Raw genomic sequence first — 104813 nt, forward strand, 5'->3', positions numbered from 1 at the left:
GAGAAAGAGTGTTCATTGTGACGCTTGCTCTAATTAAGGTCTATTTAAGGATGATCTTTGCACCTGATGCTTTTGGGAAACTCAGCCCATTGTGGTTAATAAAAAAAGGGTGGGAAATGGATCCTTTGGCAATGACTAATATGGAAGTTTATTCTGACTTTAATCAGGAGAAGGATGAAATGATACATGCAACATGGCTCAGACTGTTACATTTACATTTACATTTACATTTATGGCATTTGGCAGATGCCCTTATCCAGAGCGACTTACAATAGTTACAGAAGAACTCCATGTTCTCAAAAGTTTGTGAGTTTATTTAATATAACCTGGCAGGAGGTCAGTTCTGAAGAGTTTTTTTTCTTGTTTATGCTTGAAGTGGATATGATGTATCTAAATGCCTCTAGACAGTGTCACTACTCGTGTAGTTTATCTAGTATGCTGGATTTGTTATAACTAGAACTTTTTCCCCTCATTTGGAGATGAAAATATTATTTACTCTGCAGGCTCTGGCTCAGCACTTGTTTGGAGCTTGCGGTGTTTTTTTTGGAACTGTGTTTTTACTTGTTAGTCTGAGCTGCAGGACCTTAAAGACATGTTTGACCTGTTCAAAAGGCTTGTAAATATACTTCCTCCTCTTTGGTACAACCTAGTACATCTGAATTCCAACTTCATTCTTGTAAATTGTGTCACTTGTGAAATGATGGCATCATGGCACAGGTGAAATAGTTGTGATTTATGTGACGGTCAATTCTACACCTTCAACCACACATCCACACCCACACACATACTTTTTATGTTTTCTTTTCTTTGGCTATGGAAAAATATCTATTAATATATATTAGTATAGTAGTAATATAGTATGTACATTGCACATTTAAAAAGTGCCTTATAGTCTATTCAAAGAACAAACAAAATCAAACAACAATACATTTCACAATAAAGCATAAACAAAGATATGTTTAAAAAACAAAATATATAAGGAAAAAAGTATTCAGACACCACAAATCACCAGCATTTGTTGTAAAGTGCTTCAGGATGTCTATGGGAAAAAGTAATTCTCTCTTTACAGTATTTTGGTTCAATTTTGCTCCATTTCTCTTAGCAAATCATGTAAATTCCCCGAGGTCATGAGCATCCCTCTGATGGACTCACAATTTCAAAATTCTCCATAAATTATTACTGGTATTCAAGTCTCTATGTTTGCTGTCATTGTCCTGTTGAAATGTTCATCATCTCTCTAGATTCAGTTTCTTGGCCAATGAGATTAAATTCTCCTCTAATACTTCCTGGTACATTGCTTTATTTATGTTGCCTTTGATGTTGTATAATGCCCCAGTACCATTTACAGAGAAACAGCCCCATATCGTCATGCTCCCACCACCATGCTTCACTGTGGGTATGAGGTTTTTGGGATCATATGCACAACCCTTCTTTTGCAAACATGACAAGCTGAGTTATTTCCAAAGAGCTCCATTTTTGTTTTGTCTGACCAGAGAATATTGTTTGAAAAGAGTTCTGATTTGTCTAAATGCTTTTAGATTTGCATCTTTTTTTTTTATAGCAGAGGAGTTTTGTGTGAGGTGTGGGAATAGAGATGATTGTGGTGCAGTTCCATGCTTATTATTCTCTGTGTAACTGTTGTTCCTGCTGCTTTCAGGTAGTCCTGCAATTCTTTTCTGGCTTCTCTCTTACACTGCTTATCATCAGTCTGAGAGCACTTTGTGGAATCCTGTGTGGCACACCTGTCTGGGGATTCATGATCTTTCTATCTGCATGTTATCAAACCGGTTGTACCAACAGTGTTGTTCAAGGTCTTTGCTATAACTGTAGCTTTTTCTATTGGCAGTGTCTTTTATAATGACACCAAGTGCAATCTGCACAAGATTTTTATTTTTATTTTTTCAGCATTTGTTTCTAGAACTTGACTTATTTTTATGCACAATGTACATATATAGATTTTAATGTAGTTTCTGAATTCTTTTTTTGTTTTTTTGTTTTTTTAAACACATCTTTTTTATGCTTATGAAAATGTTTGTTAATATTTACAAGTCAAAATTAAAGAACATAAAAGCCAGATATAGATATATAAATAATCAAAATGTAGTGTAAAGTGTGGTTTAAAAGTGCCAAAGGCATAAGAAAAGAGAAGCATTTTTAGTTGGGATTTAAAAATCTTTGAGCAGCACAAAGTGCTGAATGAAGCCTCATCATGCTTGGTTCTGCTTCTAGGCACTGCAAGCTGACTGCTCCCAAGTGATCCCAAGTGATCCAAGATGTATTTGGATCCAAAGTGATTGAATGATTTGTAGACAAGCAGCAACACTTTACAATCAATTCTGTAAGTAACTGGCTGAAAGGGTAGGGATTTTAATAACGGAGTAAAATACTCAGTTTTCTTTGTCTTGGTGATCATTCTACATGCTGCATTTTGATTAAGGTTTGGCTGTCTCATGGTATGTTGTAGGCAGTTCAGTAAGCAGACTGTTGTAAGAATCTGATCTGAGAGATAAAGGCAGGGTTAACTACACTAGGTCCTGTTTAAATCATATTTTTAAAAATATTTCTGAGACGATGGAAAGCTGATTTTGTCATTGCTTTAGTTTGAATGCTGAAAAACAGGAAAACAACCAACACCTTGACACAAAGCAGAGTATTATTTTCCTCTAACAGAACATTCCCTAAGGTTATACCTCTTATACCTTTTTTTATTTTTAAAATCCATTTTTGAACATTTATAGTTACATTAAATGTTATGGAACATCTGTGAAATACAGTAGTTCCTTTTATCACTGATGTTATAGCATCTGTAAATGTTCCTTTACCAGCCTCTCTTTTACAGTTAATAAGACAAAAAACCTCTTCTTGTCATGTTACAGAGAAACCGGAAAGTGCTGAAAACACATGGCTTTGTTAAGCTTTTTTTCTAGATGTTCTAAGGGCATTTTTATATAACACTCTTACCACATTGCTGCATAAACTTCCTCCCACAGAGTTGCATAATATTCCTACCACACTACTGCAAGACTAATAGTTATACACTGACACACACATACATGTTACAGGGGATGGTAATGCAAACAGTATTTTTTCATTTTACTACATGCTGAATTCTCAAAAAGGATTGGTCAGAAGGTCTTGATTAATTTTCTGTAATGGCGGCTTTGACAATATTGCAGCAGTAATTCAAATCACAGGTTTATTTTAATGTATATTTTAATTCTTCTAATTCGTCACATTAGCAAATGTGCTGTGGTATAAGAGGAATAAAATACTTCAGGGTGGAAAAAAATGCACGTCGGGTTGTAACAGTAACTCTGTTTCGAGTCAGGCTCCATCATACCACCTTGTTGTTGATTATTTTCCTATAACAGCATGCCAAGTTGTGTTTTATACCTTACCTATAGCTTATAGATGCAATTTGTAGTCAAAGTCACTGATTGCGGCTCATCTACTACATGCATCAATAAAAAGAGACGTGATCTAGAGCTACATCTAGCGTATATTAGCAGATTCTGCTAATGCACTGTATGCAGGATTTGAAATTAGTTCTGTAGCTCATCAGTTGCAGTGGCTATTACCAACCCCTCCACCACCTTTTCCATTAGCCATCAATGATCTCTAGTTTTGAATTCAAATCTAGTTTCAAAATTCAAAATCGATCAGGAGAGGGGTACAAAAGAATTTCCAAAACATTAGATGTACCATGGAACAGCGTGAAGGCCACCATCAACAAGTGGAGAAAATGGGGCACCACAGTGACATCACCATGAACAGGATGTCCCTCTAAAATTTACAAAAGAACAAGACAAAAACTTACCAGGGAGGCTGTCAAGAGACCAATGGCAACATTAAAGGAGCTGCAGGAATGTCTGTTAAGGACTGGCCAGTCTGTGCATCTGACAACAGTCTTCACATGTCTGGGCTATAGGGTAGGGTGGCTAGATGGAAGCCCTTTCTAACAAAAAAAAAACAAAAAAACATCCAAGCTGTCTCAATCACCCTAAAACATGTAGCAAAATGTGTTATGGTCTGATGAAACCAAGGTAGAACTTTTTTGGCATGATTCTAAAAGATATGTTTGGTGTAAAACAAGCCAGCTTACCACCCAACGCACACCATACCCATGGGGAAGCGTGGTGGTGGCAGCATCATGGTATGGTGCTGCTTCTCTTCGGCTGAGACTGGGGCTCTAGTCAAGATGGAGAGAATCATGGATAGCTCCAAATCCCAATTTATTTTAGCACAACACCGGCAGGCCGTGGATCGACAGCTGAAGATGAAGAAAGCACAACAATGAGCCAAAGCATAATCCAAGTCAACAAAGGTATGGCTTCAGAAGAGGAAGATCAACATTTTGGAATGTCCCAGTCACAGCCCAGATATAAATCCTATCAAAAACCTGTGGAATGACTTGAAGAGGGCTGTGCACAAGACATCCCCTTGCAGTTTGACAGATGTGGAGAATTTCTTCAAGGAAGAGTGGAACAAAATTGACAAATGAAGATGTGCTAACCCGGAAGACTCTTACCCAAAAACACAGATTGCTGTATTACAAGCAAACGGAGCATGAAAATCTCTTATTTAAGGGGTGTGCACACTTACTATACAACCAGGTTATTGTAAGTTTTTTCCTTTTTTTTTTCCTAGATGATTTATCTCGGTTTCATGTTTTATTTAAAAAAAAAAAACCCTGCATTTAGACTTTTTTTATTTCCACTGTATGACCTGTCTGCCACATTATGATGACGCATATGATCCTTTCTATTTAATGTACCAATGTCATTTTAATTTTTAGTTTCTACTTGGGTCTTGTGGTGACTGTTTGACCTGGTCCTTTCACACTAACATGTTGCCATTTTTGGTCCAAGATATATATTTTTGCCATATTTTTAAGCACAGGATGTGTTCAGTGACATATAAAGTATGCAAGTGTATGAGTATGCGTCTGGATAAAAAGGTATTTTGGGAAGGGAAATTTTCATTACATCTGAGTACAGTTTTAAATTCTGTGTGTCTCTGTGTGTCTCTCATGCATAAATATATGAATGAGAAACAATCAGCTGCTAAATATGATCACTCAAAATTTCACTGCTTGTGCCAGGCCTGGATATAAATATGGAAACGTGTTGAGAAAAACTTCTAGAAAATGAACAACAATAATCATTGGAGCTGAATGTGACAACTTTATTTGTTAAATCAGAATGCAAGTGGATTTCAAGCAGAATCCAGTTCAAGCGTCAAGCGGAACAGATAATCTAAATCTAATAAGAAGCAGATTAAAGTGTTATGTAATAAATAAAAATTCCAAATAAAAACCTCACATGGCATTAACTTTAACTGGATATCATTCTTTAATGGTTATTCAGCAAATTGCTGTGGTAGAGGAGGAATAAAACACATCAGGATGTGTTGTTATTGGAAACTAATCAACTTTCTAATCAACTTTTAACAGCATGACTCGAAGTCATGTTTCAAAAGCCACTACCCTGAGCAAGCAGAAGCAACCTCAGCCACCACACAGGACCAGGAACTCTCACTGTCTACAGATGAGGTAAGAAGAACGCTGATGAGAGTACACACATGCAAAGCCACTGGACCAGACGTCATCGACTGGCTGTGTATGTAGAGCATGTGCCAACCAGACCTGAATGACCACCATCCAATTGCTCAACAGTGCCTCCATTTTTTTTTTAAGGAGACTGAGAAAAGTCAGCTTGTCCCCCAGGCTCCTGACCAGCTTCTACAGCTGCTCAGTGGAGAGCATACTAACCAGCTGCATCATGGTCTGGTACGTCAGATCTACTGTCTCTGACTGCAAGCCTATGCAGTGAGTAGTAAATACTGCTCAGACCATCACAGGAGCCACTCTGCCTCTGGTGTGAGACACCTGCAGCAAAAGATGACACATGCAACATTTCAGACCTTACTCACCCCAGCCACATCCTGTTCAACCCTACGTCATCTAGAAAGTGATCCCAGAATATACTAATCAGGTCCACAAAACTACCTTCTTCCCACAGGCAGTCAAGCTGCTCACACAACACACACTGTGAACAACACTCTCCTCCTAATCTTCCCCTTTGGCACACCCACTTCTACACTTTAAATACCTAACCTCCAACTTGACCTGAAGCTTATCACTTATCTTTTCCTGTACATGAACCACCTGCTATTTATCTGCACTGTTATTTCAACTTTATACTTGGATTACATTTGACACAGCCATTTTAATCTAATAATACATCTCTTCTGCATGTTACATACCTGAACACTGTGAATCTCAAATCAAATTCTAGTAACCCCTGTCTGAACCTGCATACAGCCATAACAACACCCCCCCCCCCCCCCCCCCCCCCCCCCCATAAGAGATGGAGCCATGCAATCATCTGACTAGACAGAGTGATTTTCAGTGAATAACTGATAACAATAACACTGCTTCCAGAAAGTCACTACTTTTGTATATTTTATTACTTTGCAGGTTTCATGACCTTTCACTGAAATATAAACTGTTTCATTCTTGGAGCAACGATGCTGAAAAAAACGATAAGAGGTAATTATGTTGCATGAGGCAGGTAGTTTGACAAATTATTATTTTAAAAAAAGTACCTTTGAAAAAAATAATACATTATTGACACAGTCCAAAAGCAATAAGAGCATATCATTTATGTTTTATCTGTACAACATAATGTACAAGCGGGTCTCTGTGAGATGTCTAGATCTCTAGCACCTCACATGTAGCTAGAATTTTTTTTTTTTTTTAAATTAATGCGCAGACATTTAAAAAAAATAAAACATAAATAAAAAACATACAAGACTTGAAAATAGGCAAAAAAAAAAAGTCATGAAACACAGAATGACAAACTAAAAAAAAATTTCAGTGCCTTTTTATGATTTCAGATTTATCTATCTAATCTAAAAACTTAACTCCGCCCCTCAGTGTAATGCTGACCAATGATAATATCTCACGCACACTCTTATTAATATGCAGTCACGAGACTTGTGAGTTTCACTTCATCAAGTTTTGACTATTTTATCCATAAATATATATGTGCAATAAAATAAAATGTGTACATGAAGGAACGGAGGCTTCAAAGATGGAAGAGAATTAAATTAAAGTGTTTCTGCACAGATGGACTTCATCTTGGATCCTCTTAATTCTCTGCTCCATATTGGTGGCTAGGTTCTTCAAACCGAACTCGTGCAGCTGTTTGGGAAGGCTGCTGATCTGCTGCTTTGTAGCCACACTAAGACACTGCCGCAGCAGCAGAATCCAGTCATGATCTGTGACAGGCCGGCATACATGACCATTCATTGACCTTGTTAAGGACATAACGAAGCGATGTAGCTTCCGAGTATTGTGATTCTTGAAGATTTCTATAAAGGGCTGGTTGATGAGTTTTACCCAACCTGAAAACAGAAACAGGACAAAAACTTCAGGTTAAAATAGTGCTTGCATCCAGTTACCTTGCCTGATTCATTATTCAAGAGAAAGGAGTCACTGAGAGTCTGCAAGAATGAATAATTTAAGAAAAGACTCATTTTAGAGTTATAAAAAAATGAAACACTGCACTTAGCAGATTACTCCCATTGTATAATTTATTAGGATGCCCAAACCAAACATTCAGGCAAGATCTAAGAATAGTGGAAATAGTTAAGTGGTTATTATTTAACCATACACCATCAGGCAATGTTATAAAGATTTGCATGAGCTTGTATTACTTGTTATATCGCAGAGCTGTTGAATTCTGGAATCTGATTGGTCAGAAGTTGTTGATTCACTTTTGCAAGGTAAATCACAGGTTTATATTAATGCGCTCATTCTAATACGTTATCATTTCTGTATAGCTCATTCACAGGGACTTGTATATGATGTTATAATCTAAGACTAATAATGAGCGTAATAACAATGTGCTGTCTAATCATTGGAGTTTTCTGTGAGGAGACGTTCATACGCACTGTGTCCAGTGTACATTCCAGCTATGCACTGGAAGCCAAACCACAATCCCTAACTCCTTTACCCTCCGGCCAATCCCAGCCAACATTTTTCTTTTGGATTATACTTCCATAATTAGCACTCCAACTATTCAGTGATAAAACTGATAAGTCTAAGATCCTTGTCTTCGCTCGCATTTTTACTACTGTTAGCCACAAAAATGTTATCAATAGTTACTGTTTATTTCCTAGTTGAAATGCCTCTGCCAAACTGTTTCTAATATTATGACTTGCTGTTGATTCCTCAAGTGGAATAGAAATATGACAGTGTGATGAAAGCTTAAAGGAATTTTAAAGCTGTATCTCCCCCTCATTAAACTAAACCCTAGAGATTTTCAATAAAGCATACCATCATCTGTGATACTGTTGCAGGTAACACACACATTGTCCACATAGTTGGTGCCGTGGAACAGAAGCTTCTCTTCTGATCTGCACTCTGTGTGTGGAACACACTGAGTGTTTCCTGGTTGTCCGGCTGAGTAGTATCCGCTCTTGCAAACCTCACACACTGTGTCACTGTTTGGAGTCCCTGTTCAATAATAATAATAAAAAAAAAAGACAAAACTTAGAAACTGCAAAGATAAAAATTTACATTTTTTTAAATCAATGTTAATTTTCTGTTAATTTTATATTTTTTTATAGATATATGAATCATCAAACAGATTTTTTTAATGCAACACTTCTTGTTGGCAGGCATTTCTATGATACATATGGTGATATGCTATTTCACTCATATCGCCCACCTCTAATTAGGGTCCACTGACGTCCTTTTAATTTGTTCACTTTTATATAGATCATGTAGACGCACACTAAAGATATGAAAGTGTATATGGGCTTCACAAGTGAAACATGCTGCTAGAGTAACAGGATCATTAGATACTCTAAGTGATAATTCAACACTGGCACATTTCAGAAGCTAGAGGAGAAAAGACACAATCTCATTACCTTTTGAACAGAATTACCTTTTTCTTTGACTCCGTATCCGCTTGGACACACCGTATGCGGCCGGCAGATGTTCGAGAATTTCGAGTCCCGGTAAAAGCCTTTCTTGCACTCACACACACGGTTACTGGACCTTGTGCACTCCTGGACCACGACATGATCAGAAGAACACCAGCTGCATGGTAGACAATCGGAGATGTAGTTCCAGTACGCAGTGTAGAATCCCACATCGCACGGCTGGCACGCGGTAGGCTGCGTCTCCGTGCAGTGCGTCCGCAGATGGAAACCTGGAGGGCAGCGGTTGCACAGCAATTTCTGGCCAGAGGGAAGCTCGCGCAGGTACGTGGTCTCATTTTGAGCGAGCACCAATGATGCTGCGCTGCTGTATAGCACTAAAACTGTGAGGATAAACTGTGGAAACAAGCACACACACACACACACACACACAAAATACTATGAGGATCATCCACTGGCATAATGATTACTGTAGTAAATCTAACCATAATCTTAACCTCAGTAACCAATAGAAATTATTGTGGTTTTCTGAAGGTTTTTTCCTTCAGCCACATGATCCTAAAACTCACATATTCCCGTCACACACGGTCATTCTGCATATCAGTGTTTCCCCACATCAGTCCACTTATGAAGAGATGTTAAGCTAAACTCACGAGAGTGCATTACAGCACTAAGTCGACGTTGTTAAAATGGATTAACCCCTTAAACACCCAGGAGCCTTACCCATTGCCCTTGAGATAAATGTAGGTGACTCTGGATAAGAGTGTCTGCCAAATGCTGTAAATGTAAATGTAAATGAAAGTGTCCTAATCTTTATTGTCCTGTCATGCATTGGCAAAAACCCTGAGGTCATTTTGGTACCGAATCAAACACAAGAGAATCAAAACAAAATCTACATGCACTTTAGCAAACCATTTCCAAATGTCAGTGTAAGACTTTTACAGGTCACTGAAGAATAAGCCAAGAATAACAGGATCCCAGCCCAAAACCCCATCTAATGTTCAACAAGCCAATAATTTGTGTATACAATCATCCACATACCCCATACAAAACAGCCTGCTTTTTCACCTTTACCTGCAAAGATGTGGTACCATCAAGGACACATCTTTTGTGAAAGCAGGACCTTTAAAATGAGCTCTTTAAAAGTGAAAAAAGCAGAGTATACCTCTTTAAAAGAGTGTAACACTGTAACAAACCTTGCATCATACCTGTGTCAAAGTGTCAAAACAGCACGTTTCATCTGGTTAAACCCCTTCTCTCTCTTTCTCTCTCTCTCTTTTTACAAGACAGTCTCAAACCTAACCGTTTCTCCGTCTCAGTACCGGAAACAACCCCGTTCAACACTCAAACTCGTCCCAGTTCGGCTAGTTCTGTCTCTCTGACCAGGCATTGGGTGAATGTTGAGTTAAAGGCAGATAAGGCTAAGCTAAATCCCCAGCACAACTATGCTAAACAAAGCCCGCGAGAGCGCGAGCGCTACGTGAAGCTCTGAGAGAGCGACGTCACTCACCTCGCGGGTTGCCATGTGTGCCTGTGCGCGCGTGTCTCGCTCCTGTGCTGTTGTCAAGAGGAGGAGCTCGTGCCTCTTTTTAATACGCTCTCTAGTAATGCGTCATTGCATCGTTTCCAGGAAAAAAAAAAACAAAAAAAAAACACCTTAATCCATATAAACAATGAATGAATATGCATACGTCGGAAATGCTTACTGTACGTCCGCAAATATCACCATTTAGCACTTCTACCAGTCTCTCTCTCTCTCTCTCTCTCTCTCTCTCTCTCTCAAGCTGGACTTTTCAGACCTTTGCACAGTATCTTGGAGATTTTTTTTCACTATTCATAGATTTTCAGATCATCAACTGGGTAGAGATCTTACCATTCATAAGAAATCCTCTATTTTTTATCCAGTTACTGTATATTATAGAGCTGACATGTTCATTATTTTGTATATGATATACATCATCCTTTTTACATAAGCACATGGACTGATATTGTATATTATAGAGACATGTTCATTATATAGAATAATACAATAGAAATATTTTAGAATAATATATTTAGAATAATAGAATAGAAAGCCTTTACTATATATACCATACCATACCATACCATATATATATATATATATATATATATATATATATATATATATATATATATATATATATATATAATATGTACAGTCACATATACATTACACTACAGCAAAATTCTTCTCTTCATATATCCCAGGTTCTTATCAGTTGGGGTCAGAGCGCAGGGTCAGCCATGATACAGAGCAGGAGCAGGTAGTTTTAAGTGTCTTGCTCAAGGACCCCACAGAGGCAGACCTTCTGGTCAGTAACCCACAGCCTTAACCACTGAGTCATCACTTCTCAGTATATGATAGCCTGTTTACCTAAACATGGATCTTGAACAAACCACATCAACAACATGAGCAACATAGAAGTTGAACAAACGTCTATTCTATTCTACTGAAAAGATAGTTATGTACAGTAATTAATAAAAAGGAGTGCATGTAAACTTTTCTAATGTCTACATCTAAAGTAAAACAGACAAGCAGCAAATTTCCCCCCAAGCACCTGGTGGTTACCGTGGGACTCTGTATATATATGCTCAAAACAAAACCCCCACCCAAAAACCTTCTTAAACTACCGAGCTATCCTCACAACTAGTTACAGCCATGATTACAATATTACACTTGTTCTATGCAAAGAAAGTTTTTATTCATTGAGCTCCTTCAAACATTTTGCTCAATTCATTCATATGAATGAATTCTAAAGAATTACGTAGTCATTAAACCTAAACCTGGCAAATTTAACAGATTTTAGTACTTGCTGGAAATGTAAATCATGTGCTGGAATAATGTTATCCTTACAGGAAAAACCACCATACAGTTCACATGTGATTATGTGAGTAATATGTGGTCAGGTGTTTAAAAAAAAAAAAAAAAAATCGAAGTAAACATTTCACATCATGTGGATAATATGTAATAAACCATATAGCCTAGATGTGAAAAATGAACATGTGAAAATAAATGAATCATGTGTAAAAAATCATATTATATATATATATATATATATATATATATATATATATATATATATAATGATATATAGATAATGAACCTAATCAATCCGATGAGAAAATGACCAGGTTTCTGTGGCTCTACAAACTCATCACCTAGATAAAAATGATCAGCCATGAATAAATAAAATATTATATCTGTAATGAACATCAGACAGAATCAGAATGTATCTGAATGTAGAGTCACAGGTTTTTTTTTTTTTAAACAGATTACAGTGTAAGATGATGCTGCTGGAATGTGGGCCATGTGACATCTGCTTTCACAACACACACACACACACACACACACACACACACACACACACACACTAATTATTACTTGCTGTATTTATAAGTATCAGTGTTAATAAAAATGCCAGTAATGCTAATAATGCTAATAATCCTTCGCTAAAGATTAAACTTACCTTGCAGAAGTGATGAAATTTTGAGTGATGCTCAAATGAACATTTAGGTATTGTTGCAGGCTAGGCATGATCTACCTCATGATCTATTTACTGAACTGTACTCTCACCAAAGCTCAATCCTAATATGAACAAAATTATACACACCACGTAGAACTGACTGCAGCTACTGAATCAACAAAACGCCATTGCTTCTGTTAGTGTAACTCATTTTAAAATCATGCAGAACCAGTTCCCACCCTATCATACCACAACTACAAACCAGTGAAGGATAAAGCTAACACACACTTCCTCCAAGATATGTGACGCCCATGTCAGCACCTTTCAGAATTGCTGCACATGCTGCGTCATAGGACAGCGTAACACACTCAGAGGAAAATGCTACGTATCCAATTCACATACATGAGCTCAAACACGTACACAATTGGCTAGTGTTGTTCTGACTGATAGGAGAGAAAGAATAGGACATCCCTCCCTCCCAGATACTGTGGCCAACTTGAACTCTCTTGACTCACAGCCATAGAGAGCTGTGGTGTCACTGAAATCCGAACAGCGCAACACTCTGTATACTGCTGCATGAATGTATTCGTGTCAGTGATCTGCTCATTATGTCATATTCTTTATTAATGACAAAAACGTATCTGTAATAATACAAGAAGCTTTGACAATCTGGAGAATGAATGATATGATCCAAATCCATTATTTATGACTGATGGATAGATTTCAACACTCTGTGGATGCACATTGCAATGAAAATCACAGAGACACCCGGGACTAATACGATCAAACCACCCTTGAGTTGATCGAAATAAAGTAAGTACTCTGGAATTGTTCTCAGAAATGCGAAGAGAAAAACATGCAAGCAGAACCCATTAAGGATATTACTTGAATTCCTTGAAAGTAGCCCAGGACTATATCTATAGGGTTAATTACAGATCTTGTCTTGATCTAAATTTAAATCTTCATCTTGATTTCTGTAAAACTGCTTTGTGACAACTGTTAAAAGCACTATATATAATAATAAAACGCGAATTCAAATTAAATATAGAAATTCAGAACCCCACCATTTAAATATGATGTTTTTGAGGTAGTTAAAAAGTGGAACAGTTCTGGCAGTGGTTTTGGGTTTTATGTTCCAAGTGCTGCTCAAGGGTTTTTTAGCTAAAAACCCATTGAAGGATTTATTTGTCTGCACAAAGTACCCAGGCTTTGAATGAGACCTTTGTCCCTTTGTTCTTTGCTTTTTCTGTCACATAACTTAGGTACAAGCTGTCTTGTTTGTCCATGTTGTTTTGAGTCATTTCTCATCGGTGGCTTTGGTGGAGGCAGACCTTTTACAATCCCAAAAATAAGTGGTTTCACAGGACAGTTTCTGAGAAGCAAAATCATAATTACTGGGGGTGGATTATTCCAGTTTGTAAATCGTCATTATAACACACACACAATGGAGCTCATTATGTATCTTTAAAAGCTCAATCACACTGATTGCTCTAAAATAATGTACACAAAAGGTCTATTGAGTCAAATGAAAGTGTCCCTTTTGTTTAATCACATTTCATTGTCTACAAACTGCTAAGATGAGAAACACGATAAACCAGTCAGAATCATTCATTTTTCCTGTTTCTGTTTGAAGGCCAGTTAGCTACACTGTGAGAAAGAGAGAGAAGTGCAGATCTGGTTTTATACGATAAAATGTCATTTTCCCCATTATCATCTTCAGTGGAAGTGTCATAAATGTACCATATGTCAACGGTATTAACATTCTTGATGGTAGATCGTGCCTTAAATGATTAAGTAACAAATTTGTGCCCTCATCGCTTCTGCTACTGTTTGGCACCCACCCAAAATGTGTGAGTGTTGCTCTTATCAAATCACACTATGATTTTATTTAGAATATTTCATCATCCCCAACACTGAATGTAATTCCTGAGAAGTGTTGGTTTGTGTAACATTATAGGAGCATATTAAAAAAAACAAAAGAAAAGCAATGTCCTGAGAGTTATCCTCAATAACAACATTGTCATGTGCTATGAGTTGTCATTCTTAAGACCAAATCATAAGATCATAGTTTCTGTTACATCCACTCTAAAGCCTTACTTAATCTCAATCTGTCAGTGGAGTGAGCCTAAAATCCTCATCAAGACATCAAGACATAAAGCTTTTAATTCCATTCATCAGCATGAAAGGTTGTCAACATGGTGTCTATTCAAATTCACACCTCAGGACATTCTGTTATAGGAAAATAATCAGTAACGAAGTTAATGTTACCAGTCTAAAAGTGATTATTTTCCAATTACAGCATGTCACAAAGTTTTTGAATTCCTCAAATACCACAGCAATTTGCAAATGGCTACAATTTTGAATTTCTTAAACAATGATATATCACGCTTTTTTAATCTGTCCATGAAACAAGTTCCTGTTATTGCTTACATTATAGCATACTCTAAACAGATGTTTCCTCACCGCCCTCTCTTTTCTCTCTCTCTTGGAGGCTCTTAATAAGACAGAAAAAAAAAACAAAAAAAACAACACGCCTTGTCATGTTAGAGAGAAACCATGAAGCACAAAGTCCTCCTGTCCTGAAGACTTTCCTGTTGTGGGAAACTTAAAACTTACGTTTTACCTCTGACTGTTACACAGCGCAGACACTGTAGACTCCTTCCTTAAATATTAAATAAACAACTTCTAACCATATCAACATGTACACATTTTCAGAAATAAGAACATTTTTTTTTACATTTAGATTATGTGGAGTGTCCGCCATACGCCAAGTCCCAGAGAATAAGTTGTTACTATAGAAGCTATAACATGTTCAGATGAAGGCATTAATATAAACTTGTGAATTACCTTAGGGCCAGAACAACTGTAAGCTGCTGTAATAGAAAATGAATCAACAACCTTCTGACCAATTAGATTGCACAAAGGATTTGAGTAGTTGTGTCTACTGGAAGGGAAACTAGTTTTAGTGTTATGCAGAATACAAAATTTAGAGGTTACTAAATATGTATTTAGTTTACAGCGCATGTAAATACATGAGTTCAGTTTAGAAACGGTGTCTGCCATATGTCTAGTTTGCGTGACTGCGACTCACTGTTAATGACATCATTATACAGTAAAACTATTAACTCAGTGTTCTCTCAATCTGACCCAGTGATCTTAACACAAATACAGATAAATCAGCTTCCTACAACATAAACCTGAAAAACGCATACTGAAAGTGGGTAAGTGTGAATTCATCTCTGAATATGTTGTGTGTGTTTGTAATGTAATATTGAAACTGGGCTTTTTTTCCTAATCCCAGGAGGGATTGTGCTGTGCTGCACCCAGACCTGCTTCACCCACAGTGTCTGTCTCTATAAACTGATTATTCATAGCATAACATTAAGAGTTCATAACAGGTTACATCACAGATTCCCAGCCCTGGTCATGGAGAACCCTCTGTCATCCAAGTTTTAGTGTTCTTCCTGCTGTAACACACTCACTTCATCTCAAGAAGGGCTGGATAATAGCTGGGTAGCTGGGTAAAAAAATGTGGAGGACAGAGGGTTATCCAGGGCCAGGGTTAGGACATCATGAGAGATAACACCACATTATATTGTTACCTGACTTTGCCTACTGTACATGAGTTTAAAAGCATTCATTAACATTAACTAGCATTCATTAACCTTCCTTATCATTACTTATGAGAGTTATGAATGTCTGGGTATGATAAGTTGTGGTCACGTGAACTTTGCACCTTCATATTACTGAACCAGTTGTACTGACATGTATGTTTAAAGTCTTTGACATGTTTGTCCAGTAGAACTTTAGGGAGGCTTCCCAACAAATTCCCACGTTTCAATCTTTTTTTTTTTTTTTTCAAAGACACCATGTGCAGTTTGTACAATACGAAATACTTGATCAGTTTTCACTGTCTTTTTTTTTTTTTTTTTTTTTCAGCAAGAGTCATTTTCACTCATTTTGGTTTCCCATTGTCCAATTCTCTGTCCTTCTGTCAAAACTGACATCATAATTTTGTTTTCTTTTGAAAGATATGATGGATTTAAAGATGCTGATTTCAAGCCCTGTAATCCCGTGAAACCTGTTGTAACCCCCCTCGTCACGTGTCAACTCAAAGACTGCAAAAACTTGCGAAAAAATAATATTGAAACAGTCCATATTACCTCACACTCAAAATTCTGACACTAGATTAGTAACAGAATTTAGGCATAGCACCCACCCACTTTCCATCCCTTGACAATGACTCTAATGGCTGAGAATCTCAAAACCAAACTGTACTTAATTGTTTCTGTGAACTTCCTCACATCAGACTCATTTTATAGAGGACATGTCATTTCTCAGCTGCCTTTCCTCTCTTCTGTATTGTACTGTCTGTTTCCTGTATTGATTCTTTTCAGAGCACAGTTGAGCAACAGGAAGTTATAAAAGCTTTTGAACTCAGCTCAATTGTTCCTATCAGCTGCTTACAGTGAGAAATATGTGGTAAAATTTGCCAGTCATGCTTCATGTGGACTGGAATATAAATTTCATCGATATGTAATACAGCTGTACAGGAATTGATGTACAAAGACACACAGAAAATATCCTTCTTTGTCCTGAAGCATACAGTGTCTGAGTGGTAAATTTAGCCAGAACATGTTAGTATGAAAAGAGATAAGCGAGAAAAGACTTGAAGAGATCAGGCTTATGTTTAAACACAGTGGGTGGTATTTTGCCTCAGGTGATGAGACAGAGAATGATGTTGATGGTGCTGATAATCAAAGTAATAATTCCACCTGACATGATATAGAGATGACATCAGTGCTATTAAGGACTGTTAACATAGTTTATGGTGTGATTATAATTACTTCTAATCATAGAAATAAATGACTGCTGGATGGATGGGACTTCTGAATAGCCTGCCTGAGTATAGACTACGAATAACAGTTGCTATAAAGACAGACATACTCTTTTATGGTCACATTTATAATTTGTATGTCTTATATAGTACATTTAACATTAAATACAAAAGAAATTAATATTGTTTGCTGTTAGACAATCCACAAATTTGCTTAAATTTAAATAGTGACCTTGAAATAGTGCAGAATCTTCCTTAGTTGTAGATTTGTTGCAAAATTCGAAAACTTTCTACTTATTTCTGGTTTTAAATGAAAAAAAAAATTCAGATTTTTTTTTTTTCAAATGTAGTGTCAGACATTTATACTGTATGTGAAAAAGTTTGTATAGTTTTCAGTTAAATAATCCGAAAGCAGGGAAATAGTTTCCTGAAATGTGTAAACTATTTAGCAGCTAGATGGTCCAAATTTCTTCATCTATTGAGGCCCATGAGTGGATCACCCATATCTATAAAAGCTCAAATTAGTTCCAAGACATTCCCAAGAACAATAATGCTGTGTTAATCAAGTTACTCAACACTAAAGAGATGTTTTAGATATGTTTTATATTATATCTGAGATTCCTCATGACTCATCATGACTGAGTTGTGACTGCCAGTTTTGGATGAAATCATCACAATTAATTTAGCCAAACACAAGCACTATATATCAGACACAAAGCTATCATATCTGTGGTTTTCTCTTCTTTGTTCATGGGAGTTGTATCTGTTCACTTAGCCAGAATAAGCTAGCATGTGTAATTAAGAATGCACGTGTTAGCCTTCTCCTTCAGGGTTTCCCCCATTCAAATAAAATATGACAATCCATTCATGAATAAGCATTTATGGACAGAAGTGAACAGATCATAAAATCACTAGCTAGCCGATGTGCTGGGCTGCGATGTGTTTGTTTGCCTAGTCTTGTGTTTGGTTGCCCTGAAACCTAATTAATTATAACAGTCAACGTAATTTAGCTCTAAAGTTTGGCGGTCTAATAAGCTAGTTAAGTGCCTTAAAACAGCATAAGGAAAATGAATGAGGACCCAAAGGACAACTATGTAGTAAAATATCATGTTTATTGGGGATATAATGGAATACAAATACATTAGTTAAAAAGTTTAAAAAAAAACAAAAACACACAAAGCACCCTGTCCTATGCTGGAAAACTTACTGACTCTTACAAAGCTCTGACACTGGAGTCTCCTTCCCTAACTTCACCATGTTCTGTAAATGATTACACAGTTTTCATTGTTAAATTACATGTTTTTTTATTATTAGTGACTGTGAGTAACTTACAAATGAGTTAAGATGCATATTAGAATGAGATTATTAATATAAATTTGCCTTGCAGTTGGACGTACTGATAGAGCTGATGTTGGAGACAATTAATCAACACTGACCAATCGGATTTGAGAATTCAATGGCACTGAGGTACAAAATGCTTTAACTTATTTATGAGTTAAAATATTGCGTTCAAGGCAAGGATGCAACTAGTAATTTCCCTCCTCCAACCAGTAAAAAAACACCAAAAACTTGGGGTAGTTTTCTCAACTATCAGTTCCTTCTCTGTTTACGCATTGATGTCAAATCAACATAGCCACACTATAAACAGCGTAAATCCCCCCTTCTCTACTTTTAAATTATTTTATATCAGTATTGGCTTTAGAGCAGTTAATATACAGTACAGACACAGTACTTGGTTAAAGCTACTAATCGCTGTTTTGAGAAGGGAACAAAAAATTGATCACTCATTTAACTAACATTAAGTGCGTAGCTTGCTGCTAATGCTAATCGCCATTTTTTCCCCCGCTTTGCATGTGGAACCACTTACAAGGCACCACAAATCTACAGTAGTATAAACATGGAGGATGCAGATCAGTGTTTTCTTGTTTCCATTCTTGTAAATTAGAGTATTAGCACAAAGTATTTCAGAGTACAGGCTATTACGAGATCACTGGTGAATGAACTGTTAAATCTCTATATTCTGTTTCCACCGTGGCTATTTTTAAAAAAACATAAACAGCAGTACTTTGTGATTTTCAGCCTAGGTAGTATGCCGCATGAGGAAGTATAGTTAACAGTGAGTAGCTTCACCTCAGTTAACTATTACTGACCAAGAACTATAGCTGGCCTTCTGCTATGGATTTTACCCTGACTTCACTGGAAACTTCCATGATGCTGCTGGCTGCCAGTTTGTGGAAATGACATGCATCTGCTGTGAAAACACCCATCAGGACTTCTCACACAAACACTGATGTACTGAGCTCTCCTTTATTACTAGTTACACAGGTAGCATTAAAGACAAAAAATTGTTTGTGTGTGTGTGTGTGAGAGAGAGAGAGAGTGAGTTTGGGTGACTATGTGTGTGTGTTTGTGTGTATTTCAAGTCTGTCTGAGTGAGTGGGTGTGTTTAGTTTTTTTTTTTTTTTTTTTTGCGTGTGTGTGTCTGTGTGTGAGTTACTGTGCGTGACTGTGTGTGTAATTGTGTCTGTCTGATTAAGAGTATGTTTAATTATATGCATTTATTTATTTAAGTGTGTGCGTGTGTGTGTGTGTGTGTGAGAGAGAGAGAGAGAGAGAGAGAGAGAGAGACAGAGAGAGAGAGTGAGTGTGTGTAATTGTGTCTGTCTGAGAGTGTGTATGACTAGTGTGTGTCTGTGTGTGTGTGAGTTTGTGTGACGCATTATCTGTTCAGCATATACGCAGTGTATACTTATTCAGTTACACACTTGTGTGTGTTTGTCTTTCTGGCCCTTGTCTCACTGATGCTTCCCCCTCCTCATGTTTCTACTGTCTACTTGGTTAGAGTTTCTGGCACATGAATCAGTGAGTGACTGAAATGTAATAAACAAAGCGAGTGTGAGTGTAATGGATGTGCTGGAAGATTCCTGCAGTTTCTGGCCTGATTCTGCAGTAAACACTGCACGTTATGATTTACGTCATTAGCTGCAATATTTGTTATTTAATTAGACTCTAAGGAATGTTGAATGACTTTAAAAGCACAATCTGCGACATAAGAAAAAAAAACAACTTTGCTATATTTAGAGCTATTTGCTTGATATCACCATGGCAGCTGTTGCTAGTCACTAGGATATCTTACTAGGATAGCTTGTATATAGCTGGAAGTAACAGGGTATTTTTGTGGACATTTAGAACAATCTTGTAAATATATAAAAGATTTCTAATCTTTCAGCTGAAGAGTATAAAAAAAAAAATCACCTGGTCTTTTCCAACCTTCAGCTATCCAGTTTCGGTGAGCCTGTTCCCCCTGATAGCCTCAGCTTCTTGTTCTTGGCTTACAGGAGTGGAACCTGACATGATCTTCTGCTGTTGTAGCTCATCAACCGCAAGGTTTGGTCACCACGGTTGTAGAGTGTGGTTATCTGAGTCACTATAGACTTCCTGTCAGCTCAGACCAGTCTGGTGATTCTCTTCTCATCTCTCTCATCAACAAGGTGTTTCAGCCTGCAGACCCTCCACACACAGGATGCTTTGTGCACCATTATGTGTAAACTCTAGAGACTGCTGTGTGTGAAAATCCCAGGAGATCAGCAGTGTCTGAAATACTCAAACCAGCCCATCTGGCACCAACAACCATGCCACATCATACTTTCCCCTATTCCGATGTTTGATGTGAATATTAACTGAAGCTCTTGACCTGTATCTGCATGATTTTATGCACTGTGCTGCTGCCATATGATTGGCTGGTTAGATAAGATTAGATTAGATCGCATAAATGAGCAAGTGTACAGGTGTTCCTAATAAAGTGGATGGTGACTGTATGGTTATCCTGTGAACTGAGAGTGACTTCCATTCTGATGTACTACTCGAAGGCCAGTGCAATGGTACAGAGGGTAACGTTTCTGCTTCACAGCTCTAGGGTCCCCGGTTCAATCCTGACCTCAGTTTGCTGCCTGCCACATTCTCCTCATATCCATGTGGGTTTTCCCTGGGTTCTCCAGTTTCCTTCTACCTCCCAAAAACATGCAGGTAGGTGGGTTATCTATGCTAAATTGGTGTGAATGGTCCACTGTAATGGTCTGGCATCCCATACAGAATGCATTCCTGCCTCCCGTCCAGTGTTCCTGAGAATGAACACAACACTGAACAGGATAAAGCACTTACTGAAGATGAATGAATGAATTAAGATTTGATAGTAGCTACAGCCTACTGTTCCAGCCACACACACAGAGCAATACTCTGGCTCTCCAAAATTGAGTTATTATGGGACTTTAAGGCCCTGATTTATATGATCCCCAAAAAAAGAGTAGTAATTTGCTCAATAACCATAATGATTTCAGATTTCAAAGACACTGCTGGACTGAAATTCTACATATACTGTGTATGCGCTGATCAGCCATAACATCAAAACCACCTGCCTAATATTGTGTAGGTCCCCCTTATGCCACTAAAACAGCTCTGACCCATCGAAGCATGGACTACATACCCCACTGAAGGTGTGCTGTGGTATCTGGCACCAAGACTTCAGCAGCAGATCCTTTAAGTCCTGTAAGGTTTCCCAGCAGAACATTTCCCAGAGCATCACACTGCCACTGCTGGCTTGCCTTCTTCCCATAGTGCATCCTGGTGCCATCTCTTCCCCAGGTAAGAGACACACACACGCCCAGCCGTCCACATAATGTAAAAGAAAACATGATTCATGATTCATACATGACGCTTGCCCATTTTTCCTGCTTCCAACAAATCAACTTTGAGAACTGACTGTTCACTTGATGCCACTTAGAGCTTCCTAGCGTTCTCAGGAACAACATTATGAAACAACACTTAGATAGAAAAGCTAGAGAGCCACAGAAAAGACATCAAACATCTCTCTCAGTACAACTGGTTTGATAATATGCAGGTGGAAAGTTCAGGGCATCAATGAATTGTCCTGAGACAGGTGCGCCATGCAAGATTTCACAAAACCCTCTCAGACTAAAGAAAATGAATTTCTCTCTTATCTTATACTTAAGGAGAGAGAGAAAGCTGCAGTCACTTGAAAAGAATTCCAGGAGGACCTGTCAGCCAAATCTCCTGACGTGTCTCCGCATGAAAACTGGATTTTGAAACTAAGAGTCCACCAGAATGACTCCGAGAGTAATGGATAAAATTTTAACCACAATGCAGCAAAAAAAAACCCTCTAATTAGTTCTTACCGTAGACATCTCGAAGCTGTAATCAGTGACAGTGGCTTTGCAACACTCTAAGTACTGATGTTACTAATTTGTACTTTTTTGCCCTATCAATTTTGGTTTTTAATTATTTCTTTGTTTATGCTTATGAATACCTACTTTTTTCATATATGTGTGTGTGTGTGTGTGTATATACAGTCCCACCTTAACTAGCACACTCTCCCTGATGGCTCATAATCCAGTCCATATAAATGTAAATGATATGAGAGATCAGAACAGCTTTACCATATTTAAAGGTCTTTTCACTATATTGTTATGAAAACTGTTGCTGTCCTCTGCGTATTTATAGGGTAATTTTATTGTTAGGTCTGGACATGGCATGTTAGGTCATCTGGGATTTTCTACTGTAGAAATAATATACCCCAGATGTTTTTCATACATTCTGCCTCATCCATTAAATGGCTGTAAATAGGTTCTCCCTACAGATCTTCCCAGAGTGGGCGGCAGGAGTAAACATTTGCTATCTGTGTTTAACAGATGAGGAGTCACTCGTCTGATGTTTGTCAGTGGGTCATGCCTCATAACCCAGTGGATAGTCCATTAAAGACATGGCACGCAAAGGATCAAAACACCGTCAGCTTCACTTGACATTAAAGCTCTCGGGGAGGTCTAACAAATGCCGTTAAACATTAGCAGTGATGGACAGAACTGAGTCACACCAAATACATTTCACTATGTGGGAAGGAAACTGCAGCTACATCCTTAAAAGCTCTTAAATGAGATGCATCCCCTTGCAATGAAAAAAACCCTTGCACCTCAGCATACCAGTAAAGCTTGTAAACAATTACAAGTTAGAAAGTTGACAGTTCTCTGTCTCTGGGGAAAAAATATTAAGTATTTTTGGTGTTGAGACTCTGAGATATTTGATGACTGGAGGAGATTACTGTGTGGAATAAAAAATAAACATTTCAGGAAAATTGGAACTGTGGGAATGTGACCGTAGAAAAGGCAGGAGACACTGCTTGCATTACGACAGGAGATTTATCGTCTCAAAATCATAGCATAAACACTCAATAAATCACCAGCTATGACCCTCCTCACGGAGGTGTTTCAGCCAAAGAAAAAAAAAAAAACCTCAATCAGGCAAGAGGATCCCTTTATAGCGAATGGTTTAAACCAATATAAACACAAAGGGGAAACAAAAATTATATACATAAGCATTTTTTAATGTTAAATGTCCATTCATGTGTTTAAATCATTTTAACATCAATATTACTCAAAAACAAACACAAAATTTATATTAACTAACACATTTTCATAAACCATATTCAAAGTAAATATAACGAACCATGTGTTCACACACATTAAGTAGACTAAGCCTACACTACCCATAATCCTCTTAGGATAGTATAAAATGGGGAACAGGAAGGCCGCGTATCTCTTAAACCCCACTCCCGGAACCATGCTGCAGCCATGAGCCCAGAGAACAAAAGGTGAGAGAATGAATCCATCAAAATGCTAAATAAAGTTAATTAAGAAAACTCTTTTGGTGTCTTGTCTCTACTCTAATGTGCACCTTAGACCAGGGAAAGTAACCAAAATATTTTCAAACCACAAAACAAAATGAAAAACACAAACGTATACAAATAATGTAACAAACAAACAAAACTGATTTGAGACAGCTTATGACATTATCACAGGAAAACATATCACAATGTTTTCTGTCTGAGTGACACATTTTCCTAAACTCACCAGATGCACACACAGTCACACATACACACACACCTTTTTTTGGACAGTGTTTTCCAAGGAAGTTGAAATATAAATAAAACAAATATTTATATCTTGTAAATCCAATTACAATGTGCTTGGTCAAAACATACAGTGTATTGCGTTAATTACATTAAAACATCCATGATTGGCATCAGTTCATCATTTAATCAAGTTATTTCTGAATGATTTGCTTTTTTCTGATTTACCATTTTGCTATTTGATTTTTGTCATCTTTGTCGTATTAGTATTGTTTATTTGTTCATTTGATCTGTTGCTGGTATGCAGGGCTTGCTTGAAAAGGAGATGACACTCTCGGAAAATTTTCTTATATGTGAGTATAAAGAATGCACTGTCTAATCAAGCTCCGAATGACAATTATCTTTGTTGTAATGCTTTACTTGAACTCAATGCCATGACAGTGACATAGCCATGTCATAAATACATCATGCCAGTTGTCATATGCTGTTATAATAATAATAGTAATAGTAATAATAATAATAATAATAATAATAATTATATGAAGCAGCATTTTCAGGGGCCAAGCACCCAGACTTGGTGAGCCACACATTCACAGACACACTACAATTGTTGCCTAAGCAATCACAGGAAAGAAGAGCCATAACTTTAGGCAAAGGGATTCAAGATGTGTATATTTTGACCACGGACAGTGGTGGAATTCTCTGACTGTAGGAGGAAATGTCTAGATGAACAAATAGGCAGTAGGGTGGCATTGCTGCTGCATTGTTTAGACAAGATGATGTCAATTTGATGTGAGCCAAATGTGGTGAAGGTTGGACAAAATTTGGAGGACGAGTAGCAAAAATGGCAGGTAGATGTAAGCAATTTTTTTAGCATATTATTGTGACTTTTGACCAGTAGGTGGCACTAGCATGACATTTGTTGCCTAGCCTCAGGTCATGGTCCTTAAGATGCCTACCAAATTTTGTGTCAGTGCGCAAAGTCGTTTTTGAGATACAGCCTCACTTCCTGTTTGGCGGCTTTGCCATCAGATTCCTTGGACCACTACAGGCAAACCTTTTGGACTATTAAAAATTCTTTTAATAAGTGTTGAGGCTTACTCAGAAGATTACGTATGGCAAATTTGATGATGATTGGACAAAATATGGAGGATTCTGACAAAATCCAAGATGGCGGAAAATCTAATTAAGCAGAATTTGACGTCAAAGGGTGCACTGAACCCGTCTAAACCCAGGGAATCCAAGGATTAAAAGTTATGACCATAATTGTATTTTCAAATTAGGCCCAAATTTGACCCAATGGTGGCGCTAGAGTGTTGGCAACACTTGGCCCAAATTTGTTCAGAATCTTCCTTAGACCCTTCCCAATTAGTGTGCCAAATTTCACAGCTTTTACCAGATGGGTCTATGGGCTGCCATAGACACCCTAACCAGAAGAAGAAGAAGAAGAAAAAAACACAGAATAACAATAGGTTATATATATACAATAACAACACTTTGGTGCTTGGCCCCCTAATAATAGAAAAACATAGACAATAGGGTGCCTATGCACCTTTGGTGCTTGGCCCCCTAATAAAGCATGATGTTTAATTAGATGATGTTTCATTTTGAGCCTTACTTGAGCACACAATCTTCAATCTTTAAAGAATACACTGCAGATTTGTAGGACAAATTATGAAAAATATGATAAAGGAAGATAAAAGGCAGGAAAACAGTAACGTGATCCAGTAAAACAAGTATATTTTTGATTTGGCTTTCCGATTACCTTCTGAAACACTATTCCTGTGTAGGGGAAATGTAAGGAAAAAACTACCAGCTGTGCATGATCTTGAGGACTAACAGTAAGTCCCTGTCAGGTTACTGAAATGGACATTATAGTTAATGAACTACAGAACTTAACAGGGAGCCAGTCTAGCTTGAATAAAACTGGGGTAATGGGCTCTGCTTTTTTTTCCTGGTGAGGACACGGACTGATGCCGTCACAACCATTTACAGTTTCACAGCTGCGTATAGTTTTATAGTAAATGTTTCACCAAATATCACTCACCTTTAATGCAGCTCTCATTCAGAGTCCTGTTAGCATCTGAGAATGGACCATGAATAACTCCTTCAGTGCAAAGATTTAGACTTAATGGATTTGGTGACGCACAAAAAGGGCCTTTTCATTTCTAATGTATATCAAGTAGCATTTCTTATGTGCTTAGACCAGTGCTAGTACTTTACATACAGTATATAATAAAAATGATGTGGTTAATTTGGGGTTTTATTGTATTGTATTTTCTTTCCCACCCATTCTATAGTTCAGCAAGAATTTCGAGAAGAAACAAGAAAACATAGCAGCAACAGGAGAAATTTAACATTCAGGTGCTGTAGTGTACTTATAACATGTTGGTATGGATGTTCCAGTAATGGGGAGAGGTGTTCCAGGCAGATTCAAACTGCATGCTGGAAAAACAGAGCAAGCTAAATTCTAATTAAGATAGATAGATAGATAGATAGATAGATAGATAGAGCTGAGTCCAAATGAGAAACCTAAATAACAGGAATCATGAATCAGAAAAGTAGACCATGATGGAGGCAATTACGGAAGGAATAAAACACAATGGAGCATGCTGTTACAGGATAATTATCAAACACCGGGTGGTGTAACATCTGTTACCACCCTGAAGTTGATTGTTTTCCAATAACAGTATGTGGAAGTTCACCAACAGCAATTTGCCAACTATCCCAATTTATTTATTTACACATCATACACTTTATCCATTTATAATGTTGTGGAAAATCCATGAAACAAGTTAGTTCTTGTTATCTCATACTGTGTATTATAGCAGCTATAAAAAAAAAAAAACACAGTTTGCCATATTATTGAGAAAGTGCAAACTCTTCTGTCCTGACAACTTAAAGTTCCAGCTTTGTCTCTGACTGGTACAAAACGCTGACACTGGAGACTGCTTCTCATTTGTCATAGAATAGTTGTTACTATAGAAATGATCATGTATTATAAATATAAAAAATATAATCCTGTGTTTTGTTATAGATATAAAAAATATAAACCTGTATTCCTTGAGAAACTGGCACGAGAAACTGGCAGGGGTGGTTGTACAGGTCTGCTGCTGTCTCAAAGATGGTGCCTTACACCTCTCCCCCTGTCTCATCTCAACATCTCATGCTTTAAATTACATGCAGTTACAGTTACCTTCCTGATCAACCTTCTCATCATTGTCATCTACTGCCCTTCTGGTCTCCTAGGAGACTTTCTTGAAGAAATGGACATTCTCCTCCATCTTTTCCCTACCAAAAGCACCCCCCTTACTGTCCTTGGAGACTTCAGCCTCCCTTCCGACAAGCTCTAGTCCTCTTGCCTTCTCCCTCTTCTGCATTCCTTCTCCTTGACGTCCAACAGCTTCTTCTTCACATCTCAGGTGATTCATCCCCATGTCAGGATCTTGCAGAACAACTCTCTGATCTCAACTTTGGTTACTGCATGCAACTTTGGGGTAACCATGGACAATCAAATGTTCTTTTCCACCCACATTGCTCATCTGACAGATTAGATTAGCATATGACTTATTACTCTTTAGTGGTTGCAGAAGAACTATTTTAATGTTGCTAAAAAAAAGTTGCATGTGTTGTAGCACAAGCACATTTTGTCATTAAAGAAGACATTGAATTAAGGTTATTTCTGATCTCAGCACCAGGATTCAGACATTAACTTCATTCCTGTGTCAGGGAAACCCCATGCCATTCAGGGTCATGGCTATTAGTCTATGTATGTGCTCAGAATCTGATTCTTGAGGTGAAGGAGTCTTGACATGAATGTGACTCAGTGTCTGAGACCTTTTGGTCTGTTCCAGCTTTCAATGACCCATTTCTGTATCACTGCAAATGGTGAGAATAGTTCACAGCTTACATAACCGACTACAACTATCAGGAGCACTACTGTGCCGGGCATAAGTATTCACTCCATTGTACTTTTCCACATTTGTTGTGTTACTTGGAACTGAAATAAAATTAATTGGGATTATTATATACATGATATAGCCAAATGTTTGTGGACACCTACCCATCACACTCATATTTGATTGTTGAACATCCCATTCCAGATTTATTCCCCCCTTTGCTGTTATTATAAGCTCCACTCTTCTGGGAAGGCTTTCCACTAGATTTTGGAGTGTGGCTGTGGGGATTTGTGTTCATTCAGCCACAAGAGCAGTAGTGAGGCTAAGCACTGATGTTGGATGAGGAGGCCTGAGGTGCAGTCAGTGTTTCAGTTCATGCTCCAGTTCAGAGGTTTCAGTGGTGTTGAGGTCAGCGGTCTGTGCAGGACACTCGATTTCTTCCACTCCAACCTTAGCAAACCATGGAACTCACTTTGTGCACAGGGGCATTGTCATGCTGGAACAGGTTTGGGCCTCTTAGTTCCAGTGAAGGGAAATTGTAATGCTACAGCATATGAAGACATTCTATACAATTGTGTGCTTCCAACTTTGTGGCAACAGTTTGGAGAACCACCACATATGGGTGTGATGGTCAGGTGTCCGCATACTTATGGCCATATAGTGTATGTCATAAATTTACGTAAAATAACCTGGAATGTTGAAGTGGTGGGAAAATCATTATAGCTTGCAAAATTATTTACAAATCAAAGGCATAAAAATGATTTGCATAAGTGTCCACTCCTTTGGTGTGAAAACACTAAATTAGTTCTCATGCCACCAGTTAGTTGTTTCTCTAACCAATGCCCTCTTTATCCAGTGACTAATGTTTAGTAGATGGTTTCCTCTAGGCAGAGCTGTGGTTGTGCCATATTCATTATGGTTTTTTTAATAATGGATTTAATGAATGCTCCACAGGATATTCAAAGTTTGGGGTTTTTCTTTTTATAACCAAACCCGGACTGATAGGGTCTGGCTTGTATCATATGCAGCAGACATCTGCTGAGACTTGAAGTGAGCCTACATGCTCTGTACAGTCATGTATGGTGAATGCATTAAGGTCTAGATAACATGAAAATGTTGAGCAGTAGGCACTACAGGCTGTTTCAGTGTTATTTTCTGCAAGTTATATAAAAAAAATCATGGCAGCAGGCCAAGCTTGAGCCCTGCTTGAGTTTAACAGATGTACACTATGTCTAATGCCTAGTACACCTCAAGGATCTGTATTATTTCTCTCCTCTACTCACTGTACATGAACTCACTGGGAAGTTATCGTCATGCCTTCTCTTATCAACCATATGCTGATGATACTCAGTTCTCCCTGTTCTTATTTTAGAGTGTTAGAGGACCTTGACATTCCACTAAGTCCAATTCCAATCCCTTGATCCAAAAGAACATCACCATGAAGTTTAACTAATCATCACTATTACCGTCAATGTCCTGCTGAAAGTTTGGGGGAAGCAACTGTTGATCAGTTTGCTCTGTATAGCATCAAGTTCAGACCATAGCTTGAGGAATATTCAAAACAGCTCCTTGTCCAAAAGCTTGTCCTCTCACTGCTAAACTCTAGCAACCCTCTGCTCATTGACCTAACAGCTTGCACTAACCTCTTCAAATGATTCAAAGCACACAATTCTTCAGGTGCTTTCACCCACGCTGTATTTAGCCCATTTGAATCAAACCTTGAAACCTTGGTATAGTTAGTTTGGGTAGATATGACCACAGCAATCACAGGTCCTTTAATTATGTCCAGTGTGAAACCAAACCAAATTGCAATCATTCACCAACAATGCAAATGCTTCCAATACTGCTGTAACCATGGGCAAACTACAGCTTGTTGCCTACACTGTTTCCCTTATATGGGCAAAGAAAGAACTGGCTTATTCAGGATTCCCCCAAGTAAATTACTCACTCATACCAGGAAATCTGGCCATATCTACCTTTTACCAGCTTCACTGTCTTTCTTCTTCTTATTATTATATTAAAGTAAATTGAAGCCCTTTCCTCCTTGTACTTCTCTGAAATTCTCCACCCTGCATACCAGCTCATTCACTCATGTGCAATGATAGTGGTGATTTTACCATCCATTACACTTATAGCAAGCTAGGTGTGTGCCACTGCCTCCAAACTCTGGAATGTACCACCTGCAAGAATGACACAGAAGTGCACTGAACCCAAGCCATTCAGTGTTTTGCCTCTGTCACGCAAGTCAAATACCTTCCCAGTTCTCAGTTCTCAGGATCTGTTGAACTAGAAAGTGGGTTGATCTTGAAGAGGCATTTTTATTCACTGACTGTCTAATTGACTGACACCCCATTGTTATATCATGATGTGCAAAGTGATAGCACCTTGCTTCATTGCTTCACTTATAGCATGTTATACCATGATGTGCAAGGCGATAGCACCTTGCTTCATTGCTTATATATCAGTAAGGCCCCATTGTTATGACGCCTTACTGATATATAAAACCAGACTTTCATTGGACTGGAGCGCTGTACTTATTTCAAGTTGTAGTATGAGTGCTTGCACTGAGAACATCACAAAAAAAACCAAAACAAAATAAAAAAAAGCCAAGCTACATGTCTTGTGTTGGCCTGCACGGCTAAATACCTTCTTATATGAGAAGGGCTCCTTGTTTGCAGCTATTCCTGCACAATGACATGCCATTCATCCAAAAAGTTCTGTTCTTCTGTTAGTTGGTATCAAAGAAAAGTTTAAAAAAAAAACACAGCAAGCAGACGAACCTGCCATTTTGTGAACCTTTGTGCCCAACTGATGTATGGAATTGCACAATCAATCCATGGTTTCATAGGGAATTCTTCTATGTGAAAGCAAACCTGCAATTATGAGCCCCTCGCTCACATGACACCAGAATCTGTCCTGGGTGCAACCCTAAGTATTTGGACCAAGTGAAATAATGCCATAACTTGCTAAATGCATGTGCTTGGACACACATGTGATTGGACACACTAGTTCACTAGAGTTGCTGAACTATGATCAGATTTTTGCTATATTGACCAGCTCTGCTAAAGTATTTATCAAGTGCTTGGTTCATTCTGGTGAAATACTTTGCTAGGTTTTCACCTGTGGATGACCCCAGGTATAGACCTGTTATATAGATGACCTCAGGTATAGACCTACAGGTTACCAATCCATAGGTAAAGCAGAGCAGAAGAATTGAAGAGCACTGGGTTAATATTTTTCCAATTAGTCACCTCTTTGAAACACTCAGGAAGAGGAACTTGATTGTGATTATGACATGTTATCGTTCCAGCGCAATAAAGCAAGACCGAGAAAACAAATATACAATACAATTTGTCAAGGAAGCCCCGAAAATATACGAGTAATCTTAGATAATTACGGGATGTGCTAAATAGCATTAGCCACTATCATGTAACAGACAATGCTTGAGACACAATTACTCCCTTAATAACTCGCACAATTTCAGTGGCTTTCCTGTGACTAATTACAGTCCTTAGGAAAGCAAAGGGAGAGGTTGCTTTGCGAATACTACTACTGAGGTTTATTAAGGGCCATTTTTGCTGTAATTATGCCCTAAATAAAGGTTTAAACAGGGAAAATGCATTTCAGAAATTCAAGATGAAACCATTTTTTTACTATTTTGATTTTTTTAAAGTTTCACTTGGGGAATGTGAATTTTCACTGCCCTTCAACCAGTAGAGTTTATAAATTTATGCAAGTAATACTCAATAAGCCATTCTTGTTCTTAGACTTAGAACTTAATTACAAATGTAATAGTTCCACTATTAGGGTCTATTAGGGTCTAATGAGGTTTAAAATGTTACAACATTTGATATTGGCAACGGTGAAGCATGATCTATCACAGGGTTCCTCAAATCTGCAGACCTGCCTGTAATTTTCCAGTAATCCTGAAGACCTTGGTTAGCTTGTTCAGGTGTTTGATTCTTCTATAAGAATCAAACCTATACCAATATAGGTGTTAGGAACAGCAGATTACTCTCTTTCAATCTATAACAATATGAATCATTATGATGAGATTTATGTAACTGCTGAGGTTATTGCTGTGTAGAGAGAGAGAGAGTTCTAGAATAATGGCAATATCACCCAGTGACACCCACTGTTCCCAGACAATCACTCACATGCCTGTTTTAAGTTTCAACAGAAACAAACAAATTAAAATGAACATTCTTCTCTTTCAGTAGAGCCTAACAGAGCCCAGACCTTTGTTAGCATTGTTGGCTCATCTGCAAAACCCACTCTGCGGTTTCTGCAAACTCTTAAACAAACACTACTGTATATATATAAAAAATAATGGACTATTCTCGCAAGAAAATTGTCCCTCAATTTTCTCACACACCACTATTCCAAACTCTTACAAAACACAATAATTATAGGTCTTGGTCATGAGCAAAATATTTAAAACGCCTCTTAAACCAGGCAGAAGCACCAATTGATGCACTAAACATAGTAACAGAGAAACAGTATATTTTATTTCAGAGGAAATATGTGTACCATTTACAGTGAGAGAGAGAGAGAGAGTATTTTCCTTATCTAAAGAAGACATGGCTGTGGAAAGGAGAGGAAGAGAAAAAACAGACTAACTAAGACACAATTTATATAGGAAGATTTTTATTTCCTGACCAAAAGATCACAAGCAATAAAATGACGCTTTAATTTTTTTTTTTTTATGTAAAAAAAGATCACATGATACAGCTGCAATTCTCCATAGTCTTCAATTAGGTTTCCATGCAATCACAAAACTAGGAAGCACACTAGAGCTTTTATCTGAGCGGTGCATTAACTAATGAATTATTATTATTATTATTATTATTATTATTATTAATAGTAGTAGTAGTGGTAGTAGATAGTTGTAGTTAGTTAATTTTTCTTCATCCAACATCGTATCACTTGTTTCTGTTCAGTTGGTAGAAATTAAGTCTAGCACACTAATACCTTTAGTGTCAGTGGGTAAAAATATTCCTATTTTTATTCTTAATATTACTTTAGCATCATACTAAGCTATGTCCCTGAGCTAAAAATATACCACTCATACACACACCATGACTCACTGTCTCATGTCACATGATTACACTATGGTTCACTAGTGCCTTTTTCACCGTGACCTATTTTTCCACACAATCACGTTTTAAAAAGAACGTCATTTCCACAGATATATCCTGTCACATGTCATGTACATATGACTCACATAATTTTCTGACACAGTACTGAAACTAGACTTTGTTGTGTTCCTATAGAGTAAGCAGTGGAATTTCATCCACCTATAGAGAGTACTCATCACCACACTCGTCATTCCATTACAGTCTGCAAGTGTGTGTGTGTGTGTGTGTGTGTGTGTTAAGGTAGAAAGTACAAAACAACAAAAAAAGTATTATTAACAAGAGACAGAAAGTAATAAGCATTGTAATACAGACTGTTATTCTAATAGAAATCTTTGCACCACACCTCCCTCATAAGACAATGAAAAAAGGGTGGATTGCTATGTAATATTTACGCACTACCTTAATATTAAATATGCCTCACTTCAACAAAAACAAAACACAAGTCATTGTTTTTCTTCCCTTACATGCACACAAGTCTAATATTTTTTTTTTCAGCCCTTTCCTTCTATTGTTCAGTCAGTATGCTTAGTTTGCACTAAATTAACATTTTTCCCCCTAGTTTGGCAGAATGAATGACCATAATGCTGCTTTGCTATACCTAGGATAACTTGTGATTTTACTGAATTAATCACCTTAATACAGTAAATGACCTTGACTGATGAGCCATTTTGAGTTTGATTGATTTATCATGATTGCTGAAACAACTGCATCAAATCAAACAACCTTACTCATGCTGTCACTCTGAAACTTTAATTCTAGACCAAAAACCTAATCGTTTAGCAAGGCATTTCACTGTTCCCTTTTTAAGAACTATAAGGTGTATATCAGGTGTATCTAGAATGAATGGATCCAGTAATGACAAAGATTTGGAAACAGAATGAACAAGTTTCCTCAGGAAAATGTGACCAAAAGGAGGCCTTTGTCTTGACATAATAGACATTGTTATAACTGGTTCATGGACATTGAGATATTTTGATGCCATTGCTCCACACTCTCACATGATTTCACAGGTTTCTTGACAGTGGAGTTCTCACTATCTCCCAGGCTCCATGCCTATACTACCTTCTGACTAACCATTTTATTTATGCGGTCATAGCTAGATATTCAAGAGTCCTTGCTTGCTCTCTGATCCTTTTCCAGATTCTATATTTTTGATGTTATTCATCATGATTCTATGAATTATTCACCTTCCTGCTGCAGTGACCAATATCACATGGATATCATAGACAGCCACACTTCCCAAAAACTACTATCATGAACAAAAGCTGGCATAGTTCACCTAAATACTTGCTACCTGACAGGTCCATGGCCCTTGGTTCCACTCTGAGCTCAGGTTACTGTTTGTGCAGTTTCACATGTTCTCCATGTGTCTGTGGGGGTTTCCTCCAGGTTCTCTGGTTATCTGACACTGTCCAAAGACACACCGCTAAATTGATTAGCTATGATAAATTGGCTCTATGTGTGAATGAGTGTGTGAATGTGTGTGTGCACATTAGTCACTATATGACTAAATCCTTCACACACCCACACATGTAGCTTGGTATAGCCCTAATCCTAATCTTCCATACACGCACATTTAAAAGAATACAATTCCTACAGATACTGGATAAATATATCACATGTCTCTTATTGTAGTTAAATGTCGTATTCGTGTGACTCATATTCATAGCATCTGATAGTGAAACTGGCTATCCTCACACTAATCAGTTAAACAAGACCTGCAGGAAATGTCTGGGGTTGCTCCTACATTAACAAACTGAATAATAACTCTCTATAGAGGTATTACTCCCTGGTAAAGAAAGCAAGCCAACGCAACCCAAAGCAAAAATGGAGGACAGGCCAGTCTATCTGCTCAGAGCCTTAAGTCGAAATGCCAGAAGATTTAGCACTAGTTCATTATCATATTATCACTCACTTATTATCTAACTGAATTATTAACTGAAGCCTGTATCTGCATGGTTTTATGCACTGCACTGCTGCCAGAGATAACTGCATGAATGTGCAGGTGTACAGGTGTCCCTAATAAAGTGAACAGTGAGTGTGTGTATATATACACATGGCTTCACCAGAAGAAGATTAAAGTTTTGGAATGGTCCAGCCAGAGCCCAGACCTGAATCCGATTGATCTGTGGGGTGATCTGAAGAGGGCAATGCACAGGAGATGCCCTCGCAATCTGACAGATTTGGAGCGTTTTTGCAATGAAGAGTGGGCGAATATTGCCAAGTCAAGATGTGCCATGCTGATAGATTCATACCCAAAAAGACTGTGCTGTAATAAAAATCAAAAGGTGCTTCAACAAAGTACTAGTTTAAGGGTGTGCACATTTATGCAACCACATTATTTGGTTTTTTTATTTTTACTCGCCCAACCTAAAAGATTTCAGTTTGTTTTTCAATTGAGTTGTACAGGTTATAGGTCACATTAAAGTTGGAAAAATTTCTGATTGATTTATCTTGGTCTCATTTTTTTACATCACAGAAGCCTGGCATTTTAACAGGGGTGTGTAGACCTGACCCTTATTACTCATATCATACACACAGCTGGTGTGTTCTGTCAAGACAATAACCCATTCACATGCCTAGAATATCTGGGTGTGTGTTCATGAAATCCCCAGCTTGGGTCAGACAGTCCAAAACATCTGATGTTACTTCTTTCAGTTTAAAACTTCTCTTTGTTTGTTAGCACACGACAGCCTAGTCACCTACACATCAGCTGGCTGTCTCATGTAATATTACACGTGATCAGGTTCTGTTGCTGTAAACAGCTTTCAGAATCTAGCTGAGTCACTGGAATTACCCAATTGCCCCAAGGTAATTGTAGCATCAGTCAATAATATTAGTACAGTGGCATTAATGTAAAATTGTGTAATCTCAATCCACAATATAAACAATATTGATGGAAAGTGAGCCCCAAAAGTGCTTATCATGCTTGGGGTTTATACAGGTGTAGATATGAGATTAATATTGTACTCTCTGTGTGCCTGTGATTGTGCTCAAAGACATAGACACCAATATATGAAATTCATTGGGGTGCTCATATTACCAAAACATTCCAACAACAATCCAAGCCCTTGTACAAAAATTATAGTGTTAAAGGCTTATATTTCTATTTAGACAGATCACTCAGCAAGGTTTCATTGATAGCTCTTGGCTAATGCAATCTAGAAATTATATCTTTGGCCCAAATGCTTGTGCATGAGCCCAAAACTATTTTTGTTCTTCGCAATCTCTGACGTCTGTATGTTGCAAAACCACCTGGCTCTATTTTATTTGTGTAATAAACACTTCAGGCCCATATCAGCACGGGGTGCATCATTGACTGGTTCAGATGCAAATAACTATCTGGAGCCAAAAGGACTGATAAAGACTACTTCACCTCCTGATGCTGGCTGCTTCCCAAACCAAACTGTACACCAACTCAGTAAATTGGTTTGCCAAAGTTGTACACTGCCTCAGATTATCTATTACCATCTATTACAGTTGGTTACACAGATTTCCAACAATTACAAACACACATCTAAGTATCACACCTATTATTCTGAAAATCTTACACTTAAAAGAAAAAACATTTATAATTTCTTAAAACTTTTATAGCCAAATAGTTTCCAGTCAGAAACCCACACATACAAAGCAGATATGTACACACACCAACCACCAGTTAGACACCATATTTTAAAACACAAAACACTCTTTTTTTAGAATACAAAAATCACAAAACAGCCACTGAAGCAATATAGGTACATTTCACTACCTAATTACCTAATGAAATGAGAGGATCCACAAAACAAACATTTCACAAAAGCTGTACATGTATTTATGGAATTTCTGCTATATCCATGAGATAATATATTCTGGCCACAAGTTAATATTTTGATGCCACAAACAAAGTATCTCATGGCCAGAAGTTATATTGTGGAATCATTATAGTTAATCTGTGGCCTTCAGATAATTATTTGGTGGGAGCCAGTAAAAAAGTCTTAAATTTGCTTCAGGTGATGTGGGATAATAGTATCCATGACACAATGACAATGTCATCACAGAGTAAAGTGTAATATCATCAGTCATCTCCATACATCCATCCAGGTTCCTGTGGGCACAGTAGTCTAATTCTATTGGTATGTGTGTCTCACTCATTTTAAAACACATTAATTGCCACAAAAACTTTTAGTCACTGATTAACCTCAGTGACGCCATAGTTTTGAAACCATGGAAATGTGCCTTGTTTACCTGAATTTACCTTGTTACATTTTGATGGAATTTCTGCCAGTGTCGTTCAGCAGAGATTCTTTAATTTCACAACTCTGCAGAGTTATGGTGAGGTTGAGCCTTATGCTTAGTCACATCAGTCATCAAGTATTGCAAGTCACTCTAAAGTTGACAGCAGCTATTCACCTTCAGTAACTGCTTTATCAGGAGTCTATACTGGGAACACTGGGTTTGAGGTGGGAATACACCCCAAATGGGCCACCAGTCCATTGCAGAATTTGTGTACTGGTAGTATAGAACATTGATATTGTGCACTACGACAGGTCATATCACTGGTACATATAACACTACGACAGGTCATATCACTGGTATTATGATAACAGATGTAGTCCTAAGCATAGCATTTAACAAATGCATGCAAAAGCCCATACTGGGGGAGCTCAAGCTCCAGAGCACCCATGGAACTAGAGGCTGTGCTAAACCTGAGTAGTACTGTGCTACATTCATTAGGTAAAAACAAAAAAAGAGAAATAAATTATATCAATAATTAGTAATTTTCTAATAAGTCAAGGCCATAACTTAATATTTTGAGAAAAAAATATATATATTGCGATTATGAGATATAGCATGGCCACAGGATAATATATTAAGGCTACAAGATAATACATTTTGGTCTTGAATTATTATATTGAGGTCACAAATTTATATATTGAGACCACAAGATAATATATTTACATCGTAAAATAATATATTGAGGACATGAGATAATACATTGAGGCTACAAGATAATATATTGGGACCACAAGATTTACATTTACATTTGTGGCATTTGGCAGACGCCCTTATCCAGAGCGACTTACAAAAGTGCTTTGAAGTCTATCAAAAATACATTCTGATACTGACTCACTAGGTCACAAACTAGGAATACCATCAGTCCAAAACTCTGCTGGGGAGGTAATAGACAAGCGCTCAGACAATACATTCTTTTTTTATTTTTTTTGTAAGTGCTACCTTATGTACTTTATGAAAAGGTAAGTCTTTAGACATTGTTTGAAGACTGCCAGTGACTCAGCTGTTCGGACATCTAGAGGAAGTTCATTCCACTACCTTGGTGCCAGAACAGAGAAGAGTCTCGATGCTTGCCTTCCTTGTACCCTGAGAGATGGTGGGACCAGTCGAGCAGTGCTAGAGGATCGGAGGGAGTGTGGTGCCGTGCGAGGTGTGATAAGTGCTTTGAGATAAGTGGGTTTTGGTCCATTTTTGGCTTTGTAGGCAAGTATCAGTGTTTTAAATCTAATGCAGGCAGCTACAGGAAGCCAGTGGAGAGAGCGTAGCAATGGGGTGGTGTGGGAAAATTTAGGAAGGGTGAAAACCAGTCGTGCAGCTGCATTCTGGATCAGTTGCAGAGGACGAATGGCATTCAGAGGCAGACCTGCCCGGAGTGAGTTGCAGTAGTCCAGTCTTGAAATGACAAGGGACTGTACAAGCACCTGTGTGGCCTGTGAGGAAAGAAATGGACGAATTCTTCTGATGTTATAAAGGAGAAATCGACATGAGCGTGTCAGATTAGCAATGTGAGAGGAGAAGGACAGTTGATGGCCATGGTTACCCCAAGGTTGTGTGCAGTAAACGAAGGCGAGGTCAGAGAATTGTCTAGGGAGATTGCAATATCCTGAGATGGGAATGAATCAGCTGGGATGAACAGCAGTTCAGTTTTGCAGGGATTAACCTGCAGCTGATGAGCTGTCATCCATGATGAGATGTCTGCCAGACATGCCGAGTGTCTGAGGGAGGGAAGGAGAGGAGAGGATGAGTTGAGTATCATAGATCACAAGATATCATTTTTGGGTCATGAATTAATATATTGAGGCCATGAGACAATATATTGTGGCCACTATATAATATACAGAGTCCATGAGAATATATATTCTGGCCAGAAATTATTAGCGTATGGGAACATCATAATTAATATGTGTCCTTCAGTTAATTATTTGGTGGGAACAGGTCAAAAAGTCTATTCAAGTTGCTTATGAATGATGCGGAATAATAGTATCCATGACACAATGCCAGTGAGTCCAGGATGTCTTTATGCGTCATTCCATGATTGCAGTAATCTCATTAAGCCCAGTGCTCCCAGGATAAGCTCCGGAAAAACCCTCCGATTACTGAAAGTGAGTGAATATGTTTGTAGAAAAAACTCAGTAAATTACAAGTTACAGTGTGTCACTGGGGGCATGCTGAATGTTTTCCCTCAAGACAGTCAGAAATAAAAACAATATAACAAATTGTCTTTTAGCCCTAACACCCACGGACAAGGAAAACACGGATCTGTTATGCTTCGCTCATTCTGAAATGTAAATGTGATCCTGCCTAACGAGCTACATGAGTCATTCTTTGTTACTCTGACTCAAATAATTACCGTCATGATGACTTTTACTTTTTTTTTTAATGTAACAGTAGGATTTTTGGCTACTCTAGCATCCTATTTTGCTGTTGACTTCACATCACATCAAATCAATTTTTACTATCTTTCCTTCCACACACACACACACACACACCGAGTCAGTGGTCTTTCAAAGATAAAGACATCAGTGTACAATTTTATTTCTGGAATCCATATCAGATTACCTAACAACTAAAGGTTTATCTATCTAGCAGTCATGTGACGATCCTAGATTTGATCTCCATTTGGGCTGATATTTTTCAGCAGTTTTGAAAATGAAGATGAAAATGAAATACAGTCATGGGGTAATGAAGGCAAACAATGTGAATTATTTACGTTATCATCCTTTTTTCCACTGAAGATGCCTTTGAAGACCAAAGTAAATATAGATACATTAAACACACATTGTTCAATCAAAGTGGAAATAACACAAAACGTCAGATGATAGAGCAAAAATGGTTTTTGGTTTGACTGAAAGGATTTCCTGTTTACTGGAAAACACACAGAGTGATGCAAAAGAAAAGTATTTGCCCTATCCTCATGAAACTGCAAGTTTGAATACCAACAATGCAACAACCATGGGTTGTGCTCTCTTGGTGGAAGGGATGGCATATTCTTTCTCTCCTGTCAGTCACACTGACACTAGCCAATCATGGGAGAATGTGAGCTCCTGTATGCAGAAGAGGGCAGACAGCACTTTCCTCTGAGTGTTCCTCTGGCGCAGCACAAGCACTGGAATGAAAAGATAATGGTTGGCTGGCTTCATGTGTCTCTTTGTCTTTAAGTGTGTGTGTTTGTAATGTTTGGCCCCATCATTCTTATAATTCCATACCTCATGATATAATGCATTGCTTACATTGTCAAGCTATTGATACATATTTCATTTTAGCCCTCACACCTAATATCACGACTAGCTTTCGCAGCAAGTGGCAAGATAAAATAGCAAGTCTCCAGGATCACAGTGAAGTATACAGGAGTGCAGGGTCTTCACTCACTCACACACACACACACACACACACACACACACACACTAAACATGGCTGAGATAGTATAAGTAATGAGCAGTTTTAGTTTCAGGAACGACTCAAACTCTTTACAGTAATCACACAGCACAGTACCTAATACCACAGTACAAAGAACACCATTATGCTTCCTTAATACATCTCCATTTCACAGTAGAATACAGTGCCCACTGAGTGCCAGCTAGACTGGCCCTGAGTAATGAAAGAAAAGCTGTTTCCCTCATGAGAAATAGAGTGACTGATGCTGTGTTTGTGTTCATCTTGAGGAATAACTGCAACCTTTTTAGGTAATGCGATTTTACCACAGAAACCAATCTGAGCACACACACACACACATTAGCTGAATAACAAATTCAATTATTGCATAGAAAGCCATTTCAAATGTCAGCTCTGCAGAAATTTCCCTTATGAATGAGGGGGCAGTCATGTATGCAGCACAGAGAACGAGGTAAATCTAGTGAAATATGAATTAGAGGAAAGATAATACCACAACTGACAGGAAAGCTGAGTTGTCAGTGTAATGACTGTTAAACTGACGACTCAGTCAGGGGGGGAAAAAACAGGGAAGGTTTTAAAAGCTCAAAGTTCACAGTACGCAAGCTTTATCCAGAATATTCAGTCCATGGTAGTGGTTCGAACATAACCCAACTATTCAAATATTAGGCTCATTATTTAAATGTGTGCAATAATATATTGGTTATTTATTAGAGTTATTGCTAATTTGGTATGGATTTAGTTCACCAATTCAAGTGAAGAGTTGGACAGACTAATAATGATAACTAAATAATAAATAATGGCTTAATAGTGGATAATGGTGGATTTTGATTTCCAAAATTTAAAAAAATTGCAGACCCCCTGACAATATTTAAGAGAACCCTGAAGGTCCCTAAACTCCACTTTAAGAACCATGGACTTACTCACTTAAAAGTAGTAGCAGCTAGTCAAAATTATATTTGGGTAGAATTTTAAAATAATTTAAAGTAAAAAAAAACTTTAATGGAAATTGAATTTTATTTTTCAAACGTGGTTTCACAATTTGCAACCATTCACAAGAATCATATAAAGACAAACAAAGTTTAAGGTTAGGGTTGGGGCTGAGGTTAGTGTATTCATTTTTTTTTTTTTTAATTTATGCATGTCTGTGAAATCAGATTCTACCTTAAGGTCAATGAAACTAAAATCAGCTGTTCAGCATAGATGGCTGGTTGGTATGCATACACAGTCCAATGTAAATGTCTCTTGTTTTTAATCTATGTTGATGTGACTAAGACAAAAAACAAAACAAAATCATTTTACATGTAGAAAGCCTATAGAGAGTAAGAGTTTCCTGTGTCTAAAACATATAGTTAGAGCTTCACCTGTGACTGTTACAAAGTGCTGACACTGGAGTCTCCTTCCAAAATGCTAACCAAACATCTCCTCACAGAACGGCTACAGACATTTCTAAATCTGTTGATGTGGAACGTCTGCCACAAGTCCCTATGTAAGTTGTTACTATAGAAAAGATTATTAGAACAAGTGCATTAATATAGACCTGTGATTTGCCTTGCAGAACCTTGAAGATAAACCCAGATAGTAGGAACAGGGTAGAAAATGAAATATGAAAGGAAAAGGGTGTGTGTGGTCTGAGTATGAGGTGGAATCTTGTCAAGTGACATCATCTCATAAAGTGATATCATCTATTTTTAGTCATTTGTTCCCATGATGCACTCATCAATTCATAGGTGTGTGTGTGCCCTTGGTATGCCCACAAATCACAGTCCTAAAATCAACAATTACTGTACCTCCTTGGTTTACGTAACACTGAGGGTGAAACTATTGTCTGTGCATCATTCACATTATTAAGATGTCACATTGTTGGAATTGAAGCAGACTATTGTTTACGCCTCCAGCAAAGTAATTGATGGTGATTGTGCCATGCTTACTGAGGCAGTCACGGGTGTAACAGATGTAGGGTAGTGGTGACAATAACAATGCCCTGTGTGTTAACATATTTAGGCCTGCTGGTTAGGAAATCCAAATCTGAGCCTCCATTAAGGAAACACCTTTAAACTCATTTCTTCTTCTTCTTCAGTCATCTCTAACAAAGCTTCATTTTACAGTAAACCCCCTACTTTTCCTTCTTATTTTTTAATACCCTCATTGCCATGCATTGAAGTACAATGCCAATTTTGCTGTCATAAAATATTGTATTAATGAGTGTGATGTAATTTTATATTCTGGTAAGGACTGAAACCAGATATCAGTGAAGCTGCTTCAGAATTGCAGTGAGATTTTGTTTTGCAGTGTATGGGAGTGTGTTTTGGTTTGTTTTACCAGAATGTCACTTCACATTTTCTATCATTAAAGTGTTTGTGAGAAACTGAAAAGTATCAACTTAGCATGATACATTTTATAACAATTATATCAATTATACTGCATTTTATATCAACTGAGCAAGATACATGCGGGCATGGGGAAAAAGAAAGTACACCCTACTTGAATTCTAGGTTTTTATTCATCGGAGGCTAAATAACAATTGTGTGGTCCTCACTAACATCTATAAGCAAACAAATAAACAAATGTCCTCTCTTCTTGGCATGATGTAGACACACACCTGAGTGCTTCAGAACACCAATCTGCCAAAAGTTCTGTTTTTCTAGAGGTAGTCGTCTTGATGATTAACTAATGCTGTGCATTTCCTTAGTAACACCTGGCTGCTGATTACTCTCTTAATAACTCAGGAAGTAGGAAGGGTGTACTTATTTATTCCCACCTGGTTTTGAATGTGGTGTACTTTTCTGGGAAAAAATGACTACACATTGAAATCTGTTGTGTTTTTTGTTTTCACCTGAGGCTATGTGTTTGCTTAAAGAATTTGTTGAGGACCATACAATTGTTATTTAGGCCCTGATAACTAAAAACATAGTATTGAAGGAGGGTGTACTTTCTTTTTCCCATGACTTTCTAGAATTATTATTGAATAGTTTTTTGCCCTCTGTTGTTTTAGTATGGAATCACCAACTGCATTTTAATCGTATTATAATCGTATTTACATTTATTCACTTGGAAAGCCTTAAGCTAAATATTGCATCCTGTAGCTATTTACATGTGCGGTGTAGTGTTTCTTGTCAAATCTGTTTGGAATCTCAAAGAATCTTTAAATACAGCCTTTTGTTCACATTTCACTCACTTCTTTCGAACAAAGGCAGAATTCAGTCCAAGCACCAAGCTATTTATAGAGCTGTTTCACCATCTGAGCAGCATCAAATTATATATTGTGTAATTGAAATGTTGTATATTTTAAACAAGTAATATTATGTAAACCTGACTCTAGACTTAAACCTAAATTATTTTTTATTATTATATTATTATTATTGGTTGTATTATAAAAAGTAAATATAGACTGGAAAATCAGTTTCTAATAAAAACATAAACGTCATGATTGAAACTCCTAAATTACTTGTGATGCGACCTGTGGCAATAAAAAGTGACATAATTAGTTAAATGGAGTTGACCTGTGTGCAGTTAAAGTGTCACATGATTTCACTGTAAACACACCTGTTCCTGGAAGAAAATGCATAAAATGCATTCTGTGCAGTCTCATGACTGGCTACAGATGGCATTAGTCAGAGAAGCAACCATACAGCCAAGGGTAACTCTGAAGCAGCTGGACAGATCCACGGTGCAGAGAAGCTCAGGGAATAGCTGTTAAAAGCCGGGCTTTATGGAACAGTGGCGAGCCAAATTTGGAGTTTGCTAGAAGACATGTTGCAAGTTCTCATGTTCCATGTAGAAAAAGGTTCTCTGGTCTGACGAGAGGATAATTGAACATTTAGCCTTGGCACAATGCACTTTTTTTCTCAGAAAAAAACACTGCTCATCATCCTGAAAACAGGATGGTGGTGGTAGCATCATGCTGTGCGTTACCTTTGGCCTCTTTGTTGCTTCTGAGTAATGACCTCTTTACCCAGTCAGTGACATTTGGTGGAACGTCTCCTCTAGTCAGAATTAGGTTTTGTGCAATATTCTTTCCATTTTTTAAATAATGGATTAAATGGTGCTCTCAGGGATGTATGTACAATTCTTTCTTTCTTTCTTTCTTTCTTTTTTTTTTAACCAACTCTTATTTATACTTTTCCAGAGCTTTGTCCTGGATTAGTTTTGATAGTTTCTTGATATTCACAAAGTTGTTTGTTTAGGTATGTTTTCTAACAAACTCTGGAGCCTTTCTGGAACAGGTGTATTTATAGTAACTCTTTAATTGCTCAACTTTGTTCAATTGATTATGTGATTTCCCATGGTAAATGGTTGCTCCAGACCTAATTTAGGGGTATCACATCAATGGTGATGAATACTTAAACAATCTTCTACATTTTCCCTCCCATTTCGATATTACAGGCTTTTTTGTGTAGGTTCATGACATTTAACCCTAATTAAATTCATTTTGGCTACAGGTTATAACACTGCAAAATATGGAAAAGTTCAAGGGGGTGAATACTTATGCAATGTCCTGTATTCATTAACTACCAAAAATGATTATATATAAATATAAATAAAAAACATGAATACCAACATGTTTAGCCAAATTGTTTGTGTAATTGTGTAACACATAATGATGTATTTCCAGAGCACTCACTAGTCTCCATATATACAGTGCTCTATATAGTACAGTATATAGTGAATAGTGAAACAGGGACTGATTTGAGCCATAGGTGTGGTTGTATTGCCAAAGGAGCACAGATTCTTTCTATAAATGTTAGTTACCTGTTCTGTCCTGCCAATGAACACCCAACTTGGAGAAATGCTATGGGGTGTTTACTGGTGAAGTCCATGCTTCCCCATACCTGTTTAAAGTTACTAGCTTAAAGTTAAACTAGTTTAGTAACTAGTTTAAAAGCATCAGTGGTTACAACTTCCTCAATGAAGAATTATTTATAGGTGTCATGAAGCATCGCAGAGGATGCTTCGATTGTTGGACAAAGCACAGGCTCATTTCAACATAACCTTACTATAAAGCCTAAAAAGTTGTAACTCCAATAAAAACACATTGTTTCTAAATGTGCCAGCACATCCATCAAGCAATTTGCATATGTTAGATCATACAGATGACAATGAAGAAAAAGATCTGGGCTTTGTCATATATTTTGGAGCACAACAGTAGTTTTGCCGTTTATCCATCATGTATTAAAAAGGTAAAGAAATGAAAGAAGATGTACATCATAATTGTAGCTTTATGGGCAAGAGTCCAAGATTAAAGATAAGACCTGTGACACATTTATACACGAGAGCATAGTCATGCAGGACTATGAGCATGTGTTAACGCGTTAATGTTTCGGCTTATTACGTCCCTGCCTGCCTGCATATAGTGCAGTGTGCTCAGTTTCTGTTTTCTTTTACGCAGCAAACAGGTGAAACGCTAACATCAGTGCATTACCGCCACCTAGTCTTAGCCCATGTTCATACTATTAAATAAGCATGGAATCTTTATGTCATCATCGTCAGATGTCCCATTACCCACACCAAACATATTAGTTTATACACAAGAATAAACAAAATTTATACTTCATTATTTGGATGAGGAAAAGCAGGCTCAAGTAAAAATGTTCACAATGTTCCTTTACTCTTGAGTGTAGTGTCCGAAGTTTGCTACTTTAGTTTTACACTGGAACTTCACAAATCTGTGTATCATCCATTCAATCCATATCACTTAAAAAAAAAGAAAACAAAAATCACATTTTTTTCTTTCCATTTTATTTCTAAAAAAAACCAAACACGGATAGTTTCATATACAACAAAGAGTAAAATCCCTTTTTCTTTTTAATTTTCCCATTTCCCAGTAAAATAGGAACTATGCAAAGGGCAACAGCAAGGTGAGATGTGAGGATTTGAACAGGGAAGGCACAGGGAAAACAACTAAAAGATGTTGGAAAAGATGGGATCATTTTATCATATTATCTATTCTATCGATTAACAATAACCAATAACCGGCTCTGAAAATAAAATCAGACTTTTTAGAAAAAACGAATGGCTAAAGGAAACTATTTAACTTTATGTACTATTAGGCCTGAGTGATAGGAGTAAACAGGAGTAAACAATGGCCAAACACCTAAAGCCTAAGAGCAAACAACCTAAAAGACAGATCCAATAATCATAGACATTAACAGGAAAGAGTTCATGGCACAGAGATCCCAGAGAATCCAAATAATCAGAACAAAGGGGAATCCAAAGTTTGACACAACAAAAAGAGCACTGCAAGGTCATACACAAAATAGCAATCAGACAACGGCTCAGAACTTATTATATATAAATATAAATAAAATGACAGTACAAATGGCAAGGCTTCAGTTAGGTGGAATATGCATTTGCTTTGTATATATGCCAAGAACAGGAAATGAGAAAAACCAAGTTAGTGTTCTAGAACTTGGGGAGGAGGGTGCCCTCTGGGGGCATGGTGGTGAATTGTCCATGTGACAGAATTAACCCCCACCCACCACCCAACAAGTGGTCCCAAAAGCCAAACTACTGCTGCAAAGGGGTAAAGTTAAGTCAAGTGGGTTTTTATTGTCATTCCTCTATATAGCTTGTATACATTGGAATGAAATGTCGTTTCTCCAGAATGTGGTGCAACACATAACATTACATAAGACTACATAAAGTGCAAATAGACAAGTGTGAGACGAGTGCAGGACAGTAAATACACAGAACAAAAACACACAGAACATGGGCTGTAACTGTAAACTATTGAGTAGTGTAGCAGCAATAAGTATAGCAGCAGTATTGGCAGGAAAACCGAGTTCTATAAAGTATCTAATGTGGCACTGTAAAGTGCAGTGCGCAATGTTTGAGTCATACCGGGTCAGGTGTTTGACTAGCCCAGGGGAGCGCTGGGAGGCAGCAGGGTGTTGAGTTATCTGACTGCCTCAGGGAAGAAACTGTTTTGGAGTCTGCTGGTGGTGACACGGATGCTCCTGTACCTTCTGCCAGATGGCAGGAGAGTAAAGAGTCCATGAAGGAATGAAAGGGGTCCTTGCAATACTGGTGGTGGAGGTGTTGGTGGGTAAAGAGACTCCGATGACCTTTTCAGCTGTCCTCACAATTCGCTGAAGGGTCTTCCGGTCGGAAACTGTGTAGTTACCGTACCACACAGTGAGACAGCTGTTCAGGACGCTCTCTATTGTCCCTCTGTAGAAGGAGATGAAGATGGGAGGGGGGAGATTGGCTCTCTTCAGGCTCCGCAGGAAGTGGAGGCACTGCCAGGCCTTCTTGGGTAGGCAGGTGGTGTTGAGAGTCCAGGAGAGGTCCTCTGCACACCAAGAAACTTTTGACTCTCTCTACAGTTGTTCCACTGATGTGCAGTGGTGAGTGGTCCACTTGGGTCCTCCTGAAGTCGACAATGAATGAATGAATGAATGTTTGAATATTAGTTTACCAGTTCTTCTTGAGCTTTGCCTCGGCTGATGGTATGCTCTCCAGACAACTGGGACAGTAATGAGAGTCAACCTGAAAACACACACATAAGTACACACACAAATACACACAGACACACACACACAAATAAACACTGAATGTTAGTTAACAAACACTAATGAACAGCACACTCAAAGCACTTCAAAATAGGTGTGATTGCAACGGGCCGATAATTATTCAGGCAGGACACATACGATTTCTTTGGCACAGGGATGATGGTGGTTGTCTTGAAGCAAATAGGGATTACTGCTTGGCTCAGGGAAACATTGAAGATGTCTGTAAGGATATCTGCAAGCTGATTAGCACATTCCCAAAAAGGACACCTGGCCAGGTATGTTGTAAGGACAAGCAGCTTTCTGTGGATTAACTCTGCAGACAGACAAAGTACTTGGTCGGTGGGATGGACTTTTTGACCTGGACTGGGGTCTCCTGGTTAAAAAGGCCAGGATCCAGTTGCAGGGGGAGGTGTTCAAACCCAGAAGACTCAGCTTTCCTATCAGTTATTGTGGGATGATCATGTTGAATGCTCAACTGAAGTCTATGCATCCTTACACAATTGTCCTTTTTGTCCAGGTGATTGAGAAAGAGGGGGATATAGTGGATATGATAGCAGCACTGTCTGGTAAGACTCGCAGTGGTGGTCTGTGTGTTTATGTAAACAATGAATGGTGCAGCAATGCCATTGTGGTTTCAAGCTACTTTTCGTTGAACCATGCATAGAAATTGTTCAGTGCGACTGGGAGAGAGGCATTACTATCACAGGCAAGTGGTGTAGCTTTGTAGTCTGTGATGGCCTGAATGCTTTGTTGTGTGTCCGTAGTGTTTATGAAATGACCATTGATTCTTTCTGCATAGTTGTGCTTCACCTCTGTGATAGGACAGGATTGCCCAGATTGGCCCTTGCTGTACAGAAGGCTGCCTTGTCATCAGACCTGTAAACAGTGTTTCGGGTTTGCACAGGTGGTGATGGTCTTGAAGGAAGTCACATCATCTATGCACTGGTCACTGATGTTGTGTATTGCTCCAAATCTGTGATGCGATTTTATGTAGCAGCCTCTCTGAACATATTCCAGTCTTTGTGCTAAAACAGTCCTGAAATGCTGAGATGGCACCCTCAGACCAGGTTCTCACCTGTTTCAGAAGTGGTTTGGCGTGTTTCAGAAGTGGTCTGTATGCTGAGCGTAACGGATATGTGGTCTGAGCAGCTGAGGTGGGGATGGGGTGCAGACTTGTGTAAACAAAGTCTAAAGTGTATTTACCACAGGTCACAAAATCAACTTGCTGGTAGAATTTTGGCAGCACTAATTTCAGGTTTGCATGGTTAAAGTCTCCAGCGACAATGAAAAATCCATCAGGGTGCACTGTCTATAGGTTACTGATAGCCCTGTAGAGTTCACTTAGTGCTTCCCTTGCCTTAGCACCAGGTGGAATGTACACTGCAACAATAAGCATGGTGGTATACACTCTGGGCAGGTAGTATGGCCAGCAATACAGTCATAAACTCCACCAGCAACAAACAGTAGCTCAAGACCACAACTTTCCTGCGCCATTCATTATTGGTGTAAACACACAGACTGCCACTGTGAGTCTTATTACACAGTGCCACGATCCTGTCCATGTGATGCACGGTTAGCGCAGCTAACTGAAAGTTTCGTCCAGAATGCTGTTGTTGAGCCATGTTTCTGTAAGAACGAAAACACTGCAGTCCCTGAGTTCACACTGAGTAGATAACTGTAGTCTTAGGAAGTCCAGTTTATTGTCGAGGGTGAGAACATTGGAGAGGAGACTGGATGGTACAGCCAGTTGGCTAGGGTTAGCCTTTAGCTTTGCACGGATACCTCGCTTACCGCATATCCGTTTCCTTGGAACACCATTTCCGGCACCCTCTATCCCAGCTGGTGGCGTCAGGCAATACCTCGGTCCCAGGGCCTGGTTCGCATAGCAGCCCAAGGTCACGTAGCTCTTCCCACAGTCCATCATTTATTTCTCCTGTGCTTTGTTTTCCAATGTTCAGCAAAAGTTGGCGATGACTGATAGAAATGTTCACCAGTGTTTCTGATGCACATCCCTGGTAAAAGTTTTCTAACTGGTATGGACTACATGTAACATGCACCATATTTATGGACCCAAAGTGCTCACTGCAGGCTACTGCGCTGCCATCTTGGATCTTCCCATAGGTGTTGGACCTTTTCTGTGAAAGTCTGTAATGTGTTAGTGGTTGAGGATGTCTTTAGCTGGTACTCAGGATCTTTCTTATGGGCAGTAGTCTGCCAGGTAGTACATGACACATACACTGTTTCATTTACAAAAAGAAGCCTGCAGCAACGGGTGATGAGGAAGGGCAGATGCAGCAATTTTGAGTCTTTAGCTTTACTAAAATATTCAGCAAGGTTACCTTAGGGTTCAGGAATTTCCACCTCTTTAGCTACCTCAGGACTCTCAATCTGGGTGGAATGAGTTTTAAAACAAAGTGAGCTCACCTTCTTTCCACGATACAGTAGTGAGCTCACCTTCTTTCCACGATACAGTAGTGAGCTCACCTTCTTTCCTTGATACAGTGGGGTTGTGCGTGGTCAGCCAATGAAAGCCCAAGCTGACAGAATTTTGAGGTGACTTGATGATCTTAGATGACATAGTGTAGACCCCATGGTGCATTTATAGAGGGACAGTGCGCTGTGTGACTTTGCCTCCTCCTAGCACCAATCCTTCTAGTGGCTGTATGGTCACTGAGCTTTTGAAGGGAACAAGGAGGATATACAACATTTCAACTACTTTCTCATCCATGAATTTCCTTGTGGCCCCAGAGTCGAGTGCTGGAAAATATTCTGTGGGCCAAACGCCAGGCTAAACGGGTAGTGTAATTTTCTTACTCTCAATCATATGAGTAATAGGATTTGCTCATCTAATATCATGCATGTGGCACAAAAATGTCCTTGACCGGTAAATCTTCCACGTCTGCAATGTTTCTTTTCTTCCACAGAGAGAACAACTTGCGCAACATCCATGGTTCTCTGGTTCACTCATGACTTCCATTGTGTGAAAAGAGACAGGGGCTGTTCTGGCTCAGAAAGATTCTGTCTGGATAGCTGATTGAACTGGGCAAGAGTCAGAGATTTGTCAAGCAGTGGAAAAAAATTGTTGCATTCCAGAAAGATCAGAAAAGTTCACTGGACATACTATCATTTTCATTTCATTATAATGCCTGTATTATTTTCCAGGAAGATTTTCTTTTCATAACAACAGAGAAGAGTCATGACAAGAAACATGAGCAATGAATGTACAAGTTAATATAATTTTTTTTTTATTATTATTAATCAAATGCTCACTTTTGGCAAGGCCAGGAGAGATATACTGCCCTGTGCACAGCATGTGGTCTGTGTGGGCTATATGGAGCAGCAGCTCTGTAAATAAATCATAAATGGGTGTTTGGAGTATAAATGTTGTCCTTTGAATGAAGTAGATGGTGTAGTGGATTTGCCGTCTAAATAGTGTTCTTGGATGAGGTGATGAGGCGAAAGGAGAACGGGTTTGAAATATGAGGACACAGTGTTAGATAGAATGTTAGATAGAAAATGAAGCAATAGTTGGCATGCAGAAAGAGAACATGGTGTAAAGAATTAAACTCCTCAGAACATGGATGTAGAAATGCAGGCTTGTGTTCACGCCCAACTTCACACAGATAATGAAGTTTCAGGTGAAAAAGTTTCCCTGGAAGCTTTGAGTTCAGTAATAAATACAGAGATATAAAAGGTGAACCAAAACATCATCTTATATGCATATTTTTCAGTATATAGTAGTAAAAATAGTACACTGCCTGGCCAAAAAAAGGTTGCTGTTTGGGTTTAAGTAAGTAAATACTTACGAGCCTAGGATTGGATCATTACTGCAGTGATTAATATGTTTCAGCTGGCAACAATTCTTTTAACCTTAACTGATGCAGTGTGTAGCTTCCCATTTCTTAAGCAACCATGGCAGATTACGTATCCTGTGGTTGTGGAAAAGATGTTACCGTAGGGGAAAATTGTTGGCCTGCATCAAGCAAAGAAAACAACTAAGGAGATTGCTGAAATCACTGGAACTGGGTTATGAAATGTCCAGTGCCTTATTACAGCCTGGAAGGATAGTGGTGAACCGTCAACTTTACAGCAGAAATGTAGTCGGTAGTCGAAAAAATCTTGAATGGTCGTGATGGGAGATCTTTGAAACGCTTGGTGATGTCACATCGTAAAAAAAATCGACAGGAGAACTCACAGCTATGTTTAATAGTGAAAGTAAGAGCATTTCCACAAGCACAATGTGATGAGAACTTAGAGGATTGGGACTACACAGCTGTGTGGCCACAAGAAAGCCATTTGTTAGTGAGACTAATCGGAAAAAAATAACTTCAATTTGCTAGGGAGCATAAAGACTGGACTGTGGAGCAATGGAAAAAGGTCATGTGGTCTGATAAAATCAGATTTACCCTATTCCAAAGCAATGGGAGTGTCAGGGTAAGAAGGGAAATGCATGAAGTGATTCACCTCTCACGCATAGTGCCTACTGTACAAGCCTCTGGAGGCAGTGTTATGATCTGAGGTTGCATCAGCTGGTCAGGTCGAGGCTCAGCCTCATTATGTGGCAGTAAAATGAAGTCAGCTGAGCACCTGAATGTACTGAATGACCAGGTTATCCCGTCAATGGACTTTTTCTTCCCTGATGGCACAGGCATATTCCAGGATGAAAATGCTAAGATTCATTAGGCTTAAATTGTGAAAGAGTCATTCAGGGAGCATGAGGAATCATTTTCACACATGAATTGGCCACCAATTCTCCATGAGTCCTGACTTTAACCCCACTGAAAGTCTTTGAGATGTGCTGGAGAAGACTTTACAGAGTGGTTAGACTCTCCTGTCCTCAATGCAAGATCTCAGCCAAAAATTAATGCAACTCTAGATGGAAATAAATGTTGTGAAGGACGAATGCATGCCATAATCAAAGCTAAATGCAGTGCAACAAAATATTAGATTGTGCAACTTTTTTTTTGGCCAGGCAGTGTACATTAGCATAATCAGAAAAATAATACATTCATAAACCAATTGTTAAAATAATGTAGAAATACTGGCAAAATAATAAATGAATGAATAAATAAATAAATAAATAATGTTAATTGAGGGAGTTTGACAAATATTTAATGGTAATATTTTCTAGATTGTTGGTGCACTGTGTGTATGAGCAAAATGTGTAACAAGGCAGCATGAAATATTGCATTTATTTTGTATATTCTATGCATTGATGAATTTCACAGTAATTTCCATGTATTGTCATTGTCTACATAAAGAGTTGGAGGGTTAGAATGAGGACATGCCCAGTTTTGACTGCAGACCAAAATTATGAAAGCAAGTTGCTTTAATAATGTTCAATAATGTTTTACAATAACACCATTTTGACAACAATCCTCACAGCACAACATGTCTAAGTTTAGTGGAATAGTTTAGTGCAAAAAAATGACCCCAAATGCAGTCCATCTGTCGAGACAGCTCAAGATCTACAGCTTAAAGTTTCCAAGTTCCATCCCATCCATTAATCTTGTTTGTTATAGATCCTGAGCTGTGGAGATTCTTTGCTTCCAAAATCAGTACTGAGAAAAATCTGGAATTAAAGGCGAGAGAAATTTTCAATTGTTCTTCATAATTTTGTCATGGGCCAGGCCAAGGATCCTTTTCGTTTCCCCATTCCCTTGTGTTTTCCTCTTTTCCCCGTTCCTTGTGGTTCTTGTGTTTGTCTCTCCCTTGCTTCCTGTGTATGTGTGTGTGTTCGTGTGTGTCCCTGGGCATGGAGCTCCCCTCTGCGCCTCTTCCTGATTGAATCAGCGAACACACCTCACACTCCTCATCTCCTTATCAGACTGCAGCAGATAAAATCCCCAGTTCTCCAGTCACTCATTGCAAGATCGTTCCGGCTACCGTGCAGTTCACCTCTCACCCCATTTGCCTGCCTGCCTGCCTGGACTCCGTAATGCCCAGCCCTGCTTCACCTCTCCTGTGACTTACGGACTGAGTATCTACTCTTACACTGCCAAGTTTGAGTTTGAGCCCTGACCTTGGCAGCTACACTAGCCACGCTTGCACTCTGCTGGGCTCATGTCATAAGAACAGAGAGAATGATTCTCACCTGTGTGTTATTAGCCTGAGTTTACTTGTGTGTGTCTTTTTTGTGCCTTCAGACTCTCCCATCACAAGCCAGAAAGAAAGATAGAGCCAACCAGCCCAGAGCCGAGTGTGAGTGCGTGTGTGCTTAGAAAATAAAACTGCTGAAAACTGAAAGTAAACGATAAAGAATAAAGTGTCTTGAGTTTTCTAAGCCTGCCTCCAGCTTCCTCATTCCCTACTTGAACCTGGGAAGGGTTACACTGGTGCCGAAACCCAGGATTGAGGAAAGAGCGCCGTCATGGAGTACTCACCACTGGTAGAGATTGTCAGGTCCCTTACCAGCCTCTACAAGCCCCAGCATTAGGCCCTCCTCCAGCTACGCCAAGACCAGGAGTGGCACCTCCAGACCCTGCTCAAAGCCCAGGTGAACCTATTGGAGTACCCATACCTGAAGCGGGTGATACTGGAACGGGTTGGCCGCACCCCCAAACAGCACCGTCAGTACTTCCGTTCACATTGGGTGATAATGATAATAATAATAATAATAATAATAATAATAATAATTATCATCAATTGTAAGTCTACTGCTGTGGCTCCTTTCACCCACTGTACCTGCCTGATTCATCCCGATTCAGCTCGACTTCTTCTGAGATTTTGTACTTTTGACTCTCTACTGCTGTGGATGGTCTTAAATGGATGCTCTAAAGATTTGTACTTCCTGAATACAAGTTTATGTGTGTATGCATATCCTCTTCATCATAAATTTTTGGTTTGACACAGAGAACTCCCAATTTTTTTAGTGGGAAAATGTTTTAGAAAGTTCCTCATGTTATCACCCATGAAACTCAGCTCTCTTCCTTCATATGAATTTTGACAGATTTCATTTCCTATAGTCAGCAATCCAGTCCACACCCTCAAACACACTTGTACATTAGTTGCTTATTAAGATGTTTTATCATGAGTGATCAATGATGAAAAATCACACACAATACATATCAGCTGGACCATATCAGTGGTTTTGTTTATTTATATATATATATATATATATATATATATATATATATATATATATATATATATACATACACATACATACATATACATATACATACATATGTATATATATATATATATATACATACACATACATATATATATATTTTACAAGTAAGGGCCAGAAAGCCATGTTGGTATTCACTCAGGTAGCAGAAAATGATTAGATAATGATAAAAAACTTGAAAAATAATCTGATTATGAAAGCATGACCAATAAACTCACATTGAGCTTGTGTTCACTGACTCACATGGAGCTGGTGAGTATTTTGGTTCCTTTAATCAATAAAGTCTATATTTCATGAGCTATTTCATGACTATATAAATAATGTAAGAAATCACTGCTTCCGGTGAATGGCAGCTGTAGGGCGGGTCTTTAGCCGCAGAATCTCAGGGATTGGTCGGCCGCTTTTCTCATAGAAATCCAATCCCGTGATCCATTCAACGTCTCTGACTCGTGACTGGTGGAACCAAAGCAAGTCTTCCACCCAATTCGACTCATCCTGGTTGCTCTGCATGCAAATGAGGCTCTGGTTAATTTAACACTAACCATGTGTTGACCATAGAACTATTATTTGACAACCTAAGAAGTATTGGGAAGTTTAATTGGGTAATGTATTAAAGGTAGAAAAGAAGTCCCTTGAAGGTCCCACCCACAGAGGTAAAAGATAAGGAGGGTGCACTTGCGCAGTTGTGTGTTATACAATTCATTCAGTTCAGTTGTCTATCTTACAAGTCATTCTTCTTACATCGTTACTAATACACTATATTGCCAAAAGTTTGTGGACATCTGATCATCAAATCCATATGTGCTCCTTGAACATCCATTCCAGATTTAGTCATTCCCTTTGCTGTTAAAATAAGTTACTTATAATGATATTCTAGGAATCACACAAAAACCTGGCCATGAATTCAACTCATTTTAAGCTCTTTATACTAACATAACATATATAGCCACAATAAAATACAACCTGGACATGAATTCGACTCATTTAATTAGTGTTTACAGACCCCTGTATTCATGAATTTTTACATGAATTTGCATAGTTCATCTTGAAACTTTTGTTTCTATAGATAAAGCAGTAAACAAGACCATCTGAGAACAGTGTTTGTGTCCATTTGAGACTGAGTAGGGGTTAAATCCTTGATTTAATACTGACATTTGGATTAAATATAGAAAACATCATTACCTCATCTCATTTAAAATATGTAATATATGCACTTAACCATGCTGCCACGTCAAATGTACAATCATGTCAATTATAGTACATAGTTTTATTGAAAATCTCCCAGAGTTGTTGACCTCGATTGGTTCACCATCTGACCCCACACAACTCGACCAGGTGACTGAATCTACTACATTCTAGATAATGTAGAAAAATAATTAGAAATAAAAAACAAGCACCCTGGTATACCAATCACACGCACCTTGAAACAGACCACCCAAAAGTTAGAGCATAAATGCCATCAAACTAAATTGGTATTATTCCAAATTGCAAGGAAGGAGAGCCTTCTTAGCTATAGAAAGGTTCTTATTGCTTCTAGATCAGCACCCTGTCTCTCCAGGCTAATAGGAAATAACAAAAATAATCCTAGATTCTCATTTAATACATTAGCAAAGTTATTTAATAAATGAGTTAATTTCACTAATTTCCTCTTCAAACTCATCAACATTGTGTACTAGTTCCTTTATCTACCCATTTCCTCAAACAGACCCCAGAAGTATTCAAACCTCTTTTAAAAAAAAATCAATTTCTCCCTTAGCGTTGGCTATATACCTGAATCATTTAAACTAGCAGTTATTAAACTCCCGATGAAAAAAACGGACCTCAACCCTGGTCAACTGTCTAACTATAGGCTGATTTTAAACCTCCCCTTTATCTCCAAGATCCTAGAAAAGGTTGTAGTTCAGGTTCAGAACATGTAGCTATGAAATATTTCAGTAAAGATTTAGGCATCATCACAGTACTGAGACAGCACTGGTTAAAGTGGCAAATGACCAACTACTGGCCTCTGATCAGGGTTGTGTCTCCTTGCCTGTGTTGCTTACAAAGCCCCAGAGTTATGGAACAGCCTTCCAATTATTGTTTGGGACTCTTCAAGTTTAAGCAGAGATATTTATCAACTATTTATATATTTCTAAACTATTTGTTTAGTCAAGCCTTTTGTTAATAGCTTTTCTTTTAGGCAAAGCACAGATCTGGAGGGTTCATGGGCTAGAATGTTTTGGTAAGCTGAGTTGTTTGGATTCTATCGCCCACCACTCTCATACATTCACTCAGGTTTGTTGACAGTGGAGTGGCTGGCTGCTTTATGTCCCAGGGTGCCCTCAAGCCTGTGTTACCTTCTGGCTCTCCCTTTTAGTTATGCTGTCATAGCTAGTCCTGCTTGTATACAATGTACTTGCTCTTAAACCACTATAGAACAAGGGCATGCCAAACAATCTGTGTTTCTCTCTCTCTCTCTCTCACGCACACACACACACACACACTATACATTACTCCTGCTGCCTGATGAGATACTGGGGATCCAGACTTCTTTTGCTCTCAGGCCCTGTCTGGCCCATTCTGATGGTGTACACCTGAGAATCACTCGCTGCTGCCCGATATGGCTAGCTTAAGGTTTGCCATGCTATGGATTGTACCTCACAGATACCAAGTTTTATTCATTATACAGTGGATAACTTCAAATGGATACTATACATGTATATATGTAAGCTTAAAGCTAAAACTCTAATAAAATAAAAATAAGGGCATACTGATGATCCTTTCAACACACATAGCACTGCTGGAATCTATAGTATACAGTTTTGGAAGACTAATGACTCATAATCGCACTATACAATATCACCCAGAAGAGAATAGGTTCTGTTTTGACTCTAGGTTCTTTCTTTATGTTTTAGTTTTTCATTGGCCCGTCACCTCTGACTTGTTATTTATGGATCTAAATCTAAATCCATTATCTGGATTTTTGTAAAGCTACTTTGTGACAATGTGAACTGTTAAAAGCGCTATATAAATAAATTTGAATTAAATTGAATTGAATTGAATTCATGCTGTCACTGAGTTACCAATATGGCATCCAAAACAGGAAACAATAACATATGCCATTATGGCAGTGTACAGACTACGTACAAAAAACTATATGCGTATTTTTTGGCTCTATATGATTGTATTATAACATCTTCAAACTAGCATTAGTAATTGCTACTGCTGAATACTGGTCCACAATGATTTATTTAAAATGAGGTTGAGGCAAGTGGGCAAGCCCTGGAAAGCGCATAGAGGTCGGCCATGGCAGCCAGGCTCCCGCAGTCCAGTTCTCAAAAAAAAAAAGAGCGATTCAATAGAATAAAGTCTATGAACTGGGGACTTTGAAAATTACTGAAGCATAATGAGCTGTGGCTGTGCCTCAGGTGTCATTTTAGCCGGAAATAGAGTCCAAAGTTAGCTAAAATGCCAGACTTCTGCAGCCTCTCTCAGGCACTGTAGATCACAAGGCTGGTTTTGTTTGAAAGCTACTGAAGAGCTCTCTTTAATGGATATAACATTGTGAATGTCAGTCATTGCAATTTCTAAAGTTTTTAGAAATGGTACAGGCATTTTTGTGATAAAAGAATTATTTACGTCTACCTCGGTACTGTATGGAATTGTGCACATTGTTTAGAATACTGAATTTCCTTCCTACTGAATTGTACTTTCTTTACATGTACAAGTTTGGTGCATCTAAATGGCTTGTAATTATACAGGCATTTTCATGATAAGTACATTATTTATGTCTAACTTGGTAATGTTTGCAAATGCCTGAATGCTTTGTTTAAAATACTGATTAGATAAAGCGCTTTATTACAGTGTGTTATGATGAAGAATGGGTTTCTGTGGAAAAACCCATTCACTGGAATATTGGGAAAATTGCTGGGTGTTTCTACTTTGTTGTACTTTCATGTTTTTTGTTGAAGAATATGATCTTCCTTCTCTTTAATATTGTTCCAGGGCACTAAGCCATCAAAAGGCTTTGTTTTGGAAATGTAAAAGGGGCTTTCAGCTCTCATCTAGTGATTAGGTGATTGGTGAAGACCTTGCACTTCATGTACTGTATATTCATGCAATAGCCCCGCTTTGTCTCTTTTGTCTAGGCACACTATTTACTATTTACTTCTGTAGGAAACAGAAATGGTTCTTGACATTGTAGATAGGTCTACACTGTTTGCAGTTAAATTTTCCCCCTCCCACAGTGTATGTTGGTAGAAAATGGTTTGATTTTATTCTGATTATTTGCTTTAAAACAAAATCTGTGTGGCCATGGACTGTTTTTAAATCAGCTCCAAAATGCCATAAGTGGACTTGCTTTTCACATCTTCAACTTTGTTCCAGAACTATCACAGTATGGTGTAAAACCTGGCAACCCTCCCGGCACCGTGTTTTCCCATGATACACATTCAGAGTGCAGACATATGAATGAAACATTAACATATAAATGAAACTTTTTAGTTATACATTTAAGATTTATATTTATACTTAATTTTTACATTTATATTTAACAGTTATATTTATAATTTAACATTTTATATATATTATTTATATATATATATATATTATTTTATTTTATTTAAAATAAGTGGTAAAATATATATATATATATATATATATATATATATATATATATATATATATATATATTATTTATTTTTTTTTTTTTCACTTATTTTTAACATTTACATTTACACTGAAACATAAAATGATTATTTGACTTGAGTTGCTATCTCAATGTATCAGAATGGCCTCAAGTGTTCAAAAAAGTGAGAGAGAAAAGGCTATTCAACTTTTTACATTTGGTGCCTCATATAAAAACAGGTTAAGAACATGTGAAATCAATAGCCAGAGAGTTTCCACCTCTATAACATTCAAGCTTGTACGGTGAAAATCTACTGATACTCGTACTGTTTCTAATTTGAATAAACAGTGAACTGATAAGGAATATGTGATTACTTCTTTGGTATTTGAAATCACACTCCCATCATGACACACATCCGCCTGAGTGGGCAAATGGTTTAGTTTTTTAATCAATATAACACACACACAATGCCTCTGGGTGGATTTCTCCTTCTGAGGTGTGTGCCAATACCGTGGAAGTCTGTACAGCATCATATGACTCTGGAACAGTACTATCAACACTACCAACACATCCTCAGGGAACAGAATTGATAAATATCTCAGGCCACATTTTTCACTCTAAGTACAACACTAATGATATTGATATTCTGCCAGCATTATTCATTAAAGCCTGAGGTGTATAATGACAAAAATGTGTGTCTATCTGTGTGTCTGGCTATGTGTCTGTCTATCTGTGTATCTCTGTGTGTCTTGCTCTGTCTATCTGTGTGTCTCCCTGGGTGGCTCTGTCCATCTTTGTATCTTGCTCTTTGTCTGTGTCTGTGCCTCTGTCTGTGTGTCTCTGTCAGTGTGTCACTGCTTATATGTGTATCTGTCTGGCTGTGTGTCTTTCTGTGTGTCTGTCTGGCTGCGTGTCTCTGTGTGTCTGCCTATTTATGTGCCCGTCCCTGTGTCTTTCTGTGAGGCTCTGACTATCTGCATGTCTGTCTGTGTGTGTCACTTTGTCTGTATGTGTCCATGTGTCTGTCTGTGTATCTGTCTGTGTGTCTCTCTGTGTGGGTGCCTGTATGTGTGTCTGTCTGTGTGACTCTTTGTCTATCTGCCTGTGGGTCTTGCTGTGTGGTTCTTTTGTTTGTCTGTCTATCTATCTATCTGTGTGTGTGTATGTCTGTCTGTCTGCTTCTGTGTCTGTGTCTCTGTCTGTCTGTGTGACTCTGACTCTGTCTCTCTGTATGCCAGTGTGTCTGCCTGTTAAGAAAATCAGGAAATGCCATTAAACAGAAGAATAATGTGAGGAACTAAATAAAACTCTTTCTGTCACCAAGAAGAGGAAAGTGACATCAACAATGTTTGATTTTCTCATTTAGTGTGTGTGTGTGTGTGTGTGTGTGTATACATGCTCACCAAGCAGCTCTCAGAATTGTCAGGTCGGTGTGGCATCAGAAACGACACTGTGTGTAATTCTCCCTGACACTCGTTCACTGGCTGATTTGAGTCCAAGCAGCTTGTCAAGATGGCAAAGTAATGAGTGGGGATGGGGATATGAGTGCCTGTAACAAACCTACACACACACACAAACACACTTATAGTACAATATATATGACTACCATGGCTGTAACCCAAAACTTAGACCTAACCAATAATGCAATTTAATGCATTTTAATTTTTTTTAATTAATTTTTAACAGCACACCCTCAGGTGTTTTATTATAGGACTATGCCTATAATTATCATTAGTATGTGATATAAACTGGAAGCTGCATTTTATATTATACATTATAAATGTACATTAACTCTGAATATAAATGTATTTGAACTTTTAAACCATTAAAAATCATCTTTGTGTAATTCTAAATAGTTTGATGCTTTTTTTAGTGCCCTAAGAAGTACCATCTGCCATCTAACCTGTCAGGATATGCCATAATAACCAGTGTTTTCAGAGGAAAGCAGCTAAACCATGCTCAAAAATTCTCTTGCAGTTACCAGATGATGTCATAGATCCATTTGCGTACTCAATGATTCACCATGATCACTGGTATATCAAATTATAAACTAGGGTATACACTGGTCAGCCATAACAGTAAAGCCACTTGACTAATATTGTGTAGGTTCCCCTTGTGCTGACAAAACAGCTCTGACCCAAAAAGGCATGGACTCCACAAGACCTCTGAAGGTGTGCTGTGGTATCTGGCGCCAAGATGTTCGCACCAGATGCTAGTCCTGTAAGTTGCATACACAGCAAGTCGTGATGCACTGTGTGTTCTGGCACCTTTCTTTTATAGCCAGCATTAACTTTTTCAGCAATCTGTGCTACAGTAGCTCTTCTGTGGGATTGGACTAGATGGGCTAGCCTTCACTCCCTTCCTTGGACCATTTCTTATAGGTACTAACCACTGCATACCGGGAGCACCCTCCAAAAGACCTTACACTTGCCCATTTTTCCTGCTTCCAACACATCAACTTCAAGAACTGACTGTTCACTTGCTGCCTAATATATCCCACCCCTTGATAAGGTGCCATTGTAATCAATATTATTCACGTCACCTGTCAGTGGTTTTAATGTTATGGCTGATCGGTGTATATATGAAGAAGGATAATTTTCTGAAGACTCTTAGAATATCAAAAAATACAATAGAATAGAGTTTTATCAGACTGAAAAATAAACTTTTGGTCATGGCACCACAAACTAAGGTTTTACGCATTTATGAAATATTATACCTTATAAAATGATTATAAATTATAAAATGAAGCAGTGAAAGAGAGTAGGAGTGAAAGGTGAGTAGGAAACAGATACCAGTGGAATAAGTAACTTTTATTACTTGTAGATTGTGGTGGTGGAGGCATGTTAATGGAGAGTGGAGTCTGGGAGAAGGAGAGAATAATTCCATGAATGTGTGCACACCTATGTGTGATTAATGTGGGTCTATTTATGTGTGAAGGAAGGGGACTGTGGACCATGTCTATAACAAGTTTCAGCAGAGCAGAACTGTTTTTGTGTCTCCTTTTTACAGTGAGTTGGTGAGCAAAGCACTGAAAAGCATTCCTGTGCCTTTATGGAGTATCTCAGCATGCAGTGCTCCGGAGCCACTCTTCAGAATAATATTCCCAGTTGTAACGCTAACAGAGATTCTGACTGCTCACTATGTTTTATGTCATGTACACTTCACAAACTGTATGAATTATTGGGGATTAAATCAATTCATACCAGTGTTTACAATCTGCAAACAGATTTAGTTAAACAGGGATTTAATCAAATGCATAAAAATATGATTTGTAAGTTTGTGCACCAAGATGCTCTGAACTGGGTTAAGTGTCTCGAACGTCTATTATTTGCAGTATGAGAGATACCACAAACCTCCACAGGGTTCTCTTCATTTGAAGTACTATATAGGCACAAGCTCTGCAGCATCTTATACATCTTACGTGAAATTTGTGAGGAGGGCTCTTTAAACAGCAAATATAAAATTCAGTATGTTCTTGACCAGAGAGCAAAACTCCACACGCTGGGTGAACTAACACAGGAGAATTACAGCTACAGGCTCATGAATGTCAATCCTGGCAGTAAAATAGGGATGCTTGGCTACATGAGCTTTCACCAGGAGATAAAGTGCCTGTATTGTTACCCTTGTTGAGTTCCAAATTACTCATAAAGTGGCAAGGGCCCTTCAAGGTCACATGGCAAGTTGGTGAAGTTGACTATGAGATCAGGCAAACAGACAGGGTGATGCATGACAAATATATCACCCCAACTTCCTAAAACCATGGAGAGAGCCTGTCCCTGTGGGTCTAGCAATGGTAATTTCTGAGAGGGAGGAGCTCGGACCTGAGGTGAACTTAAAAAATGTGTGATCTCAGTAATCTCAAAGAATACCAACTAGGGGTTGGTTGTACGCAGCCATCCCTTCTGTTCACCCAAACCCAAGAAACAGGTGGTTCCCCTTCAGGAACTCGAGCTGCGTCACGAAACGCTATGGGAATGCCCCCGCGTGTCCGCGCTCTGAATCACGTGTCTAATCCATCCAATGGATGGGCGAGACGTCACGGGCGGGGTGACGTAGCGACCCGGAAGCATAAAAGCCCGAGCGGCGAGCCCCGCGTTAGCTTCCTGTTTTCAGCAAGCGCTCTGTGTTTATTGTCTGTCTATTTTTGTCTTTTGGTGTTTTATCGTTGGCATGCCTAAAGCCAAGGATAAGACGAAGGGCGAGAGCGGGCAGCGCTTCAGGCCGTGTGTTCCTCCCTGTCCGCGATTTATTACGGGAGGGGAAACACACAGTCTGTGCGTTGCCTGTTTGGGAGCGGAGCATGTTCAGTCGGCTCTCGAGGGAGCCGGCTGCGCACATTGCGAGCGTTTACCGCTGCGCACTCTCCGCTCCCGCTGGGCTCTCTTTGAGGAGGGAGCCCTCACTAGCGTGCCTCTCGGTGCCGGCCCCGCTTCTGCCGAGGCAGAGCGGCGGTTGCGCTCGTGGGGCTCGCAGATGGACCTGGCAGAGGGAATGGAGACGGGCCCGTCCCTTTCTCCTTCCTCACCCTCCAGGTCCTCTGTCCCCTCCCTGGGCTCGGAAGCACGCTCTGCGGTTTCTTCCCCCCGGGGAGCGGACTCGGCGCTCCACCTATCGTCCTCCGAGGAGGTCGATGTGGAGAGCGTCGACCCTGAGCCGCAGTCTCCTCAATACGGGGAGCTGCTCGAGGTGGTTGCACGGGCAGTCGCTAAGCTTAGCATTGACTGGCCTGCTGGCCTCAGGGCTCTAGACTGGAGGAGCGTTTTTTGCGCAGTAGGCCGCCACCTCCGCCCCGGAGCCTGCCCTTTTTTCCGGACCTCCACACTGAGGTTGTTCAGCCCCACGTCTTCCCATTACGCTAATGTGGCGGGGCTGGACTACTCCGGCTACAGGGCGATGCCCAGGGTTGAACAGACGCTAGCCAGCTATCTGTCCCCTGCTGCTGCATCGTCCCTGAAGGCTCCGGCGTTGCCTACCAAGCCACCAGGACCACCTCAGCGCTGGTAGGCAAGGCGTACACGGCAGCAGATCAGGCCGGTGCGTGTCTGCACACCATGGCGGTGTTACAGGCGTACCAGGCTGACCTGCTTAAAGAGCTGGATGAGCAGGGGGAGAGTACGTCTGAGCAGGTAGCTGAGCTCAGGCGGGCCGCTGATCTGTCCCTCCGCGCCACCAAGGAGACCGCCCGTGCTATCGGTCGGTCTATGACAGTCCTGGTGGCGGCGGAGAGGCATCTCTGGCTGACCCTGTCCGATATGAAAGAAAAGGACAGGGTCGTGCTCATGGACGCCCCGCTTACTCCCTCGGGCCTGTTTGGCGACGCGGTAGACTCCGTCGTCGAGAGATACCAGCAGGCCCGTGCTCAGGCGGCGGCGTTTCAGCGGTTCCTCCCCCGTCGTTCTCTAGCTCGTGGGGCTGCCGGGCGGGGGCAGCCCCCTCCGTGTACGGCCCCCTCCTACAGGGAGGCCCAAAAGCAGAGCGTCACCTCCCGTGCTCCCCCGAGGCGGGAGCAGGAGTCGCGACGACGCTCTGGGCCCGGGGGCGCTAAGGCGGATCTGAGGACCGTCCTCATGTCCAGAAGGGCCGCGGCTAAGAAGCCCTGATGGTTTTGGCCCAGGGCTTCCGAGGGCGGGCCCCTCTGGGGCGACGCGGCGTACACCTCATCTTACGGTGCCCGGGTCCCCCCAGTGCCCTCAGGAGGTCGATCTGCCAACCCTGCCACCTATGGTGCTTCAGGGCGCAGCGGTCTCCTGCGAGCGCCTCTCCCAGTTCTCGCCCGGCAACGTAGCGGGTCTGGGAGGCTCGTGGCCTCTCCTGAGGCCTTTGCAGCGGTTAGCTCATTTCCCCCATGTCGGTTCGCCGCCTCAGGGCACCCAGCTAACCGCTTCTATTACACCAGAGGTCAGTCTCGAGAGACTGATTCCCTTAGTGAGCTTTCTGGCAGCGTGGAAACTTCTGCCGAATGTGTCTCATTGGGTCCTGCGTACTGTAGAAAGAGGCTACCGAATTCAGTTCGGCTCGCCTCCACCTCGTTTTTCTGGGGTTCTTCCCACTGTGGTGGGTCCCGAGCAGGCTCTGGTATTGGAGCGGGAAGTACGTACTCTCCTGAGGAAGGAGGCCATCGAGGTGGTCCCTCCTCACGACAGGGAGTCAGGGTTCTACAGCCGGTACTTCATTGTTCCCAAGAAGGGGGGAGGGCTGCGTCCCATTTTGGACTTGCGGCAATTGAACCTCTCAGTCGCTCGACTGAAGTTCAGGATGCTTACGGTCACTCAGGTCATGTCTCAGATCAGGTCCAAGGACTGGTTCGTCACGATCGACCTAAAAGATGCGTATTTCCACATCTCCATCCTTCCCCCGCACAGGAAGTTCCTGAGGTTCGCTTTCGGGGGCAAAGCTTACCAGTATCGGGTTCTTCCCTTCGGCCTAGCACTCTCACCCCGCACCTTCACGAAGTGCGTGGATGCTGCCCTGGCTCCTATTCGACTACAGGGCATCCGCATACTGAACTATATCGACGACTGGTTGATTTTAGCTCATTCAGAGCAGATGGCGGCTCGGCATCGAGATGCCGTTCTCGCCCATATGAAGGAACTGGGGTTAAGACTAAACGCCGAGAAAAGCGTGCTTTCTCCAGCTCAGAGAACCGCTTATCTAGGCGTCGTGTGGGATTCGACCACGATGCAGGCACGTTTGTCTCCTGCTCGGATCGAGTCGGTCCTCACAGCGGTCGCGAGAGCGAAAGTAGGCCGGTCACTCACTGTAAAGCAGTTTCAGAGACTGCTGGGCCTATTGGCAGCTGCGTCCAACGTGATACCGTTTGGCCTGCTGCACATGAGACCCCTACAGTGGTGGCTCAAGACCAGGGGGTTTTTCCGAAACAAAGGAAACCCGCTCCGCATGATCAAGGTCACGCGGCGATGCCGCCGTGCCTTAGCTGTGTGGAGAGAACCTGGGTTCTTGTCTCAGGGCCCGGTCCTGGGAGCTCCTGGTCGCCGCGTAGTGCTAGCGACGGATGCGTCCCTCACCAGATGGGGAGCGGTCATGAGTGGCCGTCCTGCTCGTGGTCTGTGGAGCGGCCGCCATCTCACTTGGCACATCAACCGCCTGGAGATGCTGGCCGTGTTTCTAGCTCTGAAACACTTTCTCCCAGACCTAAGAGGCCGCCACGTGTTGGTGCGCACCGACAACACGACGGTGGTCTCTTACATCAACCGCCAGGGAGGTCTGCGTTCGCGCCCCCTTTACAGGCTGGCGCTCCAGATCCTTGTGTGGTCCCAAGGGAACCTCCTCTCATTGAGAGCGGCCTACATCCCTGGTCATCTCAACGTGGGAGCGGACGCTCTGTCGAGGCAGGGGCCGGTGCCCGGGGAATGGAGACTCCACCCCGAGGTGGTGGAGCTCATATGGCGTATGTTCGGCAGAGCCCAGGTGGATCTGTTTGCGACGCAGAAGACGTCGCACTGTCCCCTTTGGTTCTCTCTGATTCATCCAGCTCCTCTTGGACTGGATGCCATGGTACAGCCGTGGCCGAGGCTGCGTCTGTACACCTTTCCTCCGGTCGCTCTGCTCCCGGGAGTTCTGGAGAGAGTGCGCCGGGACGGAATTCGTCTACTGTTAGTAGCCCCGTTCTGGCCGGGCCGAGTATGGTTCTCGGACCTGATTTCCCTCCTAGACGGCTCCCCATGGGAGATTCCGATCAGGAGGGATCTCCTCTCACAGGCGGGGGGCCATCTTCACCCCCGCCCGGAGCTGTGGAAGCTGTGGGTGTGGCCTCTGAGGGGGCACAACTCCGCGCTTCCGGTCTCTCAACCGAGGTTGTGGAGACCATCCTCCAGTCCAGAGCTCCCTCTACGAGGAAACTGTACGCCCTGAAGTGGAAACTTTTCACTTCCTGGTGCGGAGACTGCCGGCTTGACCCTGTTCACTGCCCAGTTGGTACAGTGCTGGAGTTCTTGCAGGCCCGCCTCTCCACGGGACTGACCCACTCCACCCTGAAGGTGTACGTGGCGGCTATTGCGGCCTGCCACGCCCCTCTCGATGGCCAGTCAGTGGGCAGGCACCCCTGGGTGACACGTTTCCTCCGCGGTGCGCTGAGGATCAGACCTCCAGCTCGATCTCGGGTCCCCTCGTAGGACCTGGCCGTGGTTTTAGAGGCTCTCTGCAAACCCCCCTTCGAGCCCATAGAGGAGATTTCGGACCGTCTTCTGACGTTGAAAACTGCCTTTCTCTTGGCAATTTCCTCTCTTAGGAGAGTGGGGGATCTTCAGGCCCTCTCGGTGGCCCCTTCCTATTTAGACTTTGCGCCTGGTTTGGCCAAAGTATTCTTGTACCCCCGAGCGGGGTACGTACCGAAAGTCCCCTCCTCGGCACCACGGCCGGTCGTGCTGCAGGCTTTCTGTCCTCCTCCCTTTAGGGAGCCCGACCATCGGAAGCTCAATTGTACGTGTCCAGTGCGAGCACTGGACGCGTACGTCCACAGAACTGCCCTGTCGAGAAAGGCGGACCAGTTGCTTGTTTGCTTTGGTCCCCCTAAGAGGGGTTTTCCTGCTTCTAAGCAGACCCTCAGCCGGTGGATTGTAGAATCCATTTCTCTGGCTTTCGAGTCCTCTGGTCTCCCCAGTCCCCTGGGGGTCAAGGCTCACTCTACCCGAGCGGTGGCGGCCTCTAAGGCCTTCTGGCAGGTGTGTCCTTACAGGACATCTGCAACGCGGCGGGATGGTCCATGCCCCGACCTTTGCCAGGTTTTATGACCTAGATACCCGAACCACTCCCGGCTCCTCTGTCCTTGTGCCTTAGGCTTGCTTCCTCCTGGAGGCAGGGACTTGTAAATCTGGCGGCGTGGGTATACTCGTTCCCATAGCGTTTCGTGACGCAGCTCGAGTTCCTGAAGGGGAACGTCTCCAGGTTACGTATGTAACCATGGTTCCCCGAGGGAACGAGACGCTGCGTCTCGGTGCCACACTTCCGGCGTCCCTGCGGCGCTTGCTTCATTTTCCAGTAAGCTAACGCGGGGCTCGCCGCTCGGGCTTTTATGCTTCCGGGTCGCTACGTCACCCCGCCCGTGACGTCTCGCCCATCCATTGGACGGATTAGACACGTGATTCAGAGCGCGGTCACGCGGGGGCGTTCCCATAGCGTTTCGTGACGCAGCATCTCGTTCCCTCGGGGAACCATGGTTACATACGTAACCTGGAGACGTTTGTGAGGATCCTGAGGCTATGTTTGATATGGGTGTAATCCCACAGTGACTGGTCCAGCCCCATCATCCTGGTACCCAAGAGAACTCTAGTGGCTCCACCGCATGAAAGATGCTAATATGCGGCTCGATGATTGGTATCTAGCACTTAAAGTTAATGGTGGTCCACAGGCCAGGTGCACAGATGGCTGTGGTGGATCTCGTCTCTTGCCAGAGGCATCGGCAGCAGGCCGGACGGCTCAACTAGGGGTAGGGTGATGGGGGTATGTGGCAGTGGAGGTGTGGTTCAGCACCATTTCTGAACGGACGGCAGAGTCTGGGAGAAGGAGTGAGTAATTCAATGAATGAGATTAACACCTGCATGTGTTTAATATGGGTCTATTTATGTATGCCTCAAAGTGAAGGAAGGGGAAACGATTGATCTACATCAAGCTGCACTTTATGTTTGTGAGTGAAGCCCTGAAAAGCACTCCAATTAAAAAAAGAAAGCAATAAAAAGAAAAAGTCATGCTCTTCAAAGCCTGCTTCCCATGCCCTCATTTCCCCTCCATACCCACCACGGTGTCACATAGATATAGCTAAGAAGAGAATTTAAACCTGGAGCTGTGATGTTTGCAGTATTGGGTGCAGGACAGTGACTAACGTCTGCTCAAAAACCTGTTTGTCATTAGTCTCTCTTTTTTTTAAGTCATTAATAGGCTTTAAAAAGTCACCAAATCTAGGAACAATGTCAACATTATTTGGCAACATTGATAATAACCAAGATGGTGTTCATCAGTACCCTTAGCTAAGTCTGTGTAGCATACAGTTTCTGTAGATTGGTCCTCTTACCAGGTTGTTAATTTGCAAGTATGACATCACAGGTCTAAGCACTTGAGTCTATTTTGTCAAGAGATAATGCTCTCTGAATTAGTCTTATCAATAGACTAAGACTAAAACTAAATCTAAACTAGCTTTTTAAATTTACTCTGCATACAGATATCTTATTACTCATCTCGGATCATGTGTGAGTCAAAACACAATATTATAAACACATATAATAAAACATACTGCTTGATTTGGTCTGCAGTGTCAAACTGGCCATCAAAGTTATAATCAAACGCAGGTCCTGTCACCACGTTTATGCCGTTATACTGCAAGGAATACTTCAGCAGCAAAACATTGTGGAAATACTGCCACACTCCTGCAGAATACACCAGAATACACATACACACACATACACACACATCCAATCTGTGTAAATGAATCACTTAATACATGTTTTTAAGTATGCTAAAAATGTATGAACTCACTCTTAAATGCTGGGTACATGGGAACCACATTACTTAAAGTCAGACCATCATACTGCTCTTCAGCTGTGCTGTTAAGATCTGCAACAAACACACACACAGTTTACATACAGTATACAGTAGCCTATTAATATTTAGCACTAATATTTTATGCAAGCACACACAAGGGAAGCGGTTTTAAAAATGTTTGCAATTTTGCTACCAGCTGTTTCTTTCTGTCAAACTGAGTTAATAACTGTATAATAATTCCTGGTTGAAAATGCTTTAATTACATTAAAAAATTATTTTAATTATAGTAAACATGCTTTTTTAAAAATGCTTTTATTTGCTTTTTTTTTTGCAAAAAGCTGCTGATGCATTTTGTTACATTTGGCCTGTTCAGAAAAAACTTCTGACTTTAAGCAAAACTAAAGAATACTGTCAAGTTTTCTCCATTCGTCTGTCTCAAGAAATCTCCAGAAAAGTACATCCAAAGACCAACTGATCATATAAGATTTTGAGAAACTTATTGGCACATTATTGTTTTTAAAAGCACTCATTTTCTTCCCAGGCTAGTAGTCCTGTTTTTTTTTTTTTTTTTTTTTTGCTTGCTTGATTGGTTTGTTGTAAGAGAGGTATATGATCTAAATTTTTGTGTCCAGTCTTTCTTTCTCCCTATCTTTTTTTTGCCAAATCATTATTCACTTATAATCTCTCAGTTGGAAACTTGTGTAATAAAGCATTTGCTCACCTTTCTGGTAAAATTATTTCTCAGTGTTTGTATAATCTGTCTACATTTTATTGTTTGGCAATACAGGAACAGTACAGGAAAATAGTTCCCGCTAGTGGACTCAGACATTTAGACGAAGACTGTGCAATAGTACATTTGAATTAAATTGTTCTAAATGACCTCTGCGGTTCTGGTATACAGTTAGTGATTATGTAAGAATATTATAAAAAATGCCAAATGGTTACAGTAACACACCCTGAACCCTTACAGAAAAAGGCATTAATTTTCACATCCTAATGTAGCCAGGAAGTATGACTGTTAATGTGTTGGGACGCTCAGATGGGTGTATTAGGAGAACAGCAACAGCAACTGCTGGTCATCTGAGCACTGGCGTGGATTGGAGAGTTGGCGAAACCCATCCGGTTTGTGTGTGTGTGTGTGTGTGGATGCAGTACATACTGGGTGGATAGAGGAAGGCATATGTAACATTTGTGCTGCTGTTGTACTGGTTACATGTAGGACTCTGATCGGCTTGGATTCTCACATCAGCTCTCAGACAGTCTGGTATCACTGCGGGCAAAGAGCCAGAATCACCTCCGGCCTGCAGGGGGCAACATACACATTTACACTATATTTACATTATTACATCACCTAAGTTTGAGCAGTTTGTGATTATAGAATGCTGAAATATGGCATGTAATATTTATGTTCAAGGTTGGCATGGTGGTGTTGCTCCAGGGTCCCCGGTTTGATCCTGAGCTCAGGCTACCATCTGTGTCAAGCAGGTTTTCTCTCATTTCCTCTAGCTTCCCACAAATAGGCTGGTAGAAGGATTGGCTATGCTAAATTGCCCCTAGCTTGTGAATGTGTGTCCCTGTCTTGTGCCTACTGTTCCCAGGATAGGCTCCACATTCACCACAACCCTGACCAGGATAAAGTGCTTACTGAAGACGAATTAATAAATAAATTAATATTTATCATCAGCAAAGCTATTGGTTTTGACAGTTCTGCTCAACATTGTTGGTCAAATTCTTGCTTTTTGGCATATCATATGACAAAAGACATTTAAGATGGTCTACATATACACTTATTTGTTTGATACAAAACAGCACAGAATCAAACAATAAATTATTAAAAATGGAAATGTGTGGAAATAGCATGAAAAATAAAGTTACTATGACAACCCTTTCGAGCAATTCAAACTAGTTTGATTATATTTTATACTCAATTCTCAAACTCATAACATTCTAATATATGACACAGAATCAAGAGTAAACAGTTTTGCAAATCCCTACGACTCAGATCCATCATAGTATCACACATAATGAATCACAAAAGGAAATATACTTGACCAACATTAGTGTCATATCTCATTAATATAAGGGGAATTCCACACAAATGGAAAACTTACCATGGAACAATTAAGACTAAAAACTACTTTTAAAATGTTCACTCTTGTCTTTCACTTATAGTTCAGTGTATTTACTTCTCTAGTTAAATTATAGAGAAAATTGCAACATTTATACATCAAATATATGAACTACTGGTTCAGACACAATATATCCATAATGCAAAAAAGTCATATCCATAACACTATTTTTTTCTTAATGGTGTACTCCCAAAACAAGAAATATTTTTAAATCTATACTTTTTGTATTCATTTTAGTCTCTTTCATGTTCTACATATGATTCTTTCTGTGAAATTCACAGATTCTGTAGAAAATGTGTAGTCTCCCACAGAAGATTGTCTGTTTGATGTCACATCCATACTGCTGATAAATTGCTTTGTGTAAATCAATACACAGGTTTTTCATTTTTGTCTGCATTGTCCTCTAGAGGTTAAATGACAACATATTCAACTTCATTGATCCTCATCTTGTCTCTGCTGTGAGACATTTTTTTTTAGCCAATGTGGGTGCAAATATCACATCCATAATGCTGGGATTGCCCTTAACTCCTATCCAAAATATATAGAATTACATCCTATAGACTCCATACCATCAAAAATGGGAAGACGACTTATCAGTTACTCCCTAGGCTCATTTCTGGCTACATATCTCAAAGAACATTTTTTTTCATGACCAATAACACCGGTCTACAACTTATACAAAATAATACACAGAACACACAACACAACTCCAACAATGTCTAAAATGGGCTTTATGGGAAACCCTCAATCTGTACATATTGAACATAAAATACACCAGCCAACTAATGCCAGATGGAACCCATTAAACACTTCTGGCAACAATTTAATTATCCCTGCTGCTGAACTACTCCATCCCACTGTTCTCATAACCCTGCCTGCTGGAGATACATAGGAAATCAATAACACTAAGAAAAACTCTGGGCCTTCCTGCCATCTCCAAGAAAACCATTCTAATAAATTGGACACCATTAGTCACACTGGGATAATCAAAGTACGTAGCAATGGAAAAACTCTTTGCCTCAATCAAAAACAAAACTTCCAAATGGACTCAGTCATCACCTACATTAGAGATTCTCACAGTAAGCGTTGATTTACAAATGGGGTTACAAATGGGGTTATGAATCTTCTCTTTTGTTTTAAAATGCCATAATTTGTCATGTGCCATAATGGTTCGTTTATAATTTGATTTTGTCATGTGCCATAATGGTTCGTTTCTTGTCTGTCGTCTAGAGTCCATGTTCATGCTTGTAGTCTTGTTTTGGTTATTTGTTTGTGTCAACTCTGAAATTGAACTCAGTTTCCTAGAACGCAACGCGGCCTACAAACATGGCTGCCCCAGACTATACTTCCCAAAGCACACAAACTGTCATGTTCACAGTCGCCGAACTTCTGATTACATTCATTGCCAATCACACCAGCACTTAAATAAGACACACACACACACACACACACAGCCACACCCTGCAAAGTAACGCTCAGTGTTTGCTCACCTGACATTACCAAGCCTTTATCCTGTGTATTGATATTTTGGTTTTGTCAAAATTGCATACTGATGTACTATTCTAGACCATTACTGAGTACTAATACTATCTCATTTTCCTATTACAGTTAGTGTTTGAATTTTAATAAATCTCTCAAACCTACTGAAAATCTGTTTTTACATACCAGTCTTCTAGATTAGTAAATACTTTTAAATGTAAGGTCAGAGTTTTCTCTTTCAGATGCAGCTCATGACAAAAAAAAAACAACAGTGTAAAGTTTTAAGGAGAGACAGAGCTCATCAGTGTGTTTAACATCACTGCATATGTAATTGATAACTGTTTTATAGTTCGATTTGGAAAACTGATAGACAAGGATATTTTGGCTATGATGTGCTGTCTAGTGAATGTTGCATTTAATCCTCTAGATGTGTACTATTGCTATTCCAGTTAATATTCCTGCTATTTCACCTTTATTATCCATTATTGTACTTGTAACCGTAATCATTTTTTTTTCACTTCTTTTTGTATTTTTCCGCTCTTCTGTCCTGTTGTATATTGCATATCCTCTCTTTTCTTGATTTTGGTTTTCATATTTGTGCTGAATACATTGTGACGCATATGAATAACTCTGGTTATCTGAACAGACCTAAATTCTCATTTGTATAGAAAAGACCTGACCAACAATGGCTTTAGTGGTTAAAAAAAGGTCTCCATTTTGACTTTGGTGGAGACAAAAGTCTTAGGTAAAGTCTAGAGACCTTCACATTCCTGATGTAGCAGTTCCCACTATTTTTAAGAAATTGACAGCTCATGGAATCATGAAGAAACTCACAGGACATGATAGGACAATGTAAAAGGCTGATGGGAACGGTGGAAAAACATCACGTAAAACATCCAAAGTGCTTAAAGATGTTTTGATGAGATCTGAGTGGTGGGTTAAGGCCAAGCAAGACCTCATTATTAGAAGCATAACAAGGCATGACTGGACTTTGCCCAGACTTATCTGGAGAAACCACAACCCTTCTGGGAAAGGCTTCTTTGGATTGATGAAACCAAAATAAAACCAGACCAGTGTTTTCTTCACAGGCAAAGAAAGGCTGTTTGGTAAATTTATCTGGTGGCTTTGCTGCCTCTAGTACTGGAGGTGTATTATTAAAAGAACTACTAGAATATTTTGGAGTAAAATGTACTGCCAGGTGGTTTGAGGATGATGGGCCGTCCTGGATGACAATGAAAAATCACACAAATCTTAAAGAACAAAAGAATGATTAAAACTATAAAAAACTGAATATGTGTAATTGGCCATCAATGAGTTCTGAACTGAATCCAGTTAAAAAAAAAAAAAAACAGTTTGACAAAACTGAAATCTGCCATCAGTAAAAGATGGTCGCCATTTTGTTGTTTTCAGCTCTCTGTGAGCTTTGCCTTTTATGGATGTTTGTGAGTGTCACTAAATGTAAATCAGCCATGCTCTGAAGTTCCTTGGTTATTTATGGATGTCATTTACCACTTTTGTAAATCTGACAGGAAGTTTTAGTTCAGTTGGCCTACGAAAATATTTACACACATCTTTACAAAAAGTTTACTAAACGAGGCACTTTGTAAGGTAAACTATTACATCATGTGTAGGAACATTATTGTAATATAACCTTCTCAGAACCTGTTGAATATATTACCTAATATTCTAATATTATTCTGTTAGCTAGTTAACATTATTACCATGGTAGCTGTGTGCTTGTACATTAAGTGTGTTGTCATTATAAATCAGACTTACTGTATACTTGAATAGACTTGTGTTTGTATGTTTGTGTGTGTGGGTGTGTTTTCATGCCCACCTGTTTCTCTACAGTGAAAGAGCTCCAGAGAGGCATGAGCTTGGATTTGCTGTAGGCACTGATGAATCCGTGATGGTGCAGGAGACAGTAATCTGAGTTGGACTGCAGCATTAGGGGTTGGCCGAACAGCAGGTGTTTGCTCTTACTCTGAGCCACTGAGAACACATGAACACACACGACAATCAGCAAGGTGCAACATGAGCATGAGCATGCTATTGAACATGATATACAAGTAGCAAATTAATATAAGTATATATATACTTATATTAAACATTAGATCTGTAGGAATTTATATGTAGTCAATTCTTTCTTCAGTTAAATGCTACAAAAACAAAGGACATGGTGATTGACTTAAGGAGGTCACAACGTAGCCCTCTGATGACTTCAATAAAAGGCTCAGACATTGTACTGGTTGAAAGTTATAAGTACATAGGAGTGGTGATTGACAGCAAATTGAGTTTTGAATCCAATGTTATGGAAAAAGGTTCAACAATGATTGTTTTTTAAGGAAGTTAAATACAAAGTTAAAATACAATACATTAATTAATTTCCACCTGAAGACAGATAATTTATTGGTAGGAGGTTGGTGATTATATCTTATGTAACTTTGTATCATATGTATTGTTATATTGTTGTATTGTACTGTATTATTTATTAATACTAAAATTTTGTATTGATATGGTTATGGCTTGGCACTTTGCTGCAAAATAGTTCCCCTAGTGCGACAATAAAGGTGAAGTTGAAGTTGTACACAGTGAACACCATAGCCCATAGCTAAAACAATGAACACCATAGTCCATTGCTAAAACACTGAACACCATAGCAAAAACACTGAACACCATAGCCCATAGCTAAAACAATGAACACCATAGTCCATTGCTAAAACACTGAACACCATAGCAAAAACACTGAACACCATAGTCCATAGCTAAAACAATGGCTTTCAAACTTTTTGTGCTACATACGTTTTGTTTCCCTTCATCTATATTAGAGCCCTTTACTAGCTAACAAGCTTGACATATGTTATTACATCAGTTTTTAGCCTTGTCAGTGAGGTTTTCAGGCAGCCAAATCATTGGGATGGGCAACACTTTGGAGCTTTTACCTGGCTAGCTCATAAATTTATGATTTGTCCACCCCTGATACGGTACAAAAGTACTTGATATACATACTAGAGACCTAGATAGCTTTGGACATCATTCTTTACAAAGCCATTTACCACCTTACCAGGACTCCTTCTGATTATTAAACATTTTTGTAAACCTTTCGAATCTAAAAACTTTTGTTTCTTAGGATGTGAACATTCTGAACATTATTCCTATATTTTATTTCTACAACATTAACATAAGGGGTTTACTTTTTAGCTCCTAACTGTGAACCTCGTGCTTTTGTGTAGTGTTTTTGAAACGTTACAACCTAACCTTGTTATAACCTTATACTAAATGTTCTAATAACGTTCTCCATTAGCTGGGATATTCCCAAACAATATAGATTAAAAAAAAAAAAAAAACTCCTGAACTGTGCCATGTTTTCCTGTAACAATACACAGTGCCAAGATGTGTAAAAAAAAAAAAAAAAAACTATGTTAAATATGATGAGATTAAGTGCTTCTGCATGGGTTGTCTGCATAACACAAAGCACTATTAGCTGAGGTTGCTAGCCAGTTTTCTAGGCAAATATGAATTTGTTTTATCAACCTTGGTAGACTATTATTTGAGTTAAGTAAGGAAGGCAACTCAGTTGTTAAAATCGTCACTGTTGTAGAGAATCATCTTTTTACTTACTTTCTCAAATAAGTAAACACTTATATTAAACTCAATCACACACCCTCTAGCACCAAATGTGGTCTCTAATATGTATATCTACGTAAAATACACACAATAATTATTACCTTCTGTGTCAGAGAGGTTGAGGCGAGAGTTTGGATTGATGCCACCCTACAGCAAACATACAGTTACACCAATATTAATATTTAAACAACAAAGCATTTTAGCGAATATTTCAGAAAATGTGCTAGGAGTATTAGCGAGGATGAGTGTGTGAGTGCTAGAGTGTGAGATTCTTAATGATTGGGCATGTTAGCATTTCTCACTGCATGTGTGTGATTGGATTATGACAGTACGTGAGGCAAAAACAGAGGATAATATCATGGTAATATCATAAACTGTCCTCTGCACTTCCCCTCCCCTACTCATAAACACAATGAGTGAGCAAGGAGCAGCGTGATATCTGCCCTAATGGACCTCTTTTAGCATTTGTTGCAGTTCCCAGTTTTGACCACCAGGTGCAATAAGAACTCTACGGAAACTAGGTGGGGCAGTGAATACACTGCTCCAAGATTGTGCAACATCTAGAAAGGTGAGCAATTTAATGGCGCATCAGCTTATATTTGTCAAACAGCACCATTTTCTAAATCATTGGCCACTCAAGAGTGGTAATTAGTATTTTAGTGGAATTTAAAATGTATGAAGTTGACGACTTTTTGAAGATTAAAATTTGTTGTGCAGATGATATATATGGTTGAGCATTGCCCCACCTGCCCCTGTGGACAAACCACCATTGGTGTGAGGAATTATTGTGATATGTGAGTGTGTACCAGGGTGTTGCAGGAGCAGCCGAGCTGGTCGGTGGGCTCCAGGCTGGTTAGTTGACACTGGCCTGGTGCACTCTGCTCCACTGGAGGTTGAGGAGTGTAGGGTGGAGAGCGCAGCAGATGATTCAGACTTCCATGACTCCCATTATTAGGAGCTGGAGTGACTTCTAATACATCTGTATCACAAATGCAGAGAAGAATGGGAACTAAATGTGTGGAAATAGCAACTCAAAGCACTTCATTTCAATTCAGTTTTATTTGTATAGCGCTTTTAACAATGGACATTGTCACAAAGCAGCTTGATAGAAATAGATGGATTCACAAAAAAAAAAAAAAAAAAAAAAGATATATTGTAAATATGTGAATTTATCCCTAATGAGCAAGCCAGAATCTAGGATTATTTTTGTTATCTTCAATTAGGGTGGAGAGATACATTGATCTAACAGCACTAAGAGCTTTCTTATAGCTCAAATGGCTCTCCTTCCATGCTATTTGAAATACTACCGATTTAGTTTGAAGCCATTTACGTTCTAGTTTTCGAGTGGTCTGTTTTAAAGTTCTTTGGGATCAGACGGTGATCCAATCATAGTTAGTAAATCTGGAAGATTACTGATAAAACTCTGTGCAGTTGTTGACGCAAAAGTAAGTTTGACATGGTGACGTGGCAAGGTGCATATATTATGATTAAGACACATTTTAAATGAGATGAGGTAATGACCTGAGATAGCTTCAGACTGTGGACATGAGACTATATTTTCTATATTTAATCCGAATGTTAGTATTAAATCAAGAGAGTGACCACCACTATGAGTGGGTCCTATTACATTCTGATTAACCCCTACGAATGTAGAATGGACACAACTGCTGTTCTCAGAGGGTCATCTGGATTATCAAAATGAATATTAAAGTCTCCAACAATTAATGCCTTGTCTAAAGAAACAACCAGGTTAGAGATGAAATCTGCAAATTCACATAGGAATTCCGAATATGGCCCTGAGGGTCTGTAAATAATAATTACTGGAATCACCTGGGTAGACCTATTTTTAGTGGCTACGTATGTTATGTTAGTATAAAGAACTTCAAATGCGTTGAACTTATGACTAGGTTTTTATGTGATGCCTAGATTATCATTATAGATGACTGCGACGCCTCCTCCTTTGCCAGATAGACTTGGAAAACATATTTCTGACTCCATGATGCATTGGTTTATTGCTAGTAAAAAAGAAAACGGAAAAGAGCTGAATGTAGTAAATAAAATATTAGTACTTTAGGATTGATATCTTAGGGTGGCTTAAGCATGGTGGCTTAAGCATGGTGGCTTAGTGGTCAGCATGTTGGCCTCCCCCTTCTGGGGTTGGGGGGTTCAAATCCTGCCTCTGCCCTGTGTGTATGTTTGCGTGTTCTCCCCGTGCTTCAGGGGTTTACTCTAATTTCCTCCCCTAGTCCAAAGACATGCATTGCAGACTGACTAGCATTTCCAAATTGTCCATAGTGTGTGAATGTGTGTGATTGTGCTCTGCAATGCCATCCGGGGTGTGCCCCAAGTTCCCTGGGATAGGCTCCAGGCTTCCCCACAACCCTGTGCAGGATAAGTGGTATGGAGGATCTACATCTGTGGCACATTAAAAAAAAAAATACTTAACGTATGAGGCATAGAACAATTCTTCCTGTTTGATTACAATGTGTTGCTTAGATTTCTGTCCACAAACAATACACATGCGAACATTTTTCAAAGTCAACATATCAGATGCATCAAAAACAGCTTTGTTAGTCATCTAACATGTTACATGTTAGTCATGTTAGTCATCATCACAGGATGCACAAAGAACGTCAGATGTTTTCACAGCTGTTGTGCTGAGAGACATGTGTCTCTTAGCACAACAAGAGCTGTGGAAATCATCAAAAAATTGCTTTTTTCTTTTTTTTGCCAGAAAAAAAATCTATCTATCTATCTATCTATCTATCTATCTATCTATTTTTTTGGAGTATGATTATAGTTTTACGCCTGTTTACCATATTTTCTGGTGAGTTCATCCCCACTCTTGATTATAATCAGGATTTTTAGATAATCCCTAATAAAGACTTATGAATAACAATAATAAAGACAGACTTATGCATACAGTACTGTGCAAAAGCCTTAGGTACATGTAAAGGAATGCTGTAAAGCAATAACGGCTTAAAAAAATTATGAAATTAAATGTTCCTTTATGTAACATAAAGAGTACTAAACAGTAAACAAAGTCAATACTTAGCGAGGCATAACAACCCTTTGTATAACCCTTTAATAATGCATCAGTAGTGTGAAGTAGATTTTTGTGCAGTGTTAGAAAATTGGCTGGTGAGTTGTTGTTTTTTTAACATTATGGAGAATATGACACAGTTCTTCTGGAGACTGTCACTCTTGCTTCTGTTTTGCAAGTATTTTGAAGTCTGACAGCCTTCATTTATTTTGGTCTGAAAAGTTGCCCAATATTACTTAATATTTTATTTTATTGACATACAACCATTTTCTGTAACATTTAATTTTGGTTGGATAAAGTAATGTTTGGAAAGCTGAAATGTTTCTTACTCACCCAATGAGGCACAAGTCATAAAATAAACACCTAAGATACACTATATTACCAAAAGTATTCGGTCACCCATCCAAATGATCAGAATCAGGTGTCCTAATCACTTGGCCTGGCCACAGGTGTATAAAATCAAGCACTTAGGCATGCAGACTGTTTTTACAAACATTTGTGAAAGAATGGGCCGCTCTCAGGAGCTCAGTGAATTCCAGCGTGGAACTGTCATAGGATGCCACCTGTGCAACAAATCCAGTCGTGAAATTTCCTCGCTCCTAAATATTCCACAGTCAACTGTCAGCTTTATCATAACAAAATGGAAGAGTTTGGGAACAACAGCAACTCAGCCACGAAGTGGTAGGCCACGTAAACTGACGGAGAGGGGTCAGCGGATGCTGAAGCGCATAGTGCAAAGAGGTCGTCGACTTTCTTCACAGTCAGTTGCTACAGAGCTCCAAACTTCATGTGACCTTCAGATTAGCCCAAGTACAGTACGCAGAGAGCTTCATGGAATGGGTTTCCATGGCCGAGCAGCTGCATCCAAGCCACACATCACCAAGTGCAATGCAAAGCGTCGGATGCAGTGGTGTAAAGCACGCCGCCACTGGACTCTAGAGCAGTGGAGACGCGTTCTCTGGAGTGATGAATCACGCTTTTCCATCTGGCAATCTGATGGACGAGTCTGGGTTTGGAGGTTGCCAGGAGAACGGTACATTTCGGACTGCATTGTGCCGAGTGTGAAATTTGATGGAGGAGGAATTATGGTGTGGGGTTGTTTTTCAGGAGTTGGGCTTGGCCCCTTAGTTCCAGTGAAAGGAACTTTGAATGCTTCAGGATACCAAAACATTTTGGACAATTCCATGCTCCCAACCTTGTGGGAACAGTTTGGAGCGGGCCCCTTCCTCTTCCAACATGACTGTGCACCAGTGCACAAAGCAAGGTCCATAAAGACATGGATGACAGAGTCTGGTGTGGATGAACTTGACTGGCCTGCACAGAGTCCTGACCTGAACCCGATAGAACACCTTTGGGATGAATTAGAGCGGAGACTGAGAGCCAGGCCTTCTCGACCAACATCAGTGTGTGACCTCACCAATGCGCTTTTGGAAGAATGGTCAAAAATTCCTATAAACACACTCCTCAACCATGTGGACAGCCTTCCCAGAAGAGTTGAAGCTGTAATAGCTGCAAAAGGTGGACCGACATCATATTGAACCCTATGGGTTAGGAATGGGATGGCACTTAAGTTCATATGTGAGTCAAGGTAGGTGACCGAATACTTTTGGTAATATAGTGTATATATATTTTTTTTAATTTAAAAAATTAGGGTGCCTAATACTCTTGCACAGTGCTGTATGTCCTGCTGATTGTGGATGCTGGGTTTTACAGAAATTAAAATCAGATGTTACACTAATTTAAACAGCCACCCCTGTACTCATTCAGCATCTGATGTTGCTGTGGCTGAATTCTGGCAAAAAGTCATGTTTTAGTCAATACATTTTGTAATGAGATTCAAAATGTCTGCTATGCTCCTATGCCTCAGTCAGAATACCTTTAACTGGAATTTTCTCCCTTTTCACTTTTGGGGTAACCAGAGTGTAAAGCTCTAGAATGTTACTTATTTGAGTTATTTGAAATAAGAAACACTTTTCAGTTCAGGAAGGTCTGTAATTTAAAGAATTATGTATAGTAATATTTCCCACGCCATTAAACATTAAGGGTAGGTCACAGGATTGTCTGGTGGATGGGGTATAGACTTGCAAGTGTATACGTTAGAAATCGTACAGTTTTAGGCCTGTATGCATGTGTGTCTCTCTCTTTCTCTATGTAATAAGTGTTTAGGACATACCAGAAGACAACCTGACCACCCACAGATTTGACATTGGGAATGATGTGATTGCATTATGAACAATCGCAGCACATCTGCAGACACCACTTTGTGTATTCCAGCTTTATGCTAGCTTTGTAAATCATGTATATAAGCTACATGCTCGCCTGTACTTGGACTAGGTTGTTTTCCATGCATTTGGAAAAAAAGGCTTCCATCTTTGGTGTTATTAAACCATTAGGTAACCACATTGGATCAGGGCTTTTCCATTCCACTGGATCAGGGCTTTTCAAGGAAAAACCTTAATCTGATGGAATGCACATGAGGTAACCATTTGCATTCCATCAGATCAGGATTTTTCTCCTGAGTCGCTGAAAACAAACAGGCCTTTGAACATTTTTCATCAGGCAAATATTGCCATTAAAATTTCCAATTTTTGAGCCTTTTTATAATATTACTTAATTAAGTAGTTTAAAATGGGTGTACTTATACTTATTGTATATGTGAGTATGTTTTAAGTTCTGTAACAGTACTTTTACTCCATTATTTTTCCTTCAAGTGTGCTTGCTATTTCCTCTCCTGATTTTAGTGCTTTGTTGATTGTTTTCCACTTCTTTTGAACCCTCTGATGTTGACTGGACTGTTTATTCTCCCTAGCTACTGATATAAATAGATGTAAGCTTTGGTTTTATCCTAACCAGATTATCAGGCTATGTATATACCATAAATATATATAGTTTATTAACAAGAGTTTATTCAGTATGTATTACTGAATGTTACACATAAAGGGCATTTGTATTGTAAACTTTGGCAGTCAAAACAACACTGTTGCAGGATCCCTGTGTTCATTCTTCTTGACAAACAGCCATGAAAGGGAATGGGAAAATGTCACATCATGTGAACTACAGTTGCAAATTAAAGGGGACAAGCACTCACAATTAAAAAATACACACTACTCTGATATGCAAGCTTCTCTTTTACTCTTTTTTTTTTTTTTTTTTTTTTTTTTTTTTTTTTTTAGAAAAGGTACTTTTACTCTACGCACAGTACATTTTTTGGCATCAGTACTTTTACTTAATTTTTTAGTTCTCTTTTCACCGCTGGTTATCTTTGATATTTAATAAGCTTCTCATTTGAAATAGTTTTATATTTAAGCCATAGCCGTGACTGGTACCATGCAGGCAAAGTCTCCTTACTCTGCCACACAAACACTTCTCTGTGGTAACATTTGGGACAATAATACTATATTTGTGCAGGAATATAACTTTGCTTATTATGTTTTCCATTGCCAGAAATGAACTTGGCTTGGCCCTTAATCTCTTTTGCTCTCTCTTTTTCCTGTTGCTAAAATGGGAAGAGGAAGAAATCAAAGCATAGCTGTGACAGCAGCAGAGCTCTGCCTACCAAATGGGAATAGGAAATTTTTTACTATGGTGTATATTTAGTGCAGCTGTAGCAAGGAGCACCTGGAAAAATTATTCTTTTGTAGAAACATATTTATACATAGATATACAGTAATAAAATGCAGTGGAGTGCATAATTCTGAGAAACAGGATGTTTAAGACAAAACTGTGCTGGGCGGTGAAGGTCATGAAGAAAAAAAAAGTGGTAAGGTAGTTTCACCTCCTACAGCTTCAGTAACAATGCAGTACAGCAGGTGGGCTAAAATATGAACCCAATAGAGGGAAACCAATAGAGTGAACAAGGCAATAGAGTGATATGCATCAAATTATTAAGATTCAGTCATAACCCAATAAGTCTGAACACAAATACAACACAATAATACCAGGTCTTAACAAATCTGAAGACACCGGTAAACATAGATCATTAGGAAGTATATGTTTAGTGGTGCTTGGACCCTAATGGATTGCTGCTTGTGACTATATATTTGAGTTTGGATCTATGCTTTACAATCTTTGGTTCGAACCAGAGATCTAGGGTTGTAAAAAAAAAAAAAAAAAAAAAAAAAAAAAAAAACTCACCACACATAAGATTATAGAGCTCAATGTTGGAGAACGGCTCAACCTCAGTCTGAAAATTAAACTTGGGGCCATAGCTAAGAAACATTGCCTAGAATGAAGGAAGAGAGAAGTGAGGCAGAAGTAGTTAAACAAAGAGAGTGAGAGCATGAGAAGGTCGGTCTGATAGTGTGCTCAATATATGTAAAGGTTGTTTAGAACAATACGGAAGCGTGAGAATGTACACACACACACACACCTGCATGCTAGGGTCATCATTGTCATATCCGTGATTTCCACCAGAGCAAAATTGGAGAGAACCTGGATATCTGCAGAAAACAATAAACATTATATTATAGACATTCTCACACATACAGGCAGTGAAGGTGTGTGTAGTAGGCTCATTGTACCTCTCGAATAGCCAGAGTGAGTTGACCAGCACGTTCACGTCCTCAATGCGTCTGCTGTGTGCATAGTGGAAACGTTTGGGTAGGTGAGGTTTGAGGTAGGGCTTTATCTTTTGATCAGGCTTCTTACACTAGACACCAAACACAATTATATCATAAATACACTTGCACAGCATTCTTTTCATGTATTAATTTTGGATCAGCAGTGTCAGCCTCCAAAACTAGACAGCAATGCAAAGTTGTGTTTTCTCTGCCCTAACAGTCCAGGTTTAACTGATACGCTATTCATCAAGCTATTCATCAAGCACTAGGTGAGTTAGAGGAGAAAATGCTGTGGTCTTATAGAATATGAATGTTATTTATTGACATTTTAAAAAATATCACTATGTTTATGTAGTCGCTTTTCCAGAAATGCTTTCTGTGGTAGTGAATTGCTTGGTTTTTCTGTTGTGGATTCAATTTATGATTTACATACCGTCAGGTTGGCCACTAAGCCTGCAGGATCAACTGCAAACAGAAGACACAAACTTTCAGTTATGGTCCAGTTATTGGTACAAATAAATACAGCTTTAACATTTTGACTGGTACAGAAGCTTTGACACTGGAGATTCCTTAGAGAAAACTTCAACATATCAACAATTACGCACCATTTCTTAATCTGATTACATGGAGTATCTGCCATACTACTCCCTCTGCAAGCTGCTACTATAGAAACAATAACATATTAGAAGAAGCTTATTAATATAAGCCTGTGAATTACTGTCTGAGCTGCTGTTAAAGAAAATTAATCAACACCTTCTGACCAATCAGAATCGAGAATTCAACAGTGCTGTGGTACAAATGTGGAGACAACATACAGGCTAATACCAAAATTGACACCCCTATCTACTATAGAGCGAGAAAAATAAAAAAATAAATAAACGTATTGTCATTGGACACTAAGAAAGATATAGACATAAACACATCTGTACATACAAACACTGCTAACACCATGTAAAAGGAGTGACCAATGCAATGACTAATGGCAAGAACCTCATTAAAAATCACTGTGCTTTGCTTGTTATAGATACCGACATACATGAGTTCCAGATAAAGGCATTTTGCAGCAATTCACAAAACATGTCCGTTTTAAAGTATCAGCCACAAAAATGTTAAAACATCAAACAAGGAATGACATCACTGATATCAAACAGTAATATAAAATAAGGAAAAATTAACCATTATCGGAATAATGCAACAGTGTTACTGTGATTAAACAAACAAAAAAACCCAACATGATTATAATTTCCGGCTAATTACCAACATTACACAATGCTGAATACCAACATTCATCATGTGTACAGTGTAGCATGTTTATGTGTGTGTGTGTGTGTGTGTGTGTGTGTGTGTGTGTGTGTGTGTATGTGTGCGTATATGTGTACTTACAGCTGACTTCTTGGTTCACTGCCCTGATTCGACCAAAAGGTCCCTCATTCACATAGAGATGCGAAACATCACCTATGAAATTCTGTAGAGTCTCCTTTCGGTCACAGCTTATTTCTGCCATTCCTACACACAAACACACACACAATCCACGTCAAATTTCCAGCCAAACAAAGTCAACACACCAGAGCAATAGAAGTTTAACCTCTTGAAAGGATAAGGGGAAAACCAGACACAGATACATGAGAGATGAGATGAGATGAATTTATTGTCCCTTTTGGGAAATTTTCCTTGTATTCGTTTTTCTGCAACATTCAAAACCATTCAAACCCATTCATCTACATACAATTGTTTAAACTATAATATGTATATAAAAAACATTGATACAAGTCCATGTTCAACTGCATAGTCATCTGTTAGTGTTTAAAATGTTGATTGAAGTTGGAATAAATAACTTTTTGAAGTGGTTACACTTGCACTGTAATATCTAGCAGAGGGTAGGAGCTCAGAGTACTCAGGTACTCAGAGTAAAGGACATGGCATGGTTAGTCCCTATTTTTGGTACTTTTCTAAGCTCACATTGCTCATAAATGGATTCCTATGATGTTCATTGACAAGCTTTCAAATAAATTCAGATATTCTTGCACCCTGCCTGAATCTTGTAGCTCCTTATGCTTTCCAGATCTGCTTTGTAAAATATAACCATCACTTTTTGATTTACAAAAACAAAAAGTCTTCATAAAAAATATAATCTTTGTTGTAGTCTGGAGCAAACACTTTCAACCAAGATGAACACCAAGATATCTGCAAGCCTGTTTGATGGGAGTGTCATGAATGGTTATGGGATTGTGGTCACCAGTACCAGGATCAAATATCATTTCCTCTGATTTATGGTTTGGTTGTTTGCATTGCACTACTGGACAAAGTCTGCTACTTTTATTTAACCATTCTAAATGCCAATAGAATAAATAACATTCAATACAATTTTGATGATTTTCAAGTCTCTTGCAGACTGATACAGATTTTCTTCTCGGATTACCAAGTGTTTGGTTCCATCCACCCTTCCACAGCTTCCAAGCCCCTGCTGATCTGGGCCTCTGAGACTCTGATATTTTTTTTTGGCAAACGCCTAACAGGATTTCATAAGATGTTTCTAACATGTTGAATCAATTGTAAAAGAAATAAGATACAAGAAGTGGTAGCTCTGACTCACTTGTGTTTTTGGATAGAAGTGTCTGCCAATTGATTAAATGCAAATAGAAAATATTAAGTTATGTCATGCCTCAGCCTTCCACAAATGTAGCTGTTGAACAGAAACACCTGGCTGATTTATATCTTCTCTGACAGACTGACACCACTTTATAAGTGTATAAATAAAATTATAGAGTTCTCCATAATCAAGGCTCTGGCCTGGGTCCCTTCCTGTTATAGTTTCAAAAGCAAGGCATGGCTATTGTTTTTCCGTGAGCCCACCAAAATATCTGTGCCCAAGCAAATGGAAAGCAGATATGCCGCTTGTTCATTATCCATTTTTTAAACCTCAATTTTAAAGGTCCACATAGAAATGTATGAAAACAATTATGAATAGTTTCATGTTGAGACAATTTCCCTGGGTTGGGTTGGGAATATGGATACAGGAGGCAGTCTTGGAACAACTCAAGGCTGTTGACTGTTGCATTCACTTTTCAGCACTCTTATTTCTCTGCGCATACACACACACACACACGTGAATGTGCACACACCCATGGCTCTGCGTGGCTCAGGTCTCTCTCTCACGAGGCACTTGTATCTCCCCGTTTTATCCTCTACCCTTGTATCTAGCCTTTAATCCTTACCACTCACCTTCGCCTCCACCCTCCATTCACAAACCAACACTCAACCATGCCCCCGCTTCCACACACGTGTTACCATTCGGATAATTTGCACTGCATCCCAATAATTAAAAAAAATTAAGCAAATGGTATGTGAACAGAATTTCTTAAAATGGATTTGTTTATTAGAAATCTTGCTGCTAGTAAAGAACTGTGTTAAATTCTTCTGGCTCAGTGACTAAAATATGTGTAGGAGCATTCTGAACTGATGACTGGAAACCACTTTCTTAGTCGTGATACTATTTAGGCAGTTAATCAAATAGGAAAATCGCATAAACTGGTTAAACTGATTAAACAGATGACTGCATTCCCTGCGGTCATAATAAGCAGTTAGCAATGTGAATGAGTGAATACATTAAGGAATGACATAATGTCTGGGAGAATTTCGTTCAAAAAAGGAAAGGAAAAAGGGAAAGTATGAGTAGTGTCTATGCGATGAGACCACATACTACAAACCTCAACCCTAATGGTTGTGTAATGCTAATGTCGAATTACTGAAAGTCATGGGAATTTTAGCCTCCCGTTTGATATCACATCCAGGCAGAACTGGTTATGGGATCATTTAGTAAATTTCTGTGAAGGCCCTATGTATAATGACCCATGACTACACGCCTAACGCTATAATGCATTAATGAGACGCTCATACACATTGTTATTATTGTTCTAGTTATGAAAAGGCATCAGAGTTTGTAGCCATTTTTATTATGCATTTATAAATTGACAACAGAATGCATTATAAGTGGTGTAACATTTACAGTGGTAAATGTACAGTGGTATAACATGTACTATCTCCAATACCAGTGTGAGTAAATGTGAGATATTACAGAGATGTAACAGAGATATTACTATAATACTTTATAAATTGTATTTATGTCAGCCCTTTTAAACAGAAAAAGGGGATTTTAAACAGAAATTTTGTTAAATCAATGGCATTTTCAATGTTTTTTTTTTTATTTATTTTATCCAATGTTATTATTTAATCAAGCCCAAAACTACACTCCAATTATATATAGATTTAGAGCAATGAATTTACAAAAGTTAAAGTTTTGTGGTAAGTTTTGTAAAGTTTTGTAGTAGGATCTCTTCAAAATTGCTCTAGTATAGTTAATTTATTAAAACATCACAAAACTTATGATGCAACATCACAAAACTTATGATGCAACATCACAAAACTTATGATGCAACATGTAAATCATCCATATCACATAATAAAGGTAGCTAAGTAGTTCATAAACTGTTAATTCCTAAAATGTCAGATATCCCACTATGCATTCTTTTTTCTGGTGTTTTACTATAAACCTGTGCACTGCTGTATGTGAGCTAGCCGGCTAAGAGAACAACTCTGCTAACTCACCATGATCAGCTACAACGATGATGTTAATGCACTCATGAAGGTTCAGCTGTTTAAGTCCATTCATCAATTGTCCAATCACTTTGTCCACTCCTTGGATTGCACTGATCAACTAAAAGAAAGATGTAGCAAAGCAACATGAGACTTCGGAGAGGTGGTTTTACATTTACATTTGTGAAATGGCATTAAAGATATACTGAAATTTTTTTTAACCTATCTACCGCATGTGTAATGTGTGGGAAAAACATGTTTACTAGAAAGTCTTCATAGTACGTTTTATACTATAAATGACCTGTTCTCTCAGAATTCACTCAATTAATATTTCGTGCTAAACTTTGTTTTGTTGAATGCTTTTCTAATTCTCCAGACAATGGGATTTTACTGCAGACATTTTAGTGGATTGGCTGTACTTTTGAATTTTTATTACATAGTTGCATTTTTTTATTGCGGGTCTGCTGTGGGAACAGCCTTTACACTTCCATTAGTGAGTTAATTCACCAATTTTCTGTTCTTTTCTTAGTGGAAGTACTTGCCCATACGAATCATGCACACACTACATGCTTTTTCTTTAATATGGTCAGTTAATTATAAAAGTTACTAATATTACCTCATGCCTAAAATATGATTGTAAGAATATAATAATGTTGAATTTCCTCATTAGTGGCTGTAAAAATCAGATTTTCACAGCTTTGTCATTTCTGGTGTCAGATTTACTGTACTACACTATGACTAATCAAACACGCACACACACACAAAACCTTAGGTACAACTATGGCACAATAAAAATGATTAGGCTTTATTGGGCTATTAAGAAAGGAAAACAGGGTGTCTGATAAAGTTTTATAAGAAATAAACCACCCAAACAGTGGAATAATGACAGTTATTAAATACAGGAAGTAAGAGTGTTACAGGAGTTAGTTTTGTTATGGGAGCAAAACCCTTAAACTCAGTGTATTACTCATATATATAAGGCATATTTTTCAGATATTACAGTGAAACTACTAGAAAATGTCAGTTGTTATGAAAGTGAGAAATTAGCAGGTTCTTCAGAATTTAAAGGCTTAAGTACAACACATGGACAAAATAATGACTTTACATGGCTTTTGTACAGAGACAGAGTTGAGCCTGTATTCATGAAGCCTCTAAGAGTAATCACATTAATCAAATAATGTAAAAAGTAAAAAGTAATCACAAATTAATCACAAGTGCTCAATGCTTCTGACAGTGAAGTAATGTTGGTTCTAATCTTACACACACAAGGAATTCATCAAGATTCCTAACGCATAAGATGTGACCTATTAAGTTAAAATGCGGAGCACATACTTTTCAGGAAAGGAGAGATGCTTTGGACAGTAAATGATAATGATTAAGGCTGACATTAGGCATTAAGTGAGGAGCGAGAGAGAGAGAGAGAACGTTTACAGTAAGGCTTTCAGCTATCATTCGCCGAGTTGGCAAGCTACCAAGCAGAATATTCTATGATTATTCTATGATAATTTATGATTATCAGTAACTATAGTTAAACTTACAGCAAAATGTGTGAAGTAAGAAGTGAGAGTTAGAAATGTAAGTCTGGATCCACTGATGGTATCTGGGGTGTTTAAGGGGTTAAATAATTTTTGTCTCCATTTATTTACATTAAAACGTTTCTTATCTAATCAGCCTGTGTTAGTAAATTAAAGAAAATTAAAGGTAATAGAAACATTATTTCTTATTCAGGTACTAATTAAATGTCTACTTTTTCTTCTACTTGAGCCATTATGGTTTTTAAGTTACAACTTTTACATTAGTAAGGATTTACTCCCTCACTGGTGTTCCTGGGAGGATTTTGTGAATTCCAAAACATTTTTGAGGCTTAATAAATCACAGAGTGGGGGAGACTCCCTAGGTATACCTAACTATATACACTATATAGCCAAAAGTTTACGGACACCTGACCATCACACCCATATGTGGTTCTTCCCCAAACTGGTGCCACAAAGTTGGAAGCACACAATTGTATAGAATGTCTCTGTATGCTGTAGCATTACAATTTCCCTTCACTGGAACTAAGAGGCTGAAACCTGTTCCAGCATGACGATGCCCCTGTGCACAAAGCGAGCTCCATGAAGACATGGTGTGTGAAGGCTGGAGTGGAAGAACTCGAGTGTCCTGCACAGAGTCCTGACCTCAACCCCACTGAACACCTTTGGGATGAACTGGAACACCGACTGAACCCCAGACCTCCTCACCCAACATCAGCGCCTGATCTCACTAATGCTCTTGTAGCTCAATGGGAAAATCCCCACAGCCACGCTCCAAAATCTAGTGGAAAGCCTTCCCAGAGGAGTGGAGGATAACAGCAAATTGGGACTAAATCTGGAATGGGATGTTCAACTAGCACATGCTATAGGAATGTTATGGTCAGATGTCCGCAAACTTTTGGCCATATAGTGTACCATACAGGGGTGAAGCAGCTGTGGGTTACACAGGGGACACTTTCCCCACACTTTTGTGGGCGTGTTGCACATGCCTGACTCAAAATTCTGAGGAAAAAAAAATCACTCAACCCTCCAAGCCCTACACAACGCTGATGAATAATAATTTAAGGGTATTGGTTTTTTGAACTCAGTGGCAGTTTATTCCTATATTCATTATCATATTTGCATACCTTTGTCATTTTTTTCTCTTTCTTTCTGCTTTTTTGCCTTCCATCTGTCACATCTCTTAGTGTTGGTTTTCACGTTGTATTAGTGTATTAGTTCACATTCTCCCTCTTTACGAGACCCTACCTGTTGAAGCATCTAATAACACTAACTAATACTGACAAAGTTAGTTCTCTTCTGTAAAAAGGTTATGTGTGTTTGTGTGTGTTTGTGTGTGTGTGTCTTACTCACCCCTCCGCTAACAGGTCCGAAGTTGTGACCTGATTTATCCGGCTCCTCCAGATACAGAGTGTAGAAATCAGGACTGTGAAGAAAATCATCAACCATTTCATTTAGCGTTCTAACACACAACCTTTAACCACTAAAAGCACAACCTGATTCTGCGCATTAACAGTGGGAAAATTCATCATCTTCATCATCATCATCATCATATAAATAATTTTGGGTGCCCTAATGAATTATGATGGATGACTCTTTCCAAAGTTTTTTTTAATGCCACAAAGAATTGGGAAATTATTGATGATTGTTGAAATTATTATTCAGGACTTTGTAGCACCAATCCAAGATGGTTAAAGAGCCATGCACTATATGTTCCACCCTGAAGCATTCTAGAGATTGTGCTTCTAGCGCCAACTTTATTATCATTCTCAACTTGATTTTCATTCTACATATTGCACAATAAAATGAGGTAGTGAACCCTTTTATTACACACCTAAAATACCACATTAAATACAAACATTAAACAGAAATATTAGCAGGACCAAAGGACCAGGTTAAAGATTTTATGCAGAACTATACAACAGGGTAATATAGAACATTTTATGAAGTTAAAACCAACAAAAAAACTTAGAGGAATCCTTTTTTTCTAAGAGTGTACAGTAGCATGCTTAGGAATCTTTTGTGGCACCTTTTAATCCAAGAAATACTTATAGAAAAATGGGTTCTTTCCAAAGAGATCTTTGGATATCTTGGAGTCTTTAGCTTCTTCAGAGGGTGATAGAGGAATATTATGTAAGGGTCTACACAGAAACTTTAGGAGTGCCATAAGAGGGAGACTTCAAGTGTTCTGTGTAGAACCTTACAATGTTTCCCTATCACACAGGGTTCAGACTAGAACCCCTTTAAGAAGCTAAGAACTGTAAATTAGCCAAAGGGGTTCAAGATGGAACGCTGTGTGAGAGGGAAACACTATTATGTAGGCTTCTTGATGCAGAAAATATTTGAGAAAGGTAAATGATGGTGTAGTGAATATTTTATGAATCTTAGTAATGATGATTTACCGCTGATCATCAGGCAACTGCAACCACTTCAATACGGTGAAAACTCTCTGCTCAAAGGGGATTGTTCTGTACCACACACACACACACACACACACACACCAATCAGCTTAAATAATAATAAAAAGCCAAAAATGCTATTCATCCAAAACATTTAGAAATAAACCTGGCTTGATGTTGTATTGCATTGTATAGGATTCAGATCTTACTGGACATGTATGTGTACTATACCCATTATATTTCTCATATATATTTGGGAAAGTTCCATTTATTTGCACATCTGATCCTGGCCAGAAGAAGGTTCCTGCTCGCAGACCCTGATCCATCACCGTGAGCCAGATCTGAGAGACAGACAGGGTGATAGTGGGACAAAAGAATAGTTCATATACATGCACAGAGATCTGGAGTACAGAACCATAAATCATATTATTGGTTTAATTGATGAAAAAATATAATCAGGGACTAGATCAACAAATGGCCATTGACAGCATACATAAATAAAGACACTACTACAATACAATGCAATACAATAAAGATTCCTTAAATATAATAAATATTTAAATAGCCACACTTAATGTTTTTGATAGAATTCAGATTCTGGGCGTAAAATGCCCCCAACTCAATAAATTATAATTCTAAGTATAATTTTTGCTCAGCAGTTCACATTTCAGTCAAAACAATCAAACAAGTTCTGATCTACATCATACCTAACATCTGGTTTCATCAAAGTTGAGTTTAAGCTGTGTTCTGGCAGACAGATTCATAGCTGTTCATGACTGAATTTGGTGTTAATAAATACTTATAGTTCTGTCTAAACACTTATTTCCCACTTTTATCTAGTTCACATTACACAAAACATATAATAGATGATTTTTGGTAAACCAGGGTTTTTTAGGGTTACGGAGTTCCTTTAAATAGTCTGATGTATTACCACCAAAAAAAAAAAAAAAAATTTAAAAAAAACACAGAAAAGTTACAGGATTTTGTAATTAATTCTATGACATACATAATGGTAACCTAAAACCTAAAACCTGTTACGTAAGTGGACTTCGACCAGTATGACAACTTATGAAAACAAATCACATCATGTCTGTGTCATGATGCAGAAGTGTTACCAAAAATTCATGCCATGCCAAGAAATGTGTATGTGGGTGTGTGATGCTTACTGGTTGTCCTAAGTACCATCTGGGTTTGTCCTTCTCTGCATTAGACAGACTGAACGAGGCATTAAATTCAGGGTCATACATGTTGTTTTCCACTAAACCATGAGACTCAGTGTACAGACCCTACAGAAAAACAGAAAAATTTTAACCTAGCTACATCATAGCTATATATCGAAAGATTATTAATGTAGTCTTATAACCTTAATATTGAAGTCTAGAACCTTCCCTATAAGCTCCTACTCCTGTCATCCTGAGGTAAACAAAGCACTACTCCTGCCAACCTGAGGTTTTAAACTGTTAGTGCTGCCACCACGAATCCTATGAGCTCCTATTCCTGCTATCCTGGGGCCTACAAGCTCTTAATCCTGCAATTGTGGGGTCTACAAGGTGCTACTCCTGCCACCCTTAGGCTTCTGCTGCCACCCTGAATCCTACAAGCTCCTATTCCTGCCATCCTGACACCTACATGCTGCTATTCCAGTCATTGCCTTCTTTCCATAGTGCATCCTGGTGCCATCTCTTCCCCAGGTAAGAGACTCACACGCACCCGGCCATCCACAAGATGTAAAAGAAAACCTTCTTCAATTTCTCCATGGTCCAGTTCTGATGCTCACGTGCCAATTGTAGGTGCTTTAGGCAGTGGACAGGGGTCAGCATGGGTGCTCTGACCGGTCTGCAGATATGCAGCCCCATACGCAGCAAGCTGCGATGCACTGTGTGTTCTGACACCTTTCTATCATAGCCAGCATTAACTTTTCCAGCAATTTGTGCTACAGTAGCTCTTCTGTGGGATCGGATCAGATGGGCTAGCCTTCGCTCACCACATGCATCAGTGAGCCTTGGGCACCCATGACCCTGTTGCTGGTTCACCAGTTGCCCTTCCTTGGACCACTTTTGATAGGTACTAACCACTGCATACCAGGAACACCACACAAGACCATTTTGGAGTTGCTCTGACCCAGTCATCTAGCCATCACAATTTGGCCCTTGTCAAAATCACTCATCTTGCCCATTTTTCCTGCTACTAACTCATCAACTTTGAAAAGCGACTGTTCACTTGCTGCCTGTTCACAGGTGCCATTGTAATGAGGCAATCAGGGTTATTCACGTCATCTGTCAGTGGTTTTAATGTTACGGCCTATTGGTGTATGTCTGTAAACAGTCACTGAAACTAACTGAAAGTCTTTCTACAGATGGAAGCAATGAGTCATGAAACATTTGCCAAAATGGTACTAGGAACCGCATGCACATAGCTGTCTAATTCAGCCACTGAATCACCTTAATGTTTCCCTTACACATTTCATTATCTAAATCTAAACGTTTTATTGGTTTCCAAGAGAACACCCATTCGTGGTTCTGTCCTGGATATCTTCAGTTAGTAATGAGTCAAATTCATACCAATATTAAAAGCACAAGGACTAAATAGAAATCTGTAATGTTATTTTCCCAGCAGTGTCATATTTCACCTAGCAGTATTTGTGAAAGGTTTTACAGGAATACAAAGACAGTATTGTACATGCTACTGACCGTAACAATGGAATAGTGGTTAGGGAAGGTTTTACTTGGAAATACAGGCTGCATAAATGCAGAGGATGTCCCACATTTTCCTAAAGAAGAAACATACGTGTACAAGTCATACTGCGCTGAGACTAGCATATGCATCATAACACATTAATACACAGCTTTTCCCAAGTCAATGCAAGTACTCACGTAGCTTGTCCAAGACTGGAATGAGGGAGTGCCATGTGTGCTGATACTCCGCTCTTAATCCATCAAGAGAGACAAGCAACAGAGGCTGCCTCTTAAAACTGAACAAAAGCAAGAAAGCATGAGCCAGTATCAACAAAAACATAGAATAGAAATACTCGATATCAATATTCAGGACCATGTGATACAATGTGATGGCTGATATAAGCCTAGTGTATGTTATACGCAATATGCACTAATGAACAGATGACATGAAATGACAGCAGTATGAATGTATTACACGATTAGTGGTGGCAATCAAAGCAAAGCAGACTGTAAACCGTGCTCTTTGAAAATACCAGTATACATGTAACCTGATAAAACATCTTATGATGTTTATACTGTATCTTTAATAGAGAGTGTGCATTATCATTAAAAATGAGGGCAAGGTGCCAGGAATTGTTCACACACAAAGGTATTCATGAGTGTGGAGCAGTGAAGTGAGCATCCAGAGAAACTGTTGCACGTGAGCACTTCAGTTCTACAAGCACGAACAAACGAGTGCTTCCTTTACACTTTGCTCTTGAGTCAAGGTGCAATTCAAGGCAATTTTAATGAACATGCTTGCTGATACAGCTCTGCGCACTCAGATTGGTCGTCCTTACACTCTATATTAAAAGTACTCTTTAATCGGCATAGCAGTTTAAATATAAATGCACTGGAAGACATTAGGAGCATATAATGTTAAAGAGAAAAGTTACTTAGCAGGACACTTAGGGCTGTTCATGTTCACACACTGATCCTCCACCCATGGCGTCATTCCTGGATGAAAAAGAACAAAAAACACATCATAATAATAATAATAATAATAATAATAAATGTGAGTGTAGGTGTAGATGAGTTAGGGACTGATTAGCTATGACTGTGTATGAGTGTGTTCACTGAGTTATGAGTTAATAGATGTGCCAAATAATTCCTAATTTATTTCATAATATTTTTTGTGTTTGTGTCAAGCTGTGTACAAGGACATGAAAAATAGTCTCATCCCATGCATTAGTTTAGGTGTGCCTATATAGTTCTGTGTGTGTGTGTGTGTGTGCGTGTGTGTGTGTTGTCTCACCATTGCAAACAATGCCATAGTTTGTACAGCAGTCTCCAGCACTCACACAGTCAGAAGAGCAATGACACTTACTACCAGAGATACGATTTTCCCCACAACGTGATGGTGTACACTCCCAGCTCTCAACTACACACACACACACACACACACACAAGGCATTTTTTTTGCATTTAATAGTTGTTCAATATTAATACACATTAATATATCACAATAAAAGTACACAAAAATTAACCATTGAGTCAACACCTGAACCTGTATTAATATGATAGTTGGACAGTAATGATGTCTTTGGCATTAAATTAATGAATTATATAATTAATTAAATTAATTATAGCTATGCATCTCTGAGATTATTATTGTATGTTGCACATGTTTGCAGATATCTTGAAAGATTGTGTGCTGACTTGCCCTCTGGTACCCAATGCATTTTTATTCAGAATTTGACCTAACCCAGTCAATCAGTGAGTCAAGTGTTGATCATGACTTACTCGGCTGAAGGCAGATGTCCTTAAAATCATAACAGCAACTGTTACTGGTCACACACTGATCATCGCATCGACAGCCTGGAGACTCATAATCATACGGCTCATAACAGCGGTTCCGACATGAATCTGGCACTAAGAAAGAGAGAGAGAGAGAGAAAGAGAGAGAGAGAGAGAGAGAGGGAGAGAGAGCGCACTACTAGTCCAATAGTGTAACAATACTAAAATGTGTGTAATAGATGTGTAATATAACAGATCACAGTATCATCAACATGTTTGCTGTTACGTGAAAATAACTGATAACACTTTATAATACTGATCAACAACTTATAGTTAACTATGCAGCAGATAAGCAAGAACAAATGAGTAGTTCTTCATTAACACTTATTCCTACTAAAAACTACTAGTTAATTACTCAGTAAGTATGTTACTAGGAGTTTATTATTAAGTAAGCAGTAATTACTGAGTCTTTTCTTCTACATCTCTTCTGCAGAACTACTAGCTAACTATGGCTCCTTTATAATAACTACTGATTAATTACTGATCCCATCAGTAATTAAGTGTTAATAAAGTGTTAATAAAGAACTGCTCATTTGTTCCTGCTAGTTTCCTGCAAATGAGTTGTTGAATAGTATTGTAAAATATTACAAAATAATGAATGATAACATGGTTTGATTTCACATGTTACATTTTCATTATTTTTCTATAACAGCAGAAATCTATATCGCTCTTATACCACAGCAATTTGGCAATAATTTCATACTTTTATTAATTAAACAATGTCATGTCATACTTTTTAATCAATTTTTTTAATCTGTTTATAGTTAGGTTTAATGTTTAATGCATAATTCATTATAACAAATATTAACCAGTCATTCAAGTCTGCTTTCTCATTCTTTTAGAGTTAATAAGACATGACTGGCAAGTCTTTATTATTTTTAAATCTGGTCAGAAATGTAATGAAATTTATAAATCATTGGTCTTGATATTATGTTGAAATGTAACCGTGACATCAGAAAATAAAATCACTGTTGTGAATGCTGTTGTTATTAAACTAATAATTTAGGAATTATTTCACACAATACCACCACACTGCTGATGCTGTGGCATTGAGAAAGAAGCTGCATTCTCAATTGCGGAGCCTGCACATGGCCCTTTACTCCTTTCCAAAGCTGGAATATGAAGAAAACTATTTGATAAAGTATATCAAAAATACAAGGAAGACTTACACTTGTTCTTGCACTTTTGCAGCTGAAGTCCAAGCCCTAGACCCAGTCCTAATATGATGGTCACAACAGATACAGCTAAAGTGCCTATCTGCATGCACACAACACACACACACACACACACACACACACACACACACACAGGAAATGCTAATTAATAACCTTTAACTTTCTTCTCATGCAAACTTTTTTACATTTTAGAATAATAATGAAGACATTACCACTCTGAAATAACACATATGGCATTATGCAGTGACCAAGAACCAAGTTCTGAACAAAATAAACCTATTTTATATTTTAAATTATTAGCAGTGTTCCTAATGAAGTTTGCATAGTCTTGGCATATATACAACCAGCTACATGAGGCAGCTTCACGCAGGAGGTTTTCCAAATTGGCCGAGCACTTCTACATATAGACCAAAATGCCAAACAGAACCTTATAATACTGGATGCAAGTGCAGATAAAGGCTTTATTCAAAGAAACTGTGACGAACAAATATGACAGGAAAAGAACCAAAACCTAGAAAAACAATGGTAAAGAACTAGGCCAGAGCAAGATGAAGCAAGGCTAGAAAAACTTAACTGAAATGCAAAGTACTCATAATAACCGCAACAATAATGCTCAGCAGCTAAGGTAATGAAAGATAGAAGTTGTATATGTTAACTTATCAGGGGGAATATGAAACAGGTGTGCACAAAGAGAGGAGCTGAGCCAGACAAAGAAAGAAGAAATTCAAAATGTTAGTAAGATTGCCCTCTAGCGGTCTGGGGAATTGGCCGTAGTACAACCCCTGGCAAAAATGATGGAATCACCACACTTAGAGGATGTTCACCCAGCTTTTTTACTTTATAGCAAACAAACAAATCACAGATATGACACAAAAAAGGTTTTGTTCAATAGCTTAACATTCTGGTTTGTGAAATATACATAAAAAAAATTCAAGGACATTTTTTTATTAATGGCATGTCTTTTTCCAAATCAAGTAGAGGAAAAAAATTATGGAATCATCAACAAAAAAAACACAATTAATACTTTGTTGCTCCTCCTCTGGCTTTTATTCTTTGAGGCATAGACCTCACTAATGAAGAACAATATTCCCCATCAATCTGGTTCCAACTTTCTTGAATAGCAGTTGACAGATCAGCTTTGTAGGCTGGAGCCTTAACATGGACCAGTTTTTTTACTTTCCACCATAAATTTTCAATTGGATTGAGATCCGGACTGTTTGCTGGCCATGTCATTGAGTTGATATGCCTTTCCTGAAAAAAAGCTTTAAAACTGTTTGCTCTGTGGCAAGATGCATTGTTATCCTGAAAAATTATTTCATCATCACCAAACCTATTTTCTATGGATGGAATGAGAAAATGTCCAAAATTTCACTGTACAACTGTGCACTGACTGCTGAGGTAATGACTGCCATCTCCCCTGGTCCTTTACCTGACATGCAACCCAATATCATAAATGAGTTGGGAAATTTGATTGGTTCAGGCAGTCATCTTTATATGTTTTATTAGAATGGCACCAGACAAAAGTTCCAGCATCATCTCCTTGGCCAATGCAGATTCATGATTCATCACTGAATTTCACTTTCATCCAATCATTCACACTCCATGATTGCTTCTCCTTAGCCCACTGTAACCTTGTTTTCTTCTGTTTTGGTGTTAGTGCTGGTTTTCGTTTGGCTTTTCTATATGTAAATCCCATCTCATTCAGCCGGTTTCTTACAGTTCTGTCACAAACATTGACTCTTGTTTCCGCCCATTTGTTTTTCATTTGTTTTGTTGTGCATTTTCTATTTTCAAGGCGTATTGCTTTGAGTTTTCTATCCTGATGCTTTGACATCTTCCTTAGTCTGCCTGTATATCTACCTTTCATAACCTTCCCATTAAGTTTATACTTGCAACAAATTTTAGACACAGCTGACTGGGAGCAACCAACCTCTTTGGCCACACTCCATGCTGAAATTCCTTGTTGAAACTGACAACTCTCTCATTGGAGCCATGTTTCCTTTCAATTAGCCAAGTCCAACAGTCCATTAAAGTGTGTAAGCACTCCCTTTTAACTGCTGACTTATTAGCATTTTTAGACTTGTCCCAGTATTTGTTTTAGAAATGGAAATTAAAAATTGATTCCATAATTTTTTCCTCAACATTGAGTGATTCCATAATTTTTTTCCTCTACTTGATTTGGAAAAAGACATGCCATTAATAAAAAAAATGTCCTTGAATTTTTTTTATGTATATTTCACAAACCAGAATGTTAAGCTATTGAACAAAACCTTTTTTGTGTCATATCTGTGATTTGTTTGTTTGCTATAAAGTAAAAAAGCTGGGTGAACATCCTCTAAGTGTGGTGATTCCATCATTTTTGCCAGGGGTTGTAGATGTGACACATTCATTGTCCAAATAGGGACTGTGGTATATCTAGTACCTCTGGATACAAGAAATGTAGTTAAATTCATTTATCAGATTTGGGAAACACAGGTTTGGCCTGCTTTTTCAATCGTTTTGCAAACAACGAATAAACCACACAGGGAAATATGACCTGTATAGTCACTGATCTACCACAAAAAAAATAGGATTGGGAGCTTTAAAACTAGGAACATAAATATGAAGTCTAATGTGACAAAAAAAGGTTTAATGAAAAAGGACACATGTAGGCAGCGCTCAAACGGTGTTCCGGTAGATCTAGTACTGTAGTGATGTCATATCCACACCATGAACATTTCATGCTTGTCTTGTTAGTTTGTTACGTAAATCAGTTATGTAGTTAAACAGTTATGGACTCTGTATCTGCATGATGAACTCTGAACTACCCCTGTCTAATGTGTACTATGATCTCTGTGTATAATACTGTATAAGCGCTAGGAGTTGCATCCAAGTATTAAAAATAATCCTAATATTGATGATTATGTTAGTTTGTCCAATTACCTTTGAGCCTGTAAAAATGGCTGTATTTCCTAAATGGTTAATACAATATTACTTATGGACCTGACTGTATATATGATGTGTACCATCACATCTTTGTGTGGTAACAGTTGCCTGTCACATGCTCAATACAGGTGTACCAGCAAAGTTTTCAACTTCCCCAATTTTAAGCAGTGCTGCCATTACAATTTTCATACCATGACCAGTTTGTGGAAATCAGATGCAAAAAGCAACACATAATATGAATACTTGAGCTTTCTTTTCATTGTAGTCACTGTGATTTTTGCTAAGTAAGTAAGTAAGTAAGTAAATAAATTTAAATCAATAAGTAACCCACACACACATGCATGTTTTATAAAGTTATCAAAACTGGCCCTGGCCCTACTCACAATAATGCGTTTCCTCTTGTTTTTCAGTGTCTTACTGAAGTCCATGCTGGTCTACGAAGTGCCTGTTTGTTGCTGGCCTGAACTGCAGGAGATCTGTGTGTGACAGAAGGTAACAAACAATAAATGTGTGGGAAGAGAGCAAGCCATGAACTCTGGAACCTTGAAGGTGTGTGTGGGGGGGTGTGTGGGGGTGTGTATAATGATTTTATTTGTTCTTTAACATTAACTCACTTCATATATATTGCTGATGTACCAGCAGAGCTTGTTAATGGATTTAAAACCTTGTAATTCAAGGGCATCCAGGTTCCTGGTCCATATGTCAGTACCTAGGCAGCCTTGAGACATATTCTGTTTTTGAAGCATTTCTCTAACTGTTTACAGACACATTTTTAGCTGTTGAAGACAGCCTAGTCAGCATGGCATCAAGGCTGTGGTTTAAGACAAACCGAAGGGATCATGTGTCTGAGGTTAAGAACACCAGAGCTCAGAGTGTGGGCACAACAGCTAGTCTGGGCAAACATCCTGAGTGAAATGCATACCTACTTTTTTTACAAAGACATTAAAGCCACATTTGTATGTGGGTGGTTTCAAATCCTACTGAAATTCTGATCATGTGGTTCATGGTGGCACGTTCTGTGTGCATTATCTCTCCGGCTTCCTCTGACCTCCCAAATCCTGATGGTAGGTAGATTAGCAACTATAAATCGAATGGTTAAGGCTCTGGGTTACTGATTGGGAAGTCAGGGGTTCAAACCCCAGTACTGTCAAGCTGCTGCTGTTGGGCCCTTGGGCCCTTAACTACATATGTGCCATATCACAGCTGACCCTGCACTCTGACCCCAGCTTCCTAGCAAGAATAAAATGACAATAAAAAAGATGAATCTTAATCTTAATGAGTGTGAATGTGTGTACGTGGTGTGTTCCTGCCTGATGCCCAGTGTTTCTGGAATAGGTGCTGGATTCATCATAACCCTGACCAAGATAAAGTGGTTACTGAAGATGAATGAATGACATGCCACCCTAGAGGGTATCATGTTGTCTCGCATCTAGCAGCACACTAGCGGGCATTTCATCCTGATTTTCCATTTGAAGGGCAGCCTTTAGGGCACATCATCACACTTTCTCCACTGCAAGGGTACCTGTTCTGTTTTATCTTCTGTAGGGGCACCCTAGAGGGGACTTCCACTGCAGTGTTTTAACCATGGGGGCACCTGTGCTGTGACAGAGTACATCTCACCAAAGTCTTATAGTCTGAGGAATACGGTAATACACTGATATCACATGCACTGATGTGAATTTATAATAAATAGATAACATGGACAAGTCCATTTGGGGTTAGAGTTTTATTGAAGTGTGTTGACACTTTAATGCTATAGATAAGAAAGTGTGACGTAAACACAGCTGTGTTTCTGTTAAAGTGCATACACTGCATGATGTTCGACCTGCTAAATTAATGTCTATTGAGGAGACACATTTTACTGCAGAAAATGAGGACTGCATAATCAAAGCAAAAGAGTGTGAGACCCGTTATAATATATCCAGAAAACAAGATAAAAACTAGAGACTTCCTTACAGAAAAACACAGTAGGAAAAGAAGTGGATCATACTCATACCTGTGATGGGTGGACCAAAAAGAAAAAATGTCCTCATAATCACCTAGTTCTTACAAAATGAATAAAGTTTTTACAAAAAAATAAACTAATAGAGCCAAAAGATTTTCTTTCTTAAGAGTTAGAGTTGGTGTATCAGAGTTTTTTTTTTTTTTTTTGCATGTCATGTAGAGTTATGGACACTGATATGATACTATATGTGAACGAAAAAAA

The 104813-nt window shown here is 39.0% G+C and overlaps 2 protein-coding genes across 3 annotated transcripts; both read right to left on the reverse strand.

Moving 5' to 3' along the window:
- Window positions 1–5163: 5163 nt before the first annotated feature.
- On the reverse strand, window positions 5164–12520 carry LOC113547104 (tumor necrosis factor receptor superfamily member 6B). Its single transcript, XM_026947327.3, has 5 exons — window positions 12438–12520; window positions 10460–10550; window positions 8955–9345; window positions 8342–8521; window positions 5164–7407 (listed from the first exon to the last, which is right to left on the reverse strand). The coding sequence occupies exons 1-5, from the start codon at window positions 12503–12505 to the stop codon at window positions 7106–7108; spliced, it is 1032 nt and encodes a 343-aa protein (XP_026803128.3). The 5' UTR covers window positions 12506–12520; the 3' UTR covers window positions 5164–7105.
- A 43106-nt stretch (window positions 12521–55626) lies between these two features.
- Window positions 55627–103145, reverse strand: LOC113547134 (venom phosphodiesterase 1). 2 transcript variants are annotated; one of them, XM_026947366.3, is made up of 25 exons: window positions 102991–103145; window positions 99677–99764; window positions 98454–98582; window positions 97966–98091; window positions 97607–97667; window positions 96870–96967; window positions 96687–96766; window positions 95163–95282; window positions 94228–94337; window positions 94000–94065; window positions 92951–93023; window positions 90078–90186; window positions 86856–86978; window positions 85906–85937; window positions 85434–85561; window positions 85283–85352; window positions 85048–85135; window positions 78677–78849; window positions 77972–78017; window positions 76081–76235; window positions 71795–71936; window positions 70630–70707; window positions 70388–70520; window positions 61545–61701; window positions 55627–56039 (listed from the first exon to the last, which is right to left on the reverse strand). In XM_026947366.3, exons 1-25 carry the CDS (start codon window positions 103033–103035, stop codon window positions 55866–55868), a joined length of 2604 nt encoding a protein of 867 aa, XP_026803167.2. In that variant the 5' UTR covers window positions 103036–103145; the 3' UTR covers window positions 55627–55865. The 2 variants fall into 2 exon arrangements, with proteins under 2 accessions (XP_026803167.2, XP_053093110.1); XM_053237135.1 differs by having other exon boundaries at window positions 85283–85561.
- Window positions 103146–104813: the final 1668 nt, after the last annotated feature.

The sequence above is a fragment of the Pangasianodon hypophthalmus genome, chromosome 9 (genome assembly GCF_027358585.1).
Source record: "Pangasianodon hypophthalmus isolate fPanHyp1 chromosome 9, fPanHyp1.pri, whole genome shotgun sequence".
NCBI classification, from domain to species: domain Eukaryota; kingdom Metazoa; phylum Chordata; class Actinopteri; order Siluriformes; family Pangasiidae; genus Pangasianodon; species Pangasianodon hypophthalmus.

Bases quoted from the DNA above. Each gene is read 5' to 3' on its own strand.
- LOC113547104 (XM_026947327.3), bottom strand. From the start codon at position 12,505: ATGCCTAGCCTGCAACAATACCTAAATGTTCATTTGAGCATCACTCAA. The intron at 9,346-10,459 runs GTGAGTGACGTC...TTGTTTCCACAG, and splicing joins CACACATGGCAACCCGCGAG to TTTATCCTCACAGTTTTAGT. The intron at 8,522-8,954 runs GTAATTCTGTTC...ATTATTGAACAG, and splicing joins ATACGGAGTCAAAGAAAAAG to GGACTCCAAACAGTGACACA.
- LOC113547134 (XM_053237135.1), bottom strand. From the start codon at position 103,035: ATGGACTTCAGTAAGACACTGAAAAACAAGAGGAAACGCATTATT. The intron at 97,668-97,965 runs GTGAGACAACAC...TTTTTCATCCAG, and splicing joins CTATGGCATTGTTTGCAATG to GAATGACGCCATGGGTGGAG. The intron at 76,236-77,971 runs GTAATAATTATT...ATGTGTTCTCAG, and splicing joins CAACCTCTCTGACACAGAAG to TGGCTCAGAGTAAGAGCAAA.